At 41.1% G+C, this 144,179-nt stretch overlaps 8 protein-coding genes across 14 annotated transcripts in view; 1 reads left to right on the forward strand and 7 right to left on the reverse strand.

Moving 5' to 3' along the window:
• Positions 1-476: 476 nt before the first annotated feature.
• Positions 477-19,954, reverse strand: anxa5a (annexin A5a). Its single transcript, XM_071542571.1, has 12 exons — positions 19,934-19,954; positions 18,252-18,336; positions 15,538-15,632; positions 13,802-13,915; positions 10,790-10,880; positions 9,422-9,501; positions 8,856-8,906; positions 7,354-7,447; positions 5,609-5,704; positions 5,302-5,360; positions 3,235-3,357; positions 477-536 (listed from the first exon to the last, which is right to left on the reverse strand). The coding sequence occupies exons 1-12, from the start codon at positions 19,952-19,954 to the stop codon at positions 477-479; spliced, it is 969 nt and encodes a 322-aa protein (XP_071398672.1).
• A 7,963-nt stretch (positions 19,955-27,917) lies between these two features.
• LOC139663821 (small integral membrane protein 43-like) lies at positions 27,918-28,151 on the reverse strand. Its single transcript, XM_071542572.1, has one exon. It carries the CDS (start codon positions 28,149-28,151, stop codon positions 27,918-27,920), a length of 234 nt encoding a protein of 77 aa, XP_071398673.1.
• Positions 28,152-30,046: 1,895 nt separating this feature from the next.
• On the reverse strand, positions 30,047-34,277 carry ccna2 (cyclin A2). The gene is made up of 8 exons (XM_071542580.1): positions 33,692-34,277; positions 32,956-33,202; positions 32,699-32,805; positions 32,082-32,305; positions 31,703-31,907; positions 31,378-31,491; positions 30,992-31,125; positions 30,047-30,728 (listed from the first exon to the last, which is right to left on the reverse strand). Exons 1-8 carry the CDS (start codon positions 33,905-33,907, stop codon positions 30,677-30,679), a joined length of 1,299 nt encoding a protein of 432 aa, XP_071398681.1. The 5' UTR covers positions 33,908-34,277; the 3' UTR covers positions 30,047-30,676.
• A 997-nt stretch (positions 34,278-35,274) lies between these two features.
• Positions 35,275-43,437, reverse strand: bbs7 (Bardet-Biedl syndrome 7). 3 transcript variants are annotated; one of them, XM_071542587.1, is made up of 19 exons: positions 43,271-43,437; positions 42,964-43,029; positions 42,743-42,805; positions 42,461-42,636; positions 42,088-42,274; positions 41,914-41,986; positions 41,420-41,527; positions 41,091-41,221; positions 40,579-40,663; positions 40,205-40,307; positions 39,531-39,723; positions 38,977-39,051; positions 38,802-38,867; positions 38,204-38,343; positions 37,299-37,463; positions 36,983-37,092; positions 36,752-36,855; positions 36,113-36,236; positions 35,275-35,687 (listed from the first exon to the last, which is right to left on the reverse strand). In XM_071542587.1, exons 1-19 carry the CDS (start codon positions 43,304-43,306, stop codon positions 35,554-35,556), a joined length of 2,139 nt encoding a protein of 712 aa, XP_071398688.1. In that variant the 5' UTR covers positions 43,307-43,437; the 3' UTR covers positions 35,275-35,553. The 3 variants fall into 3 exon arrangements, with proteins under 3 accessions (XP_071398688.1, XP_071398687.1, XP_071398686.1); XM_071542586.1 differs by having other exon boundaries at positions 38,802-38,870; XM_071542585.1 differs by having other exon boundaries at positions 41,420-41,547; positions 41,910-41,986.
• Positions 43,438-44,677: 1,240 nt separating this feature from the next.
• tmem33 (transmembrane protein 33) lies at positions 44,678-50,929 on the reverse strand. Its single transcript, XM_071542582.1, has 8 exons — positions 50,864-50,929; positions 49,954-50,033; positions 49,141-49,235; positions 48,652-48,839; positions 47,979-48,046; positions 47,563-47,696; positions 47,151-47,234; positions 44,678-45,836 (listed from the first exon to the last, which is right to left on the reverse strand). Exons 2-8 carry the CDS (start codon positions 50,011-50,013, stop codon positions 45,707-45,709), a joined length of 759 nt encoding a protein of 252 aa, XP_071398683.1. The 5' UTR covers positions 50,014-50,033; positions 50,864-50,929; the 3' UTR covers positions 44,678-45,706.
• A 5,561-nt stretch (positions 50,930-56,490) lies between these two features.
• On the reverse strand, positions 56,491-63,080 carry LOC139663832 (uncharacterized). 3 transcript variants are annotated; one of them, XM_071542589.1, is made up of 4 exons: positions 62,833-63,080; positions 59,862-59,930; positions 58,630-58,983; positions 56,491-57,946 (listed from the first exon to the last, which is right to left on the reverse strand). In XM_071542589.1, exons 1-3 carry the CDS (start codon positions 63,051-63,053, stop codon positions 58,683-58,685), a joined length of 591 nt encoding a protein of 196 aa, XP_071398690.1. In that variant the 5' UTR covers positions 63,054-63,080; the 3' UTR covers positions 56,491-57,946; positions 58,630-58,682. The 3 variants fall into 3 exon arrangements, with proteins under 3 accessions (XP_071398690.1, XP_071398691.1, XP_071398689.1); XM_071542590.1 differs by lacking the exon at positions 62,833-63,080 and adding an exon at positions 60,620-60,978; XM_071542588.1 differs by lacking the exon at positions 62,833-63,080 and adding an exon at positions 60,098-60,505.
• Positions 63,081-100,599: 37,519 nt separating this feature from the next.
• phox2bb (paired like homeobox 2Bb) lies at positions 100,600-102,611 on the forward strand. The gene is made up of 3 exons (XM_071542592.1): positions 100,600-100,840; positions 101,488-101,675; positions 102,183-102,611. The coding sequence occupies exons 1-3, from the start codon at positions 100,600-100,602 to the stop codon at positions 102,609-102,611; spliced, it is 858 nt and encodes a 285-aa protein (XP_071398693.1).
• A 4,403-nt stretch (positions 102,612-107,014) lies between these two features.
• The window catches only part of LOC139663823 (LIM and calponin homology domains-containing protein 1-like), a 113,665-nt gene continuing 76,500 nt past the window's right edge, over positions 107,015-144,179 (reverse strand). For 2 of the 3 annotated variants that reach the window (XM_071542573.1, XM_071542575.1), the window contains 18 exons: positions 140,175-140,439; positions 132,260-132,295; positions 129,320-129,446; positions 128,693-128,850; positions 127,557-128,043; positions 124,802-125,119; positions 123,282-123,393; positions 122,578-122,690; positions 122,383-122,485; positions 120,484-120,512; positions 116,783-116,875; positions 115,335-115,499; positions 115,064-115,158; positions 114,097-114,249; positions 111,750-111,842; positions 110,251-110,359; positions 109,603-109,705; positions 107,015-107,230 (listed from right to left, as the gene is read on the reverse strand). In XM_071542573.1, coding sequence (XP_071398674.1) covers positions 107,205-107,230; positions 109,603-109,705; positions 110,251-110,359; positions 111,750-111,842; positions 114,097-114,249; positions 115,064-115,158; positions 115,335-115,499; positions 116,783-116,875; positions 120,484-120,512; positions 122,383-122,485; positions 122,578-122,690; positions 123,282-123,393; positions 124,802-125,119; positions 127,557-128,043; positions 128,693-128,850; positions 129,320-129,446; positions 132,260-132,295; positions 140,175-140,439 — 2,585 coding nt within the window. In that variant the 3' untranslated portion in view covers positions 107,015-107,204. The remainder of the gene's footprint in view (positions 107,231-109,602; positions 109,706-110,250; positions 110,360-111,749; positions 111,843-114,096; positions 114,250-115,063; positions 115,159-115,334; positions 115,500-116,782; positions 116,876-120,483; positions 120,513-122,382; positions 122,486-122,577; positions 122,691-123,281; positions 123,394-124,801; positions 125,120-127,556; positions 128,044-128,692; positions 128,851-129,319; positions 129,447-132,259; positions 132,296-140,174; positions 140,440-144,179) is intronic. The other variant, XM_071542574.1, reaches the window with a different exon arrangement.

Below are 144,179 nucleotides of genomic sequence, written 5' to 3' on the forward strand. Positions count from 1 at the left end.
ATGATCCTATCTACTATTTTAAAACAAAGATCTTAACATAACACATAATTGGAATAGTAACCACTAATCTGCTTAATTTCCATGCCAGCAATCATTTTGTAAGAGTCTGTGTCAGTTGTTTTCAAATGGTGAATATCTCATCTTGGAATGAAACTCTTGTGTTAACTGAATATGTGTATTGTTGTAGAGTTGTGTACTGATTATATTGTGTTTTACATTAAAGAAAAACAATAGGGCAAGAGCTTTAAAATGAATCTCTAAACTAACTGCTCTTCCTTTAGTTCCTGACCAAGATAATGTCATAAGTCAAGATGACAAGCAGGGTAATTCACGCTAATTCAATCAATAGCAAACCAATGTCAGAAAGAATCAACAACTGTGGATCGATAACCTCATCTCTGGTATAGCTTTGTCTGGCAGCACCATCACAGCTCATCATTCAGTGCTGCTGTGCTCATCATAAAACAGCAGCGTCATTAATCATTTCCACCACAGAGGTAGAGCAAAGCCTTCTGGTAGTCTCCGGTTGTGTCCTCCTAAAAAAAAAAAAAAAAGAGAAACAGACAGATGCTTATATGAGATCAGTCTTACAAAATACAGAAGTCCACTCTTTATTTCCAAGGAAGAACAAGCCATGATCCAGCATTTGTAGAGCGATCAAGTAGCCTAAATGCCAAGCTAGCCAGATGCTAGCCAAATACCGGTCATCAGGGGTGGAAATGACTACATTTCCCTAGGGAGACCCACACTGTCACCCAGGAAGTTATTTAAGCAATATCACACAAGATGGAGTGCTCTTCTATTGTATATCAGCATGGCTGTGATACAGTCGTAGGCACTAGGCTGCAGGCCGAGTGCCAAAGATAATATATATGCACCTTCAATACAGTTATATCAGAACTGACTGAATTCCCTATGCTTTATGTTACCCAGGGAATTTAATTTAATCAATTTTTGAATCATCTCTGTAATTTATGAAGGGAGTTATTAAGAGGCTGCTGGTCAGGAAAGGGATGAGCTGGGAATAAAGTCTGTTCAGAGGTTGCTGAGCATGTGATAAATATTTGCAGCTGGAGTGACAAATATTCACAGATTGGAGTTTTAGTTCAACAGACGTTTCTCTGAGGCAGAAATAATCTGATTGGTTGAGTTAAAGCTCAGTGGGCGGAGCCAAAGAATCCGTTTTTCAGAGCTCAAATTAGCTAAGTGGCAAACTTAAACGACAAAGAGGCAGCTCTGGTCAAAATATAAATGGCAATGACTTTTTTTTTTTTCATTCATTCATTACGATGACATTCATGATCTTGGAAGGTCAGCAGCTAGCTAACCAGCTTGCCTACATAGCTATAGGCTAACATGGTTTGAACTTGTTTGGTCAGCTACGCTAACTAGTTAACCTAGATAACTTAGTTTAGCTAGGTTACATTTTTCAGTTAGTAGCACAGTGCTTCATAATATTAGCTTCCTCCTCTCTTATTCCTTGTCTTTTTCACTTGGCTTCAGTCTAACTTTTTCTACTTTAGAAAAACTATGGTTCTGCCCACTGAGGTTTAACTCAACCATTCAGATTATTTATGGCTCCAGAGCAGCTCTGCCTCTAAAACTCCAACCTGCTAAATATTAATTTAATGAATTTGAGTATCTGGGATGAAATGGCAAATTGCTGCTTTTGTTAGAGAGAGTCATGTTTCTTTGTTTGTTTTTTATTACCCGACAGCAGTGATATGACATGGAGGAAAAGTGTTCCACCTGCAACTAAAATCTACTGGATGTACAATGGGAATAAGAGTAGACTAGCCTTCAGAAAGATTTGAGACATTACCCGCCCAATCAACCAGGGAAATCTAAGTAACAGGAGTGGAAAAGACTCAAATGATTTAATGGTATATATCCTTTTTATAATATAATATCTAAAATTCCTTACTCAATATTTCACAATAATTTAATCCTCAAAAATGTTGCAAAAGTCTTACGTTTTCTAATAACTCAGTAATGAGTTGTACCAGTAGCAATTTTTCAAGGGAAGGTGTCAGTATTTTTAAATGATTGTCCGCTGAACTTTAATGGTAGAGGAAGGCAATAAGAACAGTGGGTCCAGAGAGATTAGATTCATACACTGGGCTTGTGTGAAGAGCAGAGAATCAGTCCAATAAATCTGTACAAGGCATTTAAAGGACGTAGTTCCCTTACTGTCCTTTCCATCACTGCATGACATGATTGGTGTAAGAGCATAACCATAGTACACCCAGCTGGTGCTTTTGAATGTGTGCAAGTATGTCAGGCAGTATGTCAGGAGGGGAAACTGAGCAGATATTGGAGAGAATCTACACTTTGAAAATCTTACAACAATGCTATTTTTTCCCAAAAGATAAAAAAAATTACATGCCATTGATTACGTAGTAATGGCTGGAAATAGCTAAGTAATATAGATGTAATAAGTAATTATAGCATTAGAATGACTGGAAATTATTGAGTAATATACACGTATCCTGTGTAATTAATGGCCTGTAATTTAAAGGGTTACCTAATTTGACAGTAGATTCCAAAAAACACTAAAGGAATATACAGAAACACTGAGAAAATCGATTGTAGCAATTACTGGCATTAGCTTTTCAGGCAACTCCAACAAGATAGACTGCTTATGCAACATCATAATTGCACATTATGATCAATCAAAACATTATAACATGTTGAAGTTAGTTTAAAGGTATAATATGTAACATTTCCACATTAAAATATCTAAGAACGACTAGACCTGTGTTATATATTTTTTTGTACTTACATTATCCCAAATGTTTCCAACAATGTTCAAACCCAGAGAAATCCGTAATTTTATTCAAGGTAACGGTGCGTTTCATTTGGTCGCCTGTCAATGGCGTCATATCCCCTTTACCCCCTAACTTCCGGGGAAACACAGGAAACACCAGATGATCCGTCAGAGAGCGAGGAAGGAAGCCGGCCAACTAGCTAGCTAGCCGCTCTAGCCGCTCTGTTGTTTTTTTCATTCTATGTGTTTTATCGCTCACTCGTGACGGATCACGATTATTCATTCCCGTTTGCTGCGCGTTCTGTCGCCAAAGCTGTCCCCGTAAAAAAAAACTCCCATGATCCCACGCTACTTCACGACGTCATCAAACTACGTCTTTTGTCATTGTTTTGATTGAGAGACCCCTAGTGGCAGAAATTAAAACTGATGCCCATTGTTGTAAGCCTTTATACTCTAGTGTACAGTACCTGAATGGTGGTGTAAAGCGAGGCTCCGTACATCTTCTTGAAGCTGGCTCTGATGTCCAGCATGTCCACCTCGCTCCTAGACACCATTATCCTCATCAGGGTGTCGTCGTCAGTTCCAGCGCGCTAAGCATAAGAACAACAACTGGAGTCAATCAACAAGATATGAAACTCAATTAGACTCAGTAGTTTCTTCATCAAGCTGTTTAAAACACGATTTTAAAGAGTAGTATCCTTCTTTGACCAAGACAAAGAACTGCAGACAAAAACAGTGTCACTCAGTGTGTTAACAGTGGTTAATTATGTGCTGAATGCAACCTTGAAAAAAAAAACTCAGCAGGTGTTGAAGAAGTTGTAGTTACTCACAGGGAATACAATACAAAAAAAAACTGCACACTACTACTTCTAGAGTTCCCATAATTTATTGAAATAAACACCAGCTCTGATTCGATACCCAATGAGACCTCTAGTCACAACATTCAATAAATTATGGACACAGTAAAAGTAAGTGTGCAGTCTTTTTTCTTTTTCTCTTAGTTGGGTGCAAAATTTGTTTGAACACATGAATTCTTTCCACTTGCAACAGTGTGTGCTTGACAATAAAGCAACACGCTTTCAGACAAAATAGATGATATAGGCCTTAGATGTAGGGACTTGTAGACATACAGACATAGCCTAGACCAGTGGTTCTCAACGTGGGGTCCGGGGACCACCAGGGGTCCTTGAGCGGGTTCCAGGGGGTCCCCGGCAAATTGATGAATTGTTAAACTTCATCATTATTTCATTTACAAGAAGTTAACACAATTAGAGAATGCAGAAGAATGACTGTTTTGATCATAGTTTCACTGGTATCTCTCTACCTACAATACAGATAGTCATGGAATTCTGGAAAAAATCATATCTAACAATAAAAATATTCTCAGATTTGCGTCAGAGAGACAAAATCTTATCAAATGGGGGTCTGTGGTTCTAATGTGGACTAAATTAGGGGTCCTTGATATGAAAAAGGTTGAGAATCACTGGCCTAGAACATAGGACATGTTCACACCAGCATGTTTGGAGCAGTCTGTTTGAACTCTGGAGCATTTACTCTTTTAGTTTGGATTGTTTGGGCAGATAAGACCAATGCCATTCAAACTCAGGTGGCACCAAATGGACCTTTTCTAAGGGAACTGCAGTTCACTTTGTTAGGAATGATAATGTAATCCCAACCAACTACAGGAAACGACCCAAAAGCTCAAGGTGTTCTGGGTATAAGGATACGGATGTTGACACCTGTCATTCTTGGAAAGCCTAGTATAACAACATGAAGTGAGGGCAAACTTGGAGTCAAGATGAGTTGAAATTCTTTGGCAGCCTACCTATGAACACCCACCGCCCACATCTCTGACTCTGGTGGGATGACAGGTTACCAAAACTCTGTCCAATAAACGAGCCACATGTGAGTTCATGTGACTTTTGTTTACAAGCCCTGGTTCACTTGTAATTGGGCAGTGTGGAGCAAAACAAACAAAACAAAGTACACTTTTCCACTACGGTTCATAGCAAAGAAAATGAACTGTAGGTGTGATCCCATACACCACCCATACAGACGTATTCCAAGACATAGACCGACACTACAAGACACCCTAAGACATATAAACCTACCGACTTAGGGAGATACCCTCAGACATTTTAACAAGGCCAATGATATAGACTAAGCCTAGAAGACATAACCTAGGGCACAGAAATATATCCTAGGGTATGGAGCTATAGGATTTGAAGGGTTTTGTTCCAAAAACAACTATAAATCCACAGTGGAAAAATGTTGCTACTTGAAATTAAACTTTTCAAAAATTTCAAAAATATGAATGATTGTATGATCATATGTGCTTTTGAATTTGTGTTGTTTCTGAAGATGCAGCATGTTTCTCTCCCTTGTAGTGTGTTTGCACCCATTGGCCACTGTAGATATCTCCTTTTGGAATTAAACTCTTTATATAGACAGTTACCATAAGACAAAATGACAAAATGAAAATACCTTGGGACACAAAGACCTACACTAGGACACTGGGGGACAGTGATACTTACCCTCATCGATCCATAAAGTTCCTCTGCAAAATAGGTTGGGACACTCCTGGCACACTTCACTATGGAAAAAAACATAAGGCATTGACAAGGTTCTTTGTTATCAAATTTACTGTATGTGGTGTTTTTCTCTTGTTAATCTGACATTGGATTGTCTTAGTACTTTTTCTTATGGCATTGATTTCTCCTTTCAAGTATTACCTTATGTTGTACAGTATTTCATTCTAACATGCATGTCAGAAAAACCTCCCCTGAGCTCAAACTGTCTGTGTTTATGTCTAGTATCATCCAAATAAATCATGGGTCTTACCAACAGCTAGCAGTAAGTTCTCCAAGTTCCCAGTGGTCTCGCTTTTAATGCTGTCCTCTATATCAGAGCCAGACAGCTTCTTATAGGCGTCAAACACTATGGGAAACAAAACAATCACAGTGACACTTTGATGTTTCTTTGAGAGTTAAACAAACCCCCTCCACTATTAAGACGGTTGTGCCATTTTCAACACATCAGTGTGTCTACTTCGGGATGTGAGACGAAACTGTACATGTTAACAAAAACCTAGGTTGGCTTTTTGAATGCTTGTATAGCAAATTTTCCTTTGCTTTCTGTGTTACAGTATGTGATTTTGTATTGTATTGTTTGTATTTAGAGCTGCAACGATTAATCGATTAATCGATTAGTTGTCAACTATTAAATTAATCGGCAACTATTTTGATAATCGATTCATCGGTTTGAGTAATTTTTTAAGAAAAATAAGTCAAAATTCTCTGATTCCAGCTTCTTAAATGTGAATATTTTCTGGTTTATTTACTCCTCTATGACAGTAAACTGAATATCTTTGGGTTGTGGACAAAACAAGACATTTGAGGACGTCATCTTGGGCTTTGGGAAACACTGATCCACATTTTTCACAACTTTCTGACAATTTTTAGACCAAACAACTAATCGATTAATCGAGAAAATAATTGACAGATTAATCGACAATGAAAATAATCGTTACTTGCAGCCCTATTTGTATTGTATTTTGCTTTGTACATTTTATTGCATTGTACAGTATCCACTTTATTAGGTACACCTAGCTAGTACTGCAAAGGACCCACTTTTGCCTCCAGAACAGCCTAAATTCTTCGAGCCGTGGATTCAACAAGGTGAATCAACAATATTTTTCAGTGGCACATTCTTGCTCATACCAGGGTTTAGATCTAGGGAAGGTCATGGGTCATGTTACAAAAACCTTCTTGAGATGATGCCACATTATCCTGCTGGAAGTTTCCATTTGAAAAAAAGGGGAGACTGTGGCCATGAAGGAATGCACCTTTGGCTCTTTGTGCTGCACCTCAGCATCAATGTTTGGGTATGCTGTGGTGTTCAAGCGATGCTCAGTTGGTACTAAGGGACCAAACGTGCATGAAGAAACCATTCCCCACATCATTACAGCACCAAGAACAGCCTGTGCTGTTGACACCAGGCAGGATGGATCCACGGACCCGTGCCCTCAGGACCGCCGCTGAATGGATGGTTTTCATTTATCGCACCATTCTCGCTACACTTAAAGACTGTAGTGCACAAAAATCCCATCAACGATCATACTACCTTGTCCATTCTAACACTTAGTTGAACAGTAACTGAATCTTTTGACCCCGTCTGCATGCTTTATGATTTATTTACGTGGGACTCGCTGTCTGGAGGACTGAAGTGTTTGCGTAAATGGGGAGGTGAAATAATAAAGTGCAATGAAGTAGGACTATATAAAAAGAATAACAGATGTTGAGTGGATGTTGTTTCTCTGCAACGTCTAATGCTGCTCTCTTCACCTGTTGATCTCAATGGGATTTGCCAGTTAAATAAACATAAAATAAAAATTATCAATCTTTTTTTAAGTGTATAGGACTAGAGAGGTCAGTAACACTCCATTTCACAGGATTTTAGAAGTAAAATAATCAACTGACACATACACACATCATAACAAGCAAATGCACTAGCGCACACGCACACACACACACACACACACACACACACACACACACACAAACACACACACACAAACACACACTCACCTTTTCTGAGATGCTCTGTGCTCCTGTTGCCAAGAATCGTAATGAATTTTTCCTCATCTGTGCCAAACTTGCCCTCACCAGCAGCATACAAGTCCTAAAGTCACACACACACACACACACACACACACACACACACACACACACACACACACACACACACACACACACAGTAACCTTGTAGAGACTTGTCTTAGCTGAACAAACAGACAGAACAGAAATAACAGCGCTGATGTGGGACCTTCTACCATTCTTCCATAGCTCATCAGTTGCTCAAACAACATACATTTTTCATCATTGATCAAATGAAAACAAATAATGATTCATTCATCCTAATTAATTCATTATTTGTTTTTAATTATACACTGCTTTTTCTGCTTCAGTTGATCACAGAATGTACCTCCATCCATGTTTTTGCACTGCAGGAACGATGCTATTATTGATTAAATTACCATTATCAAGGAGGATTAGCAACATGTTAATACCCAGTCAGATGCATGTAGGATCACAAAACATGGTCATTAGTGTTGGTTCCCAATTTATAACTCAATATCAATAATGAGGAATCATTCTGAAGAAACAGGATTTTCCATTCCAGGAAGTTAATATCCTTAAATCAATTTATGGTATTGACCGTTCTTCAGAGAGCGCTGTGATGTGCTCAAAGCTCTCTTGGCCTTTAGCTCTCTATACTTTGGAGAATAGCCTCAAGAATGTGGTCATATCCTTAACATGTTGACATTTGAAAGAAGTGAAATCTAATTATTTCTGCTCTGTAGCACAGTGGTCGTCTTCCCGCAATGTAAGGTTTTGCCTTTGTTCATATCCTTTCTTTCTTTAAAGGTGCTACATGCAGCATTTTAACCTCAATAAATCATGACCACATTCATTTTGAGACATTCATATAATTACCGTAAACAAATGAGGCCATTGCTGAAAAGATTGGAAGCCTCTACACTGCATTTTACATTGTGCCACCAGGTCAGATTTTGCGGGAAATCTGCTGTACTGCTTTACGGCAAACGGGGAAATTGCTTTACGGCACCAAACACGAAGAATAACTTCACATTAGCTTACTTTGTCTGAATGCATATTCAGAGTTATCAAGGGCTGTTATTGGCTCTTATCCTTCTTCTTTCGTTTTCCAAACAAACACACGGAGTGAAACCAGAAAGGTGGAGGGGGGACAAGAAGCAACATCCTCTTTGCGACAGGAAGCAACAGGGTTTATGGGTAATGTGGTCTTAATTTTGAGAAATGATAGATAGAGGCTACCTATCGTCTCGACCGTAGTTTTATTTGTTTACAGTGATATACCAAGGTATCACAATTAACTTGGCAATGATATATTGATGGTTAACAATGCTACAGGTACATTTAAGAGAACCTCCATGCATGCAATTATGAACAAGTTTGGGTTATTTGTTGTCTTTCATCCAAAAAAATCTTTATAAAACAAAAAAAATGCCAGGTTTTGCAGGGTTTTTGTTGTCACTTCTTCTTACCTTGGCGTCTTTTTCAATCTTTCCCTCGTCCACCCCCTCCTCCCTGCTCCCCTTCACGGCCGGACGAGCAGTCATTCAGACAGACAGTCAGACAGACAGACAGACAGACAGGCAGGTAAACAGAGAGACAGACAGATGGATGGATGGAAAGCAAAATTAGGTCAGGGTGGATGGAAACACGGTGACCTCAGTCCTGCTGAGAGCCTCTCAACCTGGCAACCCATGAAGATTACATTATCGGCCGAGTCTCTCAGAACCTGGCAAGCCGTGAAGATTACATTTCTGCCTGTAGAACAAACACACCTGAGAAGCTGAACTGTATGCAGCGCGCCCTCCCTCCCCCCCCTCCCCTCCCTCCCCTCCCTCTCCTCCCTCTCTCTCCCTCTCCTCCCTCTCTCTCCCTCTCCTCCCCCTTCCCCAATCCACACTTAAACCTCTCATGACTTTCTAATGGCATCACCAGAGCTTCTCATTATCAGGAAAGGAAAGATGAGTCCTTCCGACAGCCGCCCCCCTCTCCCTCTCCCCCCCCCCCCCCCTCCCCCTCCCCCTCCTCCTCTCTCTACCTGCAGCAGGATCACCAGGAGTTTCTGATAGTGTCCTGACGTGTCACCGCAGATATCTTTCTCCAGCTTGCCACCGCAGTCTGGAAGAAAGGGGAGAAGAGGGGCAGAAGATTGCTTACACTTCCCCGCTCACAACAACCATTACTGCTTGCAATCGACCCCAGTGGGCCGTCCTGTGTTTTGCAGAGGGATCTCGGACGGCAGCGATTTGATTAGTCGGCTAACGGACAGCTTGGCCTTCTCTTTTGTCCGGATCAAATAAACTGGCCTATTTGCCTTTGGCCCTTTGTGCCTCTGTTCTCACCGTTGTGGTTTTCCGCAGCGTACCTGTAAAGTGCTATTTCCCATTACGGTTTGTGCAGTTTTTCAGTTTGGTGCAGGGATTTTACAAAGGTGGACACATATTTGGTAGTGTCCAATTTGAGTGGGTATCTTCATCTTGCAAGTAGGGCCGGGGCGATAATTCAATATTATCAGTTATCGTCTTTCAGTGGAATCATATTGTGATGATTTGGTTGATTTTGGGATATGGTGATGCACAATTCTGCTGTCTAAATTTTTGATAACAGGCACATTTTATTTAAAAACTGAGGTATGGCAGGAATATTATTTGAAAATTTCAGTCTTGTTTGACATCACGCCTGACATTACGATTCGGTTCAATGGGATGAGCATTGATTTGATTATTTATTGTGATTCTGCATACGTGAGCCATATCATGATATATATCGCTATCAAAAAAAATTCTCATGATTATCGTGATATTGATTTCCACCATATCGCCCAGCACCTACGTGCAAGCAACATGCACAACTTCTCAGTATTACAAACCAAAGGGTGCTGATACTGTACTATAGTAGGCCTGGTGCTGCACTTGTACAATGGAAAAACAACTTGTCTACATCTGCTGGCTGAAGTTTACAGAGCTCTACACTGTAAATACGACAAGTTTAGATGAAATAGGAGCAACCATTTCTAATATAAAGTCCAGGATTGATTGGTTGTATTTTACAGAATTTAAAATATACAGTACATAAGGCTGATAGCCCTCAGGCCACAACCACACACATGTAGTTAAATTGTCAAGGAATTTAACACACAAGACTACCCATTGTAATCTCTACAGGTCAGATAAATTGTCTATCCCATAAATCCATATGGTTTATTTCTTCATTGCTTTAGAAAGGAAATCCTCTTGAGTAAAGCACTCATGCAATACTGGTACATACTGGTGAAATGTCCGTAGTTGATAGTCAAATCTCACTTCCTCACAAGAAACCATGAAAAAATAACAAACTAATCAATTACAGTCTTTGTAAACTATTTTTTTGTTGTTTTTCCTCGCTATGTCATGGCTGAGCAAGTCACCTTTCTTGTAGACTTTGATGATGTCCTTGATCTGCTGTCCGGTCCTGGAGGCCATGATCTCAATCAGCACGTTGTCGTCGGTCCCGGCGCCCTAGGGAACCAAACACAACACGTGGATAAACTCCACAGATTTTAACAAGGACGCCATTTTTAATCCACGAGTCTACGAAAGGCAGGTACTATAAGTTTTGCTTCTTCCTGCCCCTTTTCAGTCATGGTGCGTATATACAGTATGTATATATACAGTATATATCTGTGTAAATGGGTATATGGGTATGTATATATGTAAATAAATGGCATATGCAGTATATATATAATGTATATGTACATACTTTGTTATGCTTGAGTTGGACCTAGTTTGAGACAAAATGCATTTGTGTTGCAATGTATGTTGGTAGCAACACAGCATATTCTGGCATTAACATACTTATACTGTGTAGAAAAGTAATACAAATGTACGCTATTGCAAACTAGACATACAAATATGCCATATATGCAAATACACATCATTTTTAAGTAGATTACCATAAATCCCCTAGCATGGAACTCAATATAATTAGAGATCATTAAAGTTTCATTTTATGCTGTGTAAACAATTTTGTTGGAAAGCTAAAAAACGGCTGAGGATAAAGAAAATAGAAAGCATACTTTGTGAATACAGGACTCTAATGAATTTTGTAATCACAGAATGAGTAAGCTAAGTTCAAATAGCGAATACTGAAGAGAATTATAATGTTATGGTTCAGTCTCTCATGCCTCAGCGTAATTAACCTTACAGCAAAAAAAAAAAAAAAAATGTCTGACGTACCAAACAAACTGAGCAGTAGGTTTAATACCAATGTGGAGGCCAAGTCCTGAGTGCTTTGCCTTCACTTTGATTGAACATTTCATTCACAGGGGTAATGTAAATGTAAATACAACTGGAGCATAATGAGAGCTAAAAATGAGTTTCATTTGTATGTTATGAGAAAATCCAGAGACTGCTAATCGTGTTTTCCTCAGGCAACCCAGGCTCCAAAGTTTATGGGTCTTGATTGCAATTGAAAAGAGCATTACAGCTAAATCTCTTGTGCCTCAAAGAGAGAGAAAATGTCTGACATACCATAGAAATTGAGCAGTAAATCAAGCCTACAGTACCGATATAAAAGCCACGCTGTGCCTGCGGTTCGATGGAGCATCTCAAGCCTTGAGCAATGCTGGGTGCAAGAGATAGATATGACGAGAAATGTAAGCACAAGGATTACTGTGTTGCCCGTTAAGTATTTCCCAGGTGTTACAACATGGATTGAGTCTGCAGGCGGAACATAATTCAAAACAGAAACATGTTAAGGGAAGCAGTCCCATTAGTCCCAACTATCCAAACACAATAAGAGGGGAGTGTCTCTCCAGAGTAGCTCTAATAAAACAGCAGCCCTGACCTTTGACCCTACATAGACCTGAAGGAGATGCGGGGTCCAAGGCAAGGTTAAAGGATTTATGAAAACGACAGCACATGAAAGATGTTTGTCATTATGGAGAAAGCGGTTTACCAAAACAGGACTCAGGGACATTAGACCTGTTTTCCACTGATGGGCCTCATCAGTTTTGTGTTTAGATAACGTCAGCTTGTTAGTTAGCTACAATAGCCTAACTATAGTATCTGGTCAGCTATTAGTTTTGTTTACACCTCTGATTTACACAGTAGAATATGTTAGGGGTAAGTAGCAAATAACTTATTACATGTACTCATGTTACTGTAATTGAGTTGTTTTTTTGTGTACTTGCACTTTTTGAGTATTTCTTAAAATCAGTAATTTTGCTTTTGCTTAAGTACATTTTTACTGAAGTATTGTACTTCACTACATTTTAAATCACATCCATTACAGAGTAAAAATGCTGTGTCTCTGCATAAGCATCAGAAACTGGATGTAAATTCACAAATTGTGGAGCCATTCACAGTAAGCAGTCAGTCAGCAAAGAAGAGAAGAGCAGTCCTGCTTTACTTTGTTTGTGCAGTTAATTTAGTAATTTCTAAATGACCACAGCCAACAAGGTTCTCTTTTCTAAAAAGTAGCTCAACCTTTACTCTGATAGGCTACATTTTAAATGAGCTGCTTTAATAATTTTACATACAGTGTAAAGTAGATTTTTACACCAGTACGTTTACTTCTACTTAAGTAAAATAAGTAGCAAAGTAACAATACTTCTAGTGGGACACTCTAGTACTCTTTCCACCATTGAACATTATTGCGATGCTAATTTAAGCTGCATTCCACTGTACTCAGAACTCGGAGAAAAACGACTTCCAACACGGAAAAGTGCAAAGGAACGGTCGTTCAAGTCGGAGTTCCCAGTCGGAAAGTTGGACAAAATTCTTTCCGCCAGAGTTGTCCGACATAAACACAGCTGACGTCACGGCATCAATTTGTACTTAATAAAACTTGATTTTACTTGATATGTAGTTTTTGTGTTATGAAAACGTAGTTTCCATTTGTAACGTAATTCAGTTGACTTGCGCTTCGTTAGATAGAAGTCTTATGAAGCTGTATGAACCTGCTAACGTAACTAGAGCTGTCAGAAAACTACCGTTAACGTTAATGGGCAACAGCTGTTGCGTCCATGTTTTCCCGAGAAGACGCACTGGAATGCAGCCTGCTGGCTAGCCAACAGTTTGTTCAGGTTAACTGAGTCGAATACTCTTAAGCTACAACTCAGAGTGTTTTAGAGTAGAGACTAGGGCTAAAAACAAGACAGTTTACTCACAGTAAGATTTAGAAACAAATCTACCTTATCAGATTTTTTTTTTTTTTTTACCTATGACACCACCACTTTTTCAGGTATCTCTCCTTTTTATAGCCCAACTGTATATTAGATAGACTTATGCCAGAACTGTAAAGCCTCTATATGAGATCCTGTTGTCCTTCTACTATGTCTGCAAGTATGTGCCTAGGTTTTACTCAACTCAACTCATTTGTATTTGAGACCTGTACTCTGAACTCACTCATGTGGAGAAAGAAAAGGTTTAATATCTACCTTTATAGCCTTGTGCAGTTGGGAAGCATCGTAGGCGACAGACGGGGTCATCAAGGCCACGATCAGACTCTCAAACAGCCCGCCCAGCTCTGACTTCAGAGCGCTGACCAAGTCCTGTGGGCAAATGATGAGTAACAATAATGAGAGCAAGAACAATAATAATTGTATTTGTTTCGCATTTAACTTAGCAACACTGCAATGCTGTAAAATTAACCAGAATAAACAAAAATATCGCCAAAGGGAAGACATTTATACCCATAGCTCTTGAATTCATTAACCATACTAGGTTCCCAACAAACAAATTAACAACAGAAAAAACAAGTAACCAGTGAAATGCAAGTATAGACGTTCAGATGTGTTTCAACAGAAGAAACAGATGTAATTAGCTGTATTTTTTAAAGTTTCAGAGAAATATTTGTTGGCAAAGGAAAAGACATGTGGCCTATATATTACAGAAAAATCGTATATTTACTGTGCGCTATCCCCCTAACCCACGAGTCACGACACACAGCAGCCTATCACTCACAGACGGCTGCATCTAAAATTGATTTCTATATGCAATTAATCACAGATTTGGGCATTTCTGGGAGCATGGCCTGAATGGAATTAGAGGAAGGCATGAATGATAGCATATCTGTGTGTGTGTGTGTGTGTGTGTGTGTGTTTGTGAGTGTGTGTGTGTGTGTGTGTGTGTGTGTCCGAAACACCCAGGGGACCCTATGATCCACTGCAGGTGCTGTTCAATATACAGAGAAGTCCAGCACTCATCTTCTTTGGCAGCTGAATATATATCAGATCTCTCAGGGAAAATTCCCCCATCCAGTCTGCCAACTCTCAGTTCGTTTGACCATCAGTTTTCTTTCTTTTCTCATTTTACTTTCCTGATCTGTTAATAGTTAAGTCAAGTCAAAATTAACATATAAAGAGCTTTTACCAGAGCTTGTGTGTGTGTGTGTGTTTATGATAGATTATGTTAGATATCATCAATCTGTGATGTTCAATGCATTCCAGGAGTTATTTTGTGATGAAATGTTGTAATTTACATTTTTTGGTTTACCCACTTTCCCTCAACCTGCCTCGTCCACTTCTACTTCAGTTAGTGATTTCCTACATTTCCCAGAATTCATTTCGACAACCTGCAGAGAAGGGGCGTAAACCTGTTGCTTTCAATCAAAGATGGGTGTAACTTGAAAGTGTGATTTCACTGTTATCTCTCTACCTTCAGTACAGATAGACATGGAATTCCATACAAAATCATATCTGACAATAAAAAATATTCTCAGATTTGGGTCCAAGAGACAAAATCTCATCAAATGGGGGTCCGTGGCCCTAATGTGGACTAAATTAGGGGTCATTGATATGAAAAAGGTTGAGAACCACTGATCCATAGGAATAAGAAAAATATTCAAATAGTCCAGAAATTCAAGGAACATCACAGATTGCTTTTTAAAGCATTGTTTAAGTGTTTAAAAGGGTGGATTTTTCCTTTAATGATAATTCCATGATCCTTCCTGGCCTTGCATACAGCAAAAGAAAACAATGAGGGGACAATAGAAAAATATAAACGGACAAACAAGATTATGTACACTTAATTGCTATAGCAGACAGCGTCGCCCCCTGTGAGCCCGGGGCGAGCGTCACCCAGGTACTGTTGGTGAGAGAGGAGGATAACATCCATTAGTCTGGCTGCTGCCTGTCATCAGCTCTCTGTTCCATTTCCCAGCGGCTCAGCTCACCTTTCCGTGGGCCTTTTTGTACGCCGCCTTAATTTGCTGGCGTTGATCATTGCTGCGCGCGGTCAGGAGCATCAGGATGGCGTCTTCATCCGTACCTGGTCCAGAATATAAATAGGAATTAATATGTAGAAAACTAGATTGTTGAACTTCAAGGTGAGGCAGCAGAATCAGATGCAAGAATGTGGATAAAGAATTAAGGAAACTCATTTCAACTAGGGATGGGCGATAATTCAATATTATCATTTATTGTCTTATTGTCTTTCAGTGGAATTATACTGTGATGATACAGTGATTTTGGGATATATCACATAATGACACATAATTCCTCTGTTTAAATTGGTGAAAACAAGCAAATTTTATTTAAAAACTGACAAAATGAGGTATGAAACTGTTGAGGAAGAAATGGAAAAATACCTATACTAAACAACGTTCCTATGCTCACTTAAGGTGTAAATATGGGTCAAAGGTCACATATTAAGTGAACATATAGGAATGTTGCTTAATATAGGTACCTAACATTACCATTCAGTTCAATGGGATGAACATTAATTTGATTAACATGATTTTGCAGATGTGAGCCGTATCATGACATACTGTCGATATCAAAAAAAGTTCCTTATGATGATCGTGATTTCGATTTCAACCATATTGCCCAGCACCTATATTTCAAGCTGTTTTCATTCCTTAAAAAGGGCTAATTAAACATTATTTTGTTTTCTTCCACCAGGAGTTTGTTGTCCTCAGCGATATCTGAATGAGGGTAACTGATTGACAGCATACAATATTCTCCTAAATGAAGAGCCGACCTCTTAAAGCAGGAGATCAGCAGTTGAAAGGATGGGAGACGCTGATGATCTGAACAATCAATAGCTCCTGAAAGTCAGCAGCACCTTGGGGAAAACAGCTGAGATAGACAAACAAGCGGAAGACGACTTGTGGCATTTCCTCAGAGGGTGAGATTGTTAAGTTTTCTCAAGGCAATTACGCCACAAAGCCCAATCCAAAGGTTATGAGCTCTGACAGACAGACCAGCTGAGCGTCGTTTTCCTGCTTCTACTTCCATCATTTAGTTCTTATTTTATACTTCCATGCAGGGTTTGGGCCAATAATGAATTTAATTGAGAATGCATGGTAAATTCCCATTCAATTCCTGGAACTGGAATTGGAATTTGAATGTCACCCAGGAAACCCAGGAATTGGAATTTAATTGAAATGACTGGAAACAGAACTGAATTCCATTAAAATCCATGAAATTCCACTTTCCATTCCACTATCCATGATTCCACTGAGAGAGTTTGTTTTGACTTACTAAACATTATAAATCAAACATTATGAATCAAATAAAAGACAGTTAAACAAATCAAATACATTCAATCGTAATGTATAGATTATGATTACATGTTATGCACCAAATACCACCTGAAAGGCTCCTTTAACATTTTATGATATTCAGTATTGATAATACATAACACTATGTGTAATCTCAGATATGTGGTAAGGAAAAAAACAAACAAACAAAAAAAAAAACACATCGAATTTCCAATTCAGTTCCAATTCTGTTTACTGTAGGTTTTTTTTTTTTTTTTTTTTTTCAAATTCCACTTCCAATTCCTCAGTTGAATTGGAATTGGTGAGTTAATTCATTAATTGACCCCAACCCTGCTTCCATGGTTTATATAGTCCACTCACCAGTGAATATTTTCTCTAATTGTGAGAGTAGGAAAGCTGACAGGAAGAAGGAGCAGGAGAGACATGGGAGAGAAAGTGCTGCTGGGATGTGATACCTGGCCAGTAGAAGTATATTTAGTATATTCAGAGGCTTAATCCCTAAACCCTTTTCTGAGTACACCTCTAATTTGTTGATAGGCCAATTGATTTACACTAATGACCAAAAAAGGAAGTTCCCATTTTCTATCTCAGAGATGAACATTAGATGACCTGAGAGAGGAAAATGAGGTCAAAGGTCAAACAATGAATCCAAATGAAGGTGTCGTCGTCCATTCAGTAAAAACTGACCTGCACACTGACCTCACTAGTTAATCCTCACAGTCCATTGTTTAGAGATATTACTATAGTAAAATCACTTTTATGGTAACATTAACAGAATAGAGGCCAAAATAGTATTGTTGGGCCAGGATGTTAAAGTCACAATGAAATGAAAAATGACTTTTTGACATTGTTAGCTAGTTATTTACCATGTGTTAATATACACCTGTGTAATAATACATGCAAAAAAAATGAACAAAACATATTTTATCATATCATTACATCAAACATTGCTTTTACTGGATTACGGTGGAGATTAGACTAATATACCAATACACAGAACCGGATGTAACCATCAGTTATGGGTGATCGCCTACTGTAAACCTTGCTTGGATGTTAGAAGAAAAGAGTTTGTGTGAATGTAGGTTATCACTTGGGACCCCTGTCATATGTTTCATTAAATTCGGCCCATGACTCCTCCAGAAGGCTCAACGGGACGTTCTGCTGTCCCACAGCCATCTCCCTCCTATCCTAACAAAATAATAAAAAACCTGAAAGGCTTTCCAGGCTGTACAGGTTTGAGTCTTGGGAGAGTTGTTTCTCTTCAGAAATACATACTGGACTATCCTGAGAATTACATACTACATGCCACAGGAGTAATATGTTGTATGTGAGTGGTTAAAGTGGAAATAGCAGTGGAGTGTAGCGCTCATCTTGAAAAGACTGACCGATTCCTTTCATGGCTTTGTGGAGAAGTTCGGCATCCTGCTTGGCGTTGAAGTTGACAAAAGGTCGAACGCTGCCTCTGTGAGCCTGTGGGAAGACAGCAACAGAAATACATGTTACATAAACACTAAACAAACTTTTTTTCTTTTGCATGTTCTCTTAATGGTTTGTGGCCTGGTTGGGGAAACAGCTGCTCAAAGAGGTTAACTTGTTTATGAGGCTGCTTTGATTGTGTGTGTGTGTTTCTATGTGTCAGAGGTGTGACCAAGTCAACTTTGCTGGAGTCCCAAGTCAGTCTCAAGTCTTGAGGCACAAGTCTCAAGTCAAGTCCCAAGTCTAAATGTAGAACACCAAGTCAAGTCAGAACAAATCAAGAGTCCAGTGTCAATTTAATATCTTAAAGAAAACTGAATATCTAGCACTTTTCAATGCAATATGGTTTTAATAGGATAAAAACTTGGTAAGAGAAAAGAAAATTCAATCATTCCATACAAATTCAGAAAACAGAATTTAAATTCAGTCGTCTGTTGGAACAAATCTCATCGCTTTCAATGTAAGTCTTTTACACAAACACAAGATCTCAAGTCAAGACTTTAGAAACCTTTTCAAGTCATCAAAGTACAATTGAAAGTCAAGTCCGACTCGACTCCAAGTCATGTGACTTGAGTCCCCACCTCTGCCTTTGTGTAAGTATGCATGTATTTTACACTGGATCAATGCCCATTTCACTCGACCATCAGCTTTGGAGCTCCACTATTTTCCACTATGATTCTTCATAGATCCAATTGCATTTACGCTAACTTGGATTAGATTGATATATCTGCTTGCCAATATATCAGGCTGATATTGGGCTTTTATTACATATCAGATATCGGCCAGTCAGTGTTTTCCTCCTTTGATATGATGCAGCTTCCTCCCTGATCTCAGCCACATAAACACAGCCTGTAAAACCTGCAATGAAATACTGTTTTCTTTGCACATTTTATTTTTTCAATTCAATTGTTCAACAGTGTTTTGTGTAAATTAACTCTTCATTTAAAGACAGTAAGTGAGTATCACCTGCCGCTGAACAAGTGAACTGGGTCACCCTGCCTTAAATAGATACTAATCCGCCTAAAAGCCCTTCGTATTGGTTTCAGTGGAGAGTTTTAGTGTCACATGATGCTCTAAATGCCATTTCAGTGGCTTTTCCACCCTGACAAGAATAAAACTCTGGGGGAAACACTTAGTATGTTTCATTTTTGGGGCATAAAAATTGTCAAACTTAAAGATACTGAATATTGGCGCAAAATATCGGCTATCAGCAGCTTCAGCATAAAAATATCAGCATTGGTATCGACCTTAAAAAACCCATATTGGTCGAATCCTAAAGCTAACCGTCCGCAAGTCTGGTTGCTGCTTTGTGTCATGCAGGGGAATTAAAAAATGTGAGAAAAAAAAAGTGCCTTCTCTCACTTGTACTTGTATTGTTCTCAAGGGGAAATGTCATTTGAAGAAAAAAGCAATAAAACATCTGCCTCGGCCTCGGCCTCGTTCGCCGCCCCGCGCAGGTGGGAGATGTGAAAGAATATTGTCTCCCCCTCCCCTCGCACACGCTTTCTCTTCATAATTTCTTTTGTTGGTCATCTGTTTTGTGCGTGTTTCAATAGCTTCTGTGTGTGATGATGTGCTCGGGAGAACAAACACGTTCGACCTCGTCCCGCATCGTGACGATGTTTACCTTGAAGCGTCTCTCTCTCACACAGCCTTGATCTTGTCTCACACTGAGGGCCGCATTCTCTCTTAACATAAAATACACATTTTTCCTGCAGTAAACTCAATCGTTACCAATGACTTCATTACTAGGATGTGAATAGTGCTACTTCATTCAACTTTCCATCTTTCCTACAACATTTAGATACAGTATACATCTTCTGCAGACATGTTTATGCCAACTTAGGTCAGAATGTGACTGTCACACTATTATGAGACAAATTACTGCTGTTGTGTGAAAACTTCAACTTAAATTTAAGGATTACAAAAATTTTCAGACCTCTTAGGCTTTTGAAATCCTTTCACAACCCACTGAATAACATCAAAATGTATTGCTATCCAGCTGAAAACAGGGTTGTTTTTCTTAGTTTCTGAAAATTTGACATTTTGGAAATACAAGTACATATTTCTGTGCTGTTTTGTCCTCGTACTGTACTTTTTATATATATTTTTTTTATATTTCTCTTTCTTTGCTAATATGGACATATGTGTCGGAAATAAAGTTAAATTAACAAGGTTTTCAGGACAATGATAAAGATTCCTCATGCAGATGGTTCCTGATGTGTGTAAAGTATTTTTCTTCATTGAACATCAATAATTCCTATTTGCTATTACGGTCATAACAGCAATAAAGCCAAGACAGAGAAGTTATTTGAGCAAGCACTAATCAACAAATGCAAAGTGGGCCTGTTGAGCAGAGGGGAGACACGTCATTAGCTTTGCTAAATCAGTGGTTAAAGCTGTTGTTAATGTCACCAGCCATGAAGAATCACTGTGGCTGACTATTTAAATTTTTCAAATCGCACAGCGGCGACTGAGCTTGTGCTTTGCTGCTCTCAGCCAAAGTGCCATCAGGGATCATTGTGTCTCTGATGTGTCCCAAGTCCCAGCTGATGAAACTGTATCCCGGGGGTGGGGGGGGGGGGGGGGGGAGGCGGGCTACACACACAGCACCTGCAGTTTCCATGTGAACGGTAACACGAGACGGTGCAAATTAGACCACCGTCACGCCGAAGCTGCTGTCCTGCCAACACCTTGCCTCTTAAATCAACTTATCAACCTTATCAGACAGTCTGAAGTTCTCTGAACAGGCTGCAGAGGATCAAATCAAATCAAGGATATCGAATGAAGCCCTTCCTTCTCTTTTCATGCCAGTGCCTGTTCGCTCTGCAGGAGGTGCCGGCTGCTGCAATGCTGCGCTAATGAGTGCATCTTCACAGCAAGTCCTTTTAATGAGCTGAGGATTCAATTAAATTTGTGAAGAGAAAAAATCGCATGCAGATGAGAGCCGCGGTGACAGTTATTTGTGATGTGTATTGTTGAAGACTGACTCATGCAGTGCTGGTCCCCAATCATCCTAAGAAGGCACTGACCTTTGAAGAGTCAGGACACACTCCATTACACAGAACATATAGGTTTAGCTCTGGTGCTGCAGCTAAACCTCATCCACTTTAATATCTGTACAGTGAACCAGCACACATGTGGGAATTTGTTTTTATACCATCCAGCTCATGATTTCTCCAAGAAGAGTTGGGTTTTCTCAACAGTTCTTCTTGCATTAACCATATTTTTTTTTAGGCTTTTTAGTCTGATGATGACAAATAATATGAAACAAAGGGGAAATACTCACCATCCTTGTTGCTGATGGAAGAAAACAGTCCTAAGATGAGTTGAGGTGGAACAGATGAGGTAATCCTAATCACAGGAAAAGGCAGAAAATGAAGCTTATGTCTAAAAAGTTATGACACTCTAAACACTAACCGTAAACATAAAGATAACTTTGTAAGTGGTAACTCGTCTCTGCTCTTACCCACAGGTGTGTTTTCTCTGCAGCTCCGGCTGAAGCTCTACACTTTCTGTCCCTTAAAAGTCCCACTGAGTCCTGTGAAGAGGCTGCAGTGTGGTGTTTGGCTTCCCCATCCACATGCAGTGTTGTGTTTCACCCACTGTCAGTCAAACCGGAGATCATGACCTCATGCATTCGGTCATTTTTGCGTGACCGTCACAAATGGGGTGAAAGTTAAACAGTTCAAGTTCAAGTGTGTTTATTTGTCACATGCACAGCAAACAGGGTAAACTGGGTCCTCCCAGTATAAAACAAATAAGGAACATATTATTCACAAAGATATAATAAAGAATTAAAATAAAGAATACAATTAAAATAGGAAAAAAGAAGTTAAGAGGAAAATAAAAGAGCATAAGAACATAATGTTTTCAAAACCTGGAAAATGGAGAGGAACTGCAGATGAGACAGAAACCCAAGAAACCCAAGGGGCTTCTAAAAGTATCTCACTCAAAATAAATAAATAGAATGAAATAAAAATGATAACCAGATACTTAAGGAACATATAGTCAACATCTGATCTGTTCTTTAGATTAGATTTTGGTGAAAATTTCGGTCAAGATTTTGAGATTTTGGTCAAAATCCTTTGTACCCTTTTTCTGAACATTTATTTGCTGAAATTCTTCAGCTAATATTACAAAAACACAAATGATGTGATCCTCTAAAATATTACTTTTTGCAAGCAAACGTCTTGAAATAACTCATAATAGGCCTAACTTTAATAGTAGCCTAATATGTAATCTGCTTTAAATTCAATGCCAGGAATCAAAGTGGGTGTCATGTTTTCAAATGTTTTATGCCTCATTTTGGAATGAAACATCATTTAACATATTTTTTTAATTAGGTGGTGTTCCCCATTAGCCTTTATATCCTTTATTTGGAGTTTCACGCTCTACAAAACATGTTTTCAGGCATGTCATGCCAAGTTTAGCTTAGATAACGTAAGAAGCAGGATGCATCATGGCAGAGGAGACAGAGACAGACAGGAGATGTTTGACAGGAGCGATGCGATCAGCAGAGCGAAGTGCCGAAGTGCAGCTCGCATGTCGCAGTTCCTGTCCTCCTCCCGGCAAGCCTTAATTAAAGTGAGCACTTGTGAGAAGATGAGAGTGTGAACACCGTCTCCTATCCTGTTACGGTTTCATCTCACAGCTGTCCAAGGTGACGTGGGCACAATTTCCTGCACAAACAAGGACACTAGCACAAAATAACAAATGTCAAACTAAAAGGGGATTTCTTCCACATAATTGGTATCAAAAATCTCTTTGGTTGGCTATACAATCAACATTTTAATTGCTTTCCCTTTGTAGTATTAGGATGATTGTAATTGTGTCATTGCTCGCTAAACAACCCTCCCCTTCCTCATGTTTTTAGTTCCTTCCCCAAGATGGTTGTAGTTGAAATTGCAGCTATTGCCAAGCGGGACAGTCCCATTAATATGTGTTTTTATTGTCCCATCGCAATTAAATATTTAATCAAAATTTTAACTCCTACACCGTGAGTCTAATTGACACAAACTTTGCTACACACATCCAGCTATCATTATAAATTATTGGTGATTGGCCTAATGAGGGCGATACAATTTAAGGTCAAAATTTTAAACTCAATCGTAATGTTTCACACACCACTGGTGCAATTTTGACGAAACTTGGAGGGATGACGCATTTTTGGCACTGTATGGTGTTTGAACACATTACACTGATCGGCCTGATGGAGGCGCTATAATTAAAGGTGAATATGTCAAACTCTGAAACTCTAACTCAAAACTTCCTAACTCGCTTGCGAACTCAGATATCCGTATATATTTATACAGCAGTTCATTTCAGTTCCGATCGAGTCATTTGATTGGCCAGGAGGCATTCCATGAGTGCTGATATACAGGACGTTTCACTGCATGTATCACTCCGCTTTACAGCTGTTCTAATACAAACATTTTATGTGTTGCTTGGCAACAGCTGGTAGTGGAATCCTGAGGGAACTGCTTTTGTTGGCGGAGACAAATAAAAAGACAAAAATCCTAACCTGTTGTCTCAAATTTCCGTTACTTGATAAATGGCTTTCTTTATAGAACTGCTGTATAAAAGCAATATCACACTAGAGGTTCTGCTGTTATACTGGATATCAACACTCCCTCTCACTGCTTAAATATAGTACACGATGCATCTTGTTGCTGATTGGTCCAAGGGATGCCTGCCTCATTAGTGAGGAACGATGTGTTTACTGTTGCTTTGTTATCAGTGTTTTCTGCTGATTTGCATTGTAGACATGCTGGTGTGAATTTGTGCCTCCTTAAAATTTTTTGGGTGTGCTATGCTCCTGCCTCAATCCTTGATACATTCACAAACATGGACACTTAAAAGGCAATGATCTTATTATAATATAGAGATGCTAGTCCCTACTAACAGCTGGCTTTAGTCCTTTTATATAGAGGTTTCAATACAGATTCACATTAAAATCAGGTAAAAGTATTGCCTAGTCATGAAAAAAGCATCACCCAGCATGTCAAATGCCTCTGAATGGTTTCATAACACAATTCAGTGAGCCTGCAGACTGCCGACTGCTGGTTTGAGTTACACGTCAGCCTCCGAGTCTCGGCTTCAAAACCGAATCAGTGTGAGATTTTCATTCGTGATCGGTGCATCGTGGGACAGCGTGATATAGCGAGCTGTGGACAGCCTCACACGTCAAGCCGCTGACTGACAGGCAATAAACTCCAATCATCAATCAAGCAGCCTCCCCAGCCACCGCCGGCCGCTTCTGTCTGGTATCTATCCTCTCCACGGGGGGCGGGATCCATTTCCCACAGATATTAACTGGCCCTCATGGAGCTTTTGAGAGCTGCTAAAATCACATCTTGACGTTTGGGGCAGCTTTATGAGACTCTGTTGAAATAAGGCCACACTTTTCCACTGGGAAACTGTTTGTCCGTGGCTCTGAGATGAAGAGACAAATAGGTTTCCAGAGAGTAGCTTTAGACTGAAGGACTGAGACTGATTTCTTACTGATATGACAATGAGGCACAGTATTTATTCGACTGGTCTTATTGTACGTTCAAGTGCTGGTGGGAAAGTCCGACATCCGGGTTGCATTCTTGTGCTGTTTTGTCGAAAAATTTAACCCAGAAGACAAATGATAAACAAACGATAAACAAACACAGACATCCTGCAGCTTAACCGGTTAATTTGACAAACTTTATTCAAACAAATGGGTAACACTTTACAATAAGGGTACATTAATTAAGGGTTAGTTAATGCTTAATAAGGGTTAGTTAATGCTTAATAAGCATTAACTAACCCTTAATTAACAGTTAACTAATGTGTCTGTAATAATTTACTAATGGTGTTCATGTTAACTAAGGTATTAAGTTATACATTATTTAATAGATTATAAAGATGACTATTAAATAATGTATAAATTAATACCTTAGTTAACATGAACACCATTAGTAAATGATTACCAGACACAAGGGTTAGTTAATGCTTATTAAGCATTAACTAACCCTTAATTAATGTATCCTTATTGTAAAGTGTCACCAACAAATGTTAGGTTAGTTTGGGTAACTACAACCTTGCAATAAAGGAGAATCTATGTATTTTCTTACTGTTGACTGACACAAAACTTTATTTTTCACCATGTTGAGAAGGTTAAAGGTCATCATTGCATCATAACTCAGAAACTCGGGTAGCAAAAGTTTCTCAGTTTCCAATTTAATCATCTGACTTTGGAGGGCATTCATATAAAATTTCCTAGTAGGAAATTTGTTTTTCTGATATATTCGATCACACGTACATGAACACAGAATTATTCCCACGGTGGCCATTTTGAACTGACATCACACTCAGGTGTGAAACTCTATCTGGAAGTTGGTTAAAATTTCAGCCTATATCCCTCTGGATTTGTAAAACCCATTTCTTTCTAGTACATTTTTCAGCAGGGAGTAAATGAGACGATAAATGATAAATAGAGTTTCCCACCCTGACTGTGACATAAATTCAAAATGGCCACCGTGGGAATAATATCTATCCCACAAGATTTCATTTTCTTCTCTTTCTTTTTTATCACATTCCTAACCCACCATGTGTTTTTATCTCCTGTCTGCCAGAATCTCCCTCTCAAGAAACTACAATGCGGCCAGAAGCCCAGAGAGCTCATCCTGGAGGAAACAGGCTCAACATTTTTGTGGCTTTCTTCATGGATAGGCTTTATTCTCACCTTTCATCACATCCTAACAAAGTGTTTTGATATCCTCTCCACCAGAATCTCTCTTTCTACAATCTGCAGGATAACCAGAAGCCCAGCAGGAGAAGGAGAGAGAGCTGGAGTAGAGAATATTGGCTCAAACACTGCTGTGAAAACCATTTTAAATGTGCAAAGGTTTTCTTTTCACCACCTTCATTTAAGGACATTGCGTCATTGTCTCTCCAGCCCATAAGAGGAGGCTGGAGACGGAGACGGAGATGAAGATGGAGATGATTGTGAGCTTTCTGTTAAAGGTCAGCCGCAGGTTTATTAAGCCCTGCAGATGACCAAGTGGTGGCAGAGGACATTTGTCATCGTGACGTTTCTCTCTGGACGCCGGGGCTGCAGGCGTCTCGCACCGTCAGCCGCTGTCACTGCAAACAACAGGAGGTGAAGAACGATCCCATCTGGGCAACGTGCAGAGTCATGGGATCTGTCCACGACCTCAAATCTTATTCGTTTACGGGGTCTGTCTTCACCGAGGGGGAGTGGACACGTGAACTGTTATGTAGTTTCAAAATAACCTGAAATACCCTGTGGAGAAAGAGATCAACAGTGGAAATCCCCCGGCTTAAAATAGAGGAGAGGGAAGGATTTTCAGGACAGGGGTTTAAAAGAGGCTGAATAGACAAAAAAAAAAAAACAAGCTTGATGCCCACAATGACAGCCACAAACCGCCTAATAACGGATGCTGCCACATGAATTGTTAATTAAATGGATCGTGTAAAAGACAAATAAAGAGACTAGTATCCAGTCCAGCTCATGTCTGTAGCTTCTGATTAAATGGTTTCCTCCCAATGGGAACCTGCCACTCTGTTTTAAGCCCATGAGCAATACTAACATCACTGAGGCATCACATTGAGGCACTCTGAGCTGAGGGTGTTTTGTTATTGTGTGGCTGAATAAGGAAATCAACTGTTGAGGTATAATTAACACGCTCCCCTCAGGGCTGAGAAGCTATTGATTGCGTTTCAGTCTATTCAATCAAAGACAGCCTGGCCGACTCCTGCTAATGGCAGAAGGAGAAACAAATTTAGGAACTACAAAGTTATTCTGAGTGGACTGTATGATCTTTTGAGGTATGACAAATGTTTATGCCTGTGCATTTGTAAACACTTGATGTAAATACATGAGGAATATCAAACTCAAAGCAGAATGTACTCTCTGGATCTTCTCTCTCCTGGTCCCTTGCAGTTGATATTAGCCTTTTGCCTCAAGGGTCTCATTTGCTTTGTGCCTCGACATGGACGCGGGACATGAGAAAACAAATGGCACAGCTCCTTTCATATTTTTCATGGGCGGCATTTCCTCAATATCCCCCCCTGCCAATTCGCCAATGAGATGAGAGGAGTGCAAATTGCCTTCCTGAATGCGCCGCTTTAATCAGCACGAATCAAGATGCAGATTTCATCTTGGCTCGTGCATTTTTTACTGGGCAAAATTTGATGTTTGAGCTCAGCCGTGTAAATTCATCTGAAAGATGAAAGAAATTAAAACGTGCAGCGTTGTAGCTCTTGCATAAGCAACAGCATTTTAATCAGAACATAGTAGATAAGACTCCCTGTGGCATGCTCATCTAAGAAAGATAATACTGTAGCTGCATGTAAAGCTGGTAAGAGAATAGACTCTAAATAAGAAGATGAACATTTTTTATTCAGTCCAATTATATATTTACACTGGAGTCCATACCAAAACAAATCACAATCACAAAGTTAACGTGGATCATCGTTTCTTACATGAACACTGCAAGGCACACTCAAGCAACTCCTCCAAAAGCAAAGCCACAGGCAGCAAAGTCTCTTTTTCTTTTTCGGCAGCGGCACTGTCCCATCTTTCACAGCACGTACTGGCATCTCTGAGCGAGGGACGGCTGCCTGAAGGAGCGCGCCGGCTGCAGGGTGGAGTTCCCCACCGAGTTCCTCAGCTGCCTGAGCAGGACCCACAGCAGCAGCATCAGGAGCAGCAGGAGGGCGAGGAGCATCCCCACGTACAGGCTCACGTTCCAGCCCCAGTCCAGCGCCAGGGGCAGCGAGGTGGACGCCACCAGGAACCTTCTGGGGGAGGGCATGGGGTTAGGCAGCGACTCACCTCCCCCTCCACCCTCCCCGCCTCTTCCAAAGGGCCGTGGAGGGGCTTTCCCCCCCCCGCCCCAAAAGAAAAAGAAAACCCTGTAGGATCTTCTTAAGGGTTAGGCAGATGCTGTGCTGAGGCTGTGGGAGCCATCGTTCAAGTGGGTATCCAAGTGTGTTTGGCTTAAGTTATAGAATTCCCCTTCGCTTCCATGGTTTAGTTCTCCAGCTGGTCAGAAGTGTGTGTTGTCAGGGATGGAGAGAAGCCAGACGGAGAGAGAGAGAGAGAGAGAGTGCATGGTCTTTAAAGCAGTGCATGCTGAATGGTGAAATTGTGGGAATGTTTCTGCTGCTGGGCTCGACACTTCCCCTCTCCTGTCAGACTCCCTGTACAACGCCAGCCTCCCACTTTATCATGAGAGAGAGAGAGCGACAGACAGAGAGAGAGAGGGAGAGAGAGAGAGAGCGACAGAGAGAGAGAGAGAGAGAGAGGGAGAGCGACAGAGAGAGAGAGATGCCCTAAACGCCATTGGCTACCTCGCCCTTTACTTCACTTTCCGAGACAATCAAATCACAGATGAACTGGGGGGGGGGGGGGGAGCAGAAAACATCAATGCTATTCAATTAGTCATTTATTTTCAATTGATTGACGCTTTAATTATGTGTAAACGCATCATTTATTTAAAAAAAAAAAAACAACAACCTAAAGGGCAAGCTTTGTGTTTGCCATGCAACAAATGGTTGCTTGCAATTACAATCAACATCCACTTAGTAGAATTCAGCATGGGCAACAACTGGCCTAAACAGCTTTAACAATTCACACTAATCACCCGAGATAATTCTGATAATTTAGCTGTCAAAAGTGAGATTTTTCTCTGAGAAAGCTTTTGAATGCGCTCGTTTTTGACATCTCGCCTCTGCCAAGAATAAAACCCATTCCTCAAACTTATTTTTAAACCACAGAATTTTTCAAATCACGACAAATCCATGGTCATGAAATGTAAAAAGTAACCTCCGTCTATCACGATGATACTTGACCATTGAATGAGTTAGACGACTGTCCAAGGACATCAGATAAACATCAATGTGCTGCATCGCCTTTTGTTTGCTTTCAGCCCCATCGAAAGAAAGCCTCAAGTGTAACAGCTAAGGATTATAAGGCCCAACTGAACCAAGTAATAAGATGCATTCATAGATCAGGCACCATAGATCAATAAACCATCGCAGTCTTTAAATTAAAAATAGAAGTGTAATTTATTGAACCAGTTTTGACATGCTGGGTTGAAAAGGCATTGAACAGTTTCTACCCATTTGAAATAAGGTCTACATTATAATTTCCCTGACCTTAAAAATTCTATATTGCTAATTTACCGCTGTGTTTTCAGTCAGTCTATAGCAGTGGTTCTCAACATAGGGTCTGGGGACCACAAGGGGTCCTTGAGGGGATCCCCAGCAAATTGATGAATTGTTAAACTCCACCTTATTTCATTTACAAGAAGTTAACACAATTAGAGAATATAGAAGAAAGACTATTTGAACCTTAAAAATATTCTCAGATTGGGTTAAACAGAAAAAAATCTGATGAAATGGGTGTCCATGGCTCTAATCTGTACTAGATTAGGGGTCCTTGATATGATGTAAACCATTTGCAGTATGGCAGTTAATTTACCCCCCCCCCCCCCCCCCCCAAAACCTATAATCAGCCCCCCCAAATGCTTTAAGATGTACAATTGTCAAGAGTCAGTTCCCATGTTCTCTCCACACCTCTGCAGGATCCTAAGAAAACCAGACCAGTGCTCTGCTGCCCCCATGAGGCCAAGATGACTAAAGAGGATGTGGAAATGAAAAGCAAAAAACACAGTCTTACTTAAATGAACTTTATTTACAAGAGCTATATTTTACAGAGCAGAAGATGCCTTGATTGATAAGTGGTGAACTTCCAAGACACCCATTTAATGAGGCAGGTGACTTAAAAAAAAAAAAAATACAGGCACAAAAAAAAGAAAAGAAAAGCAGTTGCTTTGTTCTGTATCCCATGAGGCCAAGTGATTTTGGGGGTACACCTTTCAAGACAAAATTCGTAAAATTGTGCTCAGGAGAACATCAACCACTCTGAGCTCTCATAAAAACTGCCAGAAAACCCAAATGCAGTTGGCCTGGGTCTGAGTTTATTCAGAGGTCCATTTAAAAAAAAAAAACAGGAGTTAAAGACAGACTGCAGAGAAAAGATCCATTTTTACAGCATGTGGCGCTAAAGACCACTACACGTTTGCCTTGTGATTAAAGACAAACTATTAAAACTGCTTGATTAACTAGGTTATGAAACTGACTGTAGCGCCAGATATTAACAATCCTTCAGGACTGTACATATAAAAATAGTATTAAAACCTCACTAATTATCCGCCTCCACTCCAAGAAGAGGAGGCTATACGTTATTGTGGCATGACGCAGCATTTATATAAAAAAAAAAAAAAAAGGTAGGGGTACAAATCTGCATGGGCAAAGTGGGGGAAAACAAACCAACTCAGTTCAACAGCAATTTAGATGGAGGCTCGATGAGGGAGACTTCATGGTACCTGGGAAGAAACAAGGAGAACTGTTTTAGAAAATCTTCCCAACTGGAATATGTTCAGTAAGAAAGAATGTACAGTAGCATTTTAAAAATTAAAGCCCACTGTCAACCAAAAAGCCAGCATGAGAAAGTTGTCCACATAGCAGCCAGCATGAAGTCATTTCCAGTGATCAGACCTCTAAGTGAAAACATGAGGCTGTAGATTATCCTACACACCCATGTGATATGGATTTCAGATCAGTTTTTTTTTTTTGGAGGCTCACTTACTTTGAGCCCTTGTACTTCTCCCTGACGGACTGCTGGGCGTGCTGAGCGGCACCGAGGTACATCTGGTGCAGATCCTCGATGCACGGCGTCAGCTCCTCCAGCGAGTAGCCAGTCATCTCCGACAGGGACTTGGGCTGGAGAGAGAGAAGACAAGTCAGCCATCTTCCAAGTTCCACACATCAATGCAACTTTCATTGAGGGGGAAAACAATTTGTGCAAGTTTCAAGTACCATTCTGACCAACTAGCCATAGATGAGAAATCGAACTGCCCGACATCTAAGCAGTTGTGCTTTCAGAAAGAGTCAAAACCAAGGAGGAAATGAAGCTAAAATGGCGGAGAGTTTCCCCAGGTGAGGTCCAGAAAAACATTCCATGTCAAAACGTACCCATGAGCCACTGGTGATCGTGTAATTGGCCAGAGCGAAGGCTGCAGCAGCTGTGTGTGACGGTAGGTACTTCAGGAAGGGATCTGAATCGACCAGACTGAGCTCCCCAAGGAACTGGGGGAAAATGAAAGAAATAAAACACATTTTAGGACTGGCAATCCATGTGCAAAAATTAAGCAGATTCAGAAAAACTTAAATGCAAGGTTAGGAGTTGGATTCCCACCTTGGCCACTTATTAATGCATGTACTCATGATACTGTGAAGTGCAAGTATTAAAATTGCATATCTATGAAGGTGCTTTATGAAATCGATGCCATCAGCTCACCATTGCCAGGCTCTCCACCTGTTTGTTAGTCGACTGGTGGAGGAAGTACTGAGTGAGAAATTGGTTAATGGTCGGGGCTGCCAGATCAAAGGAGAGCACTTTAAGCACCAGGTGCTCCATCCTCAACACTTGCTTCTTGGTGTAGGTGTCGTCTGTGATGTAAACAAACTCTGCCACCTCTGGGGGGTAGATCTCTTCGAATTTCCTGCATTGGAGATTAAAGAGAGTGAGGGACTTGGCTCAAAGAGCAAAAACCCAACTCTTTTGAAGATTTACTTGGCATTTTGGTGCAAATAGACAAGTTTAGACAACTTTTTGGGTGCCAAAATGTCATTTGGTCTAAATGAATAGTTTAAACGAGTGTATGATGGACACTTACGACGCCAACAACATTGCAGCAGTCCCAACCAGCTGGAGCTTCCCCCTCAGGACAGACATGGAGGAGAGGAAGCGGTCGATGTAGTTGACGGCCAGATAGAGCGTCTCGTTCTGTAGCTTGTACTCCTCTCCCACCTCGACCAGCCAGTCCACCAGGATGGCCCTCATGCTGTTGGTGATGTCAGGCTGCTTCTTCATGTAGCCCGCTTTAGGCCTGGTTTTCAGCTGTGGGGAGACAAGAGATCCAACACCGCTGTATAAGGCTACTGAAGAACAGACTGACAGGCAAAGTTCAGACCTTTCCTTCTGAACAGCAGCATTTCAAAAAGGCCTAATGATGACAGAAACTGACAGCCTGTCTTAGACCTGTCAATGTCAAGTCAACATCTGAAAATATAGTCTAGGAGGCAGAGATTCAAATACAGCATAAAGATGAGATACAATGGATCATTAATACTTGGTAAAAGGAAACGGCAAATGTTTACACTTGCATTTAAATAAGTAAGAGATTCATTTATTCAGAAGTTCTGCGGAAATGTCACATTATCTTTGATCAGAAACGTTCCTGCCATCCAGACTAAAAGGTTTTTGAGTTTTCTTACAACTGGAGATTCTCACCTCCATTTCCTGTAGGTAGGTGTGAATTTCAGCAGCGTAGTCTGGGACTTCATTTACATTGATGGGTTTCTCCTCCCCCTCAACCACAGACATGTCCATGGGAGAGTCTGTTGAAGAAACGTTAGTCATTCAATGAGGCAAAAATGTAAAATTTGAGTTGATTGGTAATAGTGGTTTTCAGGTCATTTCCAGCCCTATTAGCCAATGGCAGAGGATGTAAAAAATTACCACAGATGTACTCTCACACTACTACCTACCAAAACTGACATCCATCACTGATGGCACATCGATGGTGGAGAGGGGCTGTCTGAGCCGGGCCACGGCATGGTTGATGGTCAGGGGAGACTCCTCTGTTGTGGTCTTAGCTTTGAGGGCCACCTGCTTCTTCGGACAGGCACCATCAGGCTCGTCCACATGGATCTGGAAGGTGGGCTGCTTGGAGGAAACCTTCTCTTGGCAGCTTTTGCCATAATCATCATTTTTACAAGACAGTGACGAGGATTCCTGCAAACACACATAAAAAATTGGGATTTAGTGGCTGTGATTAGTTTTCACTAGTAGAAGTTTGAATTAGTTACTCCCAACACTCAAAAATGTATACGTTATGTTAGGCGGGCACACTGGACAAAGACGATCATGGGACAAGGCTGTGCGTCTTTCAATTAAGCTGTAAAAGTGACATTAAAATGGCGGACAGCCTGGGAAAAAAAATGCATGTATACATTTAATGAAGTGCCATTTGCCAATTTCAAATTAACGTTACACGTTAACCTTGGCTGCCCAGTCTGCCTATTACAACCTGCAAGTGAATTTTGATAACTACAACTATGGTTGAACTTTGTTGCCTCCAAAATCCACAGTGGCAGCCCGTCTATAATGCATGCGATATTAGCCAATATTAGCTTTGCAACGTTCTGTTTGAATAACGATTTCCAAAGCTAACTCAAAGAGGGCTAGGCTAGCTAACGTTAGCATCATTATCACCAAACCAACCTGTTTCGTGCCGCGCTGGTTCTGGGGTTTGCTGCGCTGGTTGTTCTGCAAGGCTCCCAGCACGGTTCTGTTGGTTCCTTTCGGGGGAAGGTTCTCCTGGTTCTCCGCTGCAGGAGCTCGGGGTTTTAACGCTCCCCTCAGTCTTGACAGCATATTTTCTTGGTTGTGATACTCATCATCAACCGCGCTTCCTTGTCCTCGGTTTGCGCCTGACATAATTTCTTGAAAAAAGTCCAATCTCTCTTCACCTGCTCACCAGATCAACAGCGGCGTTTTGTGCTCTTGTACTTTAAAAATGAAACAAGAACCTTAATAGTGTTGAGTTGCAACGGATCACGAATTGTTAATTACACAGAATGAGGTTAGCATTAGCTGCTACCTCGCTAAGGTTAATATTATCACTCACAATCAAAACTAAGCTGTTGAGATGGCAACGACCCTCGGAAATGCAACGTTAAAAACCCAGCAGATAAAATAAAATAAAAAACACAGTAGGCAATATAATCTCTACAGTCAGAAAAATCTATTTTAACTCGCCATAGTTTTTAGTTTACAAGCTAACGACCAACCTGCAAAGGATGTAGCTAACCGGGGTCCCTTTACAGAGAAACATGTAGAGATGTTGCCTTTTCTCTGTTCAAGTAGCCCGCGACTATTGAAACGGACCAATCACAGGCCGCCTAGACTATTACGCGTTGGACATACGGTAGCCGAAGGAGCACATTGTTCACGTGATCGCCAATTCAAAACGAGTGTAGATCATGGTGTAGATTGAAGTTGTCATTTTCAAATCCTGATTGTGATTAACTCAAAAAAGCAGGGATTGAGCAGGGTAATCACTGTGGACTAGTTTTTACTTACAGTTTTTAGACTGACACAACTAGCCTATGTGTTATGTAAATGCATATTATACATGAATGCAACTATAGTATCAACCTGATGTACGTCATATCAATTTAGGGTAAACATACATTAATGCTTTTCTCACAATATTATTGATTTGTTTGTGGTTGTTTGCCTTACAATGATCAACCAGAAGTTAAAGTTTGCCCACATTTTAACTTAACACTAGACACTGACCGCAATACAATGGAACCTACATTTTAGTATTTTTGTTCTTATGGACAGGTAACGTGCCTGTCAGAGAATACAAGTGTCACAGAACACTGTGATAATTAATTCAGTAATATTACTGATCAATTGCTTTATTGTGGACTTAAATGTTCATTTAGTGAATGAGTCTCGAGTGGGTAGTGTTGAAAAGGGAACTGAAGACTTGTCAGATGACTCATGTACCGTAAAACCCTTTGTCCTCCTATGAATATAAATGTTTTAATCCATAATGTCTATTATACAAGCAGTCTCTCTATCTGTTTGCTCAACTCTTCACCAGAAAGTAAAATGAGGTCCCTTGTATGGTCTTAAACTAGAGGTACTAATCAAATAAAATAACACAATCTCATTTTATTTAGAAATAAAGCCTGTCCTATAGTAATCATGATGTGAAGACACTTTCCATGTGCTTTTAACTAGCTTACATGCGATCACAGGAATAGTCAAACCTCAACACAACTTCAGCCACAAACCAAAAGTGTGGTTCTTTATTAACTGTCACACTTGTTTTTGGATGCTACCATGTCAGGATCCTACAGCTTCACATGTAATAAAAAATAACATTCAAGTGGTCATAAATGTTTACGGTATGGTACACTGCAGTAAGGTCAGACAGTATCTAAATGCTAGTATGACAACATGACATCGATACTGCTAGCGACATTATCTTATATTACAAACACAAAACTCTTCTATTTACAATACAAAAGCTAGCACAAATAAATAATTCCCTCTTAATCTGTGTGATATTAGGCCTCGTTGAAAAACTCTAACAGAGACTTCAGGTCGTAGTTGTCCAGGATCTCCAGCAGCGAGGACACCTTGGTTTTCACATTCTGGCCTTTGAACTTGAATTTGTCGATGAACAGGTCTGTGATCATGCCTGCAGCGAAGGAAAAACAGAAACACGCACGGATGCTACGAGTTACTATCAGCCTGAGGTGAAAAAAAAAAACGCTTCTTAACTTCAAGCTTATAAAACAGAAAAATCTAGGGCTGAGTAATCGTGTGTCACAGTTTTATTCCACAAATAGTAGAATTCAGCATTATAGATATGTTTATCTTAGTTTTCTTTCATTCACAACACCCACTGTATCTGGAAAATAGTGTTGGTGTAGATGTAAGATACAGAAAGCTGCAGAAGATTATCATTTATCATAATCGTGCAGCAATTTTAAAATATTCTCAACATTTGCGTGACTCTGCGTATTATGGACATTCAATCTATTGAAAGTGTCAGTGAAATGCCTAAAGTGTAACATGCAATGTGAATGAATGTCAGTTAAAAGTGTCTGTTGAGTGACACACCGTAAAGCCTCTCGAGGTGCGCTGGCTGCTTCTTGTACTCCTCCAGCAGATGGGCCGACTCGTCCAAAATGTTGCGATACTCTGGGATGAGGAAGTCAGCGTTCCCCTCATGAACCTGGAGCTCCTGTCGATCAGAGAGGGGGTGGGGTGGGGGGGGTGATCAGGGGGTTTAGTGATGCAGTTCAGAGGATCTCCACTCCACTCTCAGATACTCTTACACTGTTAGATATCATCAGTCTGTGATGCACAATCCATTCCAGGAGTTATTTTGTTCTGAAGTGTTGTAATTGTAGTTCTTTGTTGTACCGACTTTCCCTCAACCTGCCTTCTACCTCTTGTGGCTGCATTGCATTCTGGTCTATTGAGGCTACTGTGGGCGGTGAAATTAGTGTCTCTCCTCTTCTACACTAATGTATGATTGGTGAACGTTGATGCAAAATGGTGAGTGTAGAAAGAAGCCTGATTCTGAGGGACTGACACCAAAATCCATTACTGTTTATGTTTTAGATCGCTTAAAAATTCGTCTGATGTCAAACTTCATTGTAGCTCCTGGAAATATCTCAATGTGAAGTAATGTCATCTATTCTAAGATTTCTAAGAAAATATACATACAAGATGGTGCATAACCTCAATACTTACTTTCAATGCATCCACAAGCTGAACTTTTTTAGCCAGCAACAACTGATACTCCAGCTTTGGATGGATCATCTTCAGAGTGTGGCTGACAGAATCGTCATTGATATCTGGGGCATAAATAAACAAAAAACCTAAATTAAACCAGTTGTACTGGACCAGAATTCAATTCAGATCATTCACTGAGCAACATTTGTAAACAGCTGCTGAAATAGAAAGGATAATGGTAGGACCGACCATATGAAATGTTCAAATTGATTTTCCTTTTGGTTGCTTCTTTAGAGAGGACGTCACTCAGGATGGAGATGGTAGAGATGTTGTCTGACTTGAAGTGGCCCTCCCCTTTGCTAGAAAAAAAAGATCAATTCCAAGTAGATGTTAACACTAATCCCCAAATTACATTGACAAGTTTCAAATCTGTGTGGAAGCTTCTACAAATCAAACGCAAATTCTAGCAACATCATACAGGATCTGAAGAGTTTCATAACCACCACTTGACAATCTCTTCATGTATTTAAATACATAAATGTCCTATATGAGTCTTTGCGTTTACCAGTAGGTGGCTTCCAGCTGTGTGCCGAGGAACGTGTTGTGGAAATGGAAAGTGATGCTGTCGCCTGCTGGAGTTTTCTCAGGAACCTCCGGCAAACAGAAAACCACCCAGGAGTGGATCTCAGCAAAACTGAACTGACCCACAAGACTGAGCCTGTTCATGGGTCTGTGTGAGAGAGAGAGGGAGGGAGAGAGAGAGAGAGAGAGAGAGAGAGAGAGTGGTAGGATCAGTGGAGTATCAGAAGTTTACATATTTTCAAATCCCCTTTTTTGCAATCCAGGATTAGAGACTGATCATGCTGATTTTGAGTCAGATTTTCAGGATCATGCTGATCCAGATATCATGAGATCACAGATTACAGAATCCAGATTTGCAGTCTTTACACTGACCTCTATCTCGCCATCTGTTGGACAAATAATGTTACAACATGTTGTTAGGTCAAAAAGACATGAGTGATCTGAGACAAGGGTCTGACAAGAGTCTCCGCGACAGAATTTTGTGGAAGCGTCCTGCCAGGAATCGAACTCGGGTCATATGTATATTCATGATGGCTGTACTATCCCATCCTCACCGGTTACATCACAATTTCTTGACTGTATACAAAGACTTTCATGTCTCTAAATCCATGATGAATCCAGCCTTCCAGTGGGATCAAGATGATCCTGATTTTTGGCATCAAAACTATCTTAATCTCTGCCTTGGTGTTTTGAAAAACGCAGAAACAGCATTTAAGATTGATTAAAGGACTGGATTACCAAATCCAAATCTCGATCTGAATGATCAGAATCTCATTTATCTCTTTTGGTAAAACCCAATTTTCAGATTTAATACAATAGGATTACTGAAATCTTATCAGATACATTTTGAGAAAAACCCCCCAAAACATCTCAGTTGTGAGTCCTTACCTGTCTTGGTCTATGCTGTGTGTCCGCTGGTGGAGGGACAGTGGTTTGATCTGGTACTGGCGGACCTGGCAGGTCTTGGGCTGCAGCCTGGGGGTGATGTAAGCCTGCAGGGTGCCGTACTGACCTTCGATGGACCTTACCTAGAGCGACAGTGCATTACAGACCACACACATTATTCTCCTGCAGTGCATTATACAAGAAACAGTTTGAGAAAATAGAGGGTGTGGCCATTTTCAAATACAACCACAATACCCTAGAGGGTGTTTGAGATTGCTTAATTGAAACTGCATAGTTGCAAAGTTGGATAGCATAGGGTTAAAGGAATAGAATAGAATAGAATAACTTTTATTTTCCCAGAAGCGAACTTTGGTTGTAGCAGCCACAAGTTGAACATATTAAGGTTATCAATAATGACAATAGTGATAGATTAATACACAATAAATTAAACAATATACCATCTGAAAAAAGCCTAAAAAAATAAGTAAAGAGTAAAGTAAAGGTGTGTTTTTTTCATTTAACAGTATAACAGAATACCAATTAGACTTCACTGACAAAAATTAAAAAGTGATGATTATGTAGTTTTGATGTCCCCCCTTACCTTGAGCTCCAGTCTTGTAGTGTTAGCCTGACATCTGTACGTGGCCAGGAGGAAGTTCCCGTTAGGCTGCTGGGAACAGAGCAAGACAGAGTGAGTCCTCTATGGAAGCTGAGCAGCAGAGGGGTTTGGGGGGGTCATTTGTTTGTCCCGTACAGAGATAGTTTAGAAAGCTCACCTCTGAATCACATTCGCTGAAACTGACAACGGCTGAGTTTTTATCCACATCCAGCAGGTCTATTGGCACGTCGCTCTGCACAGGAGATCAATCATAAAGTTTATACAAGTGTTTTTTTTTATCATGCGCAAGCTGGGTATGAGATGTCGTAGATTTTACATGATTAGCCCTAAATGTGTGAAATACATACAGTTATTCTAATGAATTATACAACATGACTAAACTTTTCACCATTTCGCTGGTAGAAAAAGATTTTGTTTCCTGAGAAATAATTATTTTTTACAGCTTCTGGGAGTCTTTAAATTAATAAAGTAAAACAGACTGGAAAGGAAAAATAAAAATCATAGTTTATGCCTGCAACAAGTGATCACGAGTACGAATTGTTTAATTTTTGGGGATCACAAAACAAAAAGGTTGACAATCTCTGCACTAGTAATACTTTGCAGATAAAAGCGCTGACTTTACATACACAAATATCAAGGCTTCCTCATTCAAAACACCATGCACCACTGATTTCACTAGAGGGATATCTGAGGGTTTATCTGTGAGCGGACCTGAAGCAGCAGGTTGTCGATGGCGGTCTGCACCTCCAGAGTGAGGCTGTAGCTGGCATCGTCCTGGCAGAGGGTGAACTTGTCGTTGATGCTGAAGACGGGCACAGCGGAGACGGCCGTGCTCGACTGGGACGTCTGCTGGTACTTCTCCCTGCCCTGCAGGACTTTGACCTGCAGCTGCTCCAGCTCCGTTCTGGAAGGGAACAAACAGACTGAGCTGAATAATGGATTGAGGGCACTTCTGAAAGGAATTCAGGAATTTCACCGTTTTATAAAACCCTATCTGCCCTGCTGCTGGCCAACATTCTCTTGATATTGTCACAGTTTACTAAGATAGCAGATCAAAGCTGGCTCACTACAAATTAAGAGAAGCCTATAAAGTCCTTCTGCACATATAGCTGTTTCAACCATCTCTGTGCTATAGACTATATATGGACATGATGCATAGTTGTTGCAATGAATCTTGGGGTTTCCCATTTGTTCTTGTTGGCCAAGTTACAATCCGATGCATCCTCGGTTAGCACGTAAACTTCTTGGGTTCTTTATCCGTCCTCCATCCTCCATCCTGCGTTCTTTTGTTTTGGAATCGTTACTTCTGCCATTGGATATTACATCAAACGCATCATGGAGGACACAAACACGCATATTGAGAAAGACCCCTGTTTTGCTGATACCTGAGCGCTGCTACTTTGGACTGGGTCTCCTTGCTCATCTTGACCTCGTCTCCGGGGCCGGCCTCTGCCTTCAGGGTCTCAGTGGTCAGACCGGTCACCCATCCTGAAGACAGTGTGGCAGTGACACAGAATTTGTTGTATATTTACATGTCAGATCCACTAATAATTCACTTCTTAACAGTGAGTGTTGAGTTTTAAGTAACCCATAGTAGATGCTGGACAGATCAACCAATCAAGTCTCTAATCAGACAGAATGAAGACAGGTAGATAGATGGACAGTTATACAGGCCAACAGATACTTTATTCATTTCTGAGGGAAAACTGAGGATAAGCTACACTAGGTGCCCTGTTAGATGAGAGATTCCTTGTCTAACCTGTGTAAGTGGCAGTCAGGACCTCGTCGTAAGACTCCTTCCCTACACAGCCGCCCTGGATGGATGTCACGCTCTCAGACAAAACCTGCAGACAGAAGGACAGGAAACTGTTCCTATGATCAGTGGCAATCATTTAACCCTATAAGGCCAACAAGCTGTGAATTTAGGGGGATAAATATAACTACTATTTCGTACTACTATTTGGGATTTTGAAAATGTAACACTGGTTTGTATGGAAATTGGGGAAAAAAATTACAAACAGACATTTTGAATGCTGAGATGACTCAATTCTAAATTTAAAAGAGCAATCAGCTGAAAGTGGCTTGGCCTGTCTAGTGCTGAATTATTCTCCAATGTACAATGCCATTTTCTAGGCCAAGGATTCTGCACAGCACCAGAAAACAGGATTTGCATCCTGGGTTAGGGTTAGGGTAAGTCTAACCCAGTCCTGAGTAAGAAATGACAATAGCAAATATTCCAGTTTTGATTAATTGCCATAGGCAGAAACTCACATGCTCAAAGCGTAACGTGGGCTCACTGGAGCTGTCGAAACCATAGACCTCCACTGTGCCGTCGTCCCTGCCCAGCAGGATGTCATTCACACCGTCTCCAAGAATATCATAAGTGTCAATGCAAAGAATACCTGGTGGCAGAGAGCAGAGTGTGACTGCATGTGAAGGGGTGAATCAAAACAACACAGAACAGGCAAATACATAAACCTACACTCTGTGAAGTGAATTAATAAAGCCAGAAGTGCTAGTTTTAATTATTGGACACTTAAAAATAACAAAGCCAGTGGTGCCAGTGTCAATATTATGACATTTATATAAAGACAGAATACCTCCTTTCTTTTTGTCATTGTCGATCTCCCATTTGGGCACAGCTGAGGACTCGCCGATCTGGACCAACCCTACTTTGCCATCTGCAGTTCCATAGAGGATTTCATCTCCTGCAGTGAGATGGGTCATGCTATGTTAGTTGTATATACTACAAAGCAGTTTCAAGCAGTTCTATTTTAATAGCATTTTGTCTGTTAAAAGTGGTTTGTACTGCTTGCTACTGCCCTACATGGTGTGTTTTGGTGGAAGACAATGAAGTCATAACAGACAAACCAAATATTATTCAAATAAGTGCTGCTTGGTGAGCTGGATGTATGCCAAAATGCATTCAGATGATTCCAAATGATTCAGAAAAGGCCTCAAGACATCTAGGAGGTATGTATGTTTGCATGTGAGCAAGGAAATATTAAACTGACAAATTTCTGCATGTTTGCTGTAACGTTCTCTCCTATATAGAGAGAGAAAGAGAGAAAAGCACAAATAGGGGCTAACTTGCCTCCGTCTTTGTTGTACAGTTCCAAGACAGACGGAGGGCCGGGGACTTCAATATCATAGGCAAGCTCTGATCCCTGTGGAATATAAACAAAAAATAACAAATCTCAACTCGCTTGTTTGGGGTAAAACCAGGTATTGTATCAAAATCAGTACAGGAAATATGAGTTCAGCCCACTTGCAAGATTCTGAGAACCCGATCCTGGCATGCCAGGACGGGGACGAGACGAGCCAGGTTCTCTGTGGACAAGCATGTGATGTCATTGATTTTGTCTCCGGAGAGGTAGTAGTCTTGGTCCTTGCAGTCACAGTAGTGGTTGTAGATGTAACTCGCACAAACGAAAAGGTCGGCGCCTGAGACGTGCCTGGAAAACAGATTACCAACACCACTCAATACAGTGAGAGTCACAGAGAGTAAATCATAGTGTTCTACTGATGAATCAATCAACAAAGTTTCACTTGGCGCTCCCTGATTCTTGGGTTTGAGGAGCCTGGTTAGCGTGTGTCAAATTGTAATTAACTTGATGGAAATGGGGAGAAGCGATGCGTACATGGCGTTGATGCTCTCGGTGAGGTTGGCTTCAAAGGTGAGGAACTGTTTGCCTTTCTTGGTGAATCCTCGGACCTCGGAGCCAGAACACACGAAGATCTTCTCCTGTGGAGTTCCCACGGCCCCTCCGAGGTCCAGACGGGCTATCTTCTGCCCCGGGAGCGTTTTGAACACGGGCTGAAAACAGAAAACTTTTGAGTCAGACAACTTTGATTGAAAATTGATGCATTCTGGTGACTGTATGACAATAAAGGAAAAATCTCATCGCAACCGGGAAACCTACCACTGCCTCTCCCTTCTTCATCCCAAAACATGTAATCACACCATCGTGATCAGCAATAGCAACCTGAAACACACAGTAACCAGTCAAGATGAAAGCATGCACCATACTGCTATCTTATAAAACATTTTGATGATATTCTATGGAAAGCAGACTATACTATTACATCTAGGTTAGCGGTTAATCACTGTCATTTCCTAGCTCTAACACATGATCAACAATACCTTTTGGGTTGCCTTTTTTCCCAAAGCTGGAAGCAGCCTCATGGTTTTCTGGGATGTCACACCCACCTGTGATGACAGAAGGGGGAAGACCAAGTGCTATAAAAACTGACAGGTAAAAAATATGTAGTTACTTAACTTGACAACGGTTGGGTATACCTTGGATCAATTCCATTTAAATAGAGGAACACTACCATAATCAATTTACTATTTAATACAATTATTAGCGTTAAGGCTTCTTCATCAAATTGAAAGAGCAATGTAAACCAGATAGTGTGACAGCCGAACCGTAGACTCTACTCAGTGTTACCTGCATATAATCAACTCGATTTAGGTGGATCTCCATCTTCTTTCTTGACTGAATGCCACACTTCTTATCTCAAGTCTTGTGAAGCAAAAAGTATGGTGCAATTTTTCAAGTTAGGTTATCAGCTATAAAGCTGCAATGATCGATACTCTCGGTCCGCTGCAGCCGGCTGCCATTCAGAGCTTCTTGGCAAATTTCTTATGAGAAAACCAAGACGCTACTAATGGGAAAGAGAGATTGGATTATCCAAAGCAATGAGATTAGCAGGCGTTAGCTCGACATGCTAACGTTAGCTAGCAGGCTAATCAGCTAAGACGACTTTTTAGCACGCAAACTCACTACTTTAATTAAGAGAAATGGAAGACAAACATCATTAAAAATGTCTAAAGCGAACTGAATAAACCTAAAGTAGAGCGCGGCCAGAGCGCACTGTAACATGGAACTGAACTCTTTTTTTTTCGTGAATCTTGCATAGAAATCCAAAGCAACATGAAAAGATGAAGAACGCAATGGATGTTGCCAATGACAACGCAGCGGCTGTAACAAGCTCTGACACCATTGGATGAGACTAGATGTTGAAATTGAAATCCAATCCTGATTGGTTCGCTCGCTCACATAAACCTACCGCGTCCACCGACACAAACACTGGTCTCCTCCTGAGTTTTTAATTTTGATAAGAATAACTGCAAGTTCTGTAACTATGATATAGAAACTACAGAGCATTACTACAGAGATTTTGACTACACTTGTGTCAAATTTGGTATATGGAATAATGAATGTAAGATATCCTGTTTGGTAAATAATTTATACATTTTGGCAAAATCTTTTATTCACAAATGCCGATTTATCAAAACCCCTGCTACATTAAGTTTTCAGAAATTAACTGGCAATTTTTAACTTAACATTAAAAATAATGAAAAATATAAACAGCTGTAAACTTATGGAAAGAATATGCCTTATTTGATTGTAAATTGCTTGTTTCAATACAATAAAAAAAATACCTAAATACAAAAAACACTGGTTTTCTATTTCCTCTTTGGCTCTGAAGATGTGTGATGTCTACTCTGACTTGACCAAAAGTAGTTATGGTATCTGAAATTGTTTTGCTTAAGTATGTGAGTTTTTCAACGCAGAAAAAATAATGTTAACTCCCATATAATGAGAAAGGTAATCCATCTGATCCGGCAATCCTGCTTCAGAAGTTAATTTGTTCAAAGCCCATGTTACTAGCACATATGGTTCTCAAGTTATTTAAGAATTATAGCTGGGTTTAGACACCATAACTATGAACCAACTACTGTTGGGTGCATGGCTAAAAAGTAGTGGTCATAAGCAGAGCTGTTAAGGTCAACCATAGTGATCATAATATTTCAGAAAATATAAGCGTTAAATCAGATTACTTTTCTTTAATATTTTATTGGTTTAATTAAGGGATCAATTTATTCTGGTCCTAGAAACGTGGTTTATCTACAGGCAAATAAATACATGTAACATGGCAGAAAATCAGGGCATGCAATTACTACAAAAGCCACAACTGAATGATGCAAATTCAAGACAAGTTTTGAAGTTGAAAAACAAGGTCAGAATGCAACGATGCATTGGAAAGCAGCACGTTTTCCCACTTACTGCATGACACATGCATTGTGCAATTCATTTTGAATGTAAATCCTACAGTAAAATGCCTTGTACCTTAAAATATCCTATAAAACACAGCAGACATCTTGTTTCTCAATTCATCACCCATTTTGACACCATAACTACCTATATTCTTTGCATTTTTTTTTATTTTTTTTTAAAAAGGAGTGAGTTAATGGCATTTATAGAATGCATTTAGATTTAAGCGTTAAGACAAATCAGAACATCCAATGCTTTACACATAAAAAAAGGAATTGGAGTATGCAGAAATTGCACACAAAAATCCATCTTGATCCATGTTTTGAAAAAAGCACAATATGATTATAAAAAAAGAACATCTGTAACTATGTATAGTACATTTTCATTTAAATTACTAATCTCAGAAAGTTATGTTTTTTGTGATAGAATAAGCAATTTTCATGAATAAATAAGGTCTTAAAAGGACCAAAGACATTTGTTAGCATGGGGTCGATCCTCAGCTGAAACATGAACCTAACAGAGTGAAAGGGGGGGTCCAGCAGTTGAATGAGGTCACATTGAAAACCGGGTGGAAAAGGAAAAAAAACAAAAAACATATCACCATGAGGGGTTCAGTGCATCACAGGCTGGTCCTCCACTGTAGTCAAATATACAGCGAAGCAGGAACACAGACTATATTGTTGACATTCATAAAAAGTTTCTTCTTCTTCTTCTGTTGATGGCATTGTCTGTCCCCACCAAAAAGTCTGTCACATCCCTCATGGTGGAAAAACAAGACACAATTAAAAAAAAACAACAAAGAAAACAAAAGTTTCAGGAGTGAAGTCAGACCCCCGTCGGGGCGAGGCGGCTGATGAAGGCAATACTGCTGAGGCACATCCTCCTGAAGAAGGCGGGGCAGGTCGGCTTCATGATGAAGTGTTCCAGAAGAATCCGCAGCTCTGTGAACAAGGTGCTGGGGGCGGGCGGAGGAAAGACAACAGGGTTAAATACATATCTATTACACAGCTTTGTTTTAAAGTCCCCACGAAATGAACACATTACTTTTACATCTGACCTCATGCTGCACCAGTAGGCTTAAACAAATATTCCCAACCAATAAACCATCACAGATTTTTGAACAATACTCCCATCAAATAAATCTGCCTTTCTCTCTTGATATTCCATTGGTTTATACTTTTGAATGATCCCTCACTGTGTTATGTCCCGCCCCAACATCCTGTTTCAACAGGAAATACATCAAATCAAGGAAGTAAAAATGCAGTTTCATGGGGGTCTTTAATACCGAATTCTGATTGGCCAATGGAGGCATTTGAATAACAGGCTGCTGTTTGACTGATCTGATCGTATCACTCCACATTCAAGAAGTCTGGTAGATTTTGTTGATTTCCAGTCAAATTAACTACAAATTAATGTTACTCCTTCGTTACTCAGGACAAACACTCGGCTAACCCCAGTTAGAAAACATGGAAGATTTTTCATTTTAATTTACTCTGAGAACACAAAACGTTTGATTGCTGGTTAGAGGCTGAACAGCAATCTCACGTGATTAGCTTACGTTTCTATGGTTACAATTCTGCTACAGAGTAGCCATGGATGGAAGCTTGGTGGACGCTTGTAAATTACTTGAGTTTGGAATAAAATAATTTCTTTTTTTTTTTAAAGATTTTATTTTTGGCATTTTATGCTTTATTTGAGAGACATAGTGAGAGAGAGACAGGAAGGTATGGGAGAAAGAGCGAGGGGAGGACATGCAGCAAAGGACCACGGGTCGGATTCGAACCCGGGTCGCTACGGGAAGGCCTGAGCCAAATGGTACGCGCCCTACTCGGTGAGCCACCAGGGCGCCCCATAAAATAATTTCTAATGAATATTTTGTGCCAAATGATTGTCTTTGGACAGTAGCCATGTAATAAGCCGGATAATGAACAGAGAGCCTCTGCTTCATGTCAGGGTCTTGATTCACTCTTTGAGTTCACATTTGATTTTGCTGTAATGTTCAGCTCACTGTACAGTATCCCCTTCATATATGCTATATATTTTTGTGATACTCTACTCATCTGATGGAAAATTAATCTTTTTGTTGGAATTTAGTATTCTGTTCAAAGACACTTCATCAGGGTGAATAAATTGGCTCACAGGGGATCAAACCTGGAACCCTCCAGTTGCAGGACGGTCTTCCTAACCGCTACCTGCCACTCGAGATGTGCTCATGATTTCAGTATCACTATGATGACTGACTGAAGACTTGTATGGTGTAACATCTTACCGGCAGTACGGGTTTCTTCTGGATGTGTAGCGGAGAGTGAGGAATCGATAGTAAATGAAAGGCTGCAGCAAGCTTCCCTGGCCGCTGTCAACAAGAGATGAATGACATGAATAAGTGAAAACTGCCAGTGCACATGTATAGACTGAACTATTTGCCTACATTCATGTGGTCCACTCCATTTCAGGGTGTCAAGTTACATTCCATAGTCATTTTTTCTTTGTAGTCATAAATTCTTCCTGTGCAAAGACTTCTAGTCAATCCAATGAGGAGTCATGACTTGCCCAACCAATGCCAAAGTAAATGGCACACGAGAATCTACAGTCAAGATCTGTAATGTCAGGAATCCACCAATGACTACTGATCATGAAAAGCAATTTGGCTTCAGTCGTGTTCATCTAGGCATTAAGCATACCTGAAGAGCATGAAAACAGTGGCAGGCATCAAGAAGATCTCATTGCAGGCGATGAACTTCAGGATGTTCTGCTGATTGGACGTGAGTTTGTCCAGGAAGTTCCTGATGAACGGTAGGCTGCTGGGGCCCATGGACTGCAAAGAAAAAGAAAGAAATACTCAGGAGCTGACACAAAAACTGACAACACATTGGTCAGTCAAAGGTGTCAGTGAGGCACCGGGTTGGAGGAATTTCAGACAGCATCCCTTTGTCAACCAAGGCAGGAGACTTGGTTGACTGAGTGGGTAATTAAACCACCATTTGGCTGGTGGTAATTTCCCACCCGGTGGGAGAACATTGTTCTTGAAACAGCGTTCCGTCATATGTATTTTATAAATAACATTAAGAGTAACAGCAGGTGGCTGATGTCTACTTACATCAAGGACTTTCTTTGTGTAGGTGGTTGCATGAAGCAAGGAGAAGAGGAAGACTGGGAAGATGCTCACTGGAGAAAATGGTTAAGGCTTGAACATAAAAAGGTTCAGTTAATACTACAATCTAACTAAGGTAAACAACATGTCCGCCAAATCATCACACCGCGTGAGGCTGCCCAAACGATTCAGTGTAGGTACTAGGGCTGCACAATTAATTGTAGATAATGGTATATCATGGTTTTATATTGCCACGATTAATGATTGTGTAATTCCGCAATATTAAAGTCCCGGTGTGGAATATCAAGCACTTCCACTACGCCTGACCAATAAGAACATTTGAATCCACAGCATGCAGCATGTGACCAAAACAAATGTTTAACAAAGAGAGAAACCTTACATAGATCATCTTTAGAAAAACGCAGCGATGGACAAAGTCCAAATGAATGGATCAGGGCAACATTAGAGAGGAAAATCCTTCTCCCGAGTCCGAATGTTAAAACGTTGTTTTACATCCTAAAAGTGGGTCACTGTCTGTCATTTGGAGACACTCTGGTTTAGGATTATGTGCAATGAAATTCTGTTGCCTGAAACAGAGACCAATAAACGTGATTAATAATCATCAATAATCTATCGTTTTTGCCATCTCTTTTCCCTCCCTTTGGCGGTGACAGGATACTTGTGATGGGGTAGGAGTTGACCAGGATGAGCGAGTAGAGCAGGTAGTGACAGCTGTCCTCCTGAAGCGCCTGCGCCAGGAACGCTCTGCTCAGCTGGAAGTGGGGAAGCCTCTGGTGCAGGCGCAGGGCGCTGGTGAGGGCGTTGGCCAACAACGCCCTCTGGTAGAAGTTGGCTGCTGCATGGGGTCTGAAATACAGGAGCGGTGATAAATTAACAATTATGAACACGCAAACCTCTCCGTAACATCTACATAACATTGGAACAAAGACTTTTTAGATGAGAGCACACATCTCCCCATCATGCAGATCTGTTTCTTGTCAGATTTCACAACATGCACAATGCATTCTCATATCTGTTCTGCCTGGAGGAAGAGGAGGGACAGATAGAAAACATGCCAGTCTTCTGTCTAATCCACCTTCATAATTCATCATCTTTTTACACTGCTGATAAAGACTGAAGGCAACACAGAGCCATTAAGCGCACTCACCCCAAGAGCGGTAGAATAAACATTACAGAGCAGTAGACGGTGAAGAGCCGTGAGAGCCACATTGCAGTCTCCAGCTTGTTACTCAACAAAAATTGCTGTGAAAGACAAAGTAGATTCAGGAGGTTTAGATACATGAAAGTTGAAAGGAAGCAACATGCTTTGCGGTGAACTTCTTCCATCACTTGTTATCACATAACAACACAGCTGAAGCAAGTATAACTGTGCTAGAAAGGCTTTCCAAGAGCTGGGGTACTTCTGGTGGCCGATATGACATGCAGTTATAGCATTTTGATATTTAAAATAACTATCCTTGCCACCACAGACACACACAACAAGATGAATCTTCTATTTGCTCACATACATATTGAAAACTGATTTATTGATAGGCTCAGGTCTTCACTCTGCTGCATGCTAGCCAAATTAGCTGATATCTTAACTCAATCTAGCTCCCAATTTCACCATCCTCTCATCATCAGTCAGGTGACAACATGCAGCTGGAGCTCATGAAAGACCCTAGCTGCATCAGCTGACGTAAAGCCATCTTTACATATCAAACAGGTTCTTGATAACGGTGACCAGTTTGAATACACGGCTTGAGGGGGAAAAAAACAAACTGCCGCAACATTCACCTTCCCCCAAAATGTTAGAATTAAGTGACTGAGTGACTGAATTCATCCCAGTTGTAGAACCAACCCTCTGTGGCTAAAACAGGTTGACTGACTTTTTTCCCTTAGATGAAACTTTATTGATTCAAAGGAGAATTGGCTTGCTGCAGCAGCAAACACTAACAGGATCACAGATGACAGGACTTACCACAGGCCCTGGAGCCCTGGGCCCTGGAGGAGGAGGGCTTCGTTGTTCGGTGTCAGACATCTTTGGGAGTGTAGGTCGCCCTGTTGAAGGGAACAACACAACATGAGCCAAATCTAGTGTCAGTCATTTCCAAAGAAAGAAAGAAAGAGGGAACAGCAGGAATCATGGCCACCTGCCCCCTGATTAATTCGTGTAGGAATCATCAAGTTGCAAGATTGCAACAAGCGATTATTCCAATATCACGAAAGGAATCGTCTGACCAATCGGTGTAATTTCACTCAGGCTATCAGTGTGAAGTGGAGGTGAACCAAGTTATTATATGTAACGTAAATATTCAGAAAAGGAAACTAGTAAGTGACTGCGGACTGTGGTCCTTTGAAAAAAAGTCTTAATCTGAATGGGACGAACCTGGTTAAATAAAGCAAAACAGTAAACAAAGGAACCGATGGACTATAACCAATCAGCCATCATTTGTTCTGCCTGACATAACGCAAGTTGTACAGCAACACATTAGTTGGTTTAGCTATTAAGAGAAGATGAAAGGCTAGCGGAGAAGCTAGCTATTGCTTAAGATTGGATGACTTTGCATCAGTCCAAGCCTCAGTATGTAGAGAATCAGACTGAGACGGTTGCGCATCGGGGGTTTGATGGTGCTAACGTAGTGTTAGCAAGCTAGCAGCAGTGTCACAAGTCTAGAATATTCTCACATTTACTACCGTTACTACTAGTATGTGAGCTAGCTCCTCAGCTAACTGCCTAGCATAGCAGCTGTATTAAGCTAATGAATTAACGCTATCCTAGTAACGTTGACTATCGTCTCGGGTGCTACAACAAGCATTCACTTGGACAGAAAGGAAAGTCGTAGCTGCTTATATTAATAACACATAAAGTGGTGCAGCATATAGCCTACCTGGATAAAACGAATCGTGCTGTTCCGTAGCGTGCCAGGTTCACAGTGACATGCGCCGCTACAGTGAGTGAGGTGAATGATCAGCTGACCTTCTCGGGCAACAAGGGGAGTTGTTATCGCGATATTTTAGCGTTTAGCCCGCTCGCTTAGGGCAGTGGTTCTCAACGTGGGATCCGGGGACCACCAGGGGTCCTTAAGGGCATTCCAGGGGGTCCCCAGCAAATTGATGAATTGTTAAACGTCATTATTTTGTCATTTTAGAATGACTATTTTGATCATAGTTTCACTCTTATCTCTCTACCTACAGTACAGATAGTCATGGAGTTCTGGATAAAATCATATCTGACAATAAAAATATTCTCAGATTTGGGTCCGAGAGATAAAATCTCATCAAATGGGGGTCCGTGGCCCTAATGTGGACTAAATTAGGGGTCCTTGATATGAAAAAAGTTGAGAACCACTGGCTTAAGGGATTCAGATCAAGTAGTTCATTCAGATGGTTGTCCAAAATTGTTTTGTCTTTTTTGCAGAGATGATCACTTCTCAGTGGCTGAGAAGTACATATTAGTACATATTCAGTGTTAAGTAGTGGTAAATTCAACTTTCTGAAATTTCAATTCCAATTCTCCTGTAAGTTTTTTTCAAATTCCAATTCCTCAGTTGAATAGGAACCTAGTTCATTTATGAATTGACCCTAACCCTGCAACATAGGTTTATGTGCATCTTATTTTTTTCCATTATGCCATCATTTCACCATCTTTCTGAATTGGTGCTGCTGTGCCTTGAATAGTAATGTATAACCAAAACAGAAAGCAAAGATTTATCGTTTCCACTGTGCTTTCAGGTCAACTGCATGGAGTCCTCCCATAATCACATACTGCTTCTCCCCTGCAGTACACAGATCTTGGACCATACTGGTCATCACATCCACAGACCAGCCAAGATGGCTGATGGCTCTGCATTGCATTGGCTCTGCACTACTTTTATTGAAAGTAGTCCAATCCATTGCAGTCGGTCCATATAGTTTTATGTGCTGAGTCAAGGCAGATCAATAGTATGACAAAGAGCCATATTTTTTGTAAGGGAACAAAATATATGGTGCTGATTATTTATGTTGATGCCATTTTTGTGTTGAAATATTAGTACACAGAGCTTGGACCATGCTGGCCAGCCAAGATGGCTGATGGCTCTGCATTGGACTACTTCTATTGAAAGAAGTCCAATCCATTGCAGTCAGTCCTTAAATGTTTAGGTGCTGAGTTAAGGCAGATCAATAGTATGCCAAAGAGCCATATTGTTTGTTTTTTGTACAGGAACAAAAATATATGGTGCTGATTTTGTATGTCGATGCCATTTTCTGTTGAAATGTTAGATAACTATTGAGTAATGCAAGGTAACATGCATTGCATAACTTAAGCTGTAGTGGTAACATACTAGTGTGTGAGAGCTAGTTTAAACATCCATAGGACTCTGTTGTAAAGAAGGCCAAAGTGAAGACATTTATTCCAAGTTCCACATATCATCTTCAGGTAAGTATTTACAGATGGTTTCAGAAACTGAACTCCAGAACTTTTTATTCTGATCTTGGATATTTATCTAAACAAAGTCATGAAACAACAGTTAAAAAAACACAAACGTGTGGCTCCATAGCTAAACACAGCCAAACTAATAACATCTAAGAACATTGGCAAATATCAGACATAGGGAATAAAAACAAAGGCACCAAAGCACGAGCCCTGAATCTCAGAGATGGTAACCAGTGACTGATACAAGCATAAAACTAAACACAAATGACTCAATATGTCAATGAATTGTTGCAATGAAATTACCATTAAATATTACTAGGGCTATATCTTGCCGATCTAACGTGGACAAATATTACTTTGCTACAAAGTGTCAATTTCAAGCTTCCAGATTTTAATTTCTTGATTTGAAGATTTTGGTGTTCAGTATGATTTACACTGATAGTCCCCTATACTAACTCCACCATAGCTCTCTAAGGATGAAGATTAGTCTTCACAGCAAAAAAAATATCAGAATATGAGAGATGACGGCGGTCTAAAGCCACAGAGAATGTGTAGTCGTATGTATATCAGGACAGTACAACATTTTCCCCAAATTTTTGTGCAATTTCCATCACAAAATGATAAAAATATTTTTCCATACATTTACAGACTTTCCAGACCTGTGTAGGAACCTTGAGTATGACACTGAAACCTGGCATGAACATTTGTCACTGCATAAATTACAGTCATAGTAGTAGTCTTATTGTTTTTTGACAGTAATGTGGGCGTTTCTGAAATAATGTAATTACTGTCATATGTCGAATTTTGATATCCTTTCAAAAGGCCAATCACTGCCACAACAGTAGAAGAAGTATTTCTGTAAAAAAATAGAATCTGCAATGTACATATGTAAATCCACCAAATATAAATATTTCTATTGAACAATGTAAATTACAGTGTAGTGTAGGACACGGCAGTGTTGCAGAACAGTCTCCCCTCCCCTACTGGAGACGAAGCATTTGTGCTGTGAATGTGTATCTGTGCAACGGTCGCACATCTTCCAGACACAGCAACTGGGTGTAACAACCCTGTGCTATATGCAGTCAGGATGTTGGCCACAGCACTTTCTCTCCACATCTGTCACATGTCCTCGCATCACCAAGACAGACCAAGTGGGTTGACCTGGGACAGCAAGGCCTGGTGGAGGAGTATCTGTTGAGGACAAGTGGAGAATACTGGAGATCAGACAGAGCTCCAGCACTGGAGGCACTTGTTCCAAGTTCAGTCCTCCAATTCTGGCATGTAAGGACATGATTAGATATTTTTATTGACTAGAACTGGATAGAGCTTTACTGTCTTTAAGAGTAGGGCTGGACAATATATTGGATAATAATAGGTATTGTGATATGAGACTAGATATCGCCTGGGGTTTTGGTTATCGTAATATTGTGAAATAACTTAAACTACGTTACTTCTTCCTGGTCTTAAAGGCTGTGTTACAGTAAAGTGATACAATTTTCTTAACTTACTCAGAAAACAGCTACTGCAAAACACAGGTTATTGTAGGTATTGTTGATGCCAGAAAAATGAAATATGCTACTATACCTGCTCATCTGCAATCGTTTGAGCTTGCAGGTCCTCGACCCAGCGCACGTCATCTAATCCATCTGCTCCTTGGCCTCTCGTACGCCGACCTCTCCCCCGTCCTTCGCTTCCAATTCCTCATCCTCAACCGCTTCTTCTGCATCATCTGTCTCTTTGTCCTCATCTTCGTCCTCAACCCCCTCTTCCCTGGACCCTGCCTCCTCTTCCTCTGGCACGACCACCTCTACTTCGGCCACTGCACCGGACCCATTCTCTTCAATCAGTTGCTGTGCTTTGTTTGGGCAGATCCTCCTCATCAAAGCCAGTGCTCTCGACCTGGAAGCTCTAACATGTAAAAAAAAAAATATATATATTCAATGCCAAATTCAGCCTTGTAAATATGTGTCAGTCACTGATGCAAAAAGAAATAAATCACTAAGTAGCTACTCAAAGCTGCTGTGAGTAAAAACTATAGCTATGTTCATTGTTTATGTTCATTATGTTAACGCTATGTGTTGTCTTTTCTTACATGTGATTGACATTAAATAGTCGGGAGTCTGGAGATGATGACAAATGACATAGTTGCCTCAATGGAGTCCAAGCCCCACGCAGTGTGTATGGATAAGCCCCAGTGTTTCATTGCCAGAATAATTCAACTATTTATTTAAGACTTCATATTCTTAATCCCTAGTGGGACATAAGGCTATAAAAGACAAAAACATTCTGAATTGGAAGAGAAAAATAAAACAATATTTTTTTTTTTTGCAGACAGCCCATCACTGAAGCATATCTTAGACTTTCATGTCTGTTTTACATCATCATTGTGTTTTTTCTTTTGGATAATTACATGGATTGTGTGGTCAAAAATCTCTACATCATCAAACACCTGCCTCGAACTGCATCGGGTCCTTAAGTATATTCAAATAGACTAACCCATGTGCTTTCTCACAATGCGTGAAATACTGTCATCTGGCATGCTCAGTGCCATCGGTTCCGTTTGGCATTCTGAAATATACACCACAAGCTATACCAACAATACCATACGGGCCTCCCTGATGGCTGTGAGCAGCCCCACTGGCACCGTCAATGCATGCTCAGTGCCATCGGTTCTGTATGGCATTCTTAAATACACCACCAATTACACCAACAATACCATAAGGCTGTGAGTATCCCCACTGGCACCGATAATGAATGCTCTGGCTTGCTCAGCGTCTGCCTGTAATCACCATAAGTCACTATCATCATACCGTGCGAGGTTGCTATGGGCCTGCTGCAGTCGCGCACGGTGCACTTCCTGATGGCGCACGGCGTCCCTTGCCAGGCGCTCCGCTCGCCGCGCAGGACTCTCCTCCCCTCGCGTGCGCGTGTGATGTTGAAGGTCACGCGCCCGGCGCTCCGCTCGCATCTCCGGCGCTTCCTTTGCCCTCATCTTAGCGATGCGCGCAGCGTTGTCTGCCCGGCGTACTGCTCGCATCTCCGGCGCCTCCTTTGCCCTCATGTTGGCCATGCGCGCCGCGTTGCTTGCCCGGCGTGCAGCTCGTGCTTCGTCCGACTCGGCTGCACGTGCACGGCGCTTCGCCTCGCGCATCCGCTCCCGCTTGGCACGGCTATGTTTAGGCATGTTAGCATCAGCAAAAGTGGTCGGCAACAAAGATTAGATGACAGTCCGTGGTTAAACTCTGATGTCACGCACACTACTGTCACTACACACTACTGGCGGTCAGAAACACCGGTGAAATACACTCTGGTCCACGGGAAAAAAAAAAAACACCCGGCTACTCGCGGTCAGAAACACCGGTGAAATACACTCTGGTCCACAAAAAAAACACACACGATAAGCATAGGCTATCAGTCGCTTGCTTTGAGCCCCGCTGCTGCACGGAGCGCTGTTCGCCCCGCCCCGCCGCTGCACGGAGCGCTGTTCGCTTGTTTATTCAGTGTATTAATATTGAACGTGTCGCGTGTCCAATCCGACACTGCACGTCCTTGGGTCCCCAGCAATACACCCGCCAAGTGTGAAGTAGATCGGACGAACGGTTCTCGAGATATGCGAAGGACACACATACAGAGATTCCTTGCTTCATAATATGATGATGATGATGATAACCAAAACAGAATGTATTGTTTCCACTGTGCTCTCAGGTCAACTGCATGGAGTCCTGCCATAATCACATACTGCTTCTCCCCTGCAGTACACAGAGCTTGGACCATGCTGGCCAGCCAAGATGGCTGATGGCTCTGCATTGGACTACTTCTATTGAAAGAAGTCCAATCCATTGCAGTCAGTCCTTAAATGTTTAGGTGCTGAGTTAAGGCAGATCAATAGTATGCCAAAGAGCCATATTGTTTGTTTTTTGTACAGGAACAAAAATATATGGTGCTGATTTTGTATGTCGATGCCATTTTCTGTTGAAATGTTAGATAACTATTGAGTAATGCAAGGTAACATGCATTGCATAACTTAAGCTGTAGTGGTAACATACTCGTGTGTGTGAGCTAGTTTAAACATCCATAGGACTCTGTTGTAAAGAAGGCCAAAGTGAAGACATTTATTCCAAGTTCCACATATCATCTTCAGGTAAGTATTTACAGATGGTTTCAGAATCTGAACTCCAGACCTTTTTATTCTGATCTTGGATATTTATCTAAACAAAGTCATGACACAACGGTTAAAAAAAACAACACAAACGTGTGGCTCCATAGCTAAACACAGCCAAACTAATAACATCTAAGAACATTGGCAAATATCAGACATGGGGAATAAAAACAAAAGCACCAAAGCACGAGCCCTGAATCTCAGAGATGGTAACCAGTGACTGATACAAGCATAAAACTAAACACAAATGACTCAATATGTCAATGAAATGTTGCAATGAAATTACCGTTAAATATTACTAGGGCTATATCTTGCCGATCTGACGTGGACAAATAGTCCTTTGCTATGAAGGGTTCCTATAAAGTGTCAATTTCAAGCTTCCAGATTTTAATTTCTTGATTTGAAGATTTTGGTGTTCAGTAGCTAACACAAATTACTCAATATGTCAATGAATTGTTGCAATGAAATTACCATTAAAATTCAAAATTCCAGACTTTAATTTATTGATTTGATTAGAAGATTTTGGTGTTCAGTATGATTAACGCTGATAGTCCCCTATACCAACTCCACCATAGCTCTCTAAGGATGAAGATTACTCTTCACAGCAAAAAAAATCAGAAAATGAGAGCCGACGGCGGTCTAAAGCCACAGAGAATGTGTAGTCCAAACATTTTTCCATACATTTATAGATCTGTGTAGGAACCTTGGGTATGACATTAAACATTTTCATTGCATAAACTACAGCCATAGTAGTAGTCTTAGTGTTTTTTGACAGTAATGTGGGCGTCTCTGAAATGCTGCAATTACTGTTAGTTGTTGAATTTTGATATCCTTTCAAAAGGCCAATCACTGCCACAGCAGTAGAAGATTGCCGCTGCACCAGAGGGATGCCACCTGCATGGTCTGTCCTCTCAGCCACTGCTGACTGAGTTGCTAATCAACATTGAATGAAAAATGAGAATACTGAAGGCTAAAGCATTGAGCTCAAAAAATGGGAGTCTGGGCAGTCTGTTTCTTCCCTCCTGTTTACATACAGTATGGCTCTTATATAATCTATAGTATTTCTGTAAAAAAATAGAATCTGCAATGTACATATATAAATCCAAACATAAATATTTCTACTGAACAATGTAAATTACAGTGTAGTGTAGGACACGGCAGTGTTGCAGAACAGTCTCCCCTCCCCTACTGGGGAGGAAGCATTTGTACTGTGAATGTGTATCTGTGCAACTGTGTCGCGTATCTTCCAGACACAGCAACTGGGTGTAACAACCCTGTGCTATATGCAGTCAGGATGTTGGCCACAGCACTTTCTCTCCACATCTGTCACATGTCCTCGCATCACCAAGACAGACCAAGTGGGTTGTCCTGGGACAGCAAGGCCTGGCGGAGGAGCATCTGTTGAGGACAAGTGGAGAATACTGGAGATCAGACAGAGGCACTTGTTCCAAGCTCAGTCCTCCCAATTCTGGCATGTAAGGACATGATTAGATATTTTTATTGAATAGAACTGGATACAGCTTTACTGTCTTTAAGAGTAAGGCTGGACGATATATTGGATAATAATCAGTATTGTGATACAATACTAGATATCGCCTGGGATTTTGGTTGTCGTAATATTGTGAAATAAATGTTACTTCTTCCTGGTCTTAAAGGCTGTGTTACAGTAAAGTGATACAATTTTCTGAACTTATTAGCCGGTTCTGGCTGAGTAAAATGAACAATGATTGCTCTTATCTGCTCATCATATTCATATTACTATTAGTGATTACTAATGATCATTACTAATTTTTCTTGCGTGTAAATAGCATGAATACTCATTCCCTCAAAATATCATCACATTATCGATATTGAGGTATTCAGTCTAAAAAAAATTGTGATACTTGATTTTGTCAATATCACCCATCTCTACCTCAGAGAGGACTTTTGTGTCCACAGTACATGCCAGGTCAATATAGATACACAGAGGAGCCACAGAGCATCACATCCACAGACAAACAGAAAACAGCTGTTAAACACAGGTTATTGTAGGTATTGTTGATGTCATACAAATATCACAAGTAATATGCTACTATAGATACCTGCTCATCTGCAATCGTTTGAGCTTGCAGGTCCTCGACCCAACGCACGTCATCTAGTCCACCTGCTCCTTGGCCTCTCGTACGCCGACTTCTACCCCATCCTTTGCTTCCACTTCCTCCACCGCTTCTTCTGCATCATCTGTCTCTTCGTCCTCGTCTTCGTCTTCGTCCTCGTCCTCTGCCTCCTCTTCTCTGGACCCTGCCTCCTCTTCCTCGGACTCTACCGCTTGCCCTTCCTCTGGCACGACCACCTCTACTTCGGCCACTGCACCGGACCCATTCTCTTCAATCAGTTGCTGTGCTTTGTTTGGGCAGATCCTCCTCATCAAAGCCAGTGCTCTCGACCTGGAAGCTCTAACATGTAAAAAAAATATATATATATATATTCAATGCCAAATTCAGCCTTGTAAATATGTGACAGTCACTGATGCAAAAAGACATAGTATAGTAAAAACTATAGCTATGTTCATTGTGTTAACGCTATGTGTTGTCTGTTCTTACATGTGATTGACATGAAATAGTTGGGAGTCTGGAGATTAGGGCTGCAACTAACGATTATTTTCATTGTCGATTATTTTCTCAATAAATCGATTAGTTGTTTGGTCTATAAAATGTCAGAAAATGGTGAAAAATGTTGATCAGTGTTTCCCAAAGCCCAAGATGACGTCCTCAAATGTCTTGTTTTGTCCACAACCCAAAGATATTCAGTTTACTGTCATAGAGGAGTAAAGAAACCAGAAAATATTCACATTTAAGAAGCTGGAATCAGAGAATTTTGACTTATTTTTCTTAAAAAGTTACTCAAACTGATTAATCGATTATCAAAATAGTTAGTGATCAATTTAATAGTTGACAACTAATCGATTAATCGTTGCAGCTCTACTGGAGATGATGACAAATGATGGACTGCGCTCATGTGTTTAGAGGGAGCGCTGAAGGGAGGGTGTGGGATTTTTTTTGGTTGTATACTTTCCAAATTTAGCTCACTAAAATTGTTCTCCGCTCTGTAGGAAGGACACAACACAGCCCTTGCTACAATTGTAAAATTGAAATAGATCTCATGGGTTGGTTTGAGGAGGTTAGTTGGGGCTTAATGTGTAAAATTGTTCTGCACGACACTGAAAGATATGGTCTGGTGTGTAAATAAGATATTAAAGGAAGATACACAGTGGGCAGCTAAGATAACAACAGTCTAATCCATGACACCACCCACGGCATAAAGTCACACTCACCGGATGGAGACAGGAACAGCGGGGGGGTTTGGTCTCCAAGGTGTGGAATTTGTCGGATCTTTCTCATAACTGCAAGAAGACACATACACATCACGACATTTAACGTTACATCCCAGAAAACTCTTAACAGTTACAGCACAGCTAACGTTAGCATTTGGCTAACCCACTAGCTAACTTGCTAGTCAGTGTCGGCTAGACAGTTCGGGGACGATAACAAATCCCAGCAGGTAAAATACCTCTCCATCAGAAACAGAGCGACCATGGCATCAGTTTTGAAGCCCTTCGACTCCCTCAGCTCTCGCCATCGTTCAAGAGCCACGCCGATGTTGACTCTGGTCTTATCTCTTTCTCGGCACAGTTTCTTTTTAGTCGCATGTTTTTCTTCTTCTGTCTTTCTTTTCTTGTTGCTGCGTTTAGTAGTGTACGCCGTTGTAGGCAGAGGCGGGAGTGGGAGTTTTGGTTGCTCTTTCTCTGCCATTATACTACAAACTGCTACAAGCTAGCCAAACTCTACCTAGGGTTTCAAACAGGTTTAGTGTCTTCGTTACCTAAATGTCGTTTTCACACAAAAGGGGCGGGGAAAGCAAAGGAAACGGATGACCAATCAGACTCGAAAAATTAACTTTTTTCGTAGCCTGTCCATGGTTGGCAGACATTGACCTGACTCCTGTAACGTTACAGGCTTCATCGCAGTAATATGTCAGCACAGACCTGAGCCATGACAGTGTCTAAAACCAACATGTCAAAATGTCACTCACCTATCCAAAAGAAAAAACGCCAAGTCGCAGTCAGTCCTGAACCCTTTCCTTTCCCTTAGCGCTCTCCACGGATCTAATGCAAGTCCTATATTGACCCGTGTTTTGCCTCGTTCTTTATCGTGTAAGATTTGTGACCAATGACGTGGCTTTTTTGGCTTGGTGGCACTTGCATCCGTTTGGCTCCCCTGCGCCGTCGATTCAGCCATTGAGAAAATGTTCAGGTAAAAAAAGAGGAGAATGATGAGGGTCGCTTTTAAAAACAGCGAGTTGGAAGAAGCAATGGAAAAGCTACGGCAGGGTCCGAGGGGAGCTTCGTTCCCCGGACCCGAATTTGACAACAAGCTTTTAGAAAAGAGGTGCAAACACAACTGACCCGCGCGTGTGTGGATATTGGTTTATATCATTATATCTCAATGGAATCTCCACATAGTACACATTAGTTTTAGGATCGGTTCTGATATTCCATATTGCAGGTTCAATATAGCGGAACAAAAACAAATATGGCGCTAGTGGCTGTTCTTCTTCTTCTTTAGTTTTTGTGGCGGTTGACATCCAACTGAAAGGTGTACTACCGCCACCTATTGGGCTGGAGTGTGTATGCGTTATAAAACCTCCTTGTCTGAGTAGTGTCGTCAAGGCATTCTTCTTCTTCTTCCAAATTCCCGGCAGCTTGGACACTTCCAGGTGTATTACTGCCATCCACCAGCCACATGGATATATAATCTCCGTCTATATCCGCGGATATACCTACATACCGGCATGTAAAAGGTTCTTCCAACTAGCTGATTGTTCTTATTTCGGCTTAGCATCTCAAGTCTCAAGAGAAAGAGAGCAAACGTTAATATAGAACCTCCTTGGAACAAACACCTAATTTAGCTTCTTCCTCAACCAGTATGTCCCCCTCTTTGCTATAGACTACTTCTTACAGTATATTGAACTGGACAGTTTCAAGTTTACCACACTCACATAACCCATCCTGATGTTTTCCCATTATCTTTAAATATTGAGCATACAAGTGGCTGTTACTAAAGGTAGAATGTCAAATGCCTACAGGACACTGTTTCTGCCCCAAGAGCAGCAATACTCTGTACAGAATAGACTGATACTAGGGTAACATTATACACTATTCCTGCCCCAAGAGCATATAACTCTCTATACAAGTGGCTGTTGCTAAAGGTAGAATGTCAAATGCCTACAAGACACTGTTTCTGCCCCAAGAGCAGCAATACTCTGTATAGACAAATATGAGTGTAGCATGTTAAAAGCCTACAGTAGGCTACACTATTCCTGCCCCAAGAGGGGCATTATCCACTATTCAAACCACAATGACCTACTCACAACCTAGTCAGTTTAACAGTGTCCTCCCTATCACCACTCATATAAATACTTCTCCGCTTAACAGGCATTTGGACAGTAAAATACTGTCTTCCCATTTCCTTGTTGTTCCATTCATCCTGCCATTCCTTCTCAAGTCTCTCCCTGATAATACTACAACACTATAATCTGCCATATAGGCTATAACAAATTCAGCTCCATTCTTTCTCTTTTTAGTGTAGATTTTGCAATTTTATCCACAATTTCATTGCCCTTTACCCCACATGTCCATGAACCCACAGCAGTTCCACCTCACGCCCAGGTTTGTGTCCTGACGAAGGCCGGGTGGGGCTGCAATGCGTTCATGCATTTTCTAACATGCTAGCGTTTCCAAGTGGTATTGTTGTTGTTTGCGCCACTGTCGCAAAGACAACCGGATCGCTTTACGTCAGAGCCTAGCTCCGTGCAATAGAACAAACCATCTGTCTGCTTATCAACTCCTTGATCATAAGACAATATAGTAACTTTCACCACTGCTCATTTTAGAAAGGCCACTGCAAGAAAGTGTGTTCTTTGTTTAGATTATCAAACGGACAATGGATCATTTGTTTGTTTCTGGCTGCTAGCGTTAGCGAGCGTAGCTAGCGTTAGCAACATGGCTAACGTTGCTAACGCTAGCTAGCAAACATAGTTTGTTTCTGACCTAGACAAACATAGATGTTTGTTTCTCGCTGGTTCTGGCTTCCTTGTAGCTCCTGGTTCGTTTTCTGGCTGCTGTCCAAAGCAAGAAACAACCATAAGAATCTCAATTTGAAGTAGAAACCCCGATCTCAGTGCTATGATAAAGGCAGAGTAAAACATCAAGTAGTATTAATAAGTAGGCAGGTTGTGTTACTTACTAATCCAGTAGAAAGGATGCCAACTGAATGTCTGTTTTGAACCCTCTCAAGTCCCGGAGCTGTCTCCAGAGAGTGAATGCCCGTCCGAGGTTGACTCTTGTTTTGCCTCTATTTCTATCACTCTCCCTCTTCGCCTTCTTTGCCTCCTTCGTCAACGGGTTTCTTTTTCTCTTGCCGGGTAGAGTTTCCACCGCCACTTCGGTTGTTCCACCGTCTGCCATTTCCGTTCTGGGATTATCAGACAACACACAGACAAAACAAAGCTAACGTTATAGCTACCGATAGCTACCGTGGAAAACTTCCTCTTTTGGTTGCGCAATGGATGACGCACTTCCTTTGTGCCATAAATCGAGCCTTCATTCTCCCGGGAGATCGTATCATGGAGGTTCTATCGTACCCGGTGGCTGACATAATTGCATAGTGAAAGCGAGGCTTATAGGGAACCAATCTAAACACAGACGGTGTCATTATTCTATAGCCATTACACTGTGCAATCAACATTTACTTCATAATGATAAGTGAAAGCAAAAAAGTTGTCTATAGGGTCTTTAATTTCAAAATATATTAATGTTCAAATAGATCTACTAAAACAAAATATTAACAGTTGATTTAAATATCGAATACCAGTCATTCGTGAACGTAGCCTATCTATTTTGCTAAACTGTTTTATTTAAATTCAAAGTTAAGAGATTTGGCCTAAGAACGTCTAGGATTTATTTGGACCAAATTAACCCAAGGAAAAACTATTGTGGAGATCCAGAGAGCTAAAATGAATGATTCTGTGCTGAGTGGTTTTGGAGAAAAAGAACTGTGTCCGGTCTGCGCTGGATCTGTCACTGTGGTAACGGCTATGCTCATGCTCTGCCTGAGGGAAAACGCATGCGCGTGGGTCAACACCGACATTTGCAGACCGGAAGGTACCCCCCCCCCCCTCCTTCCCTTTCCCCCACCCCAGAAGTGGATCATCTTCTGAATAAAACATCTTTGGTAACCAAGAACTATATTTCTTAGCGGAAGAGTAGAAGAATAATATTTGTTATTGTTATGATCGATTGAAAAGATTTACTGAACATTTGAGTTCTTTATAATCTTTTTTAAATTCAATGCTCTCCTGGTGTATTGCTTAATTCAAGTGTTACCTCACTAACTACCTCACTACCACAAGAGGGCGCACTCGACCATCCTATCGTGTAAGTGCTGCTACAGTTTAGCCTATAGCCTCTGTTGGATGATTATTTTAGCTTTTAGCGCACCTTATTTGGTCCCAACATGTTTTAAAAATCTTACATCTGACTGCTACTGTAAAGCCTGCCGCATATGTCCGAAGATTATTGGCAAGAGTGTCGCAGGCTGATGTGTTTGCTGTAGATGCCATTTGAAAATATAGGCAGTGTAAGCACTGTAGAATCTAATTATTTCTTTGCAAAACCTAATTAGGCATTAAAAAAGGTTAACGCCAGCGCCTGAAACGTTTTTGTTTAATAATCCCATTACTGACGGCTCATCATGTATAAAATGGTGCAGGAGGACACTAAGTTTCCACTTGTTAAAGAGAATCCCTGAGAAATAGTCGCAGATTTTTTGACACCATCTGCGATTGGAAATTAGGCTTATAATTAAACTCCGGAGACTCAACCCAACACAGCAGAGTAAGTAGGCTACAGCGTCCTGGCTTGCATGCATTTTTATATGTTTAATTAATTATTCTGCCTGTCTGTTAAAAAACAAACATTGTCCCTGTTTTATTTTCTATTTTCACACTGTCGATATATTAATTTGCTCGAACTGACAGAACTCGCCAAACGGCATGTAGTCTTGTGAGAATAGACCTTGATGATTTTAAAGCGTCAGCTCCTCTAGGACCATTACCAGTCACTAGAGAGCTCAAGGTGAGAATTTAGATGAGAACTTTTTTTTTTTTTTCGGGCCATGTTTTACCAGGGCGAGCCTTACCGAAGAACAACTATGATCCTGTGATACATTTTTAGAGGAATACTATATAGAAATCACAGCAGAAGTAGGCTATAAACGATAGGCTATAGAATGTCTTATAGGAATATTATAGTGATACCGTAGGAGATAAAAAAAAAAAAGACTGTAATCTCGCTATTGAGCACCAGAGCCGCAATACAGATTTTCGTTAAATAAAATCACGCCTTGAGACATTAAGACTAAACTATCGGATGACAGAGCGCAAAAGATGTTTTCCACATATTTGAATTGAATATCTAGGCTATTATAAAACGAGATACTGTGAGATTTCCTTTTCCTCTTTATATGCACCTGCATCGGTCAAGTTCAGCACAGACGGCTTTTACTGACACGATTAGGCTATTATTAGGCAACTTTACCACAGGATAGCCTAGGTTCACTGGCAAAAAACCCCCCTGCTTTATTAAACATTATCAGCTGGTTATTTTTTAATTTAGCGTCATAAAATGAAATCAAAATAAAATTCTGATATTCTGATTTCATAAAATACAGTGGCAGTGAACATGCAATTCAAGCTGGAAAGATGCGCTGTTCATTGCAAATGGTTCCGGTAAACAGGATAATAATAGGCTAATAACAATAACATTATTAGTATTATTTTTTATTAGTAGTAATATTAGTATTAGTATGAATATTACTATTATTATTTGGCTACTGTTGGCCTACATGCCGACCACTAATAATAATAATAATACTAATAATCTCTTTTAAATAATAATCTCTTTTATGAAAAGGGTTTCTCTCTAACTGATGTAAACCAACGTTTTGCTTCACACATTTTTATATCTGGTTAAACAAAATAAACAAAGAAGCTTTGAACCTGCGCTCACTTTTTCCTTTAACCTTTTCCTCTTTCAAAGCTTCTGCATCAACAGCTTTCAAATAAAAAAAAAATCAGCCATGAAAGCGGGTGACAGAACAAAGTGAAAGCCTGCTAAAAGAAATAAACCATCGTCTAATCAAAGGAATGCGCTTGTAATGGAAAAAAGAGAGCTGTATCTCATTCCCTGGCTCTATTTTGCCAAAACAAACAGGGTGTGGAATGGGATGAAAATCGGGACAAGCGAGGAAGACGAGTAGAAAAAAGAGTTGGTTTGATAGGGAGGAAAAGAAGGACACGGTTAATTTCCCCCAAACTGGTTAAAGAAACAATAAAGCAAGTTATCAACAGCCCCCTCTGCCTTTTATCTCTTTGTTGCCCGGTCTGAGAAGGGCTTTTCAATTCACATAAGACACAAGCCTGTTCAGGAATATTTCACGACAATACAATACTGAATGCAAACATACAATTTGAATGAAAATCGTATTATTTATAGTGTATATAAAAGGTCTACACACCCCCCTTCAGAAGTTATAGTTTTTATTGCCTTGAGACTTGAAGTGAAAACCCATTAATTGACAAAATCAAAGCAAAAACTCAAAATCAAGGCTGCATTTCTGGCAAAGACTAAAACACCTTGGTTGTGTTAGTGTGCACACCCTTCAGTTAATACTCAACTAAAGCACCTTTTGCTTTGAGAACAGCAGTTTTACCAACTAAGCACATCTGGATTTAGAAGATTTCTCCTATTTTCTTTGCAGAAGAGTTCAGGCTCACTCAAATTGCAAGTCAATTCACAGATATTCTACAGGACGGATCATTCTGTTTCCTTTTCTCAGCCATCCCCTGGTCAGTTTCCTCCAAATTTGGTTCAAATTGTGTGCTTCAGATCGATGTCACGTTGAAAGATGTAATTCGTCTTTCACTCAAGCTTTTTTTGCAGATGGCAGCAGATTTTTCCCCCCCAAAATATCTTGGTATCTTTCCCCTGTGAAGAGAAAAAGTCCTGAAGCATAATGCTGCCACCATATGCCAAGAGATACTGGATTCTTTGGGAATCTTTTGGGATTGAAACCAACCAAGTTCTCCCTTGGTTTCACCAGATCATGCAACATTTTCCAACATGGTTTTGGGAGACTGACTCTGTCTGCTTGCATCATTAAGATGGGACAGGATTTTTGTTTGTTTTTAGTGAGAAGTGTCTCCTGTTTTGCCACACTTGATCCTGCTTTTTTTCATCCATCACATGGGTGATTTGGTTGTGTGATGGCTGCCATGTTGAAAGATTAAATTCTTCTTTAACTTGAGCTTTTTTACAGCTTTACAGCAGGTTTTCCCCCAAAACATCATGGTTTCTGCAGCCTTGTAGCCCCGTAGCATGATGCTGCCACCATACGCTTAACATGTAGCCCGACATACTGGCTTCTTGGACATCTTTGGAATTGAAACCAAAAATGTCTACCTTGATTTCAGCAAACCATAATACATTTTCCCCACATAGTTTTGGGAGACTGACTGTCCTGTTGCATGATGAAGACGTTTTGGGTGACAGTTGGCTTCCGTCTTCCAAAATAGTGGAGAACATGGTTGTTAAATGCATGGAGTGACCAGACTCTAGCAGGCAGGTTGCTCTTGGCCTCAGCCTCCTCCTCACACGCAGGTCATCCATCTTGGAGGATCGGGCCTGATCTGTAAGGTTCTTTATTATGATCTTCATTATGGTCTTCACTGTGTTCCAGGATATTCAAAGTCTCTTAAATCTTCTGATATAAACCTTTCAGCATCTCTTAAGATCTTGCTTTAGCTCCTTGTTGCCCATATACTTTCTCCCTGCACACACTGACATTATGCAACAAAGAAACCTTCAGTGAAATCCTGGTTTTGATTGATCTAATTAGAATCACCTAATCAATTTCAGGTGAAGAGAATTAGCTTTGTGCATGCTTTGGAATGGGATTAGTTCAATTTTAACACAGTTACCATCCCCAGTTATAAGGCGTGTGTGCATTATGCAACCAAGGTGTTTTACTTTTCCATTTTGAATGCATTGTCAGATACGAGCAGCCTTTTGCTTCTCCTTTGATTTTGCTGGTTTGCTATATTGAAATCAAAGTGGAAAAAGTCTTATTTAAACCGTTTTCATTTCAGTGTCTGTGGTATTCAATAGTGATTTTATTCTATTTCTGACAAAAATAGCATATTCTAACTGGTCGATTAGTTGTAAAGGCTACAAGGAATCTGATGCCCGCCGCAACCATTGAGTCAAAAACTATTGACATAAAAAGCAAATGGGATCCACGAGAAAGTCGACTTTTTTCCCTTTTAGGAGTAAGCCTATGTTTGTTTCTGGGTTGAATAGGGCCCTATAATGGAACTGATGGCGTCAGGATTGTCACCACAAATGGTCTGGGCGTTTTGCAAGGCTGTTTGACAGAGCCTATTATGTCATTGGTCACGTCCCTCCACTCCTTGCTCCCTTTGGCTTGAATGGGGGTGAATTAATCAAATGGTTTGAGAAAGATCAGCCAGTTTAATGCACTTTGTGTCGAGGCCTACAGTGATCCGAGATCCTGGCCTCTCTGTACCTGCACTGCTTCCACTTGAGCACATTCATGGACTGTGACCTAACTAAAATCACTGTAATATTCCCATAATATTGTTATAGGGACTTATAGTGTGTCTGTGGCACTCAAAAGTGAGTTTAGTGACCTTATGCTCAATAGTACTTTTTTAAATCTCCTATGATATCACTATAATATTCCTATAGGACTTACAGTGTCTCAATAGTGAGTTTATAGTGACCTTATATTAATATGAAATGGTATTTTACCTCCTATGGTATTGATATAATATTCCTATAATATTCATATAGGTACTTCCAGTGTCTCAATAGTGGGTTTATAGTGACTTTATACTAAATGATATTTTACTTCCTATGATATTGCTATAATATAGACTTACAGTTTTGTTATTATATCTTTATAGCATCTTCCTAAAATGTATTTATCCTTACATTACTATTATACTTTTTTCATGAGGGTATGTTTGTGTTGTGATGGGATTATTATAAGAGTCTATGCAGGACATCTTGATCTAAATTACATATCTACTGTTTGATTTATGTAGAAAATTGTGACATTTTGAACATGCAATTGTAGGCTATGATTTATCCAGAGGAGTGGGTAGATTTTGTCTGTAACATAGGACAGAGGTTGTCAAACCTTTTCATGTCAAGGACCAATTTGATGAGATTATGCCCCCATATAGAGGAGTTTTGTGGTTGTTGATTCAGTATTGAATTGTTTAACTGTCCACACTGTAGACTACATGGGAAAATAGTGAAACCCACAATAGGCATTCGTATATATTCTTTAATTTGGATAATCTGTAGTGAAATTAAGATATTCCTCATTTTGATTGAGGAAATTCAGCCTTAAGGACCCACCTGGAGAACAACTGGATATCAAAACCACGAAAATGTGGTCTATATAGCGACAAAGGCCTAATGAATTAAATATTGATAGGATTTTCAAAAAATCAAAACGCAGCCACCATCATATCTTTTTTTGCAGAAGGGGAATTGGTCCAACTGGTCCAAAGTCAAGCCCATGCAGCGCTGTAATGTTATTGCTTTATCAAACACAATCAAAATGTGAATTAATCAAAGCACTGTGCGTTAGAGCACGTATGCATGAGCATCGTTTGTCTGTAATGGATGGCTTTAAAATTTGACGTTATTATTTCCCGTCATTTCAGGAAACAAATTGAACATTTATTGCATATATATTAAAAATTATACAGTCGTCGAGAGAGGCTGATGTCTCTTTTATTGAGGCGCACCGAGAGGTGAGGTCTCACCGGATCAATTTCCCTGTCTTGTTACTCCCGCAAGAGGATGTTTGGAAAATGCCTGGAACCGCTAAATTGATTCAGAAACGAATTCATAACTTGGGGGGTTTAAGCAATTTTGTGGCACCAAGCTTTATCCCTGATCTTTTCTCTTGTTTCATGTTTTGATTGCTTTAAGCATCCAAACAAAGTTTTGTTCTATTTTGCTTCGCATGGAAACCGGCTTATTCTCAGTTCTGCGGGCTATAGTCCACGTTATTTTTCATTCTTTGGAGAAAAAAATGCACTTAATACACTGGGTTTTGGGTGGTTTCACAAACATAGCCATTAAGCAGTCACAATGCTTTTATTGTGCACTTGATCTCAAAATAGAGCCGGGTCTGACTGCAGGATCCAGACGAACCTATGGAAGAGGCCTTGTCTTTGTCTGCCTGTAAGGAGATGAATGGCCCGTGTCACCCAGATGATTAGTTTGCACTATTAAATTGTCAAAAAGGAAGGATTTTTCCCCTAATAGTGCCTTTTCGCGAAGAATTATGGAATTCAGAGTTGTTTGCGACTGCCGGGGAACTTGCAGGGCTTCGCAGGGCCGAGGGCGAAGGTCAGACAGAGTTCTCAGCGCTGCAGCCAGTGTGGCACAGCAGTCAGAGGCAATGCAGACACAAATGTAGGCCTATTTCCAACATCATGGGGATATCAACCTCCAGCTTGTACCTGATGAAGGATATCCAGTGATGTAATGATACATAAAAAGCTGGGTAAACCATGACCCCCAGTTATATCAGTTTGATACTATTTACTATGATATGTACAATGTACTGAGTTGAGGTTGACTGCATTCCCGAAGATATCCAGTGATCCAAATGCGTAAAAGTCGTGCGTAAAAGCGCAACGGCACAGACAGGGCCCCCTTGCCATCATGCAAGCTATTGGGAATAGCCCAATCAAAGCCAAACAATACATGAAGCAGGGCATTAATTGTTAACTTTGGATTATTTTATTTCATTGTCAGAATATAGCTCTCTTTAAAGGGGAGTTTGGACGAATTTCAAGTCATAAACTTCATGTGCTGGTGCGCAAAAAAAGTGCCCGCCAGCGCCAGATCTGTCCCTAAAGACGAGCTGTCTCTCTGCCTGACATGAACCCCCTTCTATTCTGCTCAACTTCTATTCTAGTGCCAACGTTTTGTGTTAAATGTTAACAACTTGGCCCGATCCATTTTATCGCCAACAACAAATCTGTGTTGACTCTAACACTCGCCTCCTTTGTGCCCATTATACGCCTGCCCTCACTTGAAGATTTATGTATTTTTGATATTAAATTCCTTCTGTCATCAAGACTGCTCTCTTGTTGACTTTTCTTGACCTGTCGACCCCGTTCCCCAAACTTTCCCATATTTAACGCGGGACCCCCCTCCCTCTCTCTTCTCTCTGGACTTCTTCGGCTCTACCACAGCTGAATGCTTTGTGTCTCCCTTTGTTGGCATGTGCTGTTTGCACTGTTCTTGAACTTCAGTGTGCTGCCCTGTCCCCATCCTGTACTTTGAACCCAGTAAGCATATCTTCCCCCCAAAATAACGACTTATTGTTCACACGAGCCCAGGGGGCGTCAATTCACTATGGCAAAGCATCTATTGTTATTTAGGCTATTTCTTATATTTCTGGAGACAAATGGAGCCATGACTGATGACTGATTAGACATTAGGCTATTTGGTCAGTGTGATAAATTATTACATAACCAAACATTGGTCCTGAATGCAACACTGGTGTGCTTTCTTATGGCTTCCAAGTAAAATTATTTGCTTCATCATAATACCAAAAACTATGAGCATCACATTTGGACCCACTTAGACTAAGGGATGCCCACACCTTGCCATACCCATGAATTGACGCCCATGTAGCCTACAAGCCTCCCTGTGACTGCCCAGCTTGCTAATTAGTTAAACAAACGCTCATACTAATGATCCCACTGGCCTGGTGAGCTTTGGGGGTTTTGTTCGACGACTTTGCCCGTCCTGCTGGAAACTTGGCCCCGCTGACCCGAGCTATCACGGCGCCGTAGAGACGGCTGGACCGCCCTGTCCGGAGTCCAACCCCCCAGGGGCCAAAGGGCAGTCCGAGGCCCGGGAATGCCACCACCAGCTGCTAGCGGTGACACCAGTTACAAAGGCGCTTGGTGAGCAGTCCCTCTATAGGTTGTCAGTATTGTGACAGTGTCGGTCTGACATTTATTTACTCTCTCATAGAACCAAAACGACCCGGTTTCGTTTGAGCGATGAGCCACGGGAAGCCGTGCTTTCCGCTTAGCTTAGTTCATCTCCAACGGCTCTTAGCTGCTGTAAAATCACTAGAAATCACTAGAAATCACACCCTCAAGTGGGCTATGCTTTTATAAAACGGCGGTAACAAACCATTGTAATAACAATAACGTAATTGTTCAAGACAGTTTTAATCAGTAATAATTACATGTTAAGTAGCCTACCTACAACAACCGTAGGCTATACCATAACAAAGTTGTTCCCAGAAGTAGGCCTACCTGTGTGAGTGATGATTCGTTTAGTGCATACATGTTTTTTTTTTTTTTAAAACACATAGGCCATCTATAAAACAGTTATAATTAACTGTTATTATTCCATCAAGCAATACAATTCTCGAATAAACACTATAGAGGATGGTTGCTACACCTGTGGCAGTAGACCTATGAGTGGTGATTTGGGGTTGGCGCATTAATATGTAGGTTAGCCTATTATCAGTTACGCCGTTGATCGGTTTATTTTACAACAGTTTCGAACGCGATTCAGCCAATCAGAACCGAAGACCGGGACTATTTTCCTTCTCTCTCTGCAGCACGCGGCGCGGTTAACACTGGCCCATTACACGTTGTCATTTGTGGCTCATGGTGTTATTTGGACAATGTTTGGCCATTTACCCGGCCTGTGTCTGTGTGCTCCAAGGAGGTCCCGACAGAAATTGATACTAATTGCGGGGACTGTACACTGCTGGCTGGTGGAGCGCCTGCAGGCAACTGGAGGACCTGCTTGTCACTGCCTAATTGACAAGGGCTTGTCTGTCCTGGGAGCAGCTGGTCCTAAGCACTGGCACACAATCGCAATCTTGACACGGCCTCCACTCGCCTGGAGGAGTTTTGAGGGAATACGCCGTTAAAGGGAGATTTATTGAAACTCCCTTTGGGTGACGCTGTATTAAGTAATATAGGCCTATTTCCGCGGGTGCAAAAGGGAGCGACACTCCTGGTATTAATAACAGAAGGCGCCAATTAGCCCAGACAGGTGACATTTCTTGTGACATTATGAATCATCCCAAACAAGACAAGCAGGGAAAGCCTATAAGTGTATCCCAGCGCTGAAATAGGTTTTTAAAGAATAGTTATTTTACTTTCTGTATAAAATCTCAGCTATGAGGTGGGTATGCTTAGCAAATCGGATTAATGCGGGGGGGATGTGTTGCACCAGCCATTCAGCCGGCTTGGACTGACATAGGATAGGCCAGAACACACACAAATAACATCCACCCTCACAGTAAAATAATCAATTCATTATTCTGGCCCTGTTTCTATGAGCCCATGCCTATATAGCTGAATGCATCAAGAGGGAAAAAACCAAGCAAGTATTGTTTTCTGTCTGCACTGTCTGCAAGTGGAAAAGGTTTTCCTGCACTTTCCCACTGCCTGTAAAGAAATGCTGCTTTTCTGGCCCTTTTGAACTGAAATCGTGATTTTTTTCCCTGGTGTTCTCCGGACGCGCTCCTTTATTTCTGGGGAACAATGACAACACTGGAGCACCCCGCCGGTGCGCCACAGTTGGGGATCCCCCGGATTGTTTTAGACATCTTTGGATTTCATCAATCAAAATGACTGCAGTTTTCCATAAAAATGCTGAATTTGGTGCTGGAACCGAGCGAGCTAGGTAGAAAATACGAAGCTGTCCTTCTCGATGATAAATGGCCATCCTTTGATTGAACAAATAGAGAAATACGTGCCACAGTACTGAGAAACAGGCGAAGATTGTTAAGAGGACTCGTGGTCTGGGCTTGCATCAAATCATGCCAGAAATGAATTGCCTCGAAACATTATAAAACGCAATTGCATTATCTCCAGCCTACCACCCAAAAAAAGAAAGAAAGAAAAAAGTTTTGTGATCACTTATGTGAACAAACATCATAATATAACCCTAAAGTCTTTGACTGGACATGCTTTGATTGATTGGTAGCCTATAAAGAGCCTATTGTTCCTTATTAAACTATACAGGAAATTTCATTACCTCCACTATTATCGGAATAATCGCCCAGCCTTTTGTCTTCCTCTGTAAAAATGATCAAAATTTGCAGCTATAGGACAAAGGTTTCCTCTTCTTAGCGAAAATAAAGAACCAAACACACCAAAACCACTGGCAGGCAGGCATGTGGGTCAACTACTGGTGTCAGATATCATTCCAGTAATATTGGTCTTTCTCACTGGGTTACTGAGCTAACAAACCAGATTATGGACCCATAAATATATAGGAGACTTTGGCCTGGGACTGCAGAAAGCTGATCCAGTATCTCTGCACATCCCTCACCCATAAAGCGCCTGTTTACATAGAAATAGCTTATTCCAGTGACAAATAAACCTAATTAGCTAATTGTGGGGATTTCACAGGTCTTGTTGCAGGAAACCCAAAATGAAACCTGAACATTGCAAAGTAAAAACTTTCAATTTTCTAAAAGCAATTATGAATTAATGACCAGACGCCTCTCAAGGTGTCCTTTCTAAATAGCCTTATTGCTGCGGCTAATTATCCAATATTGACATTTTGTCCCGCCTCAGGTCAGCGGGTCAACAGTTGGAGATTAATGGCACTGGATGGAGGTTATAGGACAAGCAAGCCAAACGAAAAATAACTGTGATAATACTGTAATGCTCCAGTCCTAGGGACTTACATGTGTTTGTGGTGATTTTAGTGACCTTATTGTGCTTTATGGTATTTTGTAAACATTCTACATCTCTATAATATTCGTATAATATTACTATTGGGACTCATAGTGTATCTGTGGCACTCAGTAGTGACTTTATCATACTTGATGGTATTTTTTAAATTCCCTTTATCACTATAATAGGATATTCTATATAGTTCATATTTTTCCTGTGATTTTTGTGTATATCCTTCTAAAAAAAATTATAATATAGTTGTTTTTTGTAAGGAAATTGCCCCCCGCCCCCCCTTTCAAAAAAAAAAAAAATCTGAGAGACTTGACTAGGGCTTGTCGGGCTTGAAGAATTGTTTAATTTCAGGGCCCCGGCGTTTCCTGAGGTGAGGTCTGCATTGGCTGCTAATAGAGATCTAATTGATGGGCCGAGTCCCGTTTCCGTGCTCTCTCCCTTTATTGCGCCCCGGCGTCTGCTGTAAAATAGGACTATAATCAGATTCCGCCTATTCCTCCTGGAGCAGGATGAGAGCTCAGGGCTGCACAGAGAGATGGGGCAAAAAAAAAAAAAAATCGTTATTAAAAAAGTTAAGCCCAGAGTAGGAATTCGACATACTGTTGAGGCTTGATGAAAAAGAGGAAAGTGAGCTTTAACGTGCAATTTTTTACCCTCCTAAAATTACCCTTTTTTCTCGTTTTGGCTTTGTTGCATCTTCCCTTTCTTCACTGTAATATTCCTCTCATATTCATATAGGAACTTCTAGTGTGTCTGTGGCACTTATTAGTCAGTTAACAGGGACATTATTACACCTATATATTTTATTTCGTATGGTATCACTATAATATTCCTATAAGAACTTCTAGTGTGTCTATGACATACAGTGAGTTTAGTAATCTTATTGCACCTTATAGTATGTTTTATCTCCTGTGGTATATCATAATACGCCTATAATAGGCTTATTCTTATAGGGATTTGTATTATTTGTATAGGCCTATCTTCTAAAATGTATTATAAGATTACTGTACTTCTTTTTGCTATTGCTGACAAAATACCTGCTGTCATTATTATTATTACAATGTGTTTTTAACATGATCATGTGTGCTGTAATGTCGCTCTCTCACTACATGATCAAGTGAAATGCCATATAGGCCAGTCCTTGTTAATCCCAGTACTGTCATGCACTCAGTAGGTAGAGAGGATGTCAATCAAATCAGACCGAGACTGGCAGCCACGGAAACAGAGTGATTCTCTCTTTTTTTCTCTCCTTGTCTCCTTCTCTCTCTCTCTCTCCATCTCCCATAGAGCTTCCTGGAAGGCTGTGATTGGCCGCCTGTCTGGGCCGTGATAGCAGCCCTGGAGCCGGGGATGATTGATGATGGCGAGGGCAAGGCCGAGCGCTGGCAGCATAAAGCCCCATAGACGCCTCAATAAAGAGCCTGGCTAGTGGAGAGCCCGGGCCCCGCTCAATAGGGCCCCTCCGCCTCCGAGGACCCACGGCTAGAGGAGTGCATGGGGAGAGAGAGAGACAGGGAGAGAGAGAGGGAGAGGTGCTCTGTTGTTGGATAATCCGTTTAGCTATCGAGCCAGCAGCCGTCTGAGGCTGGATAAGTGCAGCGACGGATGTGTGTGGGGTGAAAATAGCAGGGGTTGGCTGGTGGAGTGCTTGGGGGGTGAAAGGATGTAGGGACGAGGGATATGGAGAGAGAGAGAGAGAGAGAGAGAGATGGATCATCTAGACTCAGGATGTAATGGGAAAAATGGAAGCGGAAGAAGCAAAGCTGGAAATCAGATCTGTAGGCTTCTATTCAAACTGAAATTATCACGAGCCAAAAAAAAAAGTTGACAACCAAAAAGTTATCATTCAAAGAGATGCTTTTGCCTGCTTTTGCCTCTCGGGCCCCCAACATGGCTGAGGCTTCAAAGCAAAGTCGAGCAACACACGCCCACATAGATGTATCTGTGGTGCAGCCGGGTGGCCAGTAGCCGGCCGGCAGATGCATAACTCCGCTGACCTTTGCTTCAGCAGATCAATGAGACCCTGCTAGGTTGGATTCCTCCGGTCCGACGTCCACCGCTGTGGCCCCAGACCGCACGCCGCCCTGTTGTAACCCCCCAGCGCACAGCGGCTCTCAAAAGCACAATTAGGCAGCAATCTGCTCCTACCAAGGCAGCTTTCAGTGACTCCAGCATGGCTACACGATGTCCTGCGGGCCCGCCTGGCTGGAGTTGGCAGGACGAGGGTCTGGGAGAGCGGTGGGGCCGGGGAACTGAGGCTCCGAGGCTCCGAGGCTCATCGGGCCTCAGCAGGTCCCGTAGAGATCAAGGAGGATCAAAAATGGGTGTGTTTTTTTTTTAACCGTAATTCACCCAGGAAGGATGTTACAAGGCACAGTGTATCTCCAAAATGTCAGCTTTTCAGGAATAAAGAAAAACAGCCTTATTTTTTAACTTGACCATCATGCATTTTTGAGTTTATCCAATGGGTTTCGAAAGGGTTTCAGAAAAAACAAGGGTGGTAGAAATTCTCAACCCATAGAGAAACATTTTATCTATCAAATGAAGTTAAAACATGAAAATCACCAAGACTGGAGTTACAAAGTGTTTGCAGGACGACAGCGATGTGTCACGTTTACATTCAACATTTTAGCTATTTTCTGATCTACAATGAGGACAATATTAGAATAAGCTTAAATCAGGGGTCCCACAGGCCTTGGAAGTCGTTGAAAGTTTGTGGATTTGAGAAAAATAAGGTCTTAAAAGGTTTTGAAAATGAATGGGATGGAGATTTCTGTTGATATAGCAGCAGTGATCAGTTTTAAAATCAGTCATTTCACCAGGATTTCTTGAGTTGACAAGTTCATGAGCAAAGAAAAGATCTGATTCTGAGTCCTTGGATTTCACCAAACCAGACCTTGAAAGTCTTTGAAAAGCCCTTGAATTCGATGTCCAGGTGAGTGTGGGAACCCTGATTTACCCAAGACATTTCAAAGCACGTATGTTACATTTACATTTAATATTCTAGGCATTTAGCTGATCCGGACTGATTTGCAATGAGAACTGTTAATAAGTCTAAATACTGAGTTCACTAACCAATACTAAGGAGTGCAAATGTTCTTTTTTCAGCAATACCCTGTTTAATTCAGTCTCAGCCATTTATATTTTAATTGAATACACTCACATGTGTGTATTCTCTCCTTTAGATTTCATTTCATATGCTATTGATTGCTTCCTAACCCTAAGTCAATGTCCTCATTGTATGGAGTGTTGCATCATTTTAATGATAACAGTAGTTAAAATGTACTATATATGGAGTAAATGTATTTTGATGCAGCCTATGTGATGAATACTGTCACTCCTTATGGTTCCTGCTTTTTCATGTTATTGTCCTTTATGGAAATAAATTAACAAAAGATTGCATAAATTGTCTGTCTTTGTCCTTTGAATTTCTGCTCTTCCATATTTTTAAAATTAGTAATTGAAAAGGGAACCTTGACTTTTTAGGTTGGAGGATGAGGATGGTTGATGAGACGTTACTGCAATTGAATTTCATTCAGTTTATGCAGCGTTATATTCAGGGAAGAAGATTAACTTGTTCATCCACCAGTCACAGTGGCTATACATCCCAAAATTCACAAACTACTTAAAATCAAGAAGGTGTCATCACAGGCGGTGAACTTCAGGATGTTTTGGGGATTTGGTGATTGGCTGCTGGGAACCACAGACTGCAAAGAGAATTAAAAATCAACCTCTGGAGCTGAAACAAAATGCTGAAAACACACTGGTTAAATCACAAAAGATTTCAGTGAAGCATCAATTATGGATGCATTACTGACTGTCTTGTGTCAACAGGGCAGCTACCTGTTTGTCTATATCAGTGATTCTCAACCTTTTTCATATCAAGGACCCCTAATTTAGTATACATTAGGGCCACGGACCCCCATTTGATTATATTTTTTCTAGCGGACCCAAATCTGAGAATATTTTTATTGTTAGATATGATTTTGTCCAGAATCCCATGACTATCTGTATTGTAGGCAGAGAGATAACAGTGAATCTTTGACTAAACAGTCATTCTTCTACATTCTCTAATTGTGTTAACTTCTTGTAAATGAAATGTTGAAGTTTAACAATTTAGCAATTTGCTGAGGACCCCCTGGAACCCCCTTATGGACCCCTGGTGGTCCCCGGACCCCATGTTGAGAACCACTGGTCTATATGACACAGTGGCTGGTAAATCCCAGAATTAATCAAAAATTATTACTATTTTACCAGGTTTTTAGTGTAGAATAGGGTCTAAAATGGTGGCGAGGGATGACACTTTACCAGTTAAAGTGTCTGGTAGAGAAAAACTCATCAGCTACACCCAAAAGACGCCAGCATTTGGCTGCAGGCTGATGTTCATTTCCAACCCTGCTTATATATTTGGGTTGTTATTAAGTTTCACAATGCTTTCAGATACTGTAGCTACAATCAACGACTTCTACTATTTACTAATGAACCGAAAACTACCTACCTAACAACAAATTACACCTTATTGCTTTACAGCCAATTAAAGCCATGCAAAATCAGTGTGAACAGTTCAATAGCAATAGGTTAATGAAACCACAACAGTCAAATGTGTCTTTGTTGATTTGTGATTAGTGCGGGGGCGTATTCATGGGGTATCCATAACTTGATTCCGCCCTTGGGTTTTAATTGACTAATTGGAGTGATTATTTAGCAATGGGAAACCATTCCACCTGTTCCTCTGTACTTCTGGAAGTGTCAGCCTTGTTTGATAGTTGTGAATGACAAAGTGGGTCTCCATTCACATATGGTTATCCCCCAAAAAAGGAAAAAAATAGAAGCACATCCCTTGTTTACTGGCTGGTAAGATCAATTAAATCTATATTAGAAAGAAATTCATACATCGAAAAGGGGAATGACTTGTAATTCCCCCTTTATTACTGACCTGGAACACATCGCCACAAAGGCTCCCATGATCCCATGGGACTCAAATTTCACACAAACAACTGTACAGCATGAACAAATCCAATCCTGAGTGGGCTTGTGCCGAGCCATTAGCCCGCACTGAATTATTTCATATCTGTTGTTGTGTGTGTTGTTGGTGGGCAGAGAGGTTAACAAAAGGCCAAGACAAATCCAAGCCACCGGCGTTGGCCGCATGGGGAAATGTTGGCAAGCGAGCCAGAGAATAATCATAGGCTAATCTGATTTCCAGCTTTGATAATGGAGGCCAGGCTAAATAAGAAAAATTCCAGGCAAATTTGTGCAAATGAAAAAGGATTCCTCCTGACATAATGGTACGGTGCAAGGCAGCCTCTAATGAGCAATAATCTGTCTAAGAGCTTCTCTCTCTCTCCCCCTCCCTCTCCTTCTCTCTCTCTCTCACTCTCTCTCTCTCTCTCACTCTCTCTCTCTCTCTCTCTCCCTGTCTCTGTCTTGCTCGGTTTCTCCCTCTCCCTCCCTCTCTCTCCCCCCCCACCCCCCCCCACCCCCCACCTTCATCTCTCATCAGCTTCTTCTCTTTTCCCGAGGAGGTACGTGTTGTTGTTATCTGAGACAGATATGGAGGAGAGGAAGAGGAAATCTTCATGATAGAGGCTACGATGTGCACAGTGTTGCTCTTTGAAACAAGACTGAGGATTCACATGTTTAATTAAGGTGTATCTTCAGAATGTTTAATATGCAGCATGAGGGTAAGTTAGAAGTTAGGCTTGACCAAGTGAGTGAGCTCTTGTCAAAGGCTTACAGATTGTTTTCCAGTTAAATTCTTATGGGGGAAAAACAGCATAGTCTTAAATGTACTGTATGTCCTTCAACTGCATGCATCTGCAAAAACTAAGCTTTTCAGTAATCATGTAAACAATGCTTCTTTTCTAATTGATGCTGATGTATGTTTTAAATTCTACAATGGGGTTGTAACAGGTCTCAAAGGCCCAGGGGTGAAAAAACGTGAAACTCAACACAAAACACATCATCTAAACATGAAAAACACCCAAATGGCAGTTATGTTTTTTTTTCCCCACAACAGCAGTGACATACTGTACTGTTATGTGTGTTATAATGTGACTATTCACACACCAGCAGCACCAGCAGCAGCAGCAGCTGTAAGACAATTTTACCTCCATAGAAAAAAAAAAAAAAACACCCTTCTCCCCCTCCTCCCCCCTCCCCTCCTCCTCCTCCTCCTCCTCCTCCCCCTCCTCCCTCCAGCCAGAAGCAGCACCACCAGCAGCAGCAGCAGCAGCAGCTTGGCTCGGCGTTCCTGACAACTTCCATAAATTATTGGAGATTTTCATATTTCAAATTTCATCTGCATTCATGCGGAGCGGCCGGGGCCCCGGCGGAGGCAGCGTCGGGGTGTCGGGTGCTCAGGCAGCGGCCCCTCGGTAGCAGCGCTGCCACCGGCTGCCTGGCTCGGTGGCCCCAGAGACCCCTGGCTAATTGAATTGCATCCCCTGATTAGATTATCCTTGCGGCAGCTTGCTGCCAATCTGAAGTATGGGTGCCTTCTATCCTACTTAACCCTTCTGCCCCCCACCCGCTGCTGCAGGCACACACACACACACACACACACACACACACACAGTCGAGGCAGAGTGCCCAATATATTCAGGGGCCATCAAAGTTGGCCAGTTTTGTTATTTTTCTTTTGCATTGTCTTGCCTTGTAAAAGTAGCCATCTTTCACCGCCTGGCCCTCACCACTGCTCTCTCTTTACCAAACAGCAAAGCCTGGCAAACTGCAGTCCCATTACTCCAAGTCTGTTGTTTTTGTTGTTTGTTTTACTCCCCCCCCCCCCCAGTTTTAGCTCAGTGCATGTGTTGCCAGCTATATAAAGAATTGGCTCAGCAGTGGAGACAGAGACAGTGCCATACAAACATATGGGCATCAACATAATAACAGTGATCAATGCTTACAGCCTATATTTTCACAAAAATCATGAAAACAAGAGGAAAGGCAGCATTCCAAAAAAGTTTTTAAATAAAGGAAGACTTGACCTCAGATACACCATTTTTCTATTGATGGCTGCCTGCATATTCTTCATTATAGCTAACATATGGCAGATGTTTAGTATTGAAGGAGATTATTTTGTTAGAAAGGTATTAATATTGATCTTTTGTCTGCACGTTTTGCCATTGACCAAAATGTACTGACACAATTATCAAATAAAATTATTACGGTTATGATATATGTAGTTATAGATTTAAAGAGGTTTAAAGAGTTAATTTGTTTCAATTATTGTATTAACCTCCTAAAAGATGAATCATAAAGAATTTGGATTATATTAAGGACGCATTTACACAGAAAATTGATATCCTTTTAATTTTGGTTCTGTATCCCACTAACACTGCTATCGGGTTTAATTCCACCTTGGGCCACCCATGCTAAAAATATATGCAGTCATGTTACAGTATGGCACTTTGGATAAAAGAGTCCACCAAATAAACGTCCTGGACTCCGGCCCCATGACACTGCAGTGACTGCAAACACTGTCTGAACCCCAGTCACTGGGACTAGCAGGCCATGTCAGCTCACGCATTGCCACATTTCAGTTTTGGGCCAATGCATAACCCAGATGAATATAAGTGTTCGCTGAGGAAAAGTCATGTTGTGATGTAATTATCATCTATTGCTTCCTGTAATCATATCAGATCTCTTTTGAACAATAATCTCATGGTGAACGTCTGGAACGGAGCCCTCCTCCCTGTTTATTGTTCTCCACTCCGGTAAAACACAATTGAATTGAGGACTCCGCTATTGGATTTTTCGCTCTGTAGAATAAACTGAAATTGTATTTTTGCTGGAAATTATCAATACATCTTGGAGAGCGAAAGTAAGAAGACACAGAGCAAGAATAGACCCTGGGTAGAGGAAGGTGGGAGGAGGAGGATGAAATAGATGAAAGATGAGGAAGAGTTGATGGGAAGAGTTTCACCAACTGGCAAAGGCATTTATTGACATGTGGGGTCAGATGTATATGCTACAGTTTGTAAATCACATCAAAACTGCAAAATACTCCTCCTGCACAGAAGATACTTTATTGTGTGTCAGTTAAATCCAGTAAGTAAAATCAGTATATACTGAAATGTAGAGCAGAAGCAACATACAGTAAGTACATACAGTAGGGCCTACATAAAGATGCCATATCACTGATATCACTGTTGTCAAACAAATTTAAAGACAAAAAAAATCTGCAAAAACAACATTTTTCAGAGTGAGAAAATAATGAGTGAAGAAAATAATGCTAATTTTCTCAATGAGGCTCATGTATTTAAAAAAAAAATATATATATACAGTATACATTGGGATTTTAACAGATTTCAGGAGCCCAAAGATTATGAAACTCATTCAGCAGATAAATGATTATGTCAACTTTTAATTCAAGTAAAAAAAAACAAACAAAAAACAATATTGCAATCTGCCACAACAGTGGTGATATGCTGTACTGTTTTCATCCATATACTGTACTGTGCACCATATACTGTACACATCCACCAGCATCATTTCAGTTCAGAAACAACTTTTGCACAACCAAGTGCCACTGTAAACAGTATAATGTTGTGTCAGGAAGAAAGTGTCTGGAAGAAATCTCAGTAAATTGGCGACAGGTTGGATGATTCTCATGGTATCAAACCGATCCTCAAATTATACTGACAGATTTTTAAGATGCCTTTAACGTGCAGCAGGTCTGCAGCCTGTGTGGGATCTGGTCTGTAAAATATTGATGACACACCGAGTTTTGAGGACACCCAATAACTTTGATTTAATCAGTAAACTCAGACAATAGCCATGGATAGTTGAAGAAATCCATCTCAAAATGTGATATCTAACATTTGAAAAAAGCACTAGTGAAGTGAGGATTGTTTTTACTGGGATTGGATTGTGAAATTTGAGAGTGGACAGTAAGGCCATAGGCCAGTAACAGACATACTTACATATACATACATATACTATACTTATAACCACTACACATGAGGCTGGGAGAGGCGGATCACATTTTATTCACATAAGAGGAAAAGAAAGCAACTTTTCACACTGTTTGCAGATATTTTGTGCTTTTCATCTGTCAGTGGCTGCTCAAAAGTGAACGTCAAACTTTATCAGTCAAAACTTTGATTTTGAGGCCATCCTGGTGTCTCAGTGATCTAAGGCAGTGATTCTCATCCTTTTTCATATCAAGGACCCCTAATTTAGTCCACATTAGAAACTATGATCAAAATAGTCATTCTTCTACATCCCCTAACTTCTTGTAAATGAAATATTGCTGAAGTTTAACAATTCATCAATTTGCTGGGGACCCCCTGGAACCCGCTCAAGGACCCCTGGTGGTCCCCGGACCCCACGTTGAGAACCACTGATCTAAGGCACATATGTAAACACAGTGTCCGGGGTTTGAATCTGGCCCTGGACTTTTGTCACATGCCATCTCCCAATCCTTCCTGTCTATCTCTTCTTTGAACTGTTAAATAAAGGTGAAAATGCCCCCAAAAAATCTTTGAACATTTTTTTTTGTTTTGGCTCTTGCGTGGAAATACAGCTATTTGATTTGCTATTAGGGAATCCTTTGCACCTTACAATTTCAAAAATTTGGGGTGGCAAATGAAGGTAAAGGGATGACAATTTACCACCTTTGCCAAAACGTGTCTAAGTGTCTAGATAAAAGTGCCTCCAATTCTAGCAATTGCTAGCGCAAAATTAAAACAAGTTACAGTTCTTTATAAAAGGATAGTGGGTAATTTCTTCTTTGTTTGAGAAAATGATACCATCTTAACAGTCTGGATCCTCTGTATTATAGGGATATTGAATAACGAACTTTGTTTGTTTGTTTCTTAAATAGATTTAGACCACTTTTTTGGTCTTGTGCTGTATTATGGCTCTGGTACCCATCAGATGAAGGCTGAGAGAGTGAAAGAGACAATAATTCACCTGTTTTGGCCGGGCAGGGGGGCAGGATGCTCAGGCATGTGCTGCTGCTGCTTCCCTCAGTATCCACCCGGCCATCCATCCATCCAGCCAGCTCTCCTGAGTCACTTTTCATAATTATTGAATTACATTCCTGGCAACCCATTAAGCAGGACATTCTCTTCTTAACCACCTGCTCTTCCCCCCTCCTCCACCCCATTTTACGCCATCAATCTTTCAGCGTTACCGGAGCCCCTAAAAGCTTTCTGACTGCTCTATAATGGGGGACAGCGCGGGGTCAGGGGGGGCTGCAGGACTGTGTGCTCAGGAGCACTGATGCCTCAGCATTTGGGTGGGGAGCGGGGCAAAGGGACGGGTGGTGGTGGTGGTGGGGCGGGGGGGGGGGGGTAGTAGGGGTCAGTCTGTGCAGCCTGGCTGTAATAGGTCACTGTGTGGACCTTTGGCTGGGAGGGAAAGAAAAGTGTGTTTGTATGTCTGCCTGCATGTGACTGTGACTGTGTGTTTGTATGTCATTATGTGTGTGTGTATCTTATAGCTGCATTGCATTCTGGTCTATTTACTGCTGCTGTGGGTGGAGAAATTGATCTCTCTGTCACCACTGGCACAGAAGCTTTTTCTAACTCTCAGTATCGATTACAAAAAGGCAAAATTGCTTCTTGAAAAGTCTGACCCAGGACTCAGAATGAAAAACAATATTACCTGGGTCTGCTTTGCTGTGTTTGCAGATGTGTTAAAAGTATAATTGTTAGGCTTGGAGTTAGAAACTGAAGTGAGCGGCGGTGAGCACGGGTCCCCAGAGTGGCCGTTATTGAGGTCTGTGTACTAAAAAACTGAAAATATTCAATATCACTTTAAAATAGATTGCTGTGATGTGTTTATGATTTTTTATTCGTTCTGTTTTGTACATACCTGTGCAATTTTACTCAAGATTCACCACCAGCACAAATATCCAAAGTGCTTTTCCTTAAAAAAATACATAACTAACAGCTCAGTGGTCCAGTGTAGGTTGATGGGTTGGGGGTTCAATTCCCTGTGTAGCTCAAAATGTAGAGCAAGGCAGTAACGCTTTGGGGTTTGTTTCCTACTGGGTCCACCCATACCAAAAATGTATCCACTCACAGTACTGCAAGACACTTTGGACGAGGCATCTACCACATAGAACAGTGGTTCTCAACATGGGGTCCGGGGACCACCAGGGGTCCTTGAGGGCATCCCAGGGGGTCCCCAGCAAATTGATGAATCGTTAAACTTCATTATTTCATTTACATCTTATACGAGAACAATTACAGAATGAGGAATGACTATTTTGATCATAGTTTCACTGTTATGTATCTACCTACAATAAAGATAGTCATGGAGTTCTGGACAAAATCATATCTAACAATAAAAATATTCTCAGATTTGGGTCAGAGAGACAAAATGTCATCAAATGGGGGTCTGTGGCTCTAATGTGGACTAAATTAGGGGTCCTTGATATGAAAAAGGTTGAGAACCACTGACATAGAAGATAATGTAACATCAGTATTATACTATTGCTCCAGCAGCACCATAAGGCATGTTGTAATTTAAAAACAAAATTTCTTTCAACAGGTTTGGCATAATGACAATGACACATCTCAAAGTTGAAACAATAAACAGCAGTGAAACAAGCAGTGATGCAAAGATACAATGATACAGGGAAATCAGATTGGAAAGATATCTTACACATCAAACAAACAAGTCCCACGTGGATATGAGCAATCATATGGATCCATCATTAAACTTGATGTCTGTCCAGAAACATCCAAGGTAACAAACACTCTGCCTTCTTTTCTACTGTCCATTTTATTGAGCATAAACTTAAATGATACAGTCTCTATTATTGCATTAATCCATTCCTTAAGGTCCGGGGTCTTTGGTGTTTTCCAGTAACCTAGAATTATTCTCATGATGCCTACTATAATAACTGAGAATTCACCATTTGATGTATATGGGTATCTGAGCTCTATCACCCATCAAACATATCTGTGGGGACACTGGTACTGCTGACCACAGCCAACCAGTAATGCATTCCCAGATACAGAGTAAAATGATTCATCTGGCCTTCTGACATCTTGATGTTGTATCTATGTAATATCTTATACTGAATAAATTAACGTTTAGTGTCCCTTCTAAATTTACCATTGTTAGCCAGTAGGTGATGGGACGATATCGTGGATTTATCGAATCGTGAACCCCATATCGCGATATCGAATCATATCGTGATTTAAGCAGATCGTCCCATCCCTATTAGCCAGGATTCTCAGCCAGTCACGTTGCTCAATCTCACGTCTCCTCCCATTCTCCGTTAAACATGTTGAAATGCAAAATGTTTTGACACTTTATCACAAGATCGGCTCTAACATTTTGACATGCAAAACCTTCGGCTATTTTGACGTGCAGCGCTCTCAAGTCAAGTCAATGTTAAGTGAATACTAAGGTTCAGTTTGTCTCTGCCCTGCTGGGTTATCGACTCACCTGTCAATAACACTGCAGGGAAAATCCATAAGGCCAGCAAATGTTATCTCAACATCCGTTTGTGTGTGTGTGTGTGTGTGTGTTTGTGTGTGTGTGAGGTTTTAAAGGTCTAACAGCATGTTTAACTAAAATGTGTATTAACTGAATACCTCATATCAGTATCTTAGTAGCATTGTGTGTGTGTGTGTGTGTGTGTGTGTGTGAGAGAGAGAGAGAGAGAGAGTGTGTGTGATTACAAATAAACAGTATCAGCACAGATGGAGGGCTTATGCCTCACCTCACAGCATGCTGCTCATTACCTAATGCTCAGAACCCAACACATATTATTCATCTCTGACAGCTCGCCCGCTTTGCATAAAACACACACACACACACACACACACACACACACACACACACACACACACACACGTGCACTTAAACAAACAGCACACAAACTGTACAAGTAAACACCCACAGACTGTATGGACACACAGAAGAGACATTATGCTGCATACAAAAGTCAACTTGCACACCATACAAAAACATGCACACACACACACACACACACACACACACACACACATGCGCACACACACGCACACACACACACAGAGCATATGAGTAATGAACAACCTTAATAACACCTCCAACTTTTCCTCTTCTTCTCTCTGCTGGCTGTTTAAATTCACATCCCCCTTTAACGTCGCTCTAATCTGATTACCGCTGGGCTAATGGCTCTCCTTCTGCTCCTCCCAGACGCTCTGCCCAGACCTTGGAAGACACACACGCACACACACACATACACACACACACACTCACACACACACACACACACATACAGAATGGCAGGGAGGGTGTGTGCTGCCGCAGAAGGGCTACATCTGCAAAGTATGGTGGAGGGAGAGGAGCTGAGAGAAAGAGAGAGAGAGGTTGGTGTTTATATGCGTGTGTGTTTGTGTGTGCGTGGGTGTGTGTGTGTGTGTGTGTGTGTGTTTGTGGTGGAGGGTGGGGGTGGTGGGGGCGGTGGGGGTGGAGCAGCAGCCGACTCCACTCCAAAACCCTCCCCTCGCTCTGCCTTTCTCTTCCCTGCAATACCCCCCCAATTCAGTAAATCTATAGGGAGGGAAGGCAGAGACAGGTGCATTTCTCCACAAATTGAGTTAGCCAAGACATGCCACATCCAATTGGGCTAAATTGATGTGAGAGTTTGTGATGTCTGCCGTGGGTATTACAGCAAAGGTCAGTGTGCCGAGACAATGACATCAATCTGGTCCACGTGGCCGAGCGCTCGGCCCCCGCCGGCCCCTGATTCAGATGCAAACCTGCAAACACAGCCAGGGAAAGGAGAGGGCGGACGAACGTGGATGCAAACTGGTGGGCATTTTGTGATTGCATCTGAATGGGGACTGAACAGGACCTCGACACACCCCGCTTGTTGTCTTTGGTTGTTAGACGCTGCCGATATCCAATAGATAGGGCAGGGAATCAAAAATGATGACTATTGGTGCCTTACCTATTTTTGATTTTGATTATTTAAGCATCCAAATTGGTACTGAAAGGTTTCAAGGAGATTTGGTTTCTCATAGCGGCTATGTTTACATGCACAGAGTAACCTGGCTATTGGCCATACTCCAGTTAAGGTCTTATTCAGGTTAATCTGTTTACATGAACCTTTGATATCCTTATATTTCTGTTGCCATGAATAAACCAGTTAACAGAGTATTCCTGTCTATCTGTGGTGTTCAGCCCACAGATAAAACAATTCACAAGCAAAACATTGATAAAGATGCGGCTGCCAGCTGCTCTCTTTGACTGAGCAGCAGGTTACCTCTAATATAGAGGACAGAAATGATGATCCCAGTCATAACAGTAAATACTGCTCACTGCCATGTCTTTTGTTGACATCAAAATGTACCCATAATGCTCTGCGAGTCTGAGTTTGCGCAGACAGTGAAAAGCCAAAGTGAAAGGAGTAAGATGTCTCCATGCCACAGTAACCAGTTTAATATGGGAGTAAACCAGACATCTGAACCGGGATTCTCATAATCAGAGTTTGATCTTATTATTCTAACCCAGTTACAATGTTTACATGGGTCAACCGGGTTAAGAACAGGATTCCCGGTCACACTTTATTTGGATAGTCCAATGTTGGCATTCAACTTACTATCAAGTGACTATAATCTGACACTAAAATGTCTCCTGAGTTTCAAGTGATAGTGTGAAAAGTCTACAGATATTTAATGTCTGGGTTAGGGTTAGGGTTACACGGCCGTAGAGATGCAGGAAAAAAGTAAGTGACACTTTGTTGAACATCTACTTTTTCTCACCTGAAAGTTAGTTGAATATTAGCACTGGACTATCCAAATAAAGTGTTACCGAATTCTCTGTTCATGTAAACAGAAGCAGTGAGAACTCCAGATTTCTTGTTTTTGGGCGTTCATACTGAGGAAATCAATAAAGCAGTCTTGTGCGGTTTAATTCCACTTCAAAAACCAGGTATCATGTGCAAATATAACACTAAAAGTTCCCTCAATAACATCAAAAAATTGCTTTCATTCAACAAATACTGATAATGTAAAAAGTATTGCTGAAGAGATGGTACTGAATAGAAAGTTTTGTAGCAGTTTTGGCTTTGAAAAACTTCCAGTGATACCTAGCTGCATAATTCTATTTAACCTTTTTTTTTACCTTGGGAAGGTTAATGGAGTTAGTGTGCTTTTATTCAACAACACGCTGTTTCACATTCATACATTTACACATTTTCATACCTGGGAGCTGCCAAATACCCTAACCCTAACCACAGTCCTCTGCTGTTGGCCACTGAGCAGCTGATCTTTGCTCAAAGACACCTTGATGGCAGTTTTTGTGGAAAGTGAAAGTGTTTCTCAATCACTTTCTTTGCTCTATTTCACCTATATCATGAATACAGAATATTGTTAGTTCATATTTCACATAATATCTGTTTTATTAAGGTGTGACCCACATATTATCACTTTGTAAATACTGCTGTGGCATTCTAGTTTGGTTACTTTGGGTTTTTGATTTCATAAATTCTCCTTATACCACCAGTGCTACTGCAGCTATTACTACTACTACTATCACTGCAGCTACTACTAGTACTACTCAGAATACTACAACCACTAATGGCATTCTAGTTTTGGGTTTTGATTTCACATTTTCTCCTCAGAATACCAAAAATACCTTGAATAATAACAGTAACCGCTAATGTATTGCTTCACTGTATACATCTCTCACAACTTTTTTCAATCTGGGATGTTATTCATGTACCTAAAATCTTACTAAGTCTATCAACACAATTTGCTTTACATGAACACATATGGCCTATCAATTTCATATCAACACAGGAGTGGTAGCGGTTTAGGGCTACTTTGCCTCGACTCTCAGTAAATCCAATAGAAACTTCATCATTCTGTCACCTCTGCCAGGGTCTGCAAATCCAGATTTCAGGGCTGTGGCTTTCATCCCACCTCTATTCAGAGAGCCATTTTCTTTGATCACATTAGCTTTATTGCTCCTCTTACGGTTTGCTCCGTCTTCTCACTGCTACTCTATATCAGCCCTGGGCTATTGGTTTTCATTCTGTGGCTTCAATCTGGACTTGGACCAAGCCGGGCTAGACCAGCTTACATTGACGTAAATTCATATAAAAGCTATATGAACAGCCAAGTTCAACTCCTAACTTCACAGGTCACTCCATCAATGGGAAAACAACATCTGACAAAGTGTATTAAAAACATAAATATACACTGTAGTAATGAAGTACTGTAGTAATGAATGTAGCTTTACTCCAATTCCTGATAACTCAAGTCACTTATGACAAACTGGTGTTTTTTCCTGAAGTGCAGCTGTGCATTTTGTTTGATTTCATCTTCATATTCCACAAATGCACATATGACAAAGTAGATTCAAAACATTAGAATATAAGATTCAGATTTCAGATTTCATTTATTTAGCTTTTTACAGGGATTTGCCTTGCATGTAAGATCATTGAGTCAGACATTTACAGACATCAAAGCTAACATTTAAGACATCAGAGCATACATAAGCCAAACAACAGGAATGACAGTGTAATAATAGTAATATAATAATAGTTTGCGGACAATCAATAGTCATATTTAGTGTAGCTTTACCACTATCTTCATTCAAATCACTTATGTCAATCCTCTGAAGTGCTGCTGTGCATTGTTTTTGTTCGATTTCACCTTGGTGTTCGACAAATGAGTTGAGAATGACCCACTTTAGACAAAAGGATCAGTGACTCTCTGCCTATTAGGGACAAGTCATCATCTGCTCTCCTCTGACAAGGTTTCCTGGAACCCGCGGGATCCAAGGAGGTTCAATTCATCCGCAGTCAGTGGAATCCCAGGCCAGAGATTTGTCTGAGAGGCAATTTACTGTCATTTGCCAGAGAGTGCTGGCCTGATGCATAAACATTGTTCCTAATATGCCAATTCATCATCAGACAGCCGGGGGATTCTGGGTGTGTTCTGATCAAATTTGCACCCAGCGATGATGAGGGGCATGTTGGTTTTGCTGCAGAAAAGTGCCGATCCAGCTATTTGTCACGTCAAGCTTCCTCGGGGGAGAAGGAGAGGGGAAAGATACAGGACATAGAAATAGAAGGGGTAGAAAAAAGGGGGCTCCTTGACGTACCATGGCAGTCTCTCTTTGGTACAGCTAAGATGGCTGCGCTGAGATGTTTAATAATGCTGTCATTGCTTCATTCACAGTGCATGAGACTCAGAAATATGGGAAATTCAAAACAACTGCTGCTGGAAATCCAGTTAAAGTCTTTTCCATGGCAACGCATCAGCTGTCTGAGTTTAGTGCAGCACAATTCACTAACACTAATTTCCATGACAACGTTATAAAACATTCGACGGCAGCCATCTTGTGTAGCAGCCAATCGACCATTCAAAAATATTGATCTCGACCCGGAACGCCTAATCTATCCATTCACGCTCTGTGGTGCAGGATCATTCTTCAGAGCCTGGAGAACGGCCTTCTGGGAACAGGAAGTGAATCAGAGGCTGGAGTGGACAGACTGCCTCTGATGGCTCCCATCTGGCTGTTCTTTAAGGATTACATCCAATCAAATTAGGTTTGATTGATCAACAGGCCCTGCCATTGGACGATGGTCATGGCAGTATGAGGCGCCCTCTGCCATCGATACAGATGGCTTTCCTGAGGAGAAGCAACAGTGACAAAGCTCACATGAAGTCCAGACAACTGGGCTTCCTTGTGTCAAAGTTGCAGTTTACAAATTTGAAGTTTCTGTTAGCGAGGAGAGAGATGAGGAGGCAGTATTGATCCTGGAAGTTGGATGAAAAAACAGTCTGGATTAATAGATAATAACTGAAGAGTTTCATTGCAAAATGACTTACACACAGTCTGAAAATGTGGCGCCTATTCTGACAAAATCGTTTACTGGCATCAAAGTGAAGCTGTTGCTCATCATTGATATTATTATCTCTCTTTGAGCACTTTGCTTACAAAATAGTGACATTTAAAATAATTAAATCATCTGTTCTTTGAATACTAAGGCATCAATGTCAGATAATATTTTTCCATAAAACATCTTCAATTCTGATCAGGGTCTGCTCATTTCAATTCAACCAATACAAGAAGTCTTTCCTTCAAAATTATCTTAGAAATTATAAGTATTTCCAGTGATGAGACGTGTCAACAACTTAGAAACCTACAAAAATTGCACATATTGTATTCATAGAAACACCGTCACCATCTATTATGTGGCTCAGCATAAGAGATTTCATGTTTGTTAAAGAGTTAAGGTGACTTTACTTTATAGCACCCCTTTCTAATTATATTACCACATTTCTCTTTTGGCTTTACTGTGAATTATTTATGAGAAATAATAATAATTCCATTAGGAAATAAGAATGAGTATATAATAGTCCTAAATATTAAATCTAGTTAGCATTAATATTTGGATCCAGTTAAGCATCATGTTGGCCATATCAATAGGATTGTTCAAGTCCAAAAAGATTCAGATGGAGATCTCATAGGTTTAGACAGTATGAAACCACCTTGACTTAAACACATTCTAATAATCTTATATACAATAGAGCAGAAAAATGGTTTCTGTGGATTTGACCATTTATTTATTCAGACTTCACCAGAGACTTGGCTGAAGTGTCCGGACTAAAATGCCTTCTGTGATCCTCAAGTGTATATTTATAAATATTTTAGACTTTTATTTCACACTGCTCTGCTTTCGAAACAGCTTTTGGTGGAAATCTACAAAACTGCAAACAAAACTTTATCAACAAATATGACAGCAACGGTTTGACAAAACCCATACTTTCAATCAGGGATGTGTCCGATAATTGATGTGTATATGAATGCGTGGAGGTGTGCTTGAGTTGTGGATGAGTAGACTGATATTTGTCATAAATCGAATAATGATAGTATGGGAAGGAGAGGAAAGTGGAGGGGGGTCCAGGCTCCCCTGCCTGTACATAGGACCCATAATTCCTAGCTACACCCCTGTTTACCAGTGATCACATTTTTAGGGCATCAGGGAACCATGTGACTCCTCAGGTCTGAAATCCCCCAGGATATACACTATAGATTCCTATTGGATCTCATCACATTTCGGAACCAATCATACATACAAAAATATGATGGTTCTTAACAGGTTCTTTAAAAGGCTGTGTGGTTCCATGAAGAACCATTAACCTACTAGAGAACTACTTTATTTAGTGGATGGTTCTTCGTGTTCACCTATGGTTCTTTGGGATGTTAAAAGGTTCTTATTTGAGTGATTGGATGGTGGGTGATGGCATGGATTTGGAAAATAACCACACCCCTCCATGGGCTGGGTGCTATGGAAATGAGCCTATACAAGGGCAATTAAACAAAAAACACAATGCAGGGTGTCTAAGAGTGCAGAAACGGTTCTTGGCCTGGAAGGTTCTATGTGGAACCACAAATGGGTCTTCTATGGCATCATGAACCATTTTTGACTTTAGTTGGCACCTTTATATTTCTGTGTGTGCGGTTTTCTTTTTTGGGTTCCTGTGACTCTTTGACTTGGGAGGGAAATAATTGAGAGGAGAGTTGACTGACTGGTGGTTTGAACCAGGAGTCTGCATGTAAAACAGAGGCCACGTGCTTAGTCATAAAACATCAAAAGAATATGAAACAAGGAAAGTGGGAGGGGGTAGGGGGGTGGGGGGGTGTTGGTGCAAGAAGCGAGACAAATTAGCCCGCTTTTGAAATTGATGGCAGGTGTTTACATGTGGTATATTTTGCATATTATAATAAGGGACGCAATAAACATTACAATGCGCTGTATAATAATCAATATCATCAACAATGAACTTGACGTTTTATGATGGATTGGGAGACACGGCCTACTGTAATTGCTGCCCCCCCTTCACCCCCTCCTTCCTTCACCCCGACGCCTCCGCTCCTGCAGGCCAACTTTTTTTTTTTTTTTTTTTTGGTTTTGACATTAAAAACCGCTCCATCATCCTCGATGCGCGGCCTTGTCGCCTGCCGCTCAGATGACCATTAATCGCTTAATTCCAGTAAACCTACGCGCGCACAAAAGGCCGCTGTCTGCCGCTTAATGCATGTGTGATTAAGCTTTTAGAGCGACCACACGGCATTATTAGCCAGCAGGTCCTTGTATAGAGGGCCAAATGCCTTCAGGGGGCCCGAGGGTGGGGTGGGGGCGGTGGGGTGGATGGGTGGGGGGCAAGTTAATGACACTGACCCTCACTTCCCCAACAGCTATTCAATTCAACAATAATAACGGGTCACGCAGCTGATTTATGAGGCTGGGGCTAATAATTGCCAATTGCTAATGCGGGGGGGAATAATGCCAGTAGACTATGCTAAATAAAATATGCTTTGACCTCAACGGGGGTACAAGGGTTGAAATGCAGGCAGCCCCAAAAAAAAATTTGACAGATGATGGTTCAGATTGTCCCCCAAAGCATGTTTGGGACTTTACTGCTTAAATGGGTCTTATGTGTCAGCCCGCAGGCCCGCAGATGTAAACAGTGTTTATTTGGAGGCTAGAAAGCAGAAATAAAGGCTTTAGAGGGAATTAAAACATTTAGAGTAGAGCCATGCGGGCCAGGCTCAGGCTCACGCGGCCCCATCCATCCGCCTCGCTGCAATAAATTAATAACAACCAAACAATGTGTCGTGGAGAGGAGGATTCAATTACTAAGTTTATTTACAGGGAAAATCTCATGAAGGCCATTGACCAATGTTAAACAGCGCGGGATGAAACGATGACAAGAGCTCCGATAAGAATTTAATTCCATCTCATTTCAGACAATTTTATGAATCAAATTCTTGAACACTGGCAAGAGATTTAATGATCACATCTTTGCGAAATCTTATTTCAGAACCGGTCGATGGCATTTCTCTGCGTTAATGTCGACTTAGAGGTTGGAGTAATTTAGTAATTGATTCCTTGCCTGGCTCTCGCTCGTGCCAAGGCCGCGTTTGAGGGTAATATGTTTCCTAATCTTATCCCCCGGAATAAGATTTTTATGTTAATCCACTCGCTGGTCTCTTGGTCACTTGGGAAGCTCCGGAAAGCCTCATAAGGGCCGGAGCGACCCGGGGAGAGAGGCCGTGCTCCCGGCTGCAGCATCTGGAAAACAACGGGGCGAGTTAATGTGAGATAACAGCGAAATATCATAATACATCTTATACTGACAGCCGGGAGTATTTCTCCACTTCACCATTTTCCTTGGGTATAGGATGTGTACATTTTGCCCATTTGTCTATCATATAGGATAAATAAAAAGGTGGGCACAGTTGATCATCACAAGGCAAAGAATCACCATTATAAACAAATGTCATACTTTCAGAAAAAACAACACATTATTTTCTGCCCCTAACCCCTTAAAATACCATGTTTTGTTATCAGTTTAATAGTTTTTGCAATGGTTTAACCCTGAATATGATCATATTAAGATTTATATCCGGCTGTAAAGGTGGCTAAACTATATTCTGCAAATAAAAAGGTTATAATCGAGATTTGCCCTCTTCTAAATCCCTGCATATCACCGTCACCGCCCTCTGATTTGGGTCAACGAAGATTGAAAAGGCATCAGGTGAAAAATACGTCAAAACTCCAATAACAACCTGAGTCTGTGCGCAGCGGGCTGAAACTCTGACGTCTTTTGTGCAAGTTTTCCTACAGACACCGGGAGAAGACACCAGATTTTCTAATTCAATTTCCCTCTTCCCCAGATGTCACTTTCCATCTGTGCGCTTTGGAAACGCGATGCGCCTTTTACGCACCAGTCCGGAACACCTTGAAGTCAGATTGGTTTTCTCTGTGTTAACCATCCTTTTGTGCAGCAACAAAATGATGAGTATAATCAAAAGCGGATGATAAAGTATTACAGACACAAAGGGGTTGCGTGGAAAATGATATCTTAGGCTAAAGGTTGGGATAAAGATGGCAAAATTATTTTTTATCATCAGCCATGTTTCTAATTGAGCTCGAGCTTTAAAAATGTCTGGATTTGATCTCCAATTCATCGTTTCTTTGTTATTTTCTCTGTGTTTCCTAAAGCGTTTTGCAGGTGAAAATATGACCCTCCTAATTCCCCATCCTGTCAAATTGAGATATCAGACTAAATTGTCACGAGAGCGTCCCGAAATGAATATTTTATGTTATCTGTTGCCGAGCCCCTCCCCGGCAACACGCGGCCTTATTAATAACCGTTTTGATAAGCGTAGGATTTCCTCGGGCGGAGGAGTGAGACATTGTAGGTGAAATGTGACAGCGGGACCCTCCCATCGCCCTCTCTCTTTATCCTCCTCTGTTCTCTGCCTTTTCGGGGAGTGGATCCATCCAATCCATCCAGAGACAATGGCATTTTGTTCCTCTTTTTGTCCCTCCTGTCGACCCGCATTCCTATATTGCTGAGCAACGATAGTGCGCACTAAATGGAGAGGAGTTCCTCGCACGCCTTTAAAAATGTCCATCGCGGCTATTGTCCGGCACTTGCCAGGGGAATTTAGGGTCTTGCACACATCGCATTTTCCTGATTTATTTAAGTGACCGCATATGGCCAAAGCTCTTTATATGCCATTGAATTACAAATTAACTAGCGCTTTACTTGAATTAAGGGCTCATTATGCTACTGTAAATCACTGATTCCACGCTGTTTGCTTTTGGAAACAGTGCTTAATATGAAGAGCCGTGCAGCCTGCAGCCTGCAGGCCGCAGCGCTCAGTGACTCAAAGCATCTGGGAAAGTCAGTTTGCAAATTTTGTATTTTGCAAAAGCTAAAAAATCCTCTGTGTCAGTTCAGCTTCAGATTACCCCAGATACGCATTACCTCTATAAGCATTTCATCTGAGTTTCAACTCAGACGGGAGGTTCAGCCTTTCCGATTTAATATTCTCAAATCACAATATCAAAGCATTAATGGGATCTTATTCCGCCCTACAGATTTTTCTAAAGCAGTTGAAAGAATTAAAAGATGTTGAAACTATAAAAGGAGGCGTTTCAATAGCTGGTGGACTATGGTCGACTGACTATAGACCGCAAGAATAAAGAGCCGCTTCAGTGAAAGAAACCGATGGCTAAAAGCTATAATTGTATTTGCCTCGGCAAAATATCAGAAAAGACTTCTCGTTTCTTTGAGCGTTATTAGATTAATTCCCAGAGATGGGTTTCTTTTCTCGCTGCCAGACGCGTGGAGGGAGGACGGTGAACCATTTGGCTCTTTGGTTTCAATAATTAAATTAACCATTTGGTACAACTTTTGGGTCCCAGCTCGCGTGTAGAAAGGAAAAATAAAAAAAGAAAACATTTACATAATAGGGACCGGGTTGTGTCAAGAAAGAATTAACTTTTTTTTGCTCTCGTTGATCTCTGAAAAGGGAATGTACACACGAAAGAAAAGGGAGAAACACACTGCAACACGTCAGCAATTGTGGAAAAAAATAATTGATGGCAAAAGCAACCGGCTCTTCTCTATTTGAACCAGACAATGTGGGAGTTGCACCTTGCGGCCTGAAGGGAAAAAAAATCTACCTTAACAAGTCATTTGGCGTCACATTCAGTCTTAAAGTCTTATGTTTTTATTAAAGCAAATGAAAAAAATCTGCACACGGAGGGAGATAAATACACTTGATTCCAATGCAGTTTCACGATATTGGCACAATTTTAGTGGAAGAGGAAAAAGAAGACAGATCACTCCACTAGTATCAAGATATTGACACCTTTCTGATAGTTGAAATTTTAAATTGAAAATTGATTTGCTTTGGATAAAGGTGAAATGATCTCACCTCACTGGCAGATTAAAAACTAGACCAGATGACTTAGCCCGTAAAGATAGATATGGTTTTGCAGTAGGTGTCTGTTTTTCGAAATGTCTGCATGGCTGTGATTTCATTTTTCTTCCACCAAGCCGTCGCCTCCTTTGTAGGATTTTCTGGGAATTAAATATTTTTCCAGCCTCCCTGCAGCTGAGATAAATAATATGAGGCGCACATCAAATCAATATTCATCCCCAAACCCTCGGACAGATGTGGTCTGGAGGTGTTCTACCTCTAACAACTAAATCCAAAAGCTATAGTATATATATATATATAATATATTATAGTAGGTTAATATCTAAACCTTTAAAATATAATGCAACTGTTATAGCACAGAAAATCCTATAGTGACACCACGGAAGATACAAAAATACCACTAAGTATGATAAGATATATAGTCACTACAGAAACACTCAAAGTCCATATTGGAAATTATTATAGGAATATTATAGTAATTTTTCGTTAAATAGAGACACTACCAGCCCAATTTAATAAGTGAAACAGCTCTTGTGCTTTACAATGGTGAACAAAATGTCACATCAAACACTCATCTATTAAATCGATGCACCATAATTCCTGTTGCGCCTTTTTCGATCATTTGGAGGCTTCAGAAGAAAAGAAGTCAGTGTTTAGACGAGGACTTGAACTCGGTCCAATGAAATAACACCGCGTGTGTAAGCGCCATACAAAAAGCTTCACCTTATTACCCAAACCAAATTAACCACTCAGCCAATATTGTAAGCCTAAGAGGTCCGATGACTGCCGCGCCAGTTCGTTACTTTCATTAGAAAGATGTTATTCGCCAAATAAAAGGAATAATGAAAGTAATAAAGACAATTACAAACTCATTTGGATCATAAAAACACACCCGGAAGTTTAGCACGGATTATGCTTCGGCTTTACAGGGAAGGAATTACAAATATAGCCTACATATATAAATAGGTTGTGTTTTGGCAAAAAAAGGCCAGTGTTATCGTCAAATAGTGACATGAATTCGTTTATTAATGTAAATGTTAATATCTTGGGCTTCTAATCCATGGAGATTTATGGGCTATTTTTTTTTTTTTTTACTTTCATTTCGTTTATTTTTACCAGGTGCACGGTCATGAAACCAGAAATGGCATTGACCCGATTAAAACGCCCAGTTATTAAAAAAAATAAAAATAATAATAATAAAATTAGCTCGTGGGGAAAATGTAACATGAAATAACAACAACAAACCAAAACAAGAGAGGAATATTGGCACCTAATAAACAAAATCTACAGCACTGTTGACATACATGCAGCACACAAACACCCGTCTGAACAAGTCATTCAGCCTCGTCTTCAGTCTTAAAATTTTATTTTGTTAAACAGGTAAAAAGGGGAAGAATCTGCCAGTGAGGTGAGGTAATTTGCTTCAATGCATAATTACTTGTTTCAGGAATTTACAAGAAAACAAGCGTCAAATGTCGTGAAACGAAGCAGAATATGACAGATCACTCCATCAAGAAAGCGACACTTGATGCAGGAATATTATTGAGACCAGTCGCACTGGAAACAAGTGAAATGATCTCACCTCGGTGGCAGCTTATATTCACTTGTTTTAAGACAAAAAAATAAGATTTTAAGACTGGATACTAGATTAAAATGGATATGTTTTGCAGCGCGCTGCTTCGGTGCAGAGGACCAGAATAGGTTTCAAGTGGAAAGAGAGTGAAAACAGTCGGACAAGACGGACAGAAAGAGAGGGAGAGAAGGGAATACTATGTGAAATTCTGCCCAAGGTATACGGTCGCTTAAAAGGCTTAAAAGCTTGGAGAAAATTGGATCAGGGAGAATCGTCACCCAACTTTCATTATTTCCAAGTGGTGTGATTGAATTAAAGGGCAAGATGGTGGTTGGAGAGGAGTGGGGTGGATGGATAGAGGAGGGGGGCAGTGGGGGGTGGGGAGGGGCGGGGAGGGGAGGGGTGCGTAATGGCGTGGTATTAAATTCTAATTAGAGATGCAGGGGATCAATGATAGGGAGGTTGGACAGCCCGGGCCCCCAGTGCCAGCCCAATAGACTGATGAGTTATTGTCATGTAAAAAAGCGCTAGCAATAAGACCAAACGCTTTGCTATTGTCCAAGCGGAAAGAGCCAAGTTTATTATGAGGACTATATGCTCTAGAGACCTCGGGCTAGGCGGCTCTTAGGGGGCTTTTCATAAAACAGGGCTAGGTTCCTATAAAGGAGGCCAGTTTTGGAGCAGGCGCTGAGCAGTGAACATCTACCCACCGTCCAGCCTCCTTCAAAACAGTTCCAACCAAGCAAGTCATCTTTCCCCCCCAACTCAGACCGCGCGTCCTCCTCATTTTATTTTATTTTTTCTAACCCAATTTTTGAGTTTTGTTTGATTTTTTTTTTCCTGGGAAGTGCAGCTTTCTAACTCCACCGAGCCGTTTCAAATGTATAAAATGGAGTATTCTTACCTAAATTCCTCTGCCTACGAGTCATGTATGGCCGGGATGGACACGTCGAGCTTGGCATCGGCCTATGCGGACTTCAGTTCGTGCAGTCAAGCCAGTGGGTTTCAGTACAATCCCATCAGGACCACTTTCGGGGCCACCTCCGGCTGTCCGTCCCTCACGCCGGGGTCCTGCAGCCTGGGGACCCTGCGGGACCACCAAAGCAGCCCGTACGCCGCAGGTAAGCAGCGGCTCCGCAGCCTCAACCCTGCGTATTATAGGACGCCTTGATTGCATTTGAAAATGGAAATGTGTTTAGTATTTACCAAACGAAATTTGCTTACACAAATGAAAGAATTTATCACGTTAGAAGCGATTGCAGGCAAGCGGTAATTCGGTTACGGGGTTATACTATCCCAGTCACACCCAAAACCGCCAACAAAATTATCTTAAGCTGCCAAAATGATAGGCATAATTTATTTACTTTGCGATGAGACATAAAGCTTCGAAAATAATTAGATAACCAAAGACTAAAGCTCATTATTGACACCGAATTGGAGTTACAGTAGCAACAAGCGGGGCGGATGGGAACATTATGACAAGTTTCCAAACTTGAACCTCAATCTGAGGCGCAACAATTAGTTTAACATTACAATTAACCGCATCACAGGTCAGCAACGTTATCAATTCAGAACTAATTCACAGGTAATCAAAGGCATAATAGAATAGAAAGCCTTTGCCCAGCGACCTAACCGGATTTTATACAAAATATTGAATTTGAATTTACTTCTATTTGACAACATCGCAATTACACACGATCATATCTTTCCATTACTCCACAGATAAGACCACTGCACGTTTAACGGTGACATTTCATTTCGTTTGCAGTTCCCTACAAACTCTTCACGGACCACGGCGGACTGAACGAGAAGAGAAAGCAGAGACGCATCCGGACCACTTTCACCAGCGCGCAGCTGAAGGAGCTCGAGCGGGTTTTCGCTGAAACTCACTACCCGGACATCTACACCAGAGAGGAGCTGGCTCTCAAAATCGATCTGACTGAAGCCAGAGTGCAGGTAGCCACCGGCTCTCCAAGGAGACACCAACCGCTTCCATTACGCACATTACGCACAATTACGCACAATTACGCACGGGTATATTTAGTGGCGTTATGATACAAATACACATTTTAACATAATGAGTCTAATTAACTGATTTTAAACATATTTTGGAGATTTAAAAAAACTAGTATGAAATACACTGTCATGATGAACTGCTACCCTCCATGGCGCTGTATCAATGCGCAGGAGAAAGAGTTGGCTTTTGTCCACATGCCAAACATCTAAACCTCCAAATGGATTAAGAGGATTTAGTGATTTGAAGAGAATATTCATCTCATCTGGGCTAATGGGCCTTTTTTCACTGTGACGATTATTTGAAAATTTAGATTGAGTAATAACATATGATTTCGCCTACAATACGAACACTGACTGACTTTTTAATGAAAATAAACCATCGTTATTAGACATAATGGTAAACCAGTGGCTGAACTTCGCTTTTTGTTCTCCCTTTTTCAATTTTAGGTGTGGTTCCAAAACCGGCGCGCCAAGTTCCGCAAGCAGGAGCGAGCTGCTGCAGCGGCCGCAGCGGCCGCCAAGTCCGGTTCTGGGAAGAAATCCGACTCGAGAGATGAAGACAGCAAAGAGACCAAATCTACCGACCCCGACAGCACGGGGGGACCGGGCCCGAACCCCGTGCCAACCTCCAACTGCGGCGGACCGAGCCCGACCGGAGGTCAAGTCAACACCACTGGTAACGGACAGGTGGACCAGGTGAAGACTTCCGTGGCCACCGGCATGGTGGCGACCGCACCGGGCCAAGGCTGGGCCACCGCCCCGGGCACCATCACCTCTATCCCGGACTCATTGGGCGGACCGTTCGCCAGCGTACTGTCATCTTTGCAAAGACAGAACGGAGCCAAAGCTACATTAGTAAAGACCAGCATGTTCTAATGAAGTTTCACAGCGGGGGAAGAACAACAGAACAGAGGAGAACAAAACGGTTTCCTCCTCCGGAGACTGAAAAGCAATGGTCCAACACAGACTGAAGGACAATGACAAGCAGTTAAAAAGAAGATGACAACTCTTTTGTTTTATTTTGATGCCTTGCGCCGTTTTCTTCTGGTACATCGTGTGGTCATTTGACACAAACTGCAAAAATGTCCATCATAAGAAGTCATTCAGTCTCATATTTAGTCTTAAAATGTTATTTTTTCTTAAAACAAGTGAAACAAATCTGCCAATGGAGTGAGATAATTCAACTTGTTTCCAATGCAGCTCTAATTGTTTCAGGAATTTACTAGAAACAATTCAATATCCTGAAACAAGGCAAGAAAGTAGCAAGAAAATGACACTTGACTTGAAGAAAATGCTTGAAAGAAACTGATCTTCACTGGAAACAAGTGCAGCATCTCATCCCCAAAGGCAGTTTTCTCTCCTTTTTGTTTTAGGAAAAATACATTTTAAGACTCAATACTGGATTAACTGACTTGCTCAGATGGGTATTTGTGTTGTTTTTTTTTTTCGGTCAGGTTAGAGTAAACCACTGGACGTTTTGCGCACTGGAAACGCGTAGTGCCATCACCGAGCAGCAGCGGAGCCTCGTTCAGTCTCGTTATGTCAGAGTTCAACAGCTGCTTTGTTCGGTAGAGAGACGTTTAATGACCGTGACTGAGGATGCTCTCTCACCGCCCACCGTCTGAAACAACCAATATCCAACAAGACGCTGATGCATTCGCTTTTCCTTTCTCTAGACACGACTTGCTGTGTGGAAGTAGCCTCTTGCAGTATTTTTCTTTCTTTTTTTTTTTTTTTCTTCAGGGCTGCTGAGAATTTAGTTTCTTTAAATTATCGATATAAACACAATTATTTCCTCGAGAAAAAAAAGGCACAAACTCTACTGCAATGTTCACCTCTGACAGGAATCTGTATGTTTTGTGTGTCTTTCTACGGCAGTGTTTTTGTGGCTCAAATTGTATAGTGTTAATACGTATTATTGTCTCCTATAGTTGACCATAGGCCATACTCCCTCGTAGATCGATCATACAGTCTTTTTGATGTTTTACAAAAATTCCCTCGGAAGAATTTATTTTGGGTAAAAAGGGAATGGATGCAAACATTGTATTTATTTCTATATAATTTGCATGTTGTCTCTTTGTCTGATTTTACGATGATTTCCCTCCCATTTTGTGAGCATTATGTAACATGTTTTGTCCGGGATCTGAAAGTTATTTATATGTAGGTAATGAATGCTTATATTTAAGAAGGAAATATTTCTACATGTGCACATAGTTTTCCAGGTGTACCATTGAAATGGTTGTTGATGATAAAAAAAAAAATAATAGTCCAAGTTGCTTTGTCATGTTTTCTTTGAGGGTGTTGAACAAATTAGGCAAAACAGGACAGTTATTCGATCTGAGGCAATTAACTTAACAGATAAACTTACAAAATCTGTAATTACTGCTCATATATTATAAGGTTCCACTAAAATTATGTGACGTTATTCTGTCATGGCCGTTCGATCCATTTCAGGACCACGGACAGCAACGAACTGCAAAAACACCCATGTAGTCTAATATAAAGCATATTTTTCTTAAAAGAGGTGAAACAGAATGAGATAATTTCACTTGGTTCCAATGACAATCGATTGGTTTCGAGATTTTTCTAGAATCAATCCTGAAATAAGGCAGAATAGGTCAAACCGCTCCACTAGTATCAAGATATTATCATCGGATTCAAGGAAATATCTGCAAACCAGTTGATTTGCATTGGAAACAAGTGGCATTATTTCACTACAGCTGTCAGATTTTGTCACTTGTTTGAAGAAATAATATTTGACATTTCAATACTAGACGAAATGAGATTGCTATTTATTTTACAATATTTTAAATCAGCTATCCACGTTCCCAAGTTAAAATAGGCCTGACACTGAGTTCCATTATAGTTCATAAAAATAAAACCTGGTGATACAATTTCATACACTGAGATATCTTCAGCTGCACATTTTAAATATTTATCACGCTACTTTCGTTAATTCATTTCCTTTTGCTTATGAATTTTCACTCGGAGTTATTGAAACATTGAAAACAACAGACGCACAATTTTAATTTATAACATTTTATTTATAAACATACAGTATGCTATAAATGCCGTTGCATTTGAACATCAAATTAATCTATATTTCGGATAGTGTTCAGGTGAATATTACAATAAATACAGAACAGACAAAGTAAAGGTTTCATTCCCAAGCTATCCTGTCCGGACACCTCCGTCTCAAAGATCCTCCTATAGAAGAGACTCAGCCGAGATTTTATTCATAAACTAAATAAGGATTAAAAAATAAAAAAAAATTAAAATACACAATCAGAACCGAAGCTTAAAAATACTGTATATCAGAAGAAATAAACCTGGAGAGGAGAGAGTTAAGGGCAAAGCTTGGCGAGGACGTGGTTCAGGAGGAAGGGGAGGAGGAGTAAGAGGAGGAGGAGGAGGAGGAGGAGGAAGATGCTAGTTTGCTCTCATACAGCAAATCATTTGGTTTTAGGCTTAAACGTGCATTTTACATCCACAATACATAACCGAGTTCTTCTCATACGATTTCAAAAAAAAAAGAAAAAAAAAAGAAAGAAGCAAGTGACTTAAAATGTCCAACTGGCGGCACAGATCTTCAGCTTCATCCAACCAAATATTGCACAAATGCAACTGCTGGTATGTGTGTTCAATATTTCCTCTGCCATTCAACTAGATGAAACATGTACTGGTGATTTTTTTTTCTTGTTGTTGTTGTAAATGAGTCCTATATCACTGAGCATTTATCAAAAAAAGATTACCTCAATTAATAGCATAGTCTATCCTCGCTCTAGAATAAAACAACATTCAAAATAAAATCAATGGTTTCCCCTAGGCCTATAAATCAAATATTATTTCCATTATTTCCAAGTAGACAAGCCTGTGTTCCTTTGCATTGGCTTTATCACTGCAAAATCACTGAGGAATCACAAAGGGAGGAGAGGGAAAAAAAGAAAGATGGAGTGGAAGGATTTGTGTAAAAAATAAAAAGTACTTAACAGAAGAAGTGGAGGGAGAGGGGAAGGGAGGGTTGCAGCCTTTCTGTCTGCACTTTAGCACTGAGTTAAAAACAAGATACACCCTCCCCTCCCCCCCAAAAAAATAAAATAAAAACAACACAAAACACCGTCCAGCTGGTGTTTCCTCCTGCAGTCACCTTGCTTTCCTAAGGCACATGAAGTCCTGACTTTCCAAGCTGATGTAGGCCGGCCGAGGAACAACCCGAGGTTTGTTTTTGTCTTTTTTTAATTTTTTTTTTTTTATGTAATAGCAGAAATATAACCTGATGTGACCCCCAAAGCACGAAAACAGCTCACAAGTCATGTTATTGCCCTATTGATGAAACTACATTAAAAACAAAAAAACTAAAAAAGCTATTTTTTTTATTTCCCAGCACAGAACAGAAGAGAGACATGTAGGAAGTTTACTGTAGTGTAAAATCACTTTTATATTCCTATAGGGGCTTTAGTGTGTTTCTGTTACTCAATAATCAGTTTATAGTGATCTTTATGGTATTTTTTATCACCTATGGTATCACTATAATATTCCTATAATATTCCTATAGGGACTTATAGTGTTTGTGGTACTCAGTAGTGGGTTTATAGTGACTTTATTGCACTTTATGGTATTTTTATCTCCTCTGGCATCACTATAACAATCCTATAGGGGCTTTATATGTTTATCTTTCTAAATTTTATTACAGTATTATGATAGTTGTTTTTCATGAGGGCGTAAAGCTGCATTTTTCTGATAAAGCTTGCTGAAGGAAAGTAAAAAAAATCCAAAATCTGATCTGTCTGACCACACATTGTGTTTCCTATCCAGGCTTTGGATTCTTACCAGCAACTCCAAATCAGGTGGTGAGTTAAGAAAAATCTGTCTCATATGATAACAACAGCTCATATTCATTCATATTCATATGGGATATATTAACTATTTCCATTAAATGGAACTGGATGGGAAATCTTCACAATTTCTAGCAAAGAAGAAGCTAGAATCTATCAGATTATATCTAAGACCTGGACACCAGTGAATTATTTTTTGTGTTCGTTCTGTCAGTATAGCCCACCTGTGATTCCACTGAAGGACCTCAGATTCAAAATGGCCGCCCCCCCCTCCTCAGCAGTCTCTCTCTCTCTCTCTCTCTCTCCCTCTCTCTCTCTCTCTCGCTGCATGATGAAACAGAGTCTGTGATGGAACATGGACCGATCAAATCCAGAGTGCGATTCATTTCATTCACATATCGGATGACCACACACACACACAGTTATTATTTTTTCTTCTTTTTTTCTCAACATTTCACGGTCGTTCCCTGTGTTTGGCCCCGCACATAATAAATCTCCGTGGGTTTATGAGTTGCAGGGAACAAGAAGAAGATCCCGAGACGCTTTTGAAGGACACGATTTGCAGATAATCTGGTTAAAGAGGGGATGGGATTTTCTTCCATGAACCTTGTGCTTGTCTGTCAGCTGTGTGTCGTCACAACGTGGTCGGCTGGCCGGCCGCTGGAAAGAAGACAGACAGAGAAAGAGAAATCCATAATTTGTATAAACCACAATAATCATGTTTCGGTAAGATTAAGCTGGAAGAAATGTAAATCTAATGAAAAAGAAAACGACTGCTGTGAGAGGCGGAGTGTGATGTGATGTGGCCGTTTGATTGAGTCCGTGATCTGATGCTGTGGTTTTCTTTAACTGCTGCTGAGAGCTTATTGAAATGTGTGTTGTGTGTCTTTTAGAGAGCGTGGACCTTTGTGTTGTGTGTGTGAGCCGAGGTGAATGGGAGAAAAATTAAGTTACTGTGCGTCTTCTCCCGACCGCCACATCGCCGTTTTCCCTTCCTCTCTGCACCTTCCTACTGAACCAGGACTGGATCCTCACAGGTTCATCCTGTCTTACATTTCTTTACTAAAGCAATATTCCACTTAGTTTTAACATGGGGGTTATTTGGCACATGACCGCCATAAAGACTAGAATATAAACTAATCACAGAAATTGGATTCAGCTGGACGAGTTTGTAGTGTTCAGATTTTTACTTCCCATTCATTTGAATGAGCCATGAAAATAGCTTGAAAACTGACTAGATTCAACAACAGATTCCACTTTTAACAAAGCATCCTGGGTCTGTCCTGATTTTCCATTTCAATTTTTGGTTTACACTTAAATTAGTATTTAAAAATAAAAGTAGATCCGGTCTCCCAAACAGGAACTATCTCTCCTAAATGGTATCCCTCCGCTATGTTCTCTTCTATCAATAAAAATGCTATTTGGCAGTTGGACCCACAGTCAATTGAAAATCACAGCAGCAGGATCTGTTGTTGAATCTGTTCACCAACGTGTTAAATGTAAGTTTTCAGGCTAATTTCATGGCCTCATTCAAATGAATGGGTAATAAATGGAATATTGCTTTAAACAGGGTTCCTATACATTTTCAATTAAAAAATTCCATACTTTTTCCAGACATTGATTTGTTTTGAAGATTTTGTCTGGTGTTCAATATGATTCACGCAGACAGACATCTTGCCCCTGCTAACTAGCTCATATCACTGTATAGATGAAGATTGTTCTTCACAGCGACAAATATCAGAATATGTGAGATGATTGGCAGGGTTCCTACACGGTTTCCATTTTAAAATTCCATATTTTTCCCAGACCCTATGTTCTTGACTGGATTTGATTTTGGTCGGTATTTGATATAATGCATGCTGACAGCGGCTGGGTAATAAGAGCGTCCCTCTATCTGAACATTATTCTTCACATCAACAAAAACTGTGGACTCAAAGTGGCTCTACAACAACATAAACGCTATAATTATGCGTGTATCGGACCTGAACCACAACATTTTCCATACTTTTCCAGACATTTTTTTCAAATTCCCAAACTATTCAAGACCTGGAAATGATCAAATTAATTTTTAATGCTTTTCCAGATTTCCAGACCTGCGTAGGAACCCTGTTTAAAGCTGCACCAGGCAAGACTTTCATGTAGAAACACACCTGCCATATCAGGCCAAAGGGACAAAATGGGGCTGCAATAAAGAAGAACTGAGACTCTTTAGATTTGTCCTGTTTGTCCAAATGAAATTCAGGATATGAACTCACATCCACACCACAATATACTGTCACATTTACCTCCATAACGATAAATGAAACAATAATGGTTCATAAATACCGCATTTACCACTGGTGTCACAACATGTGGTTCTATCACTATTAGCTGGTGCATTAGATCATTTTAAGGTGCGTTTGTTTTGTCTTTGAATGAAAGTATGAACATGAACATTAGCAGAAACACAGAACAATAACACCTTGCCCAATAGCTACTCTGATTTAACACAGTGATTTCCCTCCCATTCTGTGAGCATTATGTCACATGTTTTGTCCAGCATGTGAAAGTTATTTATAGTTATAGTTAGTTATTAGGCTAATGAAGACTTATATTTAAGAAGGAAATATTTCTACTTGTGCACATAGTTTTCCAAGTGTCCTATTAAAATGGTTGTTGATGATAATATTGATACATTTTTAAAAGGCTCTTTCCATTTTTCTGGTAGATGCTGTTTTTACAACATTCAGTAGAAACTAATTCACATTTTATTTTTGAACTGAAATGTAGCTAATGTGTGTCTTACAGAAATATGGACAGAGAGGAGAGAGAGAGTGAAATAAGAGAGAGAGAGAGAGAGAGAGAGAGAGAGAGAGAGAGATGGGAAAAGACATGGGTGAGATACCCCCCTGTATCTCTCACCCATCTCTGTCGTGTCTCTCTGTCTCATTTCACTCTCTCTCCCCTAAGTTTTGAGAGGAAGACATTGGAGAGAGAGATGGGGGAGAAAGAAATGGAGAGAGAGAGAGAGAGAGAGAGAAAGAGAGACTCACAGCGGGAACGAATGTAGCACTGGTGGCAGTTGAGGAGGCCGTTCCTGATCCGGACGTCCGTCCCCGTGGTCGTGTCGCCTAGCTGCCCCTTACACACCCCACACTGCAGAGAGAGAGGGTGAGAGACAGAGAGAGAGAGAGAGAGAGAGAGAGAGAGAGAGAGAGAGAGGGGGAGACAGAGAGAGAGAGAGAGAAAGACAGAGAGAGAGAGAGAGAGAGAGAGAGAGAGAGAGAGAGAGAGAGAGAGAGAGTGACTATGATGTTCCTTAATGAAGCATCTCACACCCGGACAGAGGAACAAATAAAAAATAAAGCTCAACAAATAATAAAACTTACCAACTTCCTCTCTCTCACACACACACACACACACACACACACACACACACACACACACACACACACACACACACACACACACACACACTCAGGCATTTGCTGTTATCTTTTAGTCTTACTGATGAATCGAAACTGCATTTGCTTTTGCCATGCTGCTCAGGTATTTGAATTTGTGCCAATTTGCAAATTTACATTTGTGCCAATAAATTATATTGAATTGAATTCTGACAAAAAAGACAATGAGATTTGATCCTTTGTGCCCAAAAATAAGGACACAAAGGCTCTTTTGGAAGACAACTCGCTCTGACCGACCTTAAAGCAGTGAATGTGGAAGTAGAGGCTGAGAGTCTCTATGATCATGGCCGCTCCCTTCCCTAAGGGCTGACCACAGCTGGAGCACAGCTTCTTCCCACTGACAGACCTGGAGGAGAGAGAGAGAGAGAGGGAGAGAGAGAGAGAGAGAGGGAGAGAGACAGAGAGAGAGAGAGAGAGAGATAGAGAGAGAGAATGAAAATGTGAGAGAGAAATATTTCTCCAAACTCCAAAATGTGTAATTTCGAAAAACTTTATATCCTTGGAGAAAAACGTGTGCCACGCTAGCTGCTGTTTATATAACATGCTGTGAAAACCTGAGACAGGAGAACTGACCTAAATATTTTAAATTTGTTCCTTTGTGTGTGATTGAATAATTGCAACTTTCTATTGTTCAGTTATCTTTGTTGTTAGTACTGCTACTTCTTCTTGATTATCACTGTTTTGCTTTGGCAACAGATACTGTTGTACTTAATGCCAATAAAGCTCATTTGAATTGAATTGAAATTGAGAGAGAGAAAAAAAATGAGTTGATCAATGTTAAGTCATTCTCAGTGTTTTTGAAAACACAGGAAAAAGACAGGGAGAAAAAAAAGGTGAGAAGCTGTTGATCAATCTGGACTGAAACAGAGACTTTAATGACTTGTCACACAGCAAATGACACTTCACTGGAGGATTCAGATATCAACACACGGCACGTCTACAGGTCAGTAAGCATCCTCTAAATCCCCAGTTATAATGTGTGAACAAAAATTAATGTATTACACTTATTTTATAGAAAAGCATATTCTATTCCCTTGCCTACAATGTTTTGAGTGGCTCTTTCTGCTGCTCTCTTGCCATTTTAACACTCTGTCTTTTAACTTGTCTGTCCATGTTTGCTTTCTCCTAATCAAGATCTGCATGCTTAGTGCTTAGTGTTCATCAGGGTCTGTGTGCTTGCTCTCTGTCAACAGGCCTAACCTCCATCCTTATGTGTTTTCTACTGAAGTGCTGTCCGATACTCTGCTACATGTCACCTCCGATTGTGTTTTTTTTTTTAAATATTTGCTTTTAATCCTAGACATTAATGCCATCTGGCCAGGGACTGTGGATGAAAACTAGTATTTTTGGCTAACTCCGGCACATTTGCAGAGATGTTTATTAATGTGCACTGTCCCTGTCAAATAAACTAATATATAAACTAATATATGAAATGAATAAATACTCCTCTGCCAAATACTATCATCCATCGATCAAAACAAAAGCAATTAGTGCAAGAGGCAGTGAAGTAGATTCTCCTTGTATTCAAGTGATCGCTCTCTTGTATTGCATTGAAATTCCTGCCAGGTCGGAGGGAGGGTCATGCTGCAGTGGTTCAGTTTATGAGATGGGCGGAGAGATGGAGTCAGTGAAGCACAAAATGACAAAGCAGAAATGAACTCAGTTGCCCCCCCTTCACCCCCCCCCCCTCCTCCTCCTTCACCCCTCCCCTCCATGTCAGATGTCTGATGCAGTACCTGTTTGGCGTTGGAGGCAGCGTGTCTGGCGGTGAACATGGTGCAGGGGGCTTAGCTGGGCTGCGGCCCATGTTATTATCAATGGGACCGCACCTGGAAATGGACAGCAACATGCAACATGACGATGATGATGATGATGATGACATACCGCCGCAGCAACCCTATTGGCTCCCAGAGGCAGAGATGAACCAATCTGAGCCGGAACGAGCTGAACAGCATTAATCTGGTTACTGTTTGGGCGAAACCCAGCCGCTCTCGTTCCTGGATTTCTTTGTGCTTTACCAGTAAGGCAGAATATAATGATATGTGTCATTATATGATTCTTATGGTAGCTATTGTTGAAAATAGCTTTATGTTTCTTTTGTCATGGAGTATTACTACATGATGAGGAGGAAGGATGTGAGGTGAAAAAATGGTACAAGATGCCACCTGCTGGTCATTCAGGTGAATTCAACTCCAGTCTAAAACTTCCCATAAACCAGTGGTTCTCAACCTTTTTCATATCAAGGACCCCTAATTCAGTCCACATTAGAGCCACAGACCCCCATATGATGATATTTTGTCTCTCGGCCCCATTTCTGAGAATATCTTTATTGCTCGATATGGTTTTGTCCAGAATCCCATGACTAACTGTATTGTAGGCACAGAGATAACAGTGAAACTATGATCAAAACAGTCATTCTTCTACATTCTCTAATTGTCTTAACTTCTTGTAAATGAAATAATGGTGTGGTTTAACAATTCATCAATTTACTGGGGACCCCTTGGAACCCCTTAAAGGACCCCTGGTGGTCCCCGGACCCCACGTTGAGAACCACTGCCATAAACCCCTGATCTCTTTCAATAGTCTGGGAAGATCTTGACGTCTCAAAAAAGGCTAAAATAATGATCACTTTCCTTGAACAAAACAAAATAAAAATAATAAAACAGGCAATGTTTACAGTGAAGGTGGTAAAATTACTCATGCAACCAATGAAACAAGCATCACTGCACCTTCCTTTCTAATGGTATTGCAACTTGTAGCTTTAAAAACAGGAGACTGTGTAGAAATTGTAGTATAAAATTCTAATATTATATATATGATATAATCTATTTATCTATTTGTGCCTGTTAAATACAGGATTCGTTGTTTTGCATGTTGGTTTGGTGTGTGGAGGAAATAAAACAAGGCAGGGAGGCCTAGTGGTTCAGGACACCATTTCCATAACTGAAAGGTCAAAGGTCAATCCCCATAACAGCTAAGTGTCCTGCCACAGTGTCCTCGAACAAAACACTCACTGTAAGCTGCTATGAATAAGAGCGTCAACTACATGTCCAAATGTAAACTGCTGTCTCAAATGCCTGATTCTTTTGGCTTAGTAAGATTTAATGTCTGGAGGTTTAACTGTATGCAGCATTTCAAACATTAATAAACCACAGATGGAGGAGAAGCTGAATAAAGACGGAAGCCTGGAAGTGTCAAAATACCTACAAAGGCTACATGAACATGGTAGAGACACAAACACACACACACACACACACACACACACACACACACACACACACCGATGTTGTAGTTCTCAAGTTCAGGACTAAGACTCAATTTTCATGACTCAAACTGAACCTGATTAGACAGTAGGGGAGCCAGACATGGACTTGAATATTGATGCCAATTTCAGACTTTCTGCCTTCTGGATTTATAAATTGAATCAGACTCAGTCATGACGATGGTGTCATCATAGCTTTGGTGTTTACAACTCTCTCTATGTCAGGTTTTCTCGCTCAGCGTCCAACAACCGACAACCTAACTGTAACTATTCATTCTTAGTCAATTCTGTGGTGTTGTTCGCTATTGTGCATGATGAGCATTAGGAAGAATATGTACTTTATTGGTTGTTATTCCAACTCTTGCTGTAACCAGGAAGCTAGTTAGTGATCTTTTCTGTTTTCCCCTGTTCTTTTAAATGCTTACGTATACTTATTTTGAAGAAAACTTATTAGCCAGTGGACAAGCCTTGGTAACAGGTATATAATATAAAAATACCCTTTAGGATGTTCCTAACTGTGATTATGGGTTCTTTTATCTGTACCTAACCTTACAATCATTCCCATAATCACAGTAAAGGACGCTCTCTCCTGCACTGTTTCTGTAATATTCTCTCAACACAGATTCATATGTAAGAGGGACTCAAAAGGGATTCAAGGAACTCAAGTCAGGCTCAACTAAAACCTTTTTTTTTCTCGGACCACAGCATCCAGGAGTTGTGGCAAATCTTGGATTGAAGGTTTACTAACTCAACTGTAACACACTGGCTCAGAAGCACACATGCTTGTACACACACACACACACATATACACACACACACACCTCCGGTCTCCCGCTGGCCGGCTGGGCTTGCTGCTGTCCAGTAGGAGCTCTTGTTGCTTCTTGACTGGAGTCGTTGTTTTGGCCGGAGCCGGGGAAACCTTCTGTCCGTTCTGCAGACTCTGGACCGTCTCTGTCTGACTGCTACTCATCGAGCTGAGGATGACAGAAACAAAGTATGGTGAGATGAATGTGTCCACTGTCGTAAATATGTCACATAACATTTAACACTTTTCATTTATTTTATTTAACCTATATTTGACCATGTAATCCCACTGAGATCTCTTTTTTCCAAGGGAGAACCTGGCTAAGAAAACAGCAAACAAACGAAAGTTGCAGACACACAACACAAAACAAAATACAGAAGCAAAGTACTATTAAAGGCACATAAAAGGTAAGAATAAGAGTCCAAATTCATTAAATAACATCTACAAGGCAGTAGACCAGTGGCACACCAGCAGGAACAGAAGCCAAACCTGGGAGGGATGGTTAATATGTCAGGTGCCATAAATTCAAGTGAAAAGTCATTGACCCCATGAAAATTGCTACAAAATCTGACAGTTTAATGTTTATCGGCAGGTATCTATAAAAGGCAGAACATGACACCAAACCTTTTCCAAATTGTTAGGATGTACCGATAAATTTGACATACAAATAATCCACAAAGCTCTTTTATTTCAATTAAATAAAAAAAAAAAATCAATGAAAATCTCAACTTTCCTAATTGGCTATCCTGGTATTCCTTCATCTTTTTTGAATATTCCAACTTCCATACACTAAAAGCAAATGTGCTCACTAGTTTTCCACATAGTTGGTCATGAACTCCATATATCAAAAGAGGTTGGCAGGTGAAATTGTCTCCCGAGGCTTCAGAGCCTCATTTTAAGTCACTGTGGATAAGAGTGTCAGCTAAAATGCCTAAAATGCTAAACGCCAAAACAAACTCTCACTCCATCTTCTATCCACCAACCTTTTGCCTGTTTTCATGCTGTCGTCCGCTGTGCTGATGTCACTGGTCCTGTCGTTTTCTCTCCGTTTCCACTCCACGCTCTCTGTGCTCCCCCTCTGTGCCATCCAATCACAAACAGGGAATAATTAGTTGAACAACCAATCAAAAAACAACATGCCCAGTCATGTAGTTTCAACCAAACATTTCCCCCCAGAATCCCCACTTGAATTGATAAAGTACATGTATCTAGCAACCTATCTATCTATCTATAATCAATCAGTCAATCATTCACCGACTGCCTCTCCAGTAGTTCCTGCTTGCGTTCCCAGTCGGCCAGCGAGCGGACGATGGCGTCCTGGGGCCCGGAGGCGGAGGAGAGCTCCCCTCGGATGGGGGAGGGCAGGGCCGAGGAGCGGGGCGTCAGGGGCGCCACCGTCTCCTCCAGGATCCGGCGCTCCTGGTGGGAAGGAGGAGGGAGGGGAGAGATCACAGTCACCCAGCTGCCCACACACACTGTTTATATTTTACTCTTTACCTGCTGTTCTTATCCAGAACAACTTACATCAAGTCCAACAGTCAGAGGTGGAAAGTAACTAAGTACATTTACTCAAATACTGTACTTAAGTAAAATTTTGAGGTACTTGTACTTTACTTCAGTAGTACCATTTTATGCTACTTTATACTTCTACTCCACTACATTTCAGAGGGAAATATTGCACTTTTTACTCCACTACCTTTATCTGATAACTTAAATTACTAGTTACTTTGCAGATTCAGATTATTAATACAAAATATAATCAACTAATAAATTTTGATGTATTATTATAGATTACTGTAAGATATGCAGCAGTATATAAAGTAGTGGAAATCAGCCCCACCTTTTCCAGCTGCAACATTAAAGTGATGCTTACACATTAATGCATCAATAATTATAATTCAATAATATAATATATACTGTATTATTCTGAAATGGGCCATTCTGCATAATGAGTACTTTTACTTTTGTTGCTTTAAGTACATTTTGATGCTAATACTTTTGTACTTTTACTTAAATAACATTTTGAATGCAGGACTTTTACTTGTAACAGAGTATTTTTAAACTGTGGTATTTCTACTTTTACTTAAGTAAAAGATCTGAGTACTTCTTCCACCACCGCCAACAGTACAAGAAGCTTTGGTTCTTAGATCACCAAAATGTCAAGTAACCAATAATAAAGAGTGCACACCAGGGTGAGAAATTAATGAGGGCTTGGGGCAAAAATGCTATTGAAAGTTCATAAAATCTCTGTGAAATTGATTTCACGGGACAAAAACGGCCCCATAATTAAGATTATGCATTTCAGTTACGACTGTTTTTATGCAATTATTGAAGTGTGAATGCGGCTACTGTCCCCTGTGAGCTACCGTAGGTGATTCGTTGGATCCTGTGAAGAAGAAAAACCACAAACCACTGTATTAAAAAAAAATAAAACCACCAATATGGTAAAAAAAACTCAACAAGCTAGTGATGGAAGATGGACTGGTTGGGGACAGAGAGAGGAAAATTGCACTATCCTCCGCTGTGAGGCCTTCTGTCAATTTCCAGCAGTGGGAAAGATATAAAAAACTAATCTTAGTGGATCAAATTGAGTGATGATATCCAATGCAAATGTATCCAAATCCCAAAAATGCCCTCTAAAAAAGAAGTTAATTTCTTACCCTGGTATCCCTCCACACACACACACCCACACACACACAAACCTCCTCGTGGTACTTCCTCTCCTCCTCTGCCACCTCCCTCTGCGCCTTTTCCCACTCCTCCTTCAGCTTCGCCTGCTCGCGCTGGTACTTCTCCTGTTACCATGGCAACAGACACATGACATACAGCACAGAGCCTCAACGAAGAAGCGACAGGGTAGGGACGGGGGCCAAATTGTCCACTAGGCGGACAGACCGACAGAAAAACAGACACATGGAGCGATGCATAAATACATCTGGCCCCAAAAGGCTTTGAGAGGTTTTTCAAAAGGTTTCTGTCTTTCCTGAGTAATCTGAGGAATCGGAGCAGATGTTTAAATTCCCTCTCAGTGCGTCTTGTTTCACGTAAACCAGGAAGGAATTCAGACCTGTAAATCCTGATGTGATGTTCAGTAGACTATCTAAGTCTGCTCTGCACCGGGGTTTAACGCCCACGCTACATACTAACAGTTTAAGACTGATTTTGAGACATGAATGAATGCAAAGCTAACTGGCTATTCCTCCACTCTGGCTAACACTTGCTAAGGTCTGATATTTGCTTGTTAGGGATAAAAGGCAAACAAAAGAGACCAGAAGCAGGAAGTGTGGACAAAACAAAGCAAAAGCAGAGCATGCAGAGTCTGCTGAGCACAGGATTCCTACACAATTTCCACTTCAAAATACAAATCTTTCCAGCACTTAATTATTTCTGATTGCATATCAAGATTTTCATCAATGTTCAGTGTGATGTACGCCAAAAGCAACTAGACAACATGACCATAAACGAAAGTATTAAAGTACTACAAAATAAATCAAAAAGGTATATGTACATTTACATTCTTTCTGAGTGATTTCCAAACTTTTCAAAACCCTGCAAATGATCAAACTCATTTCCCAGACTTTTTCCAGACATGTGTAGGAACCCTGAGTCAAAGGTCAAAGGTCAAAGATACAGAGAGGAGGCAAGACGAAAGAGATGAAAGGCCAAGATCAAGGCACAGAGACGACAAAGGGAGGCAGGTAACGAGCACATCCATGCACCAGCCATTCATCCACTTCAGTGCATCTCAACTGGAACAGTCCTGTAACAGAAATTTGCTTCGTTCCGCCCGTTTTTTTCAAGATTTATTCATGGAGATTGTCATGTGGATGAGAATAGTATTTTTTAGGAAAATCACTGACTCCATTGAAGCTTAAAAATAAGTGAACAAGGGGATTTTTGAGATGCACCTTTTATTGGTTGAGGAGGAGAGAGAGGGTGATTTGGGCAGCAGCAATAGCAGCAACCTTGGACAGTGATCTCAGTGTGTGTGTGTGTGTGTGTTTGTGAGGGAGAGAGCGAGGTAAGAGGCATAAAACCAAGCTAGAGGCTCTTCCATTGCACAGAGCTGCCCTCTAGTGGTCAAAGTGTGCATGTGAATAGTTGGGGTGTGATTTAGGAGCAGGCTGATACGCTAAATACAAAACAAATATGGAGGCAAGCTTGCAGGGGGGTAATGACGTGGTTAATCCACCTCACTCTGAGCTCAGTGATTGTCACACAGCAGCTTGCTGTGGTACAACACTCTCTGGCTTTGGTTAAATGGAGTTTAAGAAGCAGTATAGATAGCTCATGCCTTGCTTATGCGTTAACTCATGCTTAGCTTTAGCTTCTGTTAGCAAGCCATCCCAGTGCCTGCCTGTTAAGTTAACATAACATGTTAACATATGACATTTGCTTTTATACAATGCAGCAACGTGAGTGCATCCTTCTTGGCATGGGTCGCCCCCAATCCCCTGACCTGGGCCGTGTTAGTGCCTTGCTTAAAGGCCTGAATCTAGACTGGAGTTTCAGTTACAGCCTACAGAGGCAGAGAAAAAACCTAAATGGGCAGAGCCAAAGAACCACAGGTTTTTGGCTAACTGGCAAACTCGATCGGCAAAGAAGGAATATAAAATATACAGTACTGTGCAAAAGTCTTAGGCATATGTCAAAGAAATCCATGAAGATTCTTTCAAAACTAATGAAATTAAAAGTTTCTGAATATCAAAAATGTACAATAAACAGCAGTCTACTGACACACTAATGCAGAAAACAAATAAACATCTAATACTTCTAAGAAATGTATATAAAAAAATCTAGGGTGCCTAAGACTTTTGCACAGTACCATTAGTTTGCCTTTTTCACTGGACATTGTTACTTAGCCAGAAGAACTGTGGTTCTTTGGCTCTCCAATCTGCTCCTAACCCTGGCAGTGTTATTGCCTTGCTCTACCTGTTCAGCTACACAGGGAATTGAACCTCTCACCCTGGCAGTGTTAAGTGCCTTGCTCTACCCGTTCAGCTACACTATGTACCTGCAGCATGCGCTCCTGCTCTTGCTGCCACCTTTCCTGACGCTTTCGCTCCTCATCCGGGTCCCAAGACCAGCGGTCACCCCGCCTGGCCTGGGGCAACACCGGCACTGACACCTGATAGAGCCCCGTCGGAGCATACACACACACGCACACACACACACACACACATATCAACATGCACAAACACACACACACATGCCCACACAGCACACAATATTCATGCACACATTCACCCAACCACAAACCCACCCCCACTCACATACACACACACACACACACTCACCCAAGCACCCAACCACGAAGCCACCACGGACAGACCGATATATTGATATGGCCACCAGCACCCCCCCCCCCCCCACACACACACACACACATACATCATCAACACCAATGTACACACACATCCACCAGAGGAAAGGAAGGAGGAAAGGGAGGAGACAGAAATAGTTGGTCTACCACAACAGCACTACTCCAATGCTAGCCAAAGGACTCCTACTAAGGAGAAAGAAGACAGAGAAAGAGAGAGATGAGCTCAAATGAAAACGAAAGCAGTATCGGCCATTTTCTACAGCATCCTCATCTGGCATGCTAGATCAACAGCTATTGTGTATATGATCATGATGTGGTATAATAGGCAGCTGAATGTCCTGGGTTGTGGTGCTGAAAGTTCTCAATTTGAGCCAAAACTGCAGTAAATCCTAGAGAGTTTTATTCTAAAATGAGATATCTGCCATTTGAAGCCTCATCTTAGAAAATGATTGCTGGCATAAGAGTAGGCTACAACTTAATATGGAATGCTATGGTAAATAAAAGCCAAACTAAGAACTTACAAAGCTTACAACAGCATTTTTGGATAAAATCAAGCCTATTTATGAAATTCAGGTAATAAGAATGTTTCCAAATGCACAGTATAAGATGTAAAGTTTTGGAATTTCACACTTCACAGAAAGCTACTCAGCCATTTACATGCATAAGGAAAAGCAGATCATGGATATAACTATGAAAGCCAAAAAGGTTCATGTCATCTGACTCTAGACTAGGAAACATGAATGCAGGTCAACATCAGTTTCTGTTATCCATTTCAGTTCTGTCTTTGTTCATCATTTTCGTTTGTTTTTCTTGGATTAGGTTACATTTCTACTGAGGTGAGAATTTTTTTTTTTAGATCTTGTCTGCACAATATTGTAATTTTTTCTTTCTTTCTGAGTTTTATCACTGTTTTTAGCACTTCACCTCTGTTTCATCACTGTACACACACACTAAACTAAGCTAGGCCTAATCGAACCCACTAAAACCCAGGAGATGAAAAGCCAGATAAGAAGCAGTAAAAGGGCCTTTGAGAGTCCGACCACAAAATAGAATCAAGTCAGATGATGTTTTTTTACTCACGTTGCCACGGTGATCCTTCTCCGTCTCCTCTGTACAGCAAGAGTGAGAGGGTACAGTAGTTACAATACATTTTAAACAAAACAAAGTGGACACAGATGGTCAAATTATATGTCTTATCTGATGGGACGAATCTAATTTTGGATTATTTTTGGAGAATGAGAACATCCAGAGTGATGGTTGAGAACCTGAGGAGCAAAGATGCAGATGAAGGAAAACAAAGACAAAGCCAGGTAATGGAGGGACGTCTGATGTCCACCAAAACCAAGAACAAAATGTGCAGTTAACCAGTCAGATACTGTCTGCTGAGATGAGAAAAACATTGGCTGCAATCGACAAATAGCCTGCTAGCAGTTATGAAAGTTAACCATTTGTCAATATGTGAATTAGTCAATTTTCCAGAAAAGCACATTTTCCCAGAGACACATATTGCTTCTCTTTATTCATTTATTGGTTTAGATTTGCTCTTTAAATCCTTTGTGTATTCATTTTTTTGTCTATATTATGCTGTATCTTATGTTACGACACCCCAATTTCTCCCATCTATGTACTGATCTATTCAGCTATGAACAGAATATTTTCAAAATCACTACCTATCTTGTCTCTACTTAGTTTTGTTTTGGAAAATTTGGAGCTAGACCTAAAGCAAGCCAGATGTTGTTGATTTTGGTGGGCACTGTGATTATGAAAAGCTAAGAATATAAAGCACCGAGCTAAGGCAAAAATTGAGCTAAGGCAAAAAAAAAAAGAAAAGAAAAGATAATAATAAGAAAAAATACTGCAGAGTATTATTTGCTATTGATGTTCATGTTTGAAGTAAACTCCTTACAATCACAAAATACTAATGAGTTACTTGATAGACTCAGAACAACTGTGCACTCATTTCACCGTACATACAGTTGTAGTATGAATGAGAAACGTCAAAAAACATTAAAAAGGACAAAAACATGTCACTTGGCATCCACAGTACTCCAGGAATGAGTGATAAAAACAAGGGACAGGTGCCGCTGCCTGGCCCCTGGAGAAACAGCAGGGAAACCCTATACATTCAGCACCCATGGGGGGGGGGGGGAAGACGAGCTCCACCAATGAATGAGGTGGTTTACCTGGAGGAGCGAAGAACTCCCAGCGTAACTTAGGGTTGCTGGTTGCCAGTGGAGACCTGACAGTGTTTGCAAGCTCTAAATTAAAGAAAAATGTGGGTGGGAGGAAAGGAGGGAAGGAGGGAAGGAAGGAAGGGAAGGAAGGGAGGGGATAGACAGATGTCAAAACCAAGAGGATAGAAATCAAAAGAAGTGGGGAAATCAAACCTCTGGTTCTCACAATGCTGTTCCTGGTACAGTGTAGGCTAAACTGACTGTAGCTGAGTAAATATGTTTTTTTTCTTTTTTTTTTACTGATTTTTACTGCCGCAGTAAATATTTCAAGCCCCCCCTCTCCCTCTTTAAAGCCAAAAAGCAAATGACAAAACAGTATTATTATTCAAGTATTTGACGTGATATATTACCTTTTCAGATACATCCTTCTTCAACTTTCTGTTTGATCTCTACACTAATTAGCTGCTTACTCGTCTCTATTGTGAAAATGTGACTTTACTGTTTGTGTCTATTAGAGACCACGGTCACTTAAGGGGATGGGAGAGGTGGGGAAGTTCTATCGATGTTGTAACACTTCCTATTGGTTGTCAATAGAGGTCGATAAAGAGGTCGTTCATAGATTTCTTCATGCCTGTTTAACTCCAGTTCAAACATCTCGCAGTACAACAGCAAAATAACAAGAGTGCCAGGTTGAAAGGCAAAAGGGAAAGAAGCGAGCGAGGATCATGCACTAGTCAAACTCAGAAGAGGAGGAGGAGGTGCATGGAAAAGAGGTTTGCTATTTTGACGCTGTGAATTTGTTTACCTGTTGCTGTTTCACACGGTGCGCTACATCCAACTGATCCTGGATCAGCTGCGACTGGCACACTCTCTCGTCTCTGTGCCCACTCCTGGGAACTGCTGCTGATCTGCAGGCAGATTTACAGATTATTGGTTGGGTGGCTGCTGGTGTGATTGTTGGATATTTTGGGCCACAGAGGCGATCATTTGGCAGTCTCACCTGTGAGCTCACTGGTTGGCTTTGCTGTGTGCTGACTTCTGATTGGACGAGGCTGGGGATAGGGATGTTTTCTCTAGGTGGTTCAGTCTGTTCTTGGAGGGTTTGTTGGGCTTCTGAAAGCACACAGGCAACACTATTTTATCATTGCTGTTCATGTCTAAAGGAAGAAAAACAATTGGAATTGAATTGGAATAACAGGCAAGAGAATTTAATTTCATTAAATTCCTGAAATTCCTCTTCTAAGAGAGTTTGTCTTGACTTGCTAAACATTATAAATCATACATTATGAATCAAATAAAAGACAGTTGAACAAATCAAATACATTCAATCATAATGTTACATGATTACATGTTATGCATCAAATACCACCTGAAAGGTTCCTTTAACATTCATGATATTCAATATTGATAATATCAGATATGTGGTAAGAAAAAGTAAAGAAAAAACACTGAATTAAATTCAACTTCCTGAAATTCCAATTCAATTCCAATTTCCTGTAGGTTTTGTCAAATTCCATTTCCAGTTCCTCAGTTGAATTGGAACTGATTAATTCATTCATGAATTGACCCCAACCCTGCTTTACACCAAATATGCATTTTCTCAAAGACAAATTAATACCCAGCCATTAAAATAGTCCCTGAGGTGTAATAACCCAGATCTATAAGCCACCACCAGGTGTCAGTCTAGCAGCATGTGGCTCAGACCTGGAGGTGGAGTTTGCTGGGCTGCAGTCTCGGCCTTTGACTCGTCTTCCTTCGGAGCGGCTGCTGTCTGGCCTCCGGTCTTCCCGGGGCTCTCTCCTTGCTTCTGCAGTTCCTGTAGGGGCCAGAGACGGTTTCCAAGGTGAATAATGACCTAAAAATGGCCTGGGATCAAAGTAAAGCCATGCAAATCGAGAACCCTCTCTGTTGTTAAGGGGAAACTTTAAGAAATAAGATTCTATTGCTGAAGAGGCAATTCCAACAACTAGACAAACCTGCCAAAAGCTTAGGGAGATGGCATAATTTCATTTCAAACCTTTATTTAAACTCGAATAACCATTGAGGTTGCCCTCATTTACAATGATGTCGAGTTCAATGCAAACAAAGAGCAGATTAAGGCATTAAAGTAGAATGTGAATGTACGACACAGGCATCTTGTCAAAAGTGTTTGTTCCACCTCATTTCTAAAGAGGAAGGGAATAAACTATCATATGTTGAATGTGTGGTGTACAGAATATTACAGTTTTTCCTTTGCATGTGTACCGTACTGTAGTAGAACAAAGGACTCCCGCACACTGTCTACTTCACTTGCAATTAGAAAAGATTTATTGGGAACAACGTTTCGGTACACAGACCTTCATCAGGTTTAGAATAGTTTTTAGAATAAACAAATAACCTGATGAAGGTCTGTGTCCCGAAACGTTGTTCCCAATAAATCTTTTCTAATTGCAAGTGAAGTAGACAGTGTGCGGGAGTCCTTTGTTCTACTACAGTCGGCCCATGGTCTGCTCCTACGCACCTGTCGATCTACAGGCGTGCAAAAGTTCTGCTCCTTCATGTGTATCGTACTAAAACCACACTGTGTAGTAGTGTGCAAGGTGTGCACATCACATCACCTCCATAATGATGACATCATGCCAGCACCCTCTTGAAGTGGGCCAGTATGAATATGTTTGGGTGCCTTAAACAACATGCATCTGGTGTACCTGAACTGCACTGTGGACTTAATATGGTTTTATGTGAGTATGGGTTCAGTATGGTGAACTTGAGCTGTGAAACATAGTGATAGCTCAATGTATGGGTTATTAACTATAGTAACTGAACGTATGGTGTATGAACTATAACATGGGATGCATGAATGTCCTTGGTTGTGATGCTAAAAGACACAATCCATGACTGAGTAAAACCAGTTATACAAGTGAAGAGTTTCATTCTATTCTATTCTACTCTTACAAAATGATTGCTGGCAGGAGAGTAAAGCACAGTTTGAGATACAGTTTCAATTATGAGTCATTTTCTGACCTTTACTCAAACAAAAATTAGGTTTTTGAAGATAGAGTCACCTGTGCTTTTAAAAAATAATGACTGATGACTTCAGGTAGCTTTTTTTTTTTGCAATGAAACCTTTCAATTATGCTCAGTTTCTCTTGAGCGAGGAATCTGGTTCGGTTAAATTTTTCTCCCTAGCTAAAAGAAAGAAAATAATAAGAATAATAACAAGAAAATAAAGTCCTGATCCTGACCGTTGGGAGCGAGGTTGGCCGGCTCGGAGGAGTCGAGTGCTCGGTGACTTTCTCTTCCTGGACGTCCTCACGCCTGGACGCCCGCTCCGTGCCAGCCGGTGCCTCCTTGGGCTTCGACGACGACGACGACACTGGGCTTCCTCTGGCGGGGGAGGCGTGCGTGCTGCGTGAGGGCGAGGCTGCCGACGCCGGGACGCCATCGCTGGGTTTGGAGGGGGAAGGCTGGAACTGAGGAGGAGATTCTCTTCCTTGACTCTCAGGTGTGGAGGGAACGTCGTCGCCTCCCACGTCGCCGTTGACTCGGAGCAAGCCGTCCGCCTGGACCGGAAGAGAACAGGGTTGACAATGCTGTATCTCAGTGTGGAACATTTACACACACATACACACACACACACACACGCATCTCAGTGTTGATGACTTTTGAGACTTACAGAGTTGCTTAAAAAAAGGAAAGTGGACAGGCCTATGATTGTTGATCAGTTAGATCTATTTAGGTTTATTCTCTGTAAAGTCCTTTGGGACAAAGAACTATATAAATAAACAAACTTGAGCTTGAACTTGAACAGCCCACTCAGCTTTAATATTTTATTTATTCAGACAGTGGGAAAGCAGAGAGGAAGAGACACAGGAAAGAAAGCTGGGATTCAATCCTAGGTCAGCAGGACACATGCATAGTTCAAGAAGCAGTACATGACTTTTTAAAGTAAAAGTTAAAGTATAAAAGTTAATGTAAGAACAGTCCAGACCTATATGACTTAGGTTTAGAAATCAGTTAATGGGTGTGAAACATCTGGAAGAAACTACAACTCCCAGCATGCTACAACCAACCTGTTCTAGCTCAGTATATTACAGACAATGCACCAAATTATGCTGATCAAAAATATTAAAAATGACAACAAACCCAAGACCTAAAAACCCACTGCCCTCATTTGTGGTAACTCATCTGTTGTCATTATTAGCTATTCATCTCGCCCCCGACACCATCCTGGCCTGTATGACAAAGAGACAGTAATGTATGTGTGAGGAACTCGTAGTGAGCGGTAACTTAAGACGCAGCGGCGGGGTTGGGTGAATACAGGCTCTCAGTCTGCCCCCCCCCCCAGCCCCCACCTCCTCACCCCCTCCCAGCGGCCTGTGTGGGCCCTCTTTGTCCGCCGGGAGCCCACTTCACATTGAGAGGGCCCTACTTGTCAACTTCTTAAGTCAATAGGGAACAGAGGCCTCCATTCAAAGCCGGGCTCCGCTCAGACTCCTGACAAGACATTCCAGAAAAGCGCTCTGCTCCATTTGGTCCGGTAATAACCCCCCCCCCAAAAAAAAACATAAGATCTCCGTTTTGAATATGCCCATTTGGCAAATTTTTCCACAAGAAAAGGAAATGGATCCTGTTGAGATCCTGTTGAGAGTACTTTGTGCTAAATTGAAACATTACATGCTACTTCTGGGAGGGAAAGTCTTGTGTTTTCCTAGAAACCCGTCGACCCATCTCCATGGTGGTTCTGTGGCATTCTAATGTAAATGCCAAGAGAGCGGGGGTGGGACTTACCCACCAGTCTGTGAGGAGGGCAGCCAACTTTGGGAAGTACCCGCGTTCAAAATGGCCATGCCCTCAACTATGCCCACTGCAGTACTGTTCTGATGATAGTAATTACAATCAGAATCATTTTAAGTAGAAGCAAGAATCCAGTCATCCCATGGAGGGAGCCTTTGCAAACTAACGCAGTGAGCTGTAGGCTATTGTCCATTTAAATTGGGTTAAATTTCAACATGGCAAGCATTTAGGGCTACAAGACGGACTGGCAAGAATCCACATTTCTTTACGCATGCCATATGGTGGATGCTGTTATCAAAATTGGCTTACAGCGCCATGAGTGTATACCTTCTTATCATGGGTGTCCCCAGTGGGAATTGATTCCCGAACTCTGGCAGTGTTAAGGCCAGTTTATACTTCTGTGTCGTAGTGTCACTGTTGCAGCGTAGGTGTCTATGGTTTACAGGTGGTTGGTATGGTTTATGGTTGGTGATTCTGTGCGTAGACCACTGAAACACTAGATAGCAGTGTCGTGCTTTGTTAACACGGAAGTAATAACAGAAGAATTAGTAGTAGTGTTTACATTCTCTGAAACTCATGTTCTGGGATATTTTTCACCATGAAATCTGGTAAACTCTTTATATTTGGGGATGAGGTGTCATATAAATCAGTCATTCTCAACCTTTTTCATATGAAGGACCCCTTCAAATATTTTTAATGTTAGATATGATTTTGTCCAGAATTCCTTGACTATCTGTATTGTAGGCAGAGTAATAACAGTGAATCTATGACCAACACAGTCATTCTTCTACATTCTCTAATTGTTTAATTCTTGTAAATGAAATAATGTTGAAGTTTAACAATTCATCAATTTGCTGAGGACCCCCTGGAACCCCCTCATGGACCACTGGTGGTCCCCGGAACCCATGTTGAGAACCACTGATATAAATGAACATATTTGTTATTTGCAATCCTCCTCAGCTAGTCTCTCATCAATCTGCTCCATGTTGTCTTCACTATCGGCGGACATCAACTGGATACAGGTAGATGGAAATATGAAGCGGGCCAATCACAGTTCTTGCAGTCTACGGCGACACTTCATCATAGAGGTATAAATTAGCCTTTAGTGGCTATGCTCTACCCATGGAGTTATGGAAGCCTACACTTCCATCTCTGCTATCAACATCCCTCTGTTGAAGTAAAGACAGTCAGTACTGAGCTCACCTTGCTGGGCCAGGGTCCGGCCGCTGCGGGCCGGATCTGGACGTAAGGCTTGGGCGTCAGCAAAGGCACCGGTTTGGGCGACAGGGCGCGGGCGGGGGCCGGCTCGGACGAGCGAGAGCGAATCTGGGGCCGGTGGTGCGAGGACGCCTCTCTGGGAAACTCCTCGACTCGCGCCTCCACTGTGGACGTGAACTTGGGAGCCGGGGCGGACTGCTGGCGCAGGTACCTCATGGGCCCGTTGGGGTCCATGTCGGAGGGCTCCGGGGTCGTCGGGGAGGCGGAGAGGGAGAGGGAGAGGGGGAGGTGTGAGGGGGGGAAGGAGGGGTCGGAGGATACGCTGCGGTCCAGGAGCTTGGGCAGCTGCAGGTGCTCCAGAACGGTGTCGCTGATGGAGAAGCGCTGGGCGTAACGGTGGAGGATGGAGGACGCCTCGTCTGGGGTCCGGGCGCTCCTGTACGCCAACCGCAGATCCTCCTCACGCCGCTCCCTGTTGAAGAGAGGGAAGGAGGGGAAGACAGAAGGAAGAAGGCAAAACAGCTGGGTGAAATCTGAAGCAACTGATATGACTCAAGTCAGACAGGTTGATCGGTAAGAATAATAGAAGAAGAACTGGGTAGTTAGCATAAGCAGTGAAACCTACAGAACCTCAAACTTCATTAACAGGAAATCCAAGGAAAAAGACGTGACAGTCCCGCCCAAAGGGCAGTGCAGAAAGACCACAGCAATGACTATATGACTATATTCAGAACAAAATCTGAACTAGAGCAAGATGAAAAACATGAAAAACCTATTGCTTCCTCACTATCATTGGATAGTTTTTCCTCCTCTTTCTCTCTGTAAAAGACCTACTCTTCCTCTACTATCTTTTTAGGAGACCTACTTACATGAACTCCAAGAGGAGTAGCTGCCACCTTGGTGCCCGCTGATAGGGATCCAAACAAACATAAACTTCTCTTCTCTGTTAGAAATCTACTTTTCTCTTGTACCTTGTTCTCTGTACCTGTACCTTTGGTTTTCACATTGGAATAGTGAGTAAATGTGATCTTGCTTGTATAAAACTAAACATAATAGAAACACATACTGTACAGCACACTTTTGCAGAGGAAAGAGAAGCACAATACAATAGTTTGACCTACTTATCCTCCACTATCTCTCTGTAGGTCTTGATGCTTTTCCTCCTCTGTGAGTGACAGGTGTCTCCTGACATCAGCCGCTCCATCATCTTCCTCTCCTCCTCCTTCTTGATCAGGTCCTGGGACACGCTCCTCCTCCGATTTTTCCATCGGGCCAGGTCCTGACACACACACACACACACACACACACACACACACACACACATGCACACAAAGACAAAGACAGATTGTAAGTGTTTCAGTGCCAAATGAAAGCAAAGCAGAGGGCTTTATGCAGCAGTGTTGTGAGACTTTAAGCACTGCTGTGACCCCAGAAAACTGATTCTTTTTTCCAAAGTTTTTTAACTGGGGCACAGCAAAATATCACCGGGGTTTGTGCTTCAGTACATCGAAAATGACTGCATACAACTGATGAAACCCCGACAAAATGGAGACAAGAACAGAAATACAAACTGTGCAAGTGAGACAACAATCTCAAGGGGATTATAAAAACATCTCACTCCAGTGGGAAAAATAAAAGAAAAAGTTGACACGAAACACGCAAGCGTATCGAACAACAAAAACCAAAACAACAACCAAAAAAAAAAAATGGTGAAATAAGAGGAATAACTTAAAATCTGAGACACTCACATCCTGCCAGTGGTCCTCCTCCTCCTTCAGCTTGTTGTACTGGTTGTGCATCAGCTCATGACGCACCTGACTGTGAGGCTGCAAGATGGCCTCCTCCTCGCCACGCATGTCGATCATACTCACACTCCTAGGGCGAGAGACAGCCGAAGAGAACAGAGAGAGGGAGAGAGAGAGACAGAGAGAGAGCGAGAGAGAGAGAGAGAGAGAGAGAGAGAGAGAGAGAGAGAGAGAGAGAGAGAGAGACAGACAGAGACAGAGACAGGGAGTCAATGGAAAATAAACACAAATGTGCTGAAACATCATTGCCAGAATGCAATGCCCCAATGCATGTTTGTATGTAGTTTTGTATGCATGTATGTACGTTTGTATGTATGTATATGTATTTATGCATTTCACATTAGTCTCCGACACACAGGGAAAAAAACACTTTTTAACTTTTTCCAAGACTCAACAAGCAATTATCAGTCAGCTCACATCAGCCACACCAAAACAAACTATACACACAGTTGGAAGCCATTGGTTTAAGTTGTTATCCATCAAAAAGAAAACCTGTTAGTCATTGTCAGAAAAAGCAAAAAAGGCATCATGCTTCCTCTGTGAGGCCAACAAATCGATTGTGCTTCTGCAAAAGAAAATGGAAAGAAAGGGCAGAAAGGCTTTGTGCACAAAGATTGTTAGGAAGTACTCAATCCATCATGGTAAGAAAAAGTGATTGTGAATAACCTATAAACAGTAGAGCAGGACAGATATCAAAATAAGACGCATCCCATACAGATAAAAGCTTTGGGTGCAGGCTCCCACGGCTGTAAAGCGCAGTAACATCCTGGTGTGTGTGTGCATGTGTGTGTGTGTGAGTGTCATGCAACAACAATACACTCTTCATAAAGGCACAAGGCTGTATCACAAAGCCTAGACTGGTCTTTTCCTTTCTTCATTGTCAGTTAAGGTTGGAGAATCCACACTGAGGTTACAGAGGTGAGTATAGTGAAGTGCAGCCTCACAGTTAGGAGCATGCTGGTATACTGGCTGCTTCTCACAGAACTAGAATGGGTAGAATGAGCATTCCCATTCAAATCAATAGTCATGGTCATGGCTGCCGTGAAAACACTGAATTACTGTTGTCACAAAAACATGAGTATTGGTTTGGGGCGTGAGACTCAGAAAATTGGGGCGTTACTGTGATACAAAGGCATAATTTGGCATCAGTGTTGAACATTACGACTTTCTGAGTCCGATGAACTGTCCACACATGAAAACAATGATCGTTTCCATGACAACTTTGTCAGACGTTTTATGGCAGCCATTGATCTGTAGGTGGACCAAAGGAGATAGTAGCAGGAAGAGTGTATTTGCACTCTAAGGCCCAGATATACTAAAACCTTTAGCAAGTATAAAAACTTTTGCAATGTTCACAGTCAGCACTAAGAGTTGTGATAGGTGTAAGACAATTTTCTTGACCAATCAGGAGTTATCCCATTGGTTTTGCACATGCTAAAAGTTTTTGCACCTATAAAAGGCTGTAATTATGTTCAAAAGTTTTAATTCAGAGCGACAGATAAAGGTACAGACATCATCAAAGCCAAGGACTGAGACGTCTGTGCTTTTATCCGCTCCTCTAAATCAAAACTTTCATTTCAGTCATCTCTGAGTGCAAACCCTCTCTCCTGCTACATGAAAAGTCTCACTTTTTTTTCACCTTGAACGCAGTGATGCATCTGCTTTTTGTACCAAAGCAGATTTACCATGACGTGCCAGGAAATGCTCTTTCTATCTATTCAGGTTCTGTGGTGCTTCTACATTTCCCAGTGGAGGGGGAGTGGAGGTGGTGATGCTGTGTGAGACATGCAGCCAAGAGAAGCTCTGAGGTGAAGCTGCAGCAGCCCAGTTTAACAGTGGCAGTCCTTTCCTAGCCGCTACTGCAGACACTCTGAATAAATCTGAGAGGAATGGACTGGACTGAGCCAAAAAGGCAAGAAAACATGTCCACTATATATATCTTTTTTCTCAGATCTAATGAGTGACCAGTAAGGACTAGGGGTTGACTTTGACATTGTTAGAGCACAGTACCAAAAATGTCCATCTCAACAAGTCATTATCGAGTCTTAAAATCTTATTTTCTTAAAAACAAGTGGGGAAAATCTGCCAATTGGGAGAGATAGTATGTTGCTGTTGTTTCCAATGCAAATCAACTTGTTTTAAAAGTTGTCTCTGAATCAAATCAGATTATCTTGGAGCAAATGAAGTGATATTGGGCCAATATTTGACTTTTAATAAATAATCATCTCGTCCACCTGACCACAACTACATAAAAACGTAAACGTCTGTAAAATGCAATGAAATTTTATTTCCCCTGCACATTTGATTAATTAATTTGTTCACAATGTTTTTTGAGTTTGAGTTTTTCATTTAAAGGGGTCATGTATCCCAGAGTTTGCCCCATCACTGAATAGGTGAAGTGGGTCAGCCTGCCTTTAATTTGGGTTGCAGTGGAGAGTTTTAGTGTCTCATGATGCTCTAAATGCTGTTTCAGAGACTTTTCCACCCATGGCAAGAAAAAGATAAAGTTCTGAGGAAAACACTGAATCTTTGTAATTTATCTGACATGAGACGGTCAAATTTAAAGATATATGAATAAAGATATGAATACTGGTGCAAAATATCAGCTATTGGCCGCTTCAAACCAAAAATATCAGTATCAGCTTTCAAAAACCCATATTGCTCAAACCCTATTACCCTAACTAATTTCAAGATATTTTCGAAAGTGAAACCGTATTGAAATTGAGTGAAATGACCTCAGATTTTCTCACTTGCATCGAGAGAAATTCAATTGTAAGACTCAATGCGTGATTAAAGGACTTGTTGAGAAAGACTTGTTGTGCAGTGCAGTGCAGCGCCGGGCCAGGCTTCGCTGAGACTGAGTGGTAAAAAGTTACGACTTACTGTGGCTCATCTGACACACTAGCTGTGCGGCTGAATCTACAGGAGGCAGAGAGCATGGAGAGAGAGCACAACCACAAATGAACACAGGAACACTCAACCCAGAAACACGTCATCTACCCATGTGAACATCAAGACACTGACATGGAACATCTGAGCGGTTGGCTGGTGGGAAACATACAGCTGACAATGGGTTAATTTATGAAAGATTAATGAGACAGAATATGTATGAATTATGCACTTGATGAATAAGGTTTTACACATGTATGCTTTCTTGTTTTGTGTCTTCACTGCAAAAAATGACAAGCTGTCCAGTGATTTTAACTTGTTTCCAGACCTATCAAGCTTATTTTGTGATATTTTTAGTTTTTAATTATGTCACTGCACTGGCAGATAATCTTTCTGGTTTTGATAAATTTAACTTGATGCATGCCAAAATGACTTCTTTAAGAAGTCTCTTAAGAAAATCTTTAAACAAGAAATTACAATTTCACTTTTACCAAGTAAATGTCCTGAAATAAGTTGCATTATCCTGAAAAAGGGCAAATTTGTTGAAACCGGTAAAATGATCTGCCGATGCAGTAAGATGATTTCACTAACAATATCCTAAAATAAGCTTGATAAGTCTGGATGCAAGATAAAATAACTTAACAAGTTTGTCAGTTTTTCAGAGTATGCACAGATGTATTTGTCAGTTCCTGTGCTGAATGATGAACTATAAACCGAGCACAAGGGGGCAGTCTTATCCAAAACACAGCCAGAACAGAAAACAAGTTTAATACAGCACTGCAGTCCAAAAGGCCCTGCTAGTGTGTAATATATTCGTATGGCAATGATCTTAGCACACAGCTGACACTAAACTATTAATAAAAACCATGCATCTTTTATTGGACAGCGCGAAAGCAACATCAAGGATGCGGCTCCCCGTCTGTCTGTGACCGCCATATGAAGGTTTGGCCTCAGCCGCAGAGGTCTTCACACACAGTCTTTTTTATGAAGCTGCTCTGTGATGTTGGGAGGGGTGTGAGAGAAAGTGTGGCCTGTGGTTCACTTACAACCCGCCACAAGAGAGAAAGGAGACTAAATGAAAAGAAGCCTCACTAAATCAAGACCAGAGAGATTGTTTTATAAGATGTCTCTCGGCCATATGGCGTGTTGCAGTAACATGTCTATTTGGTGTACAGTGTGTCTTACATTAAAGCAAAGGTCACCATTTCTTTTGTTGTCATACTGGCATACATGGGATGGGGAATGTATGTATGCTTAATAATGGCTGGCATGTATTGAAAGATGCGTACATGCATGCAAGCACTGCCAAATGTATTTTGCACAAAAACAAGCAGAATCCTAGTTCAAATGCGTTCAGATTCAAGTCAGATTTAGTTGAGAGTTATTTCTCCTCTGGGCCTCCTGAAAGGGTCAAAGGTCGCCACCTAAGGTCATGCATAGTTAATCAAAGACCACATTCTTGGACTTCTTCTGTCATCTCTGAACTGTTAAAGAACAGCAACTAAAAACAATGAAAGGAAATGAGAAAGAAATATCAGGATTTTTTTTTTCCAGAGTTTCCATGCATTCTCATGTACAGAAACAACTGCTGGACAATGGTCATGCAATCTTCAGGTAGCTGCAGTCGGTATGTCATCCAAATGGGAGCATTGCCGCCTGGGGTCAAGGGTCACATGCTGAGAGAGAGTATTCAGAAGGATCATGGGAGTTGTAGGTCGCTGGGGTTAAACGTAGGATGCAGTTCTAGTTCAACATGGAAATTCATAACATTGCTGGACGGGGCTCACGTTGCCGGAGGATCGTCGTCCAACCAAGAAGGCGGTCTTTGCGGCTCGTCGCTTTCACTCAGTGCCCTCGCCTTCCGTCGGCTTGTGGTTTCTACGGTAACCGTCGTCACGGCGGCGGGCACAGGAAGGAAGTAAGTGGGACTCGGGGCGGTGCCGTGTTTGGGCGAGGTCAGGGTCCGGCGGGCCCACATGTCGTCTCGGCCCGCGTCTGCAACTAACAGGAGGCCGCTGGCGACTCCCTTCCTCGGCCCCGCCTCCTCCCTGTCCGTCACAGGAGGCGGCTTCCTGGACGGGTCGACGGGGCTCGTTGCCGCGGCGCACGTCGCTAAGGTCGGCGGCCGATGGAAGAGTTCCTCTGAGCACGAGCGAGCTGGAGTACTGCTGAGAGAATTGGCGAAGTTATCATCCCATGTTAGAAAAAGTAAACTATAGCGGTTTGTTGGCAGGTTATCATCCCATATCATCAGACTGCATTCCTCTGCAGGAGCCTAACTGTAGACTCTGAAGATATAAATCTGAGAAAATAGCATAGCGTGGTCACAAATCCCTCCAGAGCTGACTGGCTGCAAAAACAAATTTGAATCACAAAGCCATAGCAAATTTCATTGAATGCGCCGTTGTTTGTCATCCTGTGATAAACGGCCAGTTTCTGGGAGGCTTATTATCAGACTGTAAATTCCCAGAGTGCATGGCAGGGAGGGAGAGCCGGTCCAGCTGCAGGCTCAGGGTCAGGGGAGGAAGAAGGCCTCATTTCCTTACATCCTGAGGGCGGGTCGCATGTTCGTGTTCCCTGTGTGTGTGTGTGTCTGTGTGCATACACCCACCCATGCACTTTTGTGTGCATGCATGTATGCGTTATTATTTGTGTGTTTGTGCAGCTTTGTTCCCAGGGTTTGTTACAGTATGGCAGCAGCCTATGAGGGGAAGGTCTAATGTGACATTATTGGAAACACTCATTTGTGTTTGAAGAGCTGCACTGACAATCTTGGTCCGCACTTAAAAATAATTTCCAGTAGGGATGTTAATGATTAATCGACGATCGATTTGGCGATGCAGTAGCTCTGTACTCAACCTGACAGTCCATCTCCCATTCTGAAAATGTTCGTAAAAAAATATAAAATTCCACAATTTCTCCGAACTCGCATGAGTTGTAACGGTAAAGAGTAACTTGACACTTTTCAATCGGACAATTCTAACGCTGCTCAACACTCAGAAAGTTAACATGAGTGCAGTGCAGAGACTTCATTGCATATTCCACCAGTTGGGTTCCGTTGGACACAAAGTAAAGACAATTTAAAGTAATGAACCTAAAGAAAGAACATTTTCAGCCTGACGTCCGTTGTCGGGGGTCCCGACTCTTCTGAATTATGCTTGGTTGAGTAACTTGTTGAGTAGGCCTAAAGACAGGTGTAAAAACACACATTTTCTATTTTCTATTTTCTATGTCAAAAGATTAATTGGTTATTAACGTGACTGATGATCGATCGAAAGGTCGAAAGGATCGAAAGGAAATTTCTGAAAATTTGCATCCCTAATTTCCAGGCTTATTTAATTTCTAGATTTATCAATTACTAATTCTTTTATCAATGTCGAATATATCAGTGCAAATTTATGTTTCACTCAGAAAAACAAATTTGACAAATATAGGCAAAAAAGACAACTACAGGCAATGAAATGTTGCATTGCACTTGTCAGCTCTTCTCTACTTCCATGCAAACACATAGCAGACAGACATAAACACCCGTCTACAACCATCTCAGCAACAGTGTCCTCTTAAAAAGGATGTGTCATTTTCATGTAATCCAGTCTGGGACAGCAAAATTTGTTTATTGTGCTGATGTGATACATCCTTGTTGATGTGATACATCCTCCAAGAGTGTTAACTCCTGGCGAAGACTAAAAGCGTCCCAAGTCTGGCCTGAGTTTTCTCCTGGAGAGATGCAAGCTGTTACCAAGTGAAGCAGGAGCCGATATCAAAGCCTCTTAGAAACATCCTGGAAGACCTCCTCTGAATTTCCTTGGAGTCCATCAACACACAAGTCAGACTTCGACTGAGAAATCTCTTCACTCCCTTGAAACACTGACAAGCCAAACTTTTCAGCACCATAACGTTTGTGCCAGGAAATGCTGGAAACAGGGGGTGCGACCCTAATATTCCTCCAAGAGGACTGCAAATGAAAATTCTGCTTGACTAAGAAATAACACAGACTGGCCTGGATTGTGAAATAGCACCAGACCTAAACCAGTGTTTATCAAGAGAGACGGCTGTTGAGAAACATTAAATTGGACCATCATACTGCACTTTTGAACTGTGAGACATACAAGAGCATTGTGTCTCAACTGCTCATTATCCTCACCACCTTACCTAACACTGTACTGCACAACTCCGTACCCAAAAAACCACAGATTCAATCCCCACGAGTCATTAATCCATCAACAGCTATGTGTCCTTGAGCAAGACACTGAAGCTCTACCTGCTCACTCATTGTGAGTTCCTCGGGAAAAGAATGGCAGTTAAAAGTAATGGAAACTGTGATCTGGACAGTGACAGTGCCAAAAAGGAAAACGGCCGGAGGGAAACACTGGCTGTGAAAGGACTGGGATGACACTTTGTCCACAGTTACTTCATCATGTGGGGGAAAATGTCAAAGGCAAGTCACACAGTTTAGCATTTCTAAAGTCAGGAAATATGGAGTTGAGGATGGATGGGGTTTTAATGGGGAGAAAATAGGCCTGACTTCATGAACCAGAATAGTTGTGTTAATGATAATAAGTGTATTTGTATGTCACTTGAACCAACCCTGTCGCATAACAACACCAGTTACAAAGTGCTGTAAAATGAAATTAACAAAACAAACACAAACAAAAGATCAGCTACAACAAAGATTAAAGCACTAGGTGAATTGGCCCAAGGTGAATTGGCCCAAGCTCATTCAGGCCAATTCGGAAACAATATCAGACTCCCACTATACTACAGCATAGTGAGAGCAAAAACAAGTCAGCTTTTTTGAATTTATAAAAGGCATAATTTATAAATCTCTACAGGAAGAACAGCTTTTCAATTTGATTTAGGGGAAACAACGAATCAGAATCTTTGACTATGAAAAAGCGTATTGGACTGCTGATTTGGGGTGTTGAGAAAAAACATGAATAAGGGTGAAGACCTTTGTTCGGAGGTGGAGGTGACCGTCAGGCGAGCTACAGTCTCCCTGGGGTGCTGCGCGCGGGGCCGGGGGAGGCTACAGGGCCGAGGCTCACTGCTCCTCCTCAAGCCCGCCTCGAGGACCTCCGTGTGAGGTGTGGAAGGAGTCCGCTCCCCTTCCTCCTCCTCCTCCTCCTCCTCCTCGTCCTTTTTACTCTGGCGCTCCTGCTGAATCTGGGCCTGGGGTTCAGGGGGCGGGGCGGGGGACGCACTAGGGGGCGGGGCTTCTAAACTAGGGGCCTCATTTGGACTGTTATATCATCCATACAACCACAACACACAGGGAAGGAAGAAGTAATTTCCAATTGCACACAAAAGAAACAAGCATAACCATAAGATGACAGTCACAAGACATGATGGGAAACAAGTTGCATGTTACAAAACCAAAATAAGGGAAGGAGCAAATTCAAACACACGAGGTAAAAGGAGGCAGGAAGGGAAACAGAAAAGCATGGATGAGATGCAAAAGAAGGAGATGGAGAAGGAGGAGAAAAAACAAAAGAAAACAATGAATGAAATGTTAATTAATGCATGCGTTTCAATGTCACACGACTCAACATGATGGATGGATAAAGTAAAGGAAATGAAAGGCAGACCAACAAGTGTGGGCCACATATTGGGTAACACACACACACACACACACACACACACACACACACACACACACACACACTCTCTCTCTCTCTCTCTCTCTCTCTCTCTCTCTGTCTCTCTCTCTCTCTCTCTCCCCTTCTGTCTCTCTATTTTGGAAACCCGACTGACAGGTTAATATTACTTATAATCTAAATCTCAAAAAAAGTGTGTGTGTCAAATTGATTGTTGGTCAATCAAGAGGTTTGATAAGGAGTTAAAAACACAGAAGGCTGATAGATTCCTGTGACCAACACAATGTAATTTATCAATACACTGATGTAATTTCCCCCTGTGCTATTAAAGAAGGGTGGATGAGAGCGAATATGACATTGCTGTTATCAAGTGTGTACCTCCCATCACAGATGTTTGGTCGAATTAGGCCTCTGTCTCCACTCCCAGCACTTTTAGAACATTATACCAAGGTTAGACCGATATATCAGTTTGCTGATATACTGGGCATACAGTCATGTCGTCCATGTCACTGATATGATGGAGGTTCCTTCCTTCTTTGCACATTTGATTCATTCAATTAATTCTTGGATAATGTTTTTGCAAATTAATTACTCAATTAAAGGCAGTAATGTATCCCAGACTTTCCCTATACCATTGAATAGGTGTGGTGGGTCAAACTGCCTTTAAGAGCTGCTAATGCTAAAATAATTTCATTAGTCTGGGTTTCAATGGGGAGTTTTAGTGTCCCGTGATGGTCTAAATGCTGTTTCAGAGGTTTTCCACCCTGACAAGGATAAAATAATATTTGGGGTGGGGGAGGGGACACTGAATCCTTGTCATTTCTTGCCATGAAAATGGTAAATTAAAGATATTGAATATTGGCACAAAATATCGGTTATGAGCAGGTTTCGTCCAAAAATATTGGGAACGACCCATATCAGCTGAACCCTATTACTCATCTAAACTATATATACACTGCACCTACTGCTACTGCTACTACTACTACTACTACTACTACTACTACTACTAATATTACCACTGATCTATGCTGAGAAGGGAATTCACTTAGCAAGCAGAAATCTGAAACTTTTACAGTGAGAGCCATCGCTGATGAATTCCTCAACAAAATGATACTGGTGTCTCTGGAGCTCTCAGCACAGTGACATGCCAAACCAATAAATGTCATTATGTAAGACCTTCAGACTTTAATCTCTCTCTCATTCATGTCTATGGAGCAAATTTCACACTCGTTACAGGTTTTCCCCTCCGGCCAGAGTCTCGGCCAATGAAAACGCACATCTGGCCTCCATCAGCCACTCCCAACCGTACAGTGCTGGACAGGAGAAAAATAATCAACAGCTGAGGAGTTTCATTCCAGATATGCACTATTTCAAACAAGTGACACCTACTCCGACAAAATGATTGAATAGCACAACATTGAAACAAAATAATACTATATAGTATATATTATTTTTTGAAGGATTGTGAGTAACTTAAGTTCTCGGTTGACATTTTCACAGATTGAATCCTCTCTCTTTAGAAATACTGAATGATGAACAGGCAATGATTTGTTTTTCAATGTCTTTTCTTAAACCAGGACCTTGTTATCCCTGTGGTCTTCATGTGGGAATTACATTGTGTGGGAAATGGCCTGATTGGAAGTGATTTTAAAATGTAAGAAAAACACTTTAAAAACACACAGAAATGGGAGAAAAACATACTATTACTTTATGCAAACTCCTGTAGGAGAAAAAACAAAACAAGAGATTGTTTTGTCTACATTGTAATAACAGAGAAATATGCTCTTTAGGTTTTGTGAACAGAATGATGGGCTATTTAATGGACTGTCTGCAGTTGCTCTCCCCAATAAAGGCCGCTATAATAAATTGTTAAGTTCGTGCCAAAATATACTCTCACTGCATTGACAAATTAAGCCACTAATTTTTAATCAAGCCTTCATGCCTCCTATGCAGAAGTTTGTCCAGGGGAAAAAAATCTTTTGGCTGGCAAAGTAGTTCACTGTTTCATGTTTATACCTCTAAGCCTTGGGAGATTTTCAGTGAAATTTGACTTTGAATTGAGAAATTGAGTTGGAAACCTTTTTGTTTGTTCTTTGTTCTGCCTGGATGTAGAAATGTTATCAATCTAAATGTCTTTCTATTGTATTTTTAAATTACCCAATCTTCTTCAAAAGCTTGGCAATGTTATGTTCCATATTTCTGTCATTTAGAAAATAGCGTCAGACCAATGGAAGAGCACTGAAATGATAGACAAATGATGAGACAGACTTCCTCTTCTCTCATCAGACTTCCTCTTTTCAGGTGGCAACACTCACCTGAAAGGTCTGTCTCCCCCTATAGGCGAAGTGGCGGTACTCCAGCTCTTGCGTCCGCCCCCCTCCTCCTTGTCTTGGCTCTTCTTCTTGCGGAGCGGCGTGGGAACGTAGCCGCTCTGGTTGCTCTTGTTGGGCAGGTACTGGTTGAAGGGCAAGGCGGCCCGCGGCTCGCTGACAGAGGTCCGCCGTGCCAACATGTCGTCCTTACGGACGTCTGGCATCTTCCTGTGGGAGGGAGCGTCGGACTCGGAGTCGCTGCCACGGCCTGTTGGGAAGAGCAGAGGCAGGAGTGAAGGAGTTTATTGGTGTGAATGGAGTTTATTTGAGAGTCACGGTGGCCTAGTGGTTAGAGAAACCAAACCTCAACTGAACGGTCACAGGCTCAGTCCTGATAACAGCCAATGAGTCTAACAACAGCCATGTGTTCTGTTTAAAGGGAAACAACAGCCATTTTAAAAATGTTAATATTATTCAGGAGGTAGCAATAGATAAGTGGAACTACTGCACACTTGTGATTACTTAGAAAGGTGCTGGAGGCAAAGGATAAACTAGTTCAAAATGGAAAAAGACTTCCACACTCTCCATTGAATGCTCTGATGAAAGTCTTTGACTGAAAGTTTAGCAACTTTGTCAATAAATGTGAAATTTGCATTGGAAATAGGATAGGATAGGATAAGATAGGCAGGCTGCTCTGTTTGCAATTTGCTCAAAACTAGACAAAACATCTGAAAAACCGCAATATGCCAGTTCCACCTCCACTTAAAAATTGTAACCACTGTGTCTGGAAAGTTTAAATAACATATTCACCACTGCAACAAAAATAGTTTTTTTGTAAAACAATCAAATGTATGTTGCCAAGTAGCAACACTGTGCAATGTTAGAATGACAACACATTGCATTAGCTAGCTAGCATTTGTTTCCATAGGTCTATTAATAAAGGGCTAGCCATAGCAAAATAACTCAGAGAGGTATGGCTTGGTTTTGTTGTGTTAGAAGTGTTTATTGTTCACATAAACGATTCAGATTGTGACAAAAGATTTATTTAGAAAGCAAATTTTGTTGCAATTCTACACTTCATTCATTGTCCCATTGGAAAGCTATTGCTTTATACCATGATTCCACCTAGTGGATTTGCTGCGCTTTCGATGAATATGTAAGCATAACCAAGCAACAGTATCTCTCCTATTTATGTTTTATTACCTTCTGAGTAATAATAAATCCCATCTGGGATTAAAATGGGCATTGTTCCCTTTTAAGTGTCCCTGAGCAAGCCACTGAACCTGCTGACTCACTGTTTTATCCAGAGCAGCACAAAGAGTACGAGTAGTAAGAGGCTTCAATACAGCAGATACACTGCCTTCAGCAAAGTCTTCAACAATATAACTGCCATGCCTAGACAATTACTGCCATGCCTTTTCTAAAAACAATACTGTCTTTTCATTTTCCACTTAGCAGAACACAGGGTGTCCAGAAACACAGAGAGAGAGAGAGAGAGAGAGAGAGAGAGAGAGAGAGAGAGAGAGAGAGGAGAGAGAGAGAGAACCCAAAAATAAGTTGAAGAAGAGAGACACAGTTGATTGAGGAGTCCCATAGCGATTGCCCCAGATTGCCAATCTCTGTATAAAAATATCACTTTGAATCTAAATGTCCCAATGCTGTTAAACTGAAGTGCGTTATTGTGTTGTTGTCTGCGGTGCATTCCAGTGGCTCGGTTGAACATAAATCAACCCCGAGCAGGTTGACGGCCTGTTTTTATGGAAGGTAGCGTGCAAAATAAATCATAGTTTTGTTTCTATTGTACGGCTCGCAATGACTAAATGCTAGACTACTGTTTCGGAAGAATTCACTTAGGATGCCGCTGCGTATTTATCAGATTTTCAACACAATGTCAGCTCTTTAATGTCAGTGGCAACACCTGGCTTTGCAGAAGTGCATCGCTCAAGGACTTTCCCCGTTTGGCGTCTTAAATTCCTCTACAAGATGTTGTTGTGAAAGTCTCAAAGTGCAGAGCGCTCATTGAGAGACATGAGGATCGATTTAAAATGTTAATTGATTCCAGCGATGTACCATTAGCATACCAATCATGTCTGCCTTCATTTGACTGTTTTTCATGAATGCATTGCCTTATTCAATACGTGCAAAAATAGGTAATGGATACTTGAAGAAACAAAAAATTCCTCTCCAAGATGTTCAACACATGTGCTACTGGAATTCACCTCCACTTGCATTCTTGGGCACTCAATGTATGACCTATGGATTTATGAGTCCATCTATCATAGGAAAAGTGAATAACTCCAAAGAGAAAAAAGTCTTTTTTGTCATTTTGTCAGATGTTTTTTTTTAAAGGTCTTTCATAAATAATGTATGTTTGCAATTTGTCTGCTTGCTCATGGCTCTACACGCTTGTATGCATGTTAAATAATTGCTTACTGATGTTGGTTGCAATTATGATTTTATTTGTGCAATTTCATCTACTGGTGCCCATTATTTTCATGTAATATTCTCTGGTTACAGATATGCATGTGTCTGGATATTTTAATATGTGTATGTCATTTTGTGTCAAATGGCATGCAGTTCCAAGCAACTAACTGGTTATGGAAGGATATTTTCCAGGTATAGATCCCAAATTTTAACCAGATCTAAACTGTCAAACTTTCCTTTAGTTCTGAACAGATACGCAGGCTGCAGCCACTGCAGTCAGTGGAAATAAGCCTCACATTTTGGACCTATAAAAATCTCTCTTTTCATTTCAACAGACTTCTGTACTTTATGTGGTCTAAAAGATTGACAGATCAAGGCCCAGAAGAGGCCTTGAGGTATCTGCCCTTGAAAACACTGAGTGGTTCAATTATAGAGTTTTAAACCATCAATTGGAAACATGAGTGACTCTTAGCGTCTATCCATCTTTAAAGAACAACATATGTCTTTACAAGGTGATCTGCTGGTCTGCACACATGGTAACAGTGAAGCACGAGGGAACCTTCACCATGGTTCAATGCCATACTGTAACAGAGCTTCAGCGAAACCTATTTACGCCAATCACAGTCAACGAGCTGTCATACTACATAAAGTGTATGAGGCCTTGAACTACAGTTAATTATGCTTTTCAATAACTAAAACGCTGGGTCAGAGATACAAATCAAGACCGAAATGAAATGTCCATCACTTGAAAATAGTGACAGAGATGCTTACAAAATGATTGATAGCACAAAATTAAACGATATGATTTTTTTTTTTTTTGGCATTTTCGCCTTTATACGATAATTCAAAGTATAGAGTCAGGACAGACTGGGGGAGAGAGAGAGAGGGGGTTAACATGCGACTAAAGTCCTGGCCCGGATTCAAACCCACAACCTTGCGCTTACATAGCATACGCCTCGGCCCACTGCCCCACCAGGACCGCCCATAACAAAACTCTCTAAAGGACAAGAGAAAATAGGCTCCTGCTGTTCACACTGCAGCAGAAAGTGTCCCAATTCTGATATTTTCCCCTCACATGTGACACGGACCTGATGTTTGTGTCACATCACATTTTTTCAAAGTCACATTTTTTCAAATCTGATATGGACCACATGGATATGTGTCCATATCCATGTCCATGTTGCGCTTTGCTGAGCCAGTGTTAGCATGGAGGACAATGAGACACAACAACGGAAGGAAAGCCAAATAGCCGACTTGATTGGTGTTTGGGAAGACGCCTGAATTCAGTCAAAACTCAAAGGCACAAACTGTAACTGAAATGTGTTCGAAACAAAAACAGATGTGATGTCTTTTGTGACTGTTACTCTGTGCATGTGTGTCTTTTCAATGTCAGTGTCAGTTCATATTTGTCAGAGATGGGTTTCATCCTAGAATAGATATGAACAGTCATCCCAAAAAAATGAGCAGCACTTCGGAAATGAGCACGAAGGCGTGTGAACATAGCCTTCGGTTCTTGGTTAACAATGTGGTAAAACCTTTACAGACTAGATTCCCTGTACTTTAGAAATATTGAATGCTGAACTT

This window comes from Centroberyx affinis, unplaced genomic scaffold (assembly GCF_046629955.1).
Source record: "Centroberyx affinis isolate AG114_WGS23_722 - 3 ecotype Tasmania unplaced genomic scaffold, CSIRO-AGI_Caff_v1 ptg004126l_1, whole genome shotgun sequence".
Taxonomy (NCBI): domain Eukaryota; kingdom Metazoa; phylum Chordata; class Actinopteri; order Beryciformes; family Berycidae; genus Centroberyx; species Centroberyx affinis.

Bases quoted from the DNA above. Each gene is read 5' to 3' on its own strand.
- anxa5a (XM_071542571.1), bottom strand. From the start codon at position 19,954: ATGCGGGACGAGGTCGAACGT. The intron at 18,337-19,933 runs GTTTGTTCTCCC...GTCTTCCCACAG, and splicing joins TGCGGGACGAGGTCGAACGT to GCTCACAGAGGCAGCGTTCG. The intron at 9,502-10,789 runs GTGACTTGCTCA...CCTTTCTTCCAG, and splicing joins CATCAAAGTCTACAAGAAAG to ACTGCGGTGGCAAGCTGGAG.
- LOC139663821 (XM_071542572.1), bottom strand. From the start codon at position 28,151: ATGCCCTCCCCCAGAAGGTTCCTGGTGGCGTCCACCTCGCTGCCCCTG.
- ccna2 (XM_071542580.1), bottom strand. From the start codon at position 33,907: ATGTCAGGCGCAAACCGAGGACAAGGAAGCGCGGTTGATGATGAGTAT. The intron at 32,306-32,698 runs GTGAGAATCTCC...GTCTCCCCACAG, and splicing joins CCTACCTACAGGAAATGGAG to CTGAAAACCAGGCCTAAAGC. The intron at 31,126-31,377 runs GTACGTTTTGAC...CTCTCTCTCCAG, and splicing joins CGATCACCAGTGGCTCATGG to CCCAAGTCCCTGTCGGAGAT.
- bbs7 (XM_071542585.1), bottom strand. From the start codon at position 43,306: ATGGAGATCCACCTAAATCGAGTTGATTATATGCAG. The intron at 42,275-42,460 runs GTACGCATCGCT...TCTGTTTTCCAG, and splicing joins ACCGAGAGCATCAACGCCAT to GCACGTCTCAGGCGCCGACC. The intron at 41,222-41,419 runs GTATTCTGTCTT...CTCTGCCACCAG, and splicing joins CAATGACAAAAAGAAAGGAG to GTATTCTTTGCATTGACACT.
- tmem33 (XM_071542582.1), bottom strand. From the start codon at position 50,013: ATGTCTGACACCGAACAACGAAGCCCTCCTCCTCCAGGGCCCAGGGCT. The intron at 48,047-48,651 runs GTATCCTGTCAC...CATTTTCTCCAG, and splicing joins CAACTCCTACCCCATCACAA to TGAGCATCTTCCCAGTCTTC. The intron at 47,235-47,562 runs GTATGCTTAATG...TCTTGTTGACAG, and splicing joins ACTGTTTTCATGCTCTTCAG to CGGCCAGGGAAGCTTGCTGC.
- LOC139663832 (XM_071542588.1), bottom strand. From the start codon at position 60,339: ATGGCAGAGAAAGAGCAACCAAAACTCCCACTCCCGCCTCTGCCTACA. The intron at 59,931-60,097 runs GTATTTTACCTG...GTCTTCTTGCAG, and splicing joins GCTCTGTTTCTGATGGAGAG to TTATGAGAAAGATCCGACAA. The intron at 58,984-59,861 runs GTGAGTGTGACT...TTTACATGTTAG, and splicing joins GCTGTTCCTGTCTCCATCCG to AGCTTCCAGGTCGAGAGCAC.
- phox2bb (XM_071542592.1), top strand. From the start codon at position 100,600: ATGTATAAAATGGAGTATTCTTACCTAAATTCCTCTGCCTACGAGTCA. The intron at 100,841-101,487 runs GTAAGCAGCGGC...TTTCGTTTGCAG, and splicing joins AAGCAGCCCGTACGCCGCAG to TTCCCTACAAACTCTTCACG. The intron at 101,676-102,182 runs GTAGCCACCGGC...TTTCAATTTTAG, and splicing joins TGACTGAAGCCAGAGTGCAG to GTGTGGTTCCAAAACCGGCG.